The sequence below is a fragment of the Pelodiscus sinensis genome, chromosome 5 (genome assembly GCF_049634645.1).
Source record: "Pelodiscus sinensis isolate JC-2024 chromosome 5, ASM4963464v1, whole genome shotgun sequence".
NCBI classification, from domain to species: Eukaryota; Metazoa; Chordata; order Testudines; family Trionychidae; genus Pelodiscus; species Pelodiscus sinensis.
Window position 1 is genome coordinate 25,606,043 of NC_134715.1, and position 144,179 is coordinate 25,750,221.

Here is a 144,179-nt window from a genome sequence, read left to right on the forward strand (position 1 = left end):
CCGCTCTGCCAGTGTGTCTTAATCTTGACAGTAGCACACAATGGAGTGAGATAGTGGCCATCAAGGGGCTACCTGTCAGCAGGTGACAATTTATTAAATATATCCTGTATAAATAGTTTCTTGTTAATGTAACTACTCCTTCAGTTTCACAAAGAATTCTGGTTAGTTTGTTCTGAGTCAAAATGATTTTTTTTCTTAAAGCTGTACTACCCTTATTCTCCATTAACTAGCTTTTAATGTGGAAACACCAGCTTTTCATAGGTATTCAGTTTATTACAAAATAAGATATGAATCTTTAATAACATAGGTTTGAGCACCCGTATTCAGTTAGGCTTATCTTCCTGTAATACTGACTCCTTTGCTGTCAAAGACTACCGATGATATGGCTGGAGAAGCTGATGTTCATGATCAAGTGTTTGGGAAAGTCTGATTGTCCAAATAGATATGAAAGCTAAAGCCACCTGATCCACACAGAGAGAGTCTGACCACAGAGGGAAAGATTGATGCATAAATTCAACTAAGGTTTTCAACAGACTCTTCGTTAATGGTTAGGTGGAGCTTTTAAATTCAGCCCTGAATATGAGGTGATGTATAGCTACACTATCCTAGCAGGAGCTCTGAGAAGGAATTATGTCTCCGAAAACAAGGTTTCTTCACATTTCCTTTGTGCAGTAGGGGAAGGAAAGATGTAGCACCACTTTTCAGGATGTGGCTACTTTGTTTTTTAGTGCAGGCCAGCTTTGCTTTTCCCTTCCCCCTCTCCATACACTTGGTAACAGGAGGAAAGACAACATTTGGAGCGTAGGCTGAACGCAGAATGTGAGATGGTCCCATATGACTGCACACCTGATGGGAGAAGTGGCCTTTCTTATATATTTTTACTGGGACAAGCTATGTACACACTTCCAGTGATAGGGCTTGGGTAATAGTTGGCATAACTTCTCAGACCTTATTTAATTGTTGTTAAAAATATGGTTCAAAAACTGCTAATGAAAACTCAGGCCTGTGCCCACCAGAGCTTTTCTTTTGCCACAGGTTTAGCTGTGTAATCCATCACTCCCTCTATAGCTTGACAGAGACAAGGGACTTCATTTCAAAGCATGTTCCACCCAACAATTATTGTGACCTTTCACCTAGTCAGTGATTGTGTCCTAGTTACTGTGTGGGCAAACTAACATCAATCTAAAAAAAGGCCTTGAAAATGTGTTTAATTTGGTTGAACTAAAAAAGCCACTTGTAACAGTAACATTGGAGAGGAGGAGGAAGCTTCAGAAAAAAAGAAGCACTTCTCCATGGCCCTCTTTTCTTAATATACCTTCTCACTGTTACAATTACATTTAAGTACAGGTTAGTTTCCATCAGATCATGTCCAAAATATTTTATTACGCACTTTCCTTTGAATTATTGCTTTTAACTCTCTTTCCTTGTAAAACAGTTCTTAGAAGAGCGAGCTACATAACTGCATTACTAAAAAACCACTTGCTGGGATTTTAATGTTAAAGTCATTACCACAAGACAATCTATGGAGGTGATGGCTTTTTATTACTCCATTGAGACAATGAGGCAAATGTTTCAGCTGTGTTATAGTGGTGATTTTTGGCACACAGGGTCACGCTTATCAGGGGGGAAAATTGCAGTTTGTTCCAAATGCTGGTTCTTTCCTTTACTCTCTGAAGGGAGATGTAATGGGTAGGCTAAATGGCCCATTGTCTGGATCCCTGGGACATGGGCCCCACATTTGGATGAGACTCAGTTGTGAGGCAGAGCATCAGGCAGGTGGTATTTACTTCCTGCCAGCTGCTTGAGGGTTTGCTGGGAGATAACATGGAGCCAAGCTGAGTCCAGAACCTGTGTGAAGTAGCCAGGTCAAGTGCTAGATATCTATCTGTGTAATGGGGACATAGAGAGGAATCCACCCTGTAATGTGACAGTGCCAAAGTATTGCAGGTATTTTTGTTTGTTTGTTAGAAAAGGGGGTCTAATAAAAACATAAAACATAATCTTCAATTTCAGACAATTTTGGAATTTTTGAAATTTGTTCATTTTGAAATTGGGGCAAAATGCTCACCCCAGAAATGTACTGAAACGTCAGTGTGGCAGCAGATCCTCTTACCCCTTCTACATCTTGCTTCTGGGTAGGGTCTTCTTATGGATTAGGGCTTTGAACACCCACCCTCCCCTCCTTAAATCCTGCTCTGTCCCCTTTTTTCTGTGCTTCTTTCTTCATCTCTTTCATGCTTCTTTCTCCCTTGCTTCTTTCCCTTGGCTCCCATTTCCTCCTTTGATTTCTCTTTCTGGTCTCTGAGTCCCAGGCTCATTCTTTACAATCATTCAAGATTATCTTGTTCTGTAGGAATAATCATATACTCTTATTCATGCTTGTTAGTTAGGTCCATCAATGGCTATTAGCCAGGATGGGTAGGAATGGTGTCCCTAGCCTCTGTTTCTCCGGAGGTGGGTGACAGGGGAGGGATCACGTGAAGATTACCTGTTGTGTTCCCTCCCTCTAGGGTATCTCGTGTTGGCCACTGTTGGCAGACAGGATACTGGGCTGGATGGACTATTGGTCTGACCCAATATGGCCATTCTTATGAGGGAACAGACATCAGCGCTTAGGCTTTATACAAGGATAAATATTTTTCTATGAAATTTCATTTCCAAAAATGTAGTTTAGTCCCTCCCCCACTTTCATTCAATTTTACTCTTAATAAGAAGCATGACTTCTCTGGCAAGCCGGGGAAGAAGAGACACCTTGGGAGCACTCAAAGAGAATCAGAGCTAAACCTGAATTGAGCTGATGAGCAAGTGAGCCACAACACCCAGTGGTTGGGATGAGGGCTGGCAGCCCAGAAAGTGACATTCCTCAGACAGGCAGCAGCTGAATGGGATATGGACTGGAAGTGGCCCGTGGAAGATGACTGACACCATATGGAGACCGATGAAAAGCTGGACCAGCCTCACAATGCCCTGAGTTGGTAGGTGGTGGAATGCAGTTGGCCTGGGTTTCCCGATTCCCATCCAAATTGTAGCCACAGGCTGCTTGCCATATTGGACTCTGCCCATTAGGGAGGAAGCCAAGCACTGCCCTGATGGCAAACCTGTATTGTATGTTATAGTTCACAGAGGATGCGGGATGCATCTGCATGCATGTGCAGTTTTCTGACTCTTGTAGAAAACTACTGCGCATCTACTGCACATTCAGAATGGCTTGTCGAACCAAGTGGGCAAGTTTTATTCCCCTTGGATGAAGAATGGTATGTCAACACGACAATACTAAGGTCAATATTTCTGATCGGATGAATCCCTTTTGTGGATTTATTTGCAACCTGTCAGAACAGGAAATGCTGCCTTTTCTGTTCAGGGGCATGCCTTAGCCCTGAGAACATCTCTCATGCATTTCTTTGTCCTTGGGAAAAGGGCCTTCTCTATTCCCCTCTCATTCTACTGATTCCAAAATAATAGGCTTTGCTTCAGTTGACTGAAGCAGCTGTTTTTTAGACCTACTCAGGTTGCCCATCAGGGAACTCTTACCCTGTCTTAAGTCAAGAGCTTGATATAAAATCATGGGGAAGATCTCCTGGCCTGGTTTCACAGGGTAAGTCTACACAGCAACATTACTTCAAAATAACTTAGTCCACGTCTACACAGCAGGCAGTTATTTCGAAATGTTGAAATATTGTCAAGATGGAGGACGACTTTCTCTGACTCCTGTATCCCTCTTTGTACAAGGAATAAGGGAAGTCAGAGGAAGAGTGCTCTATTTTGAAATAAGTGCTGTATAGACACACCCAAATTTCAAAACAATCTATTTTGAAATTAACTATGCAATTGACATAGCTCAATTTGCAAAGCTTATTTCGAGTTAAGCCCTGCTGTGTAGACGCATCCACAGAGATTAAATTTAGTGGAGAGACACTGTTTGTTTGGAAGTAGCCTAGAAAGGCCTACTTAGCAGCAGGGAACTTAGCCACAAGGGCTACTTGTCCTTGTAAGTGGTAGTGTTTTATCTGAGCAGCTAGCTATGTTATATTTCCTATGCAAATTGTGATTCAAAAGATTTTGGGTTATTTACTTGAGTCAAATTTGGTGGTCAGTTCTAGCAAAATACAGTTGGCTACAATTTTACAGTTTTATTCCCTTGTTATGTCTAGGATGGTATTCGCTAACTTTATGACCACCAGGTTCCTTAAAGGCCTTCATATCTATTTGAAATCCTACTCCAAAGCAGGATTTTTTAAAATCAGCCTTTATGGATCTCCCTTTCAAACCATTACCCATGTACTGGCTGCTACATTTTTCAGCAAAAGTGGCCTTCCTAATAGCCATCACTTCAGCAAGAAGACTAGTGGCACTACATGTTCTAGTTACAGCTCCTCCATACACTTTTTTTTTTTTAAAACAAGGACAAGGCAGCTTAGGTAGCACCATAAGTTTCTCTTCAAAGTAGTATGATTTCTATCTCCACCAATATATCTGAATACCACTTTTCTTTGCAAAACCCCATGAACAAAAGTTTCGTGGTTGGGATGTTTTCATTTGGAAATAACAAAACCTTGTTGGATCACTTCCCAGATATTCAGCACCTGCACGGACCAAATGAGATGGCATTCTGTAATGACATAACTTTTCAAGTAGATTACCAGCTGTATTTTCATGTACTGCAAAATCAAGGGCATACTCAGACTCTATAGCATTTTTGAGTAATGTCCCTAAAATGGACATCTGCAGAGCAGCAACTTAATCTTCAGTCCACACCTTTGCTCATCATGAATGAGGATACTGCATTCTGCCCCTAAATTAACAAGTTCCCTAACATTGTCTAATTCATGGAATCACAGAAATGTAGGACTAGAAGGACTAGAATGTCATCTAGTTCTGTCCCCTGTATTGAGGCAGATTTAAATATTACATAGACCAATGTTTCTCAACCGTTTTTTTTTATAAAGTACCCTCTTATTTATATATATAAAAACTGTAGGTAGTAGGAGTACTTTCTATATATATAGAAAGTACTCCTACTACCTACAGTTTTCAGACACACTTTTTGCAACACATTTGTTTAAACGTAGCCGGGTGGGCGATGACATTTTTGGGTGTAAAAAAGTACAATAATAATAAAAAGCTGTAAAACTTAAAACAAAAATTCAGTTTTCTCCAAATTTCAGTTGTTGATGTGTCCCCCCCCCCCAGACTTCTTTCAAGTACCCCGAAGGATACTTGTACCACTCGTTGAGAAACACCGACATAGACGAACTCTGAGTGGTGTTTGTGTAATCTGCTCTTAAAACCCCCTAATGATGAAGATTCCCCAACCTCTCTATGGCTGTGTCTACACTACAGAGTTTTTTTGGAAAAACGACTGTTTTTCCAAAAAAAAACTCATGGAGTATCCATACCTCAAGAATGTTTTTGTGCAAAAAAATCAAAAGAACAAAGGGGTTTTTCCGGTGTAGATATTTCTCATTCTACGAGGAAGAATGCCGTTTTGCAAAAGAGCTCTTTCACAAAAAGGTGTGTGTGGATGGGGAAGAGGGTTTTTTTTGTGCAAAAAGAGGAAAGAGGAAAGCGCAGAGGTGCCCTGGTGGCCATTCTGTGCATAGCAATCAGAGCATCCATGCAGTCTGGTTGCTCTCTTTCGCAAAAGTACATTGCCTTTTCAATACACTTTTGCAGTGTGGATATGCTCTTGTGCAAGAAGTTTTTGCAGAAGATCTCTTCCAATAAAAGCTTCTTGTGCAAGTAGCCTGCAGTCTAGATGTAGCCCATGTAATTTGTTCCACTGTTTAACTACCCTGATAAGAAATTTTTCCTAATGTCTAACATCCAACTTCTTTGCTTCATTTTAAGCCTATTACTACTTGTCCACATGTTTCCCAATATATGAAGCACAGAACTGAACACAGTGCTCCAACTGAGGCTTTATCAGTGCTGAGTTGAATGGAAGAATTACTACTTAATGTTTTGCTAATGCATCCCAGAATGATATTGGCTTCTTTTTGCAACAGTTTTACATTGTTGATTCATTTCGATTATGATTTACTGTAACTTCAAAAAAAATTTCTGCAGTAGTCCTTCAAAGGCGGTCATTTCCAATTTTGTATTTGTGCAATTGATTGATTCCTTTCTAAGTGTAATACCTTCTACTTCTTCTTTATTGAATTTTTATCTTGTTTATTTCAGGCCATTTCTTTGGTTTGTCATGATTGTTTTAAATTCTAGTCCTGTCCTCTTGTCCTCTAGTCCTGTCCTGTCCTGCAAAATGTGTAAAGGCAGTCTTTATGCCATTATCCAACTTATTTATGAAAATATTGAATAAAACGACACCCAGAACACCTATTCAATACACCTTACCAGCTTGATTGTGAACCACAGATAACTACTCTGAGGATGGTTTTCTAACTAGTGGTGCACCCCCCCTTGTAGTTGGATCATTTGGGCTATATTTCCCTAGTTTGTTTATGAGAAGATTATGTAAGGCAGTATAAAATGCCTTAAGGTCAAGAAACACCAAATCTACTGCTTTCTTTTGTCTACAAGGCATATTTACCACATTATCTGTCTTCTGGAGCATTTGTTGTCATCCTCATCAACATTTGAAAAGTGTACATAGAGTAGGGAAAAACCTGGAACATTTTCTGACACTAGATTGTCACAAATTGTACACCTGTCTTTTTTAAAGCTTAAAATACAAGAAACCCCCCCCCCCCCAAAATAAGTTCACCAGTAACATGGTTTAAAGAATACAACATATATTCATATATTTATCAATACAATGCCTTTTTTGTAATAGCCACAGTTTAAAAAAAGGACAATTTATTCCAGAACTATACATTTTCTGTACATAAATTCCTTAGACAGAAACTGTACATGAACAACCAGAAAGATTTTAATACACACGTACTATATGAGCACAAAGTTACAATGCTTAGCTTTTTGTAGCCAGTGTGAACTCTCCCAGCAGAATTGTGTTAGTATATCTTCATACCTGTGTGCATTTAAAATCTTTAAATCAGGATATTTGAGGGGGAAAAATGAAAACAGACATTGTATATGCTCATGTTTCATCTACTGAACTAGGAAAGGGTTATAAAAAAATTATAAATATTTTGCTGAAAAACAGGGCCTGATATTCATAAATATGGGCACTAGGCGTGTATGAGCAGTGGCTTAATGTCTGGTCCAGAAGTCAATGGGACTTTTTCCTTTGACTTCAGTGGGTGTTGGATCCAGTTGTTGACACTCGAATCATATATTGCTGTATCTGTATCATTTTCTAATATAAAAAAGTAATGTTTCTTTAAATCATTTCTGTATTTACCTTTGGAATGGAGTTAATGTGAAAGATGTCTCTAATGGGGAGTAGGGGGCACAATAATGGAAAATTTCTCCATTTTGTACATATTTCTGCTTATTTCTCCATTTTGTACATATTTCACTACAGCTCTATATTGGCTTGTTTTGTATGATGCAAAGTCAAGGTTAATTGTTGACTTACTTAGTTTGTGATCCACTATCACTCCTAAATTCTTGTATCTGAAGTATTCCTTCCAAGGCAGGCATTTCCCATGTTGTATTCAAGTTACCTAGTTTCTCATGTGTCACAAAAGATGTTAGCTGGTGTTTTGACAAATAGGTCACAAATTGCATGAAAATGTGCATATTGCTACACAGGTTTATTTTAATGAACTTAAAATATTTTTTAAACCTTGTTGTAGCTCTGCCAAATCAAGCCATTTAGACTTATTGAGATTTTTATAGTCTGCTCTCATATCCTAGACATTTTACAAATTTTAACATTCACTGCATGAATTCTAACCATTGCCACAAAATACCCCAAATCAGTCTCCTATATCCAGCTTACCTACCTGTTAGATCACTCTCACTCCTAATGCCTCCAGGAAGAGAGACATTGCAGCGTGTCTGGAAAATTAACAGATGAGCAGAGCTGTGGCAATTGTAGGATTGGGTAAAAGACTTGTTTATAGAGCATTGGGAACTCCATCAAATTTAGTAGCAAGAATTTTTCTTTTAAAAAAAGATGATGAGAAAAGTAGGTACATTTTAGAAGTCAATTTTTTAAATTCTGAATTTCCAGTGTGTATGAGTAACTGACAGAACAAACATCTATAGAATATTTTGCTCCTAAAGAACCTCTGAGCCAGATTCTTATATTAGTTATTCCAGTTTAAATCCTGATTGATGCCACTGAAGTCAGTGTGGTTACCCTAGACTCAGTGGAATAACCGAGATAAGAATTTGTTCTTCTTTTCTTATGTGATAGGTTGGAACTGGTTTACATCTAGTGAGGACAATTATCTCCTTTTTCTCCTAGGCACAACTATTGGTTTACATTGTTGTTCTGTTCAGAAATATATTTGCATCTATTTTAGATAAAAGCAAACATGTCAACATAACATACTGACCTTCCTGCTTTGAATCTTTGTCTTCTTTATTTGTGTAGCTCAGTTAAAAATCCTTGGGAGAAATCCTGATCTGGTTGAAATCAATGCTAAAGCTTCCATTAACTTCCGTGGAGACCCGATTTCTCCATTAGGTACTAGAACAATGTTGCGCGTGTGCGCTCACACACACACACGCACGCATACACACACACAAAATAAATGTATGATTACTGTCACACCCCCAGAGATAAGGATTCTGGTTAAAATAAAAGGTAGTATAATGCAATATATTAAGAAGCTGATGGTTTCCTGTAATTTAAGACTTTAAAAAAAAGACTCTTAACTGTAGCCTTTTAATCTTGTACAATTATGCAATTGAACACAAATAATATTTTAAAAAGTTACTTATGTAATTAAAATGTATTCAAAGTAAGAATAAACTTTTTTTTATAAAGTACACTTTAATGTATATTAACAAACTCCAAAGTTCCCTGAAATGCAACCTGTATTGTGTCGTTGGGTCTAAATTACTTTAATCTGCTTCCCTGTAAGATGATAGGGTATGTCTACACTACAAAGTTAATTTGAACTAACAGCCGTTAGTTCGAATTAACTTTAATAGGTGCTACACATGCAAATGGCTAGTTCGAACTTAATTCGAACTAGCGGAGCACTTAATTCGAACTAGGTAAATCTCATTCTACGAGGACTAACACCTAGTTCAAATTAAGTAGTTCAAATTAAGGGCTGTGTAGCCACTTAATTTGAACTAGTGGGAGGCTAGTCCTTTTCAGCTTGCCCTGGTGGCCACTCTGGGCACAACCAGGGAAATTCTTCTGCCCCCCTCCCAGCCCCGGAGCCCTTAAAGGGGCATGGTCTGGCTACGGTGCCCGTGCCAGATGCAAGCCTGCCAGCACCCAGCCAGCAGACCCTGCACCTGGTACAGCATGAGCCAGCCACTCGCTGCCACCCAGCCCTCCGCCTCTTCCCAGGACCAGGCTGGCGGCTCCCAGGAGCCTGCCTGGGTCCGCAAGAGGCGGGCGCCCGCCTGTTCTAGTGTGGAGATCGTGGACCTCATCCAGGTTTGGGGGGAGGCCTTCAACGTCCACGATCTCCGCACTAGGCACAGGAAAGTGGCCATCTAGGGCAGTATAGCTGCCAGCCTGGCCACCAAAGGCCACATGCGAACCCAGGAGCAGGTTTGCGTGAAAATCAAGGTGGTCTAGTGAGACCCTAGACCCTGAGCCCTGAGCTTAGACCAAAAGAACATAAGAACGGCCGTACTGGGTCAGACCAAAGGTCCATCTAGCCCAGTAGCCTGTCTGCCAACAGCGGCCAACACTAGGTACCCTGGAGGGGATGGACCGAAGACAATGAACAAGCCATTTGTCTTGTGCCATCCATCTCCAGCCTTCCACAAACAGAGGCCAGGGACACTGTTCTTACCCCCTGGCTAATAGCACTCCATGGACCCAACCTCCATGACTTTATCTAACTTCTCTTTAAACTCTGTTCTAGTTCTAGCCTTCACACCCTCCTGTGGCAAGGAGTTGCACAGGTTGACTATTTGCTTTGTGAAGAAGAACTTTCTGTTATTAGTGTGAAGGCTGCTGTGCTGTCCCTCATCATTTCATTTGGTGTCCTCTAGTCCTTCTATTATGGGAACTAATGAAGAACTTTTCTTTATGCACCCTCTCCACACCACTCATGATTTTATAGACCTCTATCATATCCTCCCTCAGTCTCCTCTTTTCCAAACTGAAAAGTCCCGGACCTGTTATATGGGACCTGTTCCAACCCCCTGATCATTTTAGTTGCCCTTTTTGGAACCCTTTCCAAGGCCAAAATATCTTTTCTGGGGTGAGGAGATCACATCTGTACACAGTACTGAAGATGTGGGCGTACCATAGTTTTATACGTCCCCTCCTCCTTCTTCCCCCTTCCAGTTCCCTCCTCCCAGGTTTCCCCCTCCCCTCTCCCACCTCCTTTTCCCAGTCTCCCCAGAGGTTAATCCCCCTCCCCCCAGTTTTTTTAAATAAAGAGAGTTTCTATTTTTGAACACACGTGTCCTTTATTTTTTACATCAGGAAGGGAGGCTAGGAAGGGGTAAGTGGAAGGAGGTGAGGGAGGAATGAGGTACGAGCCCCCGATAGGGAGGACTGGGGTGGCTCTGAGGGCTCCTCGGGGTGGAAGCTCTCCTGCAGGGTCTCCTGGATTCTGACAGCCCCCCGATTGACTCCCCAGATGGCAGCCTGCAGCAAGTGCAGCCGGGCTGATGGCTGAGTGCTGTGATGTGCCGAGTGTGGGCACTCAGGGCACTCCAAAACAGGACCACTTTGCTTTCCCTCGTCGAGGTAGACAAGCAAGCGGGGAACCCTGAGAACTGTCTGTCCGGGGTAGGGGTCCTGTCCCTTTAAGCACAGCCCTCGGCTAGCCTGAGGCAGCAGCTCCACACTCTAATTCGTAACCTGATGCCCTGCTGGCACTGCTTCCAGCCAGCCTTAACTTCGGTTCAGGGTCCACTCAATGTGGACATGCTAGTTCGAATTAGAAAAACGCTAATTCGAACTAGTTTTTAAGTCTAGATGTGCCAGTTCGAATTAGCTTAATTCAAATTAACTAAGTTAGTTCGAATTAGTGCTGTAGTGTAGACATACCCATAGCTATTTTTAATCTTACTTCTGTTACACAAAATGCTTTCAGTTCTTTATGCCCATCAAAAACATCATGGTTTTAATGTGCATAAAGACTAAAGGCTTATTATGTGTGATAGTATCTACGTTTACCATATTTCTATATATATTATAGAAAAGATGCTGTATATTATAGAAAAGATTTGTATTTGTTGTTTGTTCACTCCCATGTGTATTAAATAGCTAGGGATCTAAACTGTGTCACACGTTAATACTTCTGGATCATACAATAGTTCTCGTATTGAAGAAAAATGGGAAAATTCTGATATTAAAGCCATAAAGGGGTTATTTCATAGTTAAGTGTTTTGCAAACGTGGAAGTTACAGAATCCAGTATCATCACTATTCAGGCTATTATTTCATCAAATACTGTTGTTTCATCCACCTTGTCTAAGCCCTGGTCTATGGAGCTATTTCAAAACAATTCCCCTCTTTTTGAAATAACAAGAGGAGTGTCCATACTACCAAGCCTGTTATTTCAAAATAACGGGCTGATTGTTTCAAAATAACTTCTGCTGTCCACAAGGAATAGTGCTTGTTTCGAAATAGCGGTAGTATGGACGCTCCACTGCTGCTATTTCAAAATAACTGCTCCCCAGAGTCATTCAAAGTAATTACTCCTCAGTGCTTCCTGGAGCTCTAAGTCGAGGTAGCGCATCCACATTCAGGGAGCCTGCCTTGGACTAATTTTGAGGATTCCCTGTAGTGTAGACATGCTATTTCGAAATATATTATTATTTTGGGAGTTATTATTTCAAAATAAGTTATTTCAAAATAATTTCCTAGTGTTGACATGCCCTAAATAGAGGAAGTCTTAGAAATTTCCCTTGCTATCCAGCAACAATAGAAATGAGTCATTAAAGACTCAGGATTAGCAAATTTATGGTCTGATCACCAAGGTTCAGAATGACTTTTAAATAGTGCTGAGTGCCCTCAACCCATACTGGGCAAAATCCTGAAATTCTTACTAATTAGGCTACATCTAGACCGCACTGTTAAATCGGAAAAAGATACACAATTTGGGTTTTTTATTTACTTTCAAAAGAGTCTCTTTCAAAATTTGGTGTGTCTACATAGTGCCAAATTGTGAAAGAAAGTGCTCTTTGGAGACATCCCTTATTCCTCGTAGAACGAGGTTTACAGGGATGGTGAAAGAGCGCATCCAATCTTTTGAATTTTTTTTTGAAAAAGTGGACACGTTCCTTGCATGCAGCATTGCTTCTGGGGGATAATTCCGGTATCCAGAAAAGCAATACAATCTAGCCATAGCCTAAGTGCTTGTTCAAGCAATTAGACTTTGAGTGGCAGTCAGCCTGAGTAAGGACAAGGTAACCCCTGGACACAGATTTCAAGATTTAGCCCGGTGTCTTCAGTGGAAAACAGAGGTTTGCAGAAGCACTCAAAAGGATCTCCAACTCCTTGGGCTCTTACCCCAGGAAGTAATTTTAAAAAAGAATTGTTTTCATCTAATACAAAAAATAGGACCCTAAGATTTTTGTTTCATATTTACAAATGAGCAAACTCATTTTTACAAATGAGCTTCCAAAAATGTGTTCACAAGATTTAAATATGCACCCATAAGACTGCACAATTTGTGGGGAAAATGCATATTGGGACAACTATGGTCTATAAGGACAGATTTCTAAACACTGGGCCCTATTTTTAGATGTACAATTTGCAGGTGCAAGTAGTTGCAACTCTTTGTAGATAGCTCAGGTTAGATTGAACCCACTAATGTCACAATACTAAGTACTTAGGCATTGAAATGATTGATTTATACTATTTTGTAAGTATAGAAACAGAGGACCGATTAAGGTTGGATTCCAAAGTAAACCCTTAGGCTGTGTCTAGACTGGCATTATTTCCACAAATAATCTAGAGCGTCTAGATTGGCATGGATGCTTTTGCGCAAAAAGTGCTTTTGCGCAAAAGCATCTGTGCCCAGTATAGACGCGCTTTTGCGCAAGAAAGCTCCGATGGCCATTTTAGCCACCGGGCTTTCTTGCGCAAAAAATTAAGGTGCCTGTCTACACTGGCTCTCTTGCGCAAGTATTCTTGTGCAAGAGGGCTTATCCCTGAGCGGGAGCGTCAAAGTATTTGCGCAAGAAGCACTGAATTCTTACATTAGAACATCAGTGCTCTTGCACAAATTCAAGCGGCCAGTGTAAACAGCTGGCAAGTTTTTGCACAAAAGCGGCTGCTTTTGAGCAAATCTTGCCAGTATAGACGCGCCCTTTGAGTTCATTGAACAGCACTGCAATTCTCTGAAGCCCTGTGGAGACCTTGATGAAGGATAATTTTTCATATGCCATAAACATCACACAAATGTCTCAAAGGACTGTTGGAATTATGTTCCCAGTGTCAAGAGCCATACCCAAGTGGTGGTGCCAATTACAAAATATGGGTTAGGATTCGGTTAGAGTTCAGAATAAAGTTTGAGTAGGGATGGAGTTCAGGTTTGGGGTTTCAGTTGTGCCAAAGCACACTGAACCATTTTTTAGCACAAAATGATGGAAAGCTGCCAGGATGAAGAGCTCTCATAAGTTCTCTTTTGCCTTGGGTCAAACTATCTGCAGAAATAACAAGTAGTCCTGTGGGACCTCAAAGACTAAAAAAATCATCTGGGCAGAAGCTTCTGTGGGCAAAGACCCACTGTGTCAGATGTATCCATACTTCTATTTAGAATGCATCAGACAAAGTGAATTTTTGCCAATGAAAGACTATGCTCAAATAAATATGAGACTTTTAGGTCACACAGGACTCCTGGTGATTTTTACTAAGGAAGTAGCTTTTCATACGTCAGCAGGAAAGCACTGATCCATGTTTAACTGTGATCTGGTGATACAGACTGGCTGTATCTAGACTGGCCAGTTTTTCTGGAAAATCAGCCGCTTTTCCAGAAAAACTTGCCAGCTGTCTACACTGGCCGCTTGTATTTCCACAAAAGCACTGACGATCTCATGTAAGATTGTCAGTGTTCTTGCAGAAATACTATGCTGCTCCCATTTGGGCAAAAGTCCTTTTGTGCAAAACTTTTGCGCAAAAGGGCCAGTGTAGACAGCTTAGCTTTGTTTTCTGCAAAAAAGCCCCGATCGCGAAAATAGTGATCGGGGATTTTTTGCAGAAAAGCGCATTTAGATTGGCACAGACACTTTTCCGCAAAAAGTGCGTTTTTGCGGAAAAGCGTCCGTGCCAATCTAGATGCTCCGTTCTAAAAATGCTTTTAACGGAAAGCTTTTCCGTTAAAAGCATTTCCGGAAAATCATGCCAGTCTAGATGTAGCCACTATGTTTTAGAACCTTTACTATGAGTTTGTAGTCTGGTATAGCCCCACTGAAAACCACTCCAACTGGAGGTCGAATAAGTCCTATTTGCCTCACACGAGGTGGTATATCTGCAGATGCAAGGGTTGGAACAAGGCACGTGAACCGTTCAAGCCCTATTTTGAGCATCTGAGAGAGTCTTAAGTGGAATTTAAGAGGTGCACAGTTAAGCCTCTGTACTGGGCTCAGTTCCATCAGCATTGACTTCAATAGGACCATGCTCATGAATAAAGCAAGTAGGCTTAGGCTCTGAACTTGTACAACAGTGAACTGAATTTGGACCTTACCAGGACTTGATACAAAAGGAATTTTAACCCAATCTTATGTAATTTTCATCCTGTAGAATTCATAAATAATGTAAAACTCCAGTACAGTTTGAACTATAGTTAGTTTGAAGCTGCCTGGTTACATTTCAGTGAGTGAAACTTAAATATCAGCAAGTCAGCTGCAGGTCAGCACTTGCTCCTCATACAGGAGGAAGAGTTATGTTGTGTTGCTTTAAACAATCCTAATAAACATTTCTATGAACAAGATGCCACTGTGTTTTCATACTCATGTAAACAAAACAGATGTCTTATAATTCCTTTTCTCCCCACCCCCCGCCCACAAAAAAAAAAAAAAAAAAAAAAGCACAAACATAAGCAGGGCCAATAAATCATATGGTATTTACAACTAGGACTTGTTGACTAAATCTCATCTGTCATCCTGTAGCTTGGATGGTAGAAGAGCATTGTTGCTTTCATGTGCAATACTGTTCTTTTCACACCCATCAAAAATTTTACCCAGGGCCTTAGGAATACTCATCTATTGATGTATAGGGGGAGTTGGTAAAACTTGAGGCTGTTGAAGTGGTTTTCGAATTCCTGCACGAATAGCCATTGACGCTTGTGTCCCGCGCAGCAGCTCTTTTCTTACGGGAGGACTTGGAATGATCACCATCATTGGGATCAAACACCACGGTGGTGGTGGACTCCATTCTGGAGACAGTGTACATGCTACTTTGCCGGGTGGGATGAAACCTGGCAGCCTTTAGCTCCAGCTCATCATAGCTGGACACCTCGATAAATGGGCACCAACGGAATGCTCTCTTGAAACCAGCCCGGAATCTGAGAAGAAAGATATTTGGTTAAACTGCATAGGCAATATTGGGGGGCCAATGCAGGGTCAAGTGCCCCCGATTTTTGCTCAACTTGACAGAGGGGATATAGATGGGCCCTGTACTTCTTCTACAGCACCTGCCATGGTTCCTATCCCTGGCAAGTGGGGACCAGAAGGGGCAGGACAGAATCACTTATCATGCTGGCTGAGGTTGGCCGCTTTGGGTTGCTGCCTCTGTGCTGTGTGGGGAGGTGGCAGCTGCCTGTCTTTTCTGCTTTCTGAGGGTATGTCTACACTATCCTCCTAATTCGAAGTAGGAGAGTAATGTAGGCATACCGCACTTGCAAATGAAGCCCGGGATTTGAATTTTCCGGGCTTCATTTGCATGAAGCCGGCCGGCGCCATTTTTAAATGCCGGCAGTTCGAACCCTGTGCCGCGCAGCTACACGCGGCACGGAGTAGCTAGTTCGGATTAGGCTGCCTAATCCGAACTAGCTGTACTCCTCGTGGAATGAGGCGTTCGAACTGCCGGCATTTAAAAATGGCGCCGGCCGGCTTCATTCAAATGAAGCCCGGGAATTTCAAATCCCGGGCTTCATTTGCAAGTGCGGTATGCCTACATTACCCTCCTACTTCGAATTAGGAGGGTAGTGTAGACATACCCTTACTGAATTCAGCATGTTTCTGGCTTGCGGGGCCCCTGTCCCAGACAGTATGGCCTGGATGAGTAATAGAAGGGTTAGTCTGTCTCCTTAACCAAGTTCTCTCTCAAGCTCTTGATGGCTTCAGTTCAGTAATACTAATGGAAAAACTGAAAAATGATCTGATATGTAAAATTAAGGGCAATATCATCTGTGAAGAGGTGTAAAGATACCTATTCTGAATCATACCAATCTAGACCACGATCCTGCAATCTGATGTAGGCAAGGTGACTCATGCCTGTAAAAAGCCCCTTAAATAATTGTGGCCTGATTTTTTTTCACCCATAAATCCCAGTTACATCAATTGCAAATGCAGCCCCCTTGAAAATAAGAACCTAGGAGTAGGTGTGACTTTATCTTCAGCATCTCCAACTGCATATGAGTACGGAGTAATAATGCTATGAACATTTTATCATCCAATTGAGACTGCAATGTATAATAGCAATATTATGATGTATGTGATTTATAATACTACAATAAAAGCTTTATTTTAAATTGCATCCCAATCCCCTATTGTGTAAAGTCAGCTGTCTTTGGAATACTGATTAGTAAGCATACTGTATAGATTTCACATACTCCAGTAACAAAGCACCTTAACTTATATTTGGTGCATTTGAAACAATTAGGGCCTTGTTCTGCAAGCCCTGACAAGTGGCACATCCATTCATTTTTATTAAATGTTCTGCATGTGTTACTTGACAGGAGGAGGGCTAAATTTTGCTCTTACATTTGTCAATGTCACAGGTATTCATTGGAAGAATTACATTAGCATTGAACAGAAACCTGATGAAGGACTTTCACCTCACATGGTACATATTTTTTCTCTTGTTGAGAATCTTTACTATTGAAATAAAATTTCCTTTGCCACTTTCACAGTCAAATCATATATATTCTGGCTAAGCTCACACATACCCAACAGTTTCATAATTCTCACTTACCTCTTATTAAGGCAGCAGTAGATAATGGGATTGTACATTGTGGAGCTCATGGCCAGCCAAAAGCTGCCTAGGTAAATTTGCTGAATGTATTTCCACCGATTTAAGTGTTGGTAGATCCCTGTAACTATGAAGTAAATGTGGTAGGGCAGCCAGCAAATTGCAAATGTCAATACAACGACAATCATCATTTTTACAACCTGAAAGAAGGGAGTAACAAAGCCATTTTATAATATGTTATATTGTTTTGTACTTAGCACAAAGATGTCCCCCTCACAATACTATTGCAGTTAGCACCAATTGGACCTCTTCTTGATCGTCTCCCTATTAAAGTTAGTCAGGCTGAAGTAAGGCTGCACCTTTTTTAAACAGCATTTTTGTTTTTAATCTGAATTTCTTTCATTTCCATTTTTCTCTGGAGAACAGCATCCTCCTCTCTAACAGTATGAGAGACTTTTATAGCATTATCCACATTGAATTTTGTATAAAAAATGGACACAGCATCTGAAGCTTCAACTTTTTCCATATTATCATTTTTCTAGCTCTTTAGCCATAGGGATAAGGTTATCATATTTTCCATGTGGTCACCCCTGCATGGCCTTTATTGCCCCAAAGTCTGTTGTAGAGAAGAGACTCTTTACTAGCTGCTTAACAGCTATATACCCTAAGTCCTCGATGGTAAATGGAAGTTGAGTAAGCAGTGGTGAGCCGGGAAGGCCCACCAGCAGCAATCTCCATTTTTAATGTAGTTTCAGCTGGTGTGTATTTTCATCATCCATCATCAACTTCGTTGTCATTGTCATTGTCATCATCTTCCTTGGTTTTGTGGGGCATTACACCCCCCAAATCACAACAAAAGATAAATGAAGAGAAGCTTTGGTGAGAGTCATGCACGACAGAGGAAGAAAGTATTCAAGTATTTCTAGCTGCCGCCTTATCCTCTTCAGCTACAGAAATTACTAATCAAGTCATTCTCAACACAAAATTTCAGAAATGAGCATGATAGATAACATTTTGTGGATGTAAAATGAAAACTAGCCTGATTAGGCTTACACTGTAAGTCTTTGGCTGTGTGTGTGAGTGTGTGTGTATGTATATACTGCTAGTAGACCTGGTATTGTCACCTATAAGATTGCCTATCACTTCTCATTATAAAGACCCTGTTTCAAGCAGCTTCAATTTTGCCAAGCTTTAAGCACTGAAGTAAAAATTTTCCACATTAAGTCTCTCTTTTATGAAGACTTTTTTGAAAGTTTCAGCTAAGCGTGTTGAACCTTAATCTGCCCCCCAGTACATATGCATGATGGTATAGTCTTTAATTACATGAATATATGGTCATGTTTTCTACATTCGGATTACTTTTCATTATATTTTTGCTACAAGATTCACCAGGCTACTTACTATCTGGAACAGTTGCAAAAAAAGACTTTAGAAGTTCAGACCACTTATTACAAATAATAAACAGTGACAGCTGCTTGCACAAAATATGCATTTGTTTATGTGTATCACATAATGTTCAAATTAACAGTACTTTGCATCCATAAATATCTGTTTGCGCCATTTGCTTGGGAGGTGTGTGTGTGTGTGCCTGTGTGTGTATGAAACCATTTCCTGCATATGGATCTTAGCCTCTACTTTTTAAAATATATAGTACCACTTTGTGATTTTTTTCATGAGTATAATTTGTCAGGTAAAAGTGTTGCATACATCTTGAAACAAGGCCGGAAATACCGTGTTGAAACAAATTATGGTTTGCACTGTGTTATATTTTACTCTTTTGGATATATCTGTCAGGTATTCATCTGTGATTAATTATAGTCTTAGGACTAATTTATACTGCTGGAAGACTTGGTGCATACGTTCACCACATTTTAGCATTTAATTCAGAAGGGCCTTTGCATGGTCTCGAGTTTTGCATCCACTTTTTCGTGCCTGCATGGATCTGTGAGTTCAAATGATAATTAAAGAAATATCTTATAGCACTTAGATGTCTAATTATTTGCAACCGAAATGAGTCAGCTAAACATCTGATACAACAAATATTTTCATAAACTGCCCATAACATTACCACTGAAATTGTTTACCAGTAGGAAAAAATAAGTAGAAAATGGGAGGCTGCTAATGAAAGTCAGACTCCAATTCCTTACCATCTAAACAGTCAACTCAGTATGTATGTATGCAAACAATCCATCTACACAGTTCTCAAGAAACTGAAGGAGAAGAGCTTTTCAATAATGTATGTGATTTGAAACTGGCTTCACACTGTGATTTTCATACCCTGGAGCTCCAGGAATTGCTAGGACAGTGATATTACAGGTTACCAATTCTGGCATCACTAAAATGTGTTAGCTTCACAATTGCCTGAGAAAGTAGCCTTTCTGTTTCTAACACCTAAACTGTTACAAAAGCAGGTTAATGTGTAAATACTTAAAGGACAAATCAAGGCTTGCTACATGAGTTGCCCATTTAGAAGATCATCTGAAGGTCGTCTGAAAAAACACAAACAAACTAGTGAAGGCAGAATTATCTCAAAAATCTGTTGCTACCTTTTCCTTGAATTCAGTGTCAGAGAATTTTGTGCGGAAGAAATGTATTGAAGTAAATTGCTTAGATGGCTGTACTGGACTTGTACAAATCTGCCTGGTTTGGATAGCTAGCATTCTTTCTATTTAGTCTGCAGTGGTGAAGCTATGCTCCACTGGGAAGTCAGGCAAGGAAACACATCACAGGTGTGATTGTATGGAGCCTTCTTGCTGTAATGATTCCAGGTGCGCAAAATATTCTTAATAAAATACTAAAGTACTTGAAAATGATAAGATCTGATATTCCTCGCACAACAGAGTCTATCAGGAGTAGTTTCTCTAAAGTAAATGGGCGTGTATGTTGATTATGGTCTATAGGAGATGTCCCCTGGCGTTTGAGATTTTGCTAGGAACTTGTAAAGGAAGAATTTTAAGAGAGAAAAAAGAAATCGCACCTATGTCACAATTCTCAATTTTCCAAGGAAAAAAAATTACTTTCAAATTTGAGCATATATTTTGCATTTACTTGCATAATTACAATGTGAAAACCAGGTATTTCATTGGTCATTGGGTTCAAGTGAAAATCGGGGAGTAGGAGGTGATCAAAGATTGCATGAAATGAAAGCAAGACAAAGTTTATACTCAGAGGTCTGTAAAATTGAGGGAGGTTATAATTCACCTGCAAACATACTCCTATCTCCTCCTGGTGAAACATCATCACATCAGTATTGGGAAAGGCAAGAGTATCTGGATCCCATGCCACGGGGGACGGGGGTGTTAAGCATTGAGAACAAGGGTGCATGTGCAGAAATCGAGGGGAGAAAAGATCAAAGGGAGTTGAAACAGAGGGAAGGGGAATATGGCTATATGAGGACAGGAGGGAAAAGTATTGGGGAAATGGAGAGGAAAGCCAGTTTGGAAAGGAGCAGTAAGAGGATTGTAGTGAAAAGCCAAAGTGAAACATTTATCAGAAAATATAGGCTGCATTCAAGTAACTGTATGAACAAGATTTGCTTGCTTTTCAAACCCTCTCCTTTTGCATTCATGGCAATCTCCCATTAATTAATGACACAACAAAGGGGAATAAAAGCAGCTCTGAGCAAAACATGCATATTAAAAAGATAGAATGAGTGAAACATTGTATTGACAGGACTGCAGGTGCTCAGACTCGGACTGCATATGTCGTGATTTGAATAGCAACGTTAGATTCGCTTCATTCAGTGCTGACTGTATATATAAAAACCTAAATGTAATCTGCTCTAAATCATTGTGCGAAGCCATTCAGTCCCCAGGTTCAATCCAAACATTGTTAGATGTGTTTCTCTCCTTGACAGTGGCTGGTAGTTCATGAACAGGCTTTGCATTTATCATGGTTTGTAATGCCTCTTAGTTTGACTCAGGTTTAACAAAAAGTTCTGAAAAGATTAAACACTCGCATTAGCTCCAGCAAGGAGTTATGCTGGAGCACAACAAGGAGAGTGAAACAGTACTTGTACCTACTTTTTTCCAGGCTCCAGTTTACACCTACATTAGAAATTTTGGTTGAAAAAAAAAATCCCTTATGGTGCTACTGTTCTTTCAGCTCCAGAGGAGAGGAAAACATCTTACTAATGTTGTGCTAATTATACAGAATATATCTGGCAATACAGAATTCAGTTTATTTTCTTTCTTTTTAATATGTATTAAATATGTATTTTGCACTTTTAAAAAAATGTTGCAATTTTTGGCTGCTTTTTTCCCTTTGTTCCATGTATTATATGCCACATTTTGTTATATTAGGGGGGGATCTTGCAGATCCTCGATCAGGAGAGTAACCTTACTCATGGAAAGAGTCTTGTTGGATTACTCTAAAGCAGGGATGGGGCCCTGAGGCCCAGGGTCCCAATGTGGCCCCCAGCTTGCCTGGATTTGGCCATCAGGGCTCATTAGGGAGCCTCATTAGGGTGCTCCAGACCCACCTCAACTTCACTGCAGGGCTGGAGCACACAAAATCTACTAGGCTGTCCCCCCCAGGCTTTGGTGTGTGAGGGGAATATGAGGAGAGTCTTTCTCCTTCTCAGGTGGGGGTCATGTCAATGAGGAGGGGTTTTTTTTTTTGGCTTCTCACTAGTGTGCAGCCCCCAACTGATTTTTCTGTGGGTCAGCAGCCACCAAGACAAAAAAGGTTCCCTGCTCCGGCTCTGAGTACAGCCTTACAGTACTGGCCCTGAGATTGATGAATCAAATTAGGATTTTATTTAAGGGCAATCCTGGATTATTTATGCAGATGTCTCACCCAGATAGAGGACTATTTAAAAATGAGTTAAACTGTGTACTTTGCAGGCTTACTTGTTTGCTTCGTAAGTCATTTTGCTCGCACAAATTGCAATTTCTCATTAATCAGCAGTGTGCAAAAGAAAGAGTCAGCTGAAAGGAAAGAGCAGGGAATATTAAAAAGCACAAGGCATGCTTCTCTAGCATGAGTAAAGGTTGCTTATCTTCTTCCTTGTGAAATATTTGTTGCTATTTTAAAAATTAATAGGAACTAAAGTGTTTCACTACATTCACAAAGAAGATCAATAATGTTTGGTTTGTTGTAGTGTTGTTGTTGTTTTATTTTACACACATGGGAAAGGTTATCCCAGGAATAGCTAAACAGATTGGCCTGACTGATTCATATATAACCCTGACTTTGGCATACCACGAATGGGAGTCACTCACCAAATTGCATGGCAGCATTTTATTGCCTTTCTATAGCAAACCTTTTCCTGTTGTTTCTACCAGATGAATAAGACTGGATTCTTAACTCAGTTGCACCAGACTGAGTAACTTTATCAACTTCAGTGGCATTACAAAGATGTAATTTAAGAACCAGACTAATATTTCTGTAAGTATGTCTTCGTTTATCAGTTCATGGGTTGTTTAGCTATGTTAAAGTAATGAAATTTGCAATATGTATCTTAAGGCTTGTAAATAAGTGGATGTTTTAAAGTAAAATTAAGTCAAGCATTTCTTCGCTTTTAATTTTTACCTTGTCATAGCAATATATTAGAACCTTTGCATTGTTACTGATGGGATTTTTGCCTCCACGATTTTCTGAAAGATTAATCCTGTGTCATTTAAGTCATTAAGAGACTTTACATTTCAAACATCCTTTTTTTGTTTGTTTCATCTTTTCACTTAACCCAGAAGGAAAATTTGATTGTTGAAATAGCACATCTTCCCAATCTGATAAAATGTATTATTAGTGAGACTTCTTATACCCATAGATGGTTAAAAGCAATGGTCCCCAACGTTTTGGGGCTGCCGGGCACCTGGGGGCGGGGCCGCTTACGCGCTGCGCGTACGGGGGCGGGACCACTCACAGGCCGCGTGACTGGAGGCAGGACCAAGCATGCGCCACACGCCCGGGGCCGGCACCGGCATGTGCCGTGACCCCGGGCAGGGGCTGCCCAGGTGCCGCGCACCCAAGGCCGAGGCCAGGGCCGGCACCAGCACGCACGGCACACCCGGGGCCGGGGCTGGGGCCGGGGCCGGCCATGCACCTGGGGCTGGCACCTGCCGCACACCCGGGGGCGGGGCCAGCCCAGATTGTTCTGCGGGCACACATAAATGGCCCGGTGGGCACTATGGCGCCCGCGGGCACTGGGTTGGGGACCACTGGTTAAAAGGAACCCCTATGTTACAAAGTAACAAGACTTTTGTCTTTTGGTGATGAAAACAAAAATGTATGGATCACTTGATGTGTTTCTGTTCTATTTATTCCTTCTGGAGCACCTGGCTTTCGCCACTGTCGGACTTTTGGTCTAGTCCAGTATGGCCATTCTTATGTTCTTATGCATGCTTCCTAAATCAAAGAATCATGGTACTTTAGATGGAAAACATTTATTTGATCAGGGGTCGACAATAATTTTGTATAGGGGGACCACTCCAAGGATTTGTCAAGTACTGCACCCCTTCATGATATTAATGGAGGAAGTGTGGGGTCTGTGATGGAGGTTGGATGTAGAAGGGAGTTTGGGGTAAGGGGTTGGAGTGCCGGAAGGGGTCTGGGATTTGGAAGGGAGTTTGAATGAAGGAGGGGGTTGTGATCTGGGACAGAAGACTGGAGTGCAGAAGGGGGTAAAGAGTCTGGGAGGGATATGGGGTGAGGAGAGGATTCTGACCTGGAGAAGGGATGTAGGAGATGGTGCAAGGTCTGGCAAGGGGTATGAGTGCAGAGAGGATTCTGAGCTAGGTCTGGGAGGAGATTGTGAGCTGGGGTAAGAGTGATGGAATGGGTACAGAGATTTGGGTTGTGACCGATGGTAGAGGATTGGTGTGCACGGTCTGGGAGGGGTGTGTGACTAGAGCCAGGGATATAGGAGGGGGTGCAGGATATTGGGGTACAGGGTCTGGGAGAGGGTAGGTGTGCAGGAGGAGGGCAGAGGATTGGGGGGGAAAGGGGGTGGGGTATGCCGAGAGTATGTAAATATTAAAGGGAAAACCAAATAGGCTAAACTGGTAATCTATTAGGGTATGTCTACACTACCCCCCAAGTTCGAACTAGGGGGGTAATGTATGCACCTCGTTCCACGAGGCGTACAGATAGTTCGGATTAGAAGCCTAATCCGAACTATCTAGTCCGTGCCGCGTGTAGCCGCGCGGCACGGGGTTCGCACTAGCCGGCTTTTAAAAATGGCGGCGCCGGCTTTATGTTAATGAAGCCCGGGAAATTCAAATCCCGGGCTTCATTAGCAAGTTCGGTATGCATACATTACCCCCCTAGTTCGAACTAGGGGGGTAGTGTAGACATACCCTAAGCACCTAAAAATTGGATAGTTAAAAGAAGCAGATAAGGATCATAGGGTAGCAATTAGAGAGGAAGAGTGAGTACTAACACAAGAATCTACACAGACAAAGAGCTGTTGGCACCTTCATTGTTTGTTTGGTTGATAATGTCCCAGCCATCCATTATCTCGATTGAGGCCATACGTGTGAGAATTAAATTTATGAATTAATTGTAATTCTAACCTTTCTCTGTGTATTTGGATTGTATATTTGGTCTGTAACAAGATAGTCACTTGGAGATCTTTTAAAGTGTGACCAGGTAGATTAAAGTGTCCCCAACAGGTTTCTGTATGTTCCCTTTACGGATATCTGATTTGTGTCCATTGATAACATAAGAACATAAGAACATAAGAACGGCCGTACTGGGTCAGACCAAAGGTCCATCTAGCCCAGTATCCTGTCTACCGACAGTGGCCAACACCAGGTACCCCAGAGAGGGTTGACCGAAGACAATGATAAAGTGATTTGTCTCCTGCCATCCCTCTCCAGCCTCTGACAAACAGAGGCCAAGGACACCATTTTATCCCCTGGCTAATAGCCTTTTATGGACCTAACCTCCATGAATGTATCCAGCTTCTCTTTAAACTCTATTATAGTCCTAGCCTTCACCGCCTCCTCTGGTAAGGAGTTCCACAGGTTGACAACACGCTGTGTGAAGAACTTCCTTTTATTAGTTTTAAACCTGCTACCCATTAATTTCATTTGGTGTCCTCTAGTTCTTCTATTATGGGAACTAATAAATAACTTTTCTTTATCAGCCCTCTCCACACCACTCATGATTTTATAGACCTCTATCATATCCCCCCTCAGTCTCCTCTTTTCTAAACTGAAAAGTCCCAGTCTCTTTAGCATCTCCTCATATGGGACCCGTTCCAAACCCCTAATCATTTTAGTTGCCCTTTTCTGAACCCTTTCCAAGGCCAAAATATCTTTTTTGAGGTGAGGAGACCACATCTGTACACAGTATTCAAGATGTGGGCATACGATAGTTTTATACAGGGGCAGTAAGATGTTCTGGGTCTTATTTTCTATCCCTTTTGTAATAATTCCTAGCATCCTATTTGCCTTTTTGACCGCCGCTGCACACTGTGTGGAAGTTTTCAGAGAACTGTCCACGATAACTCCAAGATCTCTTTCCTGATTTGTCGTAGCCAAATTAGCCCCCATCATACTGTACATATAGTTGGGGTTATTTTTCCCGATGTGCATTAATTTACACTTATCCACATTAAATTTCATTTGCCATTTTGTTGCCCAATCACTCAGTTTGGTGAGATCTTCTTGGAGTCCCTCACAGTCTGCTTCTGTCTTGACTATCCTAAACAGTTTGGTATCATCTGCAAACTTTACTACCTCACTCCTTACCCCTTTCTCCAGATCATTTATGAATAAGTTGAAAAGGATTGGTCCCAGGACTGACCCTTGGGGTACACCACTAGTTACCCCTCTCCAATCTGAAAATTTACCATTTATTCCTACTCTTTGTTTCCTGTCTTTTAGCCAGTTCTCAATCCAAGAAAGGACCTTCCCTCTTATCCCATGGCCATGTAATTTACACAAGAGCCTTTGGTGAGGGACCTTGTCAAAGGCTTTCTGAAAATCCAAGTATACTATATCTACTGGATCCCCCTTGTCCGCATGTTTGTTAACCCCTTCAAAGAACTCTAATAGATTAGTAAGACAGGATTTCCCTTTACAGAAACCATGTTGACTTTTGTCCAACAAATTATGTTCTTCTACATGCTTCACAATTTTATTCTTTACTATTGTTTCGACTAATTTGCCCGGTACTGAAGTTAGACTTACCGGTCTGTAATTGCCAGGATCGCCTCTAGAGCCCTTTTTAAATATTGGTGTCACGTTGCCTGCCTTCCAGTCATTAGGTACGGAAGCCGATTTAAAGGATAGGTTACAAACCACAGATAATAGCTCAGCAATTTCCCTTTAAGTTCTTTTAGAACCCTTAGATGAATGCCATCCGGTCCCGGAGATTTGTTAACATTAAGTTTTTCTATTTGTTCCAAAACCTCCTCTAATGACACTTCAATCCGGGACAGTTCCTCAGATTCATCACCCACAAAGGACGGTGCAGATTCAGGAATCTCCCCAACATCCTCAGCCGTGAAGACTGAAGCAAAGAAATCATTTAGTTTCTCCGCAATGGCTTTATCGTCCTTGATTGCTCCTTTTATAGCTCAATCATCTAGGGGACCCACAGGCTTTTTAGCAGGCTTCCTGCTTCTAATGTACTTAAAAAACATTTTGTTATTTCTTTTTGAGTTTTTGGCTAGCTGTTCCTCAAAATCTTTTTTTGCTTTTCTTATTACATTCTTACACTTGATTTGACAGTGTTTATGTTCCTTTCTATTTATCTCACTAGGATTGGACTTCCACTTCTTAAAAGATACCTTTTTGTCCCTCACTGCTTCTTTTACATGGTGGTTAAGCCACGGTGACTCTTTTTTAGGTCTCTTGCTATGTTTTTTAATTTGGGGTATACATTTAAGTTGGGCCTCTATTATGGTGTCTTTAAAAAGTTTCCATGCAGCCTTCAGGGATTTGGCTCTAGTCACTGTGCCTTTTAATTTCTGTTTAACAAACCTCCTCATTTTTGTGTAATTCCCCTTTTTGAAATTAAATGCCAGGGTGCTGGACTGCTGAGGTGTTCTTCCCACCACAGGAATGTTGAATGTTGTTATATTATGGTCACTATTCCCAAGCGGTCCTGTAACGGTTATATCCTGGACCTGATCCTGCACTCCACTCAGGACTAAATCGAGAATTGCCTCTCCCCTTGTGGGTTCCTGCACTAGCTGCTCCAAGAAGCAGTCATTTAAGCCATTGAGAAATTTTATCTCCGCTTCTCTTCCTGAGGTGACATGTATCCAGTCAATATGGGGGTAATTAAAATCCCCCATTATTATAGAGAGCTCTATTTTGGTAGCCTCTCTAATCTCCCTCAGCATTTCTATGTCAGTATCGCTGTCCTGGTCAGGTGGTCGGTAATATATCCCTACTGCTAATTTCTTATTATTGGAGCATGGAATTTCTATCCATAGCGATTCTATGGAACATGTTGATTCACTTAATATTTTTATTTCATTTGATTCTACATTATCTTTCACATACAGTGCCACTCCGCCACCCACCCGGCCTGCTCTATCCTTTCTATATATTTTATATCCCGGCATGATTGTGTCCCACAGATTTTCCTCATTCCACCAGGTTTCAGTGATGCCTATTATGTCTATCTCCTCATTTAATACGAGGTACTCTAGTTCACCCATCTTATTAGTCAGACTCCTAGCATTTGTGTACAAGCACTTTAAAAATTTGCCACTGGTTATTTGTCTGCCCTTCCCTGATGATTCTTTCTCATACGGACTGTCCAATTTGTCCAATATATATAGCAGTGGGGCATTGCTGGCATTTGATGGCATAGACCAAATTACTGGGTATGCAGTTAAATAAGCCTCTGATTCGGTAGCTTATGTTGTTGGCTCCAGTAATGAATTCGCTTGTATAAATACGTGGGCAGAGTTGGCACCGCAGCTGATTGCCGGGCTAGATTCCTGGATGTTTATGATGTGGTTGCATAGCTTGGTTACTGAAAAGAATTCATTTCAGGTTGGGGGGTATCTGTAAGTGAGAATAGGCTTTTCCCAAGGCCACTGAGAGTGAGGGATCATTTTTCAAGATAGGTTGAAGATTGTGTATAATGTGTTGGAGTGGTTTGAGTTGTGGACTGTAGGTAATAACAAGTGGAATTCTGTTATTTTCTCTTTTGGGTCTGTCTTGAAGTAGTTCATGTCTGTCTCATGTTCTCATTCTTTTGGTCATATGCTTTGGGCCCATCAGTCATGTGAAAATTCAAACTAAGTTTAAAATTCACACTCAGAGCTAGCATGGGCCTATATTCCTAAAAATCCTAGTGATTTTGTTAACATTTTAGTTTATATCAAGAATGTTTTCGTGATAATAGCAATGTACACGGGATCAGAACAGTAAAGAATCACAAGGTTTGAAAGCACCGATATTCTTTCAATCAGGTTAGACAGGTGCCAATTTCAGCACTTCATAAATTGTTTTGTTCTTCAGCTTTATAAGCCACTTTCTGGCAGCTTTTAAAAATATCTACGTTGGCAAGCCAGTTGAATAATGCAAAAATAAAAGTTCCTGACAATTTTTTTTATTTAAATAGGAACTTAAAGAAAAATCTCAATGTAGACTGGTTTTACCATCACACTTCTGTTTCTGAGCTTCATAAATTTGCAATAATCTCCTACAGACTGTGGTGTTCTTTACAAAATTAAAGTTAATCTGACATTTTCAGAAAGAGATTTGGCTCTTGGCATTGTTATACTGCCCTTCACTGATGTTGCCTGTTCCTCTGTGGTGATATCTCTGAGCTTTGCCAAAAGAAAATTATCCAGTTTCTTTATGTAATTATGTCAAGCAGAAAATGCACATAGAATTTTCTCCAGTCTTAATAATTTGCTGTTGGATTTTGCTTAAATGCCACAAACTTGGATTAACCCACAGTATAAAGAGGGGAAAGGGGGAGCTCCATATGGGCTTTCTTGTGTGGCATGGAGTAAGAAAACGACAGAAGGAATAAAAAACTAGAGATGTCAAATGTTTATTAGGAAATCTAGTCTCTCTCCTGCCAGTGCAGGATTGTAGTACAGTAAAACTCCATTAGTCTGGCATCCAGTGCTCCGGGACTCCTGATGGTCCGGCACCATCAGGAACCTGGAAGTGCTGGGGCAGCCGGACAGGATTCCCCCATTCAGCTGCTGCTGAAACTGATCAGCAGCTAAATGGGGAAGCTGGGAGCAGAGCAGCTGGGGTGCTGCCAGGTTGGTCTCGTAGCGCTGCCCCTTGGGCTTCCTGGAATCAGCCGCTGATCTGTTTCAGCAGCGGCTGAATCGGGGACCCCTGGGGCAGAGCAGCTGGGGTCCTGCCGGGTTGGTCCCGCAGCACCGTCCTTTGGCACTGTGGGACCAACCCGGCAGCACCCCAGCTGTTCTATTGCAGGCATCCCCGATTCAGCTGCTGCTGAAACTGACCAGCAGCGGCTGAATCAGGGATGCCTGGGGCAGAGCCAGACTATCGCAAGGGGGGGCTATGAGAGGTCTGGGGTGGCATCCCCTCCCACCCCACTCCAGACCCCTCCTAGCCCCCCTTCTGATAGTCCGGCATATCTGATAATCCGGCACCCCCTGGGTCCTAAAGATGCCGGATTATCGGAAGTTTACTGTATATTCAACTTTTCTCCTGTTTTAAATGGCTTAAGTGGGAATTGTGTAATACTTAACTGAAGTGGCTGCTTCTTGATTTAATTCCATTAGACTTGCCTGCCTTTTTAAATTAAGGATTGAAAAATTATCTTTCTACCACTACATTTCATATTCAACCCCTGATTATGGGCCACATGAGTTTCTGAGAGTCAATGAGGGTACATGGGGTGAATGTAGGATTATGTCTTCCTTCAAGTACTTGAAATAGAAAGTTCAACAGATAACTGGAAGCAAGAGGCCAAAACATTCTTCTGCATTACCAAAGAGAAAATCACTTTTACCCAGTTCACAGAATTCACACTTGCTATTTCACAGATGGCAAAAGGTTACTGTTCCTGGGGGGAGGGAGAAGTTACACTTGAATTGGTATTTCACTCCATGTCTGAAATGAAATAAAAAATAATTGGAGCAATGGAAGAGATACAGAGGCTTTTGGTGTAGCCATTTTGGAGCAGAGTGCAGGATTCATGACCTGGAAGGTAGACTTAATTCAGCAAAATTGCAGAGATTTGGAAGATTAAGGAGCTCTAGGAAGAGGGCACCTCCTCATTGTTATGAGTTGCCAAAGAAAACAGAGGGAGGAGATCTTACAGTCATTATCTAATCATACCCAAGTACCAAGTTTTGAATGGCTCAGCACCTGTGTCAATTTTTTCCCATGCACCCATTAGGCATAGTTCATAATTTTGCTACTAGGACAGGGTGAGAACTAAAGGATGAACTCTAGCATTGCTGATAGTGCTTATCAGCTCCGAGGGCTCACGTGTAAGGGATATCTATACTGCAATCACAGCTCCTGTAGACAGGCCAAATCTATAGTTAATCGAGCTAGAGTAGTGACACTGTAACAACATGGGTTTCAGCACATGCTAGCCACTTGAGAGGCTTATACAGGCCACACAAGTCTGTGCGGCCTCACTACTTCAGTACCTGAGCCAGCTAGATTAAAGCTAGCTTGGGTGTGTCTATGTGACCTGCAGTCCCCTTACTAATCCCTGGCAAAACAACACAGCAAGAGGGGAGAAAACAGCTTATTCACTGTTCAGTTGACTCCCACAGCATCTACTGTAGGCTCATAATACCCTCTCTTGCCAGCACAATGGAGCTTTAATTCCTGTAATTCTGCACAGCTCTAAAAGCCATAATTTAGGTCTATACTGATTAAAATGACTTTGATAACACTGTGAGGGTTCCTCCCTCGCCTTGCTTTATGAAAATTGGTTTGTGAATATAGATGTGCATAGCTTAGAGATGCTTTGGACAAAATACCTCATGTAACTTTTATCGAATGTAATGTTACAGTCTGCAGGATCTGTATATCCTCTCTTGGTACATGTATCATTCTTGTATGTGAAGTTGAAAATATGAAGTGTGAGTCTGCTTATAGTTTGAAAACGTGCTAATGGGAGTCATTACTGGTGCCCTGGAAGCCTAATGACTGGAGATCAACTCTCCAACTTGTAAACAGCCTTATTTGTCCTGTACATCCTGCAGGCGGTTGGCCTGGAGAGAGAGGTGATCAGACCACATGATGCTGGAATCTATTTTATACCTGGTATTTTTCCAGGGAAGGGGAGATGTAAAATAATGGATTACTGCCCTGAGGGGGAGTCTATTTAAGCAATGGGAAGGAATCTCCATTTTGTCTTTGGCTGGCCTGGGAAACTGCCTGGCACAACCTAAAAGGATTCAGAGAACTTTTAAAGAGGGCTTTAAAACAATAGTGTTTGCCTCTGACTTGAAGGTTTAAAAGTATCAGAGGTCGTAGAGACTGTCCAGTTTGGTCAATATTTTGGACTTGAAGATTAAGCCTGAAATAAGAGCAGCTCTTTAGGCGAAGAATCTGCATGCAATAAGTTTCTTAGTGAATTAGAATGGTTTTCTTTTCATTTTAATTTAGTAGCTTACTTTGATATATCTGTTTTCATTTGAAACCACTTAAAGACTAAGGTTTGTACTTAATAAGGACACTTTTGCTTACTATCTGGCCCAGTATAAATAATTGTTACTTGAGGGGAGCATCTACTATGCATGTCTCTCTTTGATTGATAAAGGAAGCTTATGTGACAAACTTTTACAGAGAGAAAGATGGATTTATTTGGAGGCCTGGGGCCCATTTGGGGGTCAATTTCCTGGGTGCTAAGCCCTAGAACTGCATCTGCCCAGAACTGAAGTTCTGCATGTCTATGTTGCTCTGCTAGGTGGTAACCCCAACTCTATGCCTTGTCTGGGGAAGACCCAAAGACTCTGGACCAGCCGGAGGGTAATGGGGAGCCCCAGAGAACAAAGAAGTGAGCATCAGTGGCATGATCAGCACACTAGGGAACAATCCCAAGGGAACATCAGTGACTGCACCCCATCACACACTTTCGTTTGTTTTCTGACTAGTCTCTCTAATATCCTGGGACCAATATGGCTACAAGAACATAGTGACAGTCACATCCTATAGAGCTTGTCAAAGTTTCTGCGCCATAGGAACATATAGGTCCTCTCTTACTCCTAGTGGTCCTTTCTGTTTAGGATAACCTGGAGGGATGTGTGGGGAAGCGTGTACTCCTTGCCACGCTGAGCCTGTTCTGTGGATAAACAGAAGGCTCCAGTTTCCAGATGTGTCAAGTGATATATTTTAGGAGCAGAAAATTCATAATGATATCGAAAGAATCAGCAAGTCTGACTTCATTTACTTCTGCTACAGGAAGGCAATAGTTATAAATAAATTTTAAAATTAACTGACAAAAAGGTCTATAAGGCATGATGGACAGATATATTAGGAGAAGGCAAATGCTGTGTGAAAGCCTATGAAAACGAGAAAGGATAAATCACATTCTTTGCAAAATCAAACAATCATCATAAAATATTTTGGTGTGGGTAATTAATTTTGGTTTCTTTTAACAAATTCTGAAGCAATCATTTCCCATTCTCTCATGTTCCAGTTTTTCCCCAGGGCAATTACTGAATGCAGGAAGAGAAACAATAAAACCCAAACCATGATGCATAACAGTGAGCTGCTTTTAAACTTTATATACAGTATGATGAAAAGGATTTAAGGATTTTCTCAGAGTAGGAACGTTACTGCCTCCTGTCATTGCAGGCTTGGGACCATGTTATCATTCTGGGTAGTAAGATTGTTCATGGAACTTCAATGGAAGTTCAATTTAATGGTATCCAAGAAAATCTGTGTCTTGTTTGTTAGTCTTTTAGGTGCTATTAGACTATTTGTTGTTTTTTTATGTCTTTATATTGTATTTGTGTTTTCCATTCTCACGTATTTTTAATGCCTATGGGTGCCAATTGTTGGGCAAAAATGACATAATTTTTAAAAATAGCGTTACCATCTAGAAAGCGTACTCGTGGTATTTTGGCCCTCAGCCAACAACAACAAGAACAAAAACCTTGTGATGAACATAAAATAAACACAAAGTTCCCTGGCACTGGAAATAGTTCATTGGAGCTGGATCACTCAATTAGGCCACCTTGTTGCACCTGAAGTGTGGGCTATCACCAATCAAATATGAGTCCCAGCTGGTTGTTACAAAGGACAGGAGCACAGAGTAGAGGGGGAAGGGGATGAAGATAGCTGTGGAGAGAGAGAGAGAGCACGTGTAGGAAGTAAGAAAGGATCTCTGAAATACCTCTCTTGGAAGTAAAGTCCTGCGGGGTTAAAAAGTAAGCCCAGAGGAAGAGATAGTCTTGGGATCCTCTCCTGAGTAGCGATGTCTGGCAAGAGGCCAGGAGACAGAGAAGCCCCAGGGAGCCCCTGCCTTGAAAGTAGGGTAAACCCTGAGAGGTTGTGGTGCCTGAGAAGAATACAAGTATACAGTGGGCCTGTGATGGCCCTGTGTGAAAGGCCTATAGATAGGTGAAGGTAGAAAAAAGTCAAATGAAGAAGCAGGATAAGTCTGAATAAACAGACAGTGGCTGTTTACTATAGGTTCCCTGGGCTGGAACCCAGTGGAAAGAGAGGGCTTGGGTTCTCCTACAAGCCTACTGAGAGAGGTAGTGTAGAGACAACAGGGGCAAAAGGACTAGTAAGGAGGGAATTGGATTAAAGACTGGGTGTGAAGCTGTTGGACTCTGTTATCTGGGGGAGTGAGCATAACTGACCTGGATAGATGAATCACAGAAACTTAGAGCTGGAAGGGACCTCAGGAAGTCATCAAACTATTCTGAATTTTAATCCTGTTCTCCAAAGTGCTTGCAAGTCCTCCCAGCTGGGTGTTACCTGCAGATTTTATAAACATACTTTCCTCTCCATTACCCAAGTCACTAATGAATAGGGTTGCCAGGTATCCGGTTTTGAACCGGACAGTCTGGTATTTGAGCTTTCTGTCCAGGAAATAAATTGAGAAAATACTGGACATATAAGTGTCCGGTATTTTCTAATTAAGTTTTATTATTATCACTAGTCAATTAGCCCATCATAAGACGGGATTTTCAGGTCTCTCCTCCATGTCAGTCTTCTCTCCTGAGCCTCCAGTCTCTTGCTCCGTGTCTCTCTCTCTCTCTCCTCCTCCTACTGCCTCCCCCTCTCTCTCTTAGCTCTCCTCTGCCTTCTGCCTATCTCTCTCTTTCTCTTCTCCCCCTCCTGCCTCTCACTCTCTCTCTGCTCTCCTCTGTCTCCGTCAGGGATGCATGCTCGTCCAGGCCCCACCCCTGGCCGTGTACGTCACCGTCCTGTCCCCCTTTGCCTCCCGCTGTGGCGCTTGGTTGACTTCTGCACCGCTCAGCCAGGCTTTTGCAGGGGAGCAAGCAAAGCAAGCGGCTGTTTGGGCTCCCCCGTGGTGGCCCGGCTGGGCAGCTCAGAAGTCAGCCGAGCACCAGGGCAGGAGGCGAAGGGAGATGTGAAGGGGGGCGGGGCAGTAACATACATGGCTAGGCCCTACCCCCGGCCGTGTACGTCACCACCCTGCCCCCTTCCCCTCCTGTCATGGCGCTTGGCTGACTTCTGAATCGCTCAGCCTGGCCACCGTGGGGGAGCAAGCATCGCAAGTGGCCATTTGGGCCCCGTGCTCCCCATGCAGCTTGGTCCCCCGCGGCGGCCCGGCTGAGCGGCGCAGAAGTCAGCCGAGCACCAAGGTGGGAGGTGAAGAACTTGACTCAGGCAACAGCGCCACCCAGAGGGTACAGCCAGTGCTGCCCAGAGGGAACAGCCAGAATTTCAGGCAACAGCGCCACCCAGAGGGAACAGCCAGCATTTCAGGCAACAGCGCCGCCCAAAGGGAACAGCCAGCATTTCAGGCAACAACGCCGCCCAGAGGGAACAGCCAGCATTTCGGCGTTACAGACTCTCAGACTCTGGGCTACTATATATATCAGTGGTCTCCAACCTTTTTACACCCAAGATCACTTTTTAAATGATAGACCAAGCCAAGATCTACCGCCCTGCACCTTCCTTGAAGCCCTGCCCTCTCTATTATCCTCCTCTCCATCACCTGCTATCCCCAATCCTTATACTGCTGTTTTTAAAAAAATATTCTTCTGTAGGTAGAGGTTTTTCCAACATTTGGCCTGTCTAGACTGGACCAAATGTCAGGAAAAAAAACCCCTTCTTTTGGAAGCCACCTTATTCCTTGTGGAAAGAGGAATATAGGGGTGACCAAAAGAGTCTGTTTGTTCTTCCACTAAAAAAGTGGAAGAACAAACGCAATCCTGGATTTAGAAGAGTTTTTCTGGGATATCTCCAGAACCCTGAAAAACTCCAGTCTTAGCTGTACACTTGCTGTATTGAGACAGGATGTGTAGTCTCTGGGGTGGGAATGAGGGATTTGGGTGTGGGAAGGGGTGAGAGGAGCAGGCTCTGGGAGGAAATCTGGATGCAGGAGGAGGTGGAGAAGGGGTCACTGGCTTGGGGAGGGGGCTCCAGGCTGGGCAGTGTTGGGATACTAAGCAAGCCACAGGCTTGCGGATGTGAGGGTGCAGGAATTTGGGTTGGGATATCTGAGGGGCTGAGGGCAGGAGGTTCCAGTGTTTGATAGGCTCAGATCTAGGGTCTGGGGAAGGGGGAATGCAGGAATGGTTGTGGCCAGATGGGGGCTTGGCTCCAATTGGAGGTTTGTTGGCAAGGATTCATTTTTAAATAAAATACTATGTTAAACACAAAAAAGTTTCTTCATTGTCTTTATTTATGAGAATGGCGGGGAACCTGCCTTGAGTCAGGGGTCACTGACACATCGAAAAGTCATTTGGGAGCAGGGGACACAGTACTGGGGAGGAGTGCTAGTGGGTTCTGGAGCAGGGAACAGGGTGCCAGTGGGGGCAGGGTGTCAGGACAGGTTTCTGTAGCAGGGGACAGGGTTCTGGGGGGGGGGGGGGACAGGTTTCTGCAGAGGGGAGCAGGGGGACAGGTTTCTGTAGTAGGAGACAGGGTGCCAGAAGGAACTGGTTTCTGCAGGGGGGGCAGGGAGCCGGGGGACAAGTTTCTGCAGGGGGGGGGCAGGTTTCTGCAGTGGGGTAGGGGGGCAAGGGAGAGGGAACAGGGGGCCATGAGGGTGGGGGACAAGTTTGGGGCAGAGAAGAGGGAACAACGTTGGGGGCAGGAAGATTCCTACACCAGCCACGGAAGGATACCTCCGACCCGCGCTCCCTCCGGACTGATCGTAGGGCAGCCAGGTTGGAGTGAAGAGAAGCGGCTGCCCGGGCTGCCTATGGTGCTCAGCCAGGGTGCACCAAGCTCCACGTGAGCAGGCGCAGAGGGGAAGCCGCCCAATCTGCTGGAGCACGGTTCAGCTGCGCGTAGCTCCAGCTGTGCTGGAGCAAGCTTCCTGGGCTGAGTGCAGGGCAGCTAGGCGGGAGCGAAGAGATGTGGCTTCCCGGCCAGCTGGGCATAGCACTCAGCCAGGGTGCACCATGCTCCAAGTGGGCTGGCGCAGAGGAGAAGCTGCCTGGCCTGCTGGCTGTGGCTTTCAGCCGGGAGGAGGCTGAATCATGCTCCAGCTAATCGGGCGGCTTCCCCTCTGCGCCTGCCCACGTGGAGCTTGGTGCACCCTGGCTGAGTGCCATGGCCAGCTGGCCAGGCAGCCGCTTCTCTTCGCTCCCACCTGGCTGCCCTGCACTCAGCCCGGGAAGCTTGCTCCAGCACAGCTGGAGCTAGACTCAGCCTCCCTGGGCTGAGCGCAGGGCAGCTGGGCTGGAGGGAAGAGAAGTGGCTGCCCGGCCAGCTGGCCATGGCGCTCAGCTCAAACTCCACGTGGGCAGGCGCAGAGGAGTAGCTGCTGATCAGCTGGATTGCTGGGCAGCCTCTTTCAGCTGAAAGCCACAGTCATCTGGCTGGGGTGTTTCACCCCTCCCGAACTCCCAGCTCCCACCATTCCTTGCAGCTACTCACCTGTGTTGTTGCTTGGTGAGTAGCTGCTCTTCCAATGAGGAAATCTAATGTAAATGTACTGCACAGGCGTGCAGTTCAGAGAGGGCTCAAGAGCTACTCTTAGAGCCCCTGGGAGCTACCTGTAGCTCGCGATCTACTGGTTGGTGACCACGGATATATATGATGTTATGACATGACTTGTGCATGAGTATTCTCCCTCACTCTCTAGGCCTGTGCTATACTCTACTATGCCGATTCGCTGCTTGGATACAAGCATCAGTACGTAGTTGCGTACTGCCTGGCTGGTAGCGTGAGCGTGTCTACCTGCCAGGGAGTAAGCAACTGCATTGTAGTGCTGAATATTTTCCTTCTATAAACATAAGATTCGCAAAAGTATTGTCCTTTGTCTAGATTTCATCTTTCTTGTATATTGCAGCGCTCTTTTAAGGTAGGGAATATTTTTTCAGCAAAGAACCCGCTGCTCCAAATTTGTTAAAACTGGTTCAATATTCTGTTTCAATTCCTGTGTCAAATGCCGGTGTGGAAAGAATTTTTAGTGTCACGAGTAATCTATGGACAGATGAATGCAACAGATTGAGTGTTGAGTCAGTAAGAAATCAACTTTGTGGGGTTTTTTTTAATATATGTACAGTAGTTTGGCTAGCCTCTTTCATAGATAATGTATGGTAACTAGTGAGGGATACATTATTTTGGTTCATGGATTCTACCATTGCTTTAATAAAAAAAAGCTGAAATTCATCCTTGGATAAAAAGAGCTTACTTACTAAATTGCTTATAGAAGGAATATCCTTTTTAACCGTGCTACTGCAGTGACCTAGAGACACAGGCAAAACTGCGACCAATCTGCACTTGAAATAGCTTGACTACTGTGAATATGCTACATCATTGTCACCTACAATGATGCTATCCCACCAATTTAATTATCTATGCCTCTCTAGTGTAGAAAATGCTGTAAAAGGACAGGTCAAATGACTGAAATTGTTGACTTACTCCATAGCTTTTGTGGTCATCCATCCTTGATACTAATTTCACATACCATAAGTCCAAAATTAATTTTTATTAAGTCCAAAGTTTATTCATCTAGTTTAATTATCCAAGCCACCAGTTCTGCTTGTTTGCATTTAGCAACCCAAGCATTGAAGTTTAATGGTATAATGAATCCCATAATTAATCATGATGGATGTAATAGTTGGCTGCATGAACTGCCATAATAGCTTCCTATTTTAAGATATGTCTCTGTCTACATATCTGAACAAATTCTTTTGTCCACTTCTATGCTATGTAGCTTTTTGTGGTTTCTTGTCATTGAGTATGGAACTGGAAGGAACCTTGAGAGGTCACCAAGTCCAGTCCTATGCACTCTTAGCAAGAACAACCACCATCTGAACCATCCCTGACAGGTGTTTGTGAAACTCCTTTTAAACATCTCCAGTAACGTAGATTCCACAACCTCTGTAGGCAATTTATTCTGGTGGTTAACCACCCTGACAGTTAGGAGGTTTTCCCTGAAGTCCAACCTAAACCACTTTTGCTGCCATTTAAGCCCATTGCTTCTTGTGCTATCATGAGATCTTAAAGAGAATTTGTCTCCCTCTTCCTTGTAACAGTCTTTTAGGTACTTGAAAGCTGTTATCATATCCCCTCTCAGTCTTCTCTTTTCCAGAGTAAACAAAGGCAATTCTTTCAATCTTCCCTCATAGGTTGTACTTTCCGGATCGTCAATCATTTTTGTTGATATTCTCTGGACCTTTTCCAATTTCTTCACGTCTTTACTGAAATGTGGCACCCACAACTGAACAGAGTACTCCAGTTGAGGCCTAATTAGTGCAGAGCAGGGCAGAAGTATTACTCCTTGTGTCTTGTTTACATCACTCTTGCTAATTCACCACAGGATGATGCTTGCTTTTTTTGCAACATTGTTACACTGTTGATTCATGGTTAGCATTTAGTGTGTGGTCCACTATGATCCCCACGTTCCTTTCTGCAGTACTCCTCAGTAGACTGCCATTTCCCATTTTTGTATGTGTGCAACTTATAGCTCCATTCTAAGAGGGGTACTTTGCATTTTTCCTTATTGAATTTTATCCTATTTACTAAAGACCATTTCTCCAGTTTCTCCAGATCATTTTGAAATTGTAACCCTATCCTCCAAAGCACTTGTGATCTCTCCCGCCTTGGTACCATCTGCAAACTTTATAAGTGTACTCTCCAGGCTATCATCTAAACCATTGAAGATACTCAGAACCATCCTGTCCATAGGACAAATCCGGGAGGCTGCCCTAGGCCTTGTGCTTTTGGGGCCCTTGTAGTGGCTGCCCCAATCTTCCTATGGATGAGAGTGACCGGGGGAATTATGGAGCCTGGTGTGGCCTCAGCACAGGTCGCCCCCTCACTCACCACAAGGTCAGTGGGAACTGGAGCAGCCCAGCACCCTGCTCCACTCCACCCCACCACCCTCTCCTGACCAGCTGTGAATGGCTTCTCAGAGGTAGCAGGAAGCAGAGCATCCTGGCCCCATTGCTCTCTACTTCCCCCACCACAGAGAAGTGAGGCACAGGTTCTGCACCCCTTAAGTATGGCCCTGAAGATACTGCACAGTACTAGACTCAGAACTGATCCCGAGGAACCCATTCATTATGTCCTTCCAGCATGACCATGAATCACTAATAACTACTCTCTGAGTATGTCCACACTTCATTTGCAGAATCACGGACTGCAACTATTTCGAAACAAACGCTGTGTAGACACGGTTATTTTGAAAGAAACCCCTTCTTTTGAAATAACCCTTACTCCTCAAAAAATGAGGTTTACTGGTTATTTCAAAAGAAGGGATTTCTTTCAAAATAACCGTGTCTACACAGCATTTGTTATTTTGAAATAGTGGTGGGCCGCACTTATGCAAATGAAGCACAGGAAATTCAAATCTGCGCTTCATTTGCAATTTCGCTCAGCTGCGTTTGCATCCCTCTCTCGAAAGAGGGTGCAAGTGTAGACATACCCTCTGGGTATAGTTATCCAACCAGTTAGGTACCCACCTTATAGTAGCTCTATCTAGGTCATATTTCCATAGTTTGTCAATGAGAAGGTTGTGTGAGACTGCATTAAATGCTTTACTGAAGTCTAGGTATACCATATCTACCACTTTCCTCCTTATCCCCAAGGATTGTTACCCTGTCAAAGAAAGCAATCAGGTTGCCTTGTCAGGATTTGTTGTGTCACTTGTTGCCTTAATATCTTCTAGATGCGTGAAAATGGATTCTTTAATTATTTGCTCCATTTACTTTCCTGGTATAGATGTTAAGCTGACTGGCCTGTAGTTTCCTGAGTTGTCCTTATTTCCCTTTTTTATAGAAGGGTGCTATATTTGACTTCCAGTCTTTTAGAATCTCTCTGATATGCCATGCCTTTTCAAAGATAATAGCTAATGGCTCATTTATCTCCTCAGTCAGCTCCTTTACTATTCTGGGATACATTTAATAAAGCCCTGGTGAGTAGGGATGTAATAGTGTAGTCAATTAACTGATTAATCTATACTCAAAAGCTTATTGGTTAATGCTATAGACTACACACATTTCCCTCCCCCCTCTTGCCAGAAATTTTTTTAGCAGGCTGGCCAGCAGCCTGGCTCAGTCTCGGCTTGCGATGGGTCCAGGACCTATCCCTGCTGTGGCTCTGCATTTAATGTGTATTAGGAATCAGGCAGGCAGCCAGCCTGGCTTAGTTCCAGCTTGCACCAAGTCTAGGAGCTCAGACTCCTCCCCACCCCCAGACAGGGGCTGCTGCCACCTCGCGCTGCTGCCTCTGATACAAAGGCAGCAGCATGGGGTGACAGGAAGCTGGCTTTTAAACTGGCTCCCCTTGTGGACTAGCTCCTGCCTGGCACCCCACACTGTGGCTGCTTCTGATACAGAAACAACAGTGTGGCATGGCAGGGGCCTCCTTGGCCTGGCAGCTGGCTCCACCCACAGGGACTATAAAATAGTCAAGTAACCGATAAGAATTCATGAGGATAGTTGACTATTCAATTAATCGATATTTAACATCCCTACTGGTGACATGAAAACATCTAAGTTGTCTGAATAATTTTTAACTTGTTCTTTCCCTATTTTAGCTTCTGAACCTAGCCCATTTTCACTGGCTTTCGCTATGTTAGGCATCCAATGGCCACCTGCCTTCTCATTGAAAACTGAAAAAAAGAAATCATTAAGCACCTCTGCCATATCTGCATTATCTGTTGTTATTATTCCCTCTTCTTTGAGTAATGGGCCTACCCTCTTTGTCTTATAGCTATGCCTTTTGTTTTTACCAACACTATTAACATGTTTTAATATATAGTCTCTGACCTTACTTTGCAGCATGTTTTGTATCAAACATGTAATGCTATTGCTTTATTTGATGTAGATGGTGAGATATGATACTGTCAGGGAAATCTTGATAGGGATAATAATACCATCTCATTAATTGCAGTTTTAACCCCTTGACTCTTTCCCTATAGAAAGCTGTTAATATAATTAATACCATTTCCCTGACACATTTTAATAGCACATCTATTATCTTTCCATAGATGGGAAGATTATTTTTTCATGTAAAAATTAGGTGTTACTTACAGATAAACAAGTTTTTATTTAGTGAAAACATTTTTTTTTCTAGAATAAAAAGGGCTGGTGTCAAGGATATCTGTCTCAGATGCAGCATAGGAGGACAAAGCTCCTCAACTGATTTGACTTGAAGCATTGATTCCCAAGCAGGATCTTACTTTGTTTAAAGAGATAGTGGCAAATGCACAGGATTATGGCTTTGATGCTTGTCTTTCTCACCAACAGGAGAAAGATGAAATGATCCAGTGATCCACCCTTCTGTCTCTACTGTTCTGAGAGCAATATGATTATAACAATACTACATACCACTCTTGAGGCTGGCAGTTATGCAAATAACATCTGGGGGGTGGTAGTAGCAGATAAAAAAGGAATAACACAGGTCAGGGCAGGTGACAGGCACAGCACTTGTAATATGCTGGAAATACATTATTTTCTGTTTTTCCAAGAAAAAAATAATCCCTTCCCCACACCTGGGTATACTGAGACAATCTTGGATGGCCATATGGAATGGCTATTAACTGAAGGCAGCAGCATCTAAAGCTTTCAGAAGAAAAACGTACAAAGAATTCCTGCTATCTAGTTTTAAATAGTATGTCAAAAATTCCAAAAACAGAAACAGTAGGGCTGTGTCTAGACTGGCAAGTTTTTCCACAAAATCACCACCCACTAAGCTAATTCGAACTAACGCGTCTAGAACTAAAAACTAGTTCGAATTAGCGTTTTGCTAATTCGAACTAGCATGTCCACATTAAGTGGACCCTGAACCGGGCTTAAGGATGGCCGGAAGCAGTGCTGGCAGGGCATCAGATGAGGACTTAGAGCGTGGAGATGCTGTCTCAGGATAGCCGAGGGCTGCGCTTAAAGGGTCCCGACCCCCACCCCAGACAGACAGTTCTCAGGGGTGCCCTGCTTGCAAACCAGTCCTGGCTTGGAGTGCCCGGAGTGCCCACACTGGGCACATCACAGCACTCGGCCATCAGACCGGCTGCACTTGCCGCAGGCTGCCATCTTGGGAGAGGGGACAATTGGGGGGCTGCAGGAGAGCTTCCACCCCCAGAAGCCCGCAGAGCCAGCCCAGTCCTCCCTATCGGGGGCTCGTACCCCATTCCTCCCTCACCTCCTTCCACTTACCCTTCCCTAGCCCCTTTTCTTGATGTACAAAATAAAGGACAATTGTGTTCAAAAATGGAATCTGTCTTTATTGAACAAAACTGGGGGAGACTGGGAAAAAGAGGTGGGAGAGGGGAACAGAGAGGGTGGGAGAGTGGAGGGCAACTACAATGATCAGGGGTTGGGAACAGGTCCCATATGAAGAGAGGCTAAAGAGACTGGGACTTTTCAGCTTAGAAAAGAGGAGACGGAGGGGGGACAGGATAGAGGTCTCTAAAAGCAGGAGTTGGGTGGAGAGGGTGCATACAGAAAAGTTCTTCATTAGTTCCCATAAAGAAGGACTAGAGGACACCAAAGGAAAGGAATGGGTAGCAGGCTTCAAACTAGTAACAGAAAGTTGTTCTTCACAAAGCAAAGAGTCAACCTGTGGAACTCCTTGCTGCAGGAGGCTGTGAAGGCTAGAACTAGAACAGAGTTTAAAGGGACATGAGATCAAGTGATGGAGGTTGGGTCCATGGAGTGCTATTAGCCAGGAGGTAGGAGTGGTGTCCCTGCCCAAGGTTTGTGGAAGGCTGGAGAGGGATGGCACGAGACAAATGGCTTGGTCACTGTCTTCGGTCCATCCCCTCCAGGGTTCCTAGGGTTGGCCGCTGTCGGCAGACAGGCTACTGGGCTAGATGGACCTTTGGTCTGACCCAGGACGGCCATTGTAAGCTCAGGGCTCAGGGTCGGGGGTCTCACTGGACCCCCTTGATTTTCATGCACACCTGCTCCTGGGTGGCCAGGCTGGCAGCTCTCCTGCCCTAGCCGGCCACTTTCCTGTGCCTAGTGTGGAGATCGTGGACGAGGTCCACGATGTCCGCACTAGCCCAGGCGGGTGCCCGCCTCTTGCGGTCCCGGGCAAGCTCCCAGGAGCCGCCAGCCTGGTCCCGGGAAGAGTGGGAGGGCTGGGGGGCATCGGGTGGCTGGCTTGAGCCGTGCCAGGTGCAGGGTCTGCTGTCTGGGTGCACTGTAGCCAGCCCGTGCCCCTTTAAGGGGTCCGGGGCCGGGAGGGGGGCAATAGAGTTTCCCTGGTGTTGGCCAGAGTGGCCACCATGGAAACCTGGGGAAGGCTAGCCTTCCACTAGTTCGAATTAAGGGGCTACACACCCCTTACTTCGAACTAGTTAGTTCGAACTAGGCTTAATCCTCGTAAAATAAGGTTTTCCTAGTTCGAACTAAGCGCTCCGCTAGTTCGAATTAAGTTCGAACTAGTGGAGCGCTAGTGTAGTGCCTATTAAAGTTAGTTCGAACTAACATTCGTTAGTTCGAACTAACTCTGTAGTGTAGACATACCCTCTGTCTGGGAAACTGATACTATCTAAACTTCATCCACATTGTCCTGAACTTTTGAAATTCTGCAAAACTGGGGCTCTTCAAAATACCAGGAACTGTTTTACCCATCTCTAGTTGTCAAGGAGAACATCCTTCAATTTCATGTAGGTTAGAAGCTACTTTGAAAAGGATGTGGGTGTGATGCAATGCTACATATAGACAGGCAAAATAGGAATGTCTTCAAAGCTGTTGATAATTTGGTATGTTTTTGAGGTCTCAACCACTTTGCAAAGAAACTTCTGACAACTTCTTTAGAAGTCCTACACATGCTATTCATTAACTCCTAGCATTTTATTTGCAGTGATCAGTAGTTCCAATAATCTGTACCCTTTACCTGTACTTCACTGCATAAAGTTGAACTCTGCTAGTGTTCTTCGTAATAAAACGTAATCCGTGCAGGGCCTCCATGAGTTCAAGTTAACTTGCTAAGTTTCTCTTCATTTGAAAAAAAGCAAAGCTGCAGGTTTTTTGTTTTTGTTTTATTTATTTATTATTTATTTATTTATTTTTCTGAGTTTTGCTGGCAGAACACGTGAACTTAATTTGGAGCCTGGTCTATCAATTTGCCTTTTTTAATGACACTTACACATTCAGAATAGTGATAGAAATGTAGCCGTGTTAGTCTGGGGTAGCTGAAGCAAAATGCAGGACAATGTAGCACTTTAAAGACTAACAAGATGGTTTATTAGATGATGAGCTTTCGTGGGCCAGACCCACTTCCTCAGATCATCTGTCCAAATGCCAGTTGCCTCACAAATCATACTTGAGACAACAGTGTAATTGAAGAGCTATCTAAAGGCTCCACGACTAGCACTGCTGATGCAAGTACTATAGGTTGCATGCACTATTCATCCTCTCATTATGCTTTGGCAAAGCATGAATTCCAGTACATGCCCACACTGGGCAGAGAGATAGTAGGAAGTGGCCTTTGAAAACAGGGGGTCACCATCATATTAGAAACCCCTTAATTAAGTAACCATTCCTCTTGGGTACATTTAAGGTCCTAAATGGCCATTATTTTAAAGGATTGAAGGGATTTAAAGTTAGACTATTAGCAACACAAAGTAAATGCCAGCTATTCTCTTCACAGCCCTAATGCTTTCATCAGACATTCTTAATTTAATGTAGCCACTATTATCCAAAGTATTGAATTTCTTCAAGAAAGTGGGAAGGCTTGGCTCCTCTAGCTCAGGAGTTTGCATTCAATATTTCCTTCCAAACTGCCTTTTACAAACTGCATGTATCTTTACTGTCAAACTCTGGGTGTCATTTACCACTCCTTTTTATGACCTAATTAGGAGGTGTCAGTAATAAGCCAGATAATTGCCCAGTAAAGAGTTTTCACTGCTAGCGTTCTATAATAATGTTCATTTTGCAAACAGCAACTTTTTTTTGGATGGGTAATATTGTGAATGAGAGATTCATTTCCTAGTTAAGGACCCTGTAAAAGACCTAAATAGAGCACTGTGGAAATGCTTTTAATTTGGCCTGAAATGAATCTAAAGCATGTAGCTTCCTGAGGAAATATACAATAAAAGTACCTTTTCCAGATTTCCTTCATAATTGCATGTCAGTTTTCATTTAGTTTAAAATTATCATGTCCACCTCCCCTAGCAAGAACAGAGTTGAGGCAATGACTGGTAAGAAAGTCTGTTAAAAGATGGTTACTTGAGTGGGCCCTAATGATTACTCTTTTACGAGGTGCTGTCACTTTGCTTTTCAGAATAAAGCTATTCAAAGTCCTGTCCAATGTTTTCCCTGCTGGGAAATTATTGCATAATAAACTATCAAGGACATGGGTTCAGTCTACACGTCCTTCAGAATCCAGGATATAGGTGAGAGAAACTGGTTTCCACCTATACATAGAAAACATTGCATTCCCCTCACCCCAAGGCACATCTGGACTACCAATACATGCATGTAGAGAGGGAGTCAGAGCTACATGACGCATTCTGCCCCAGAAACACTCTTGGTAGCTGTGACCTCTCCCTTCCTACATGCTCTATCATACGGGTGTGGTCACTTCTGCTGTCTGGGAAAAACTCCTTCTATGTTCCTTTCTATGCTTTTGAAACGATGGAAGGACCAAAGAATCCATCCTGTGGTTTAATGCATTCTGCATCAGGACTTTGGCAGATTTTTCCCCCCTGTTGTTGTTGAGTGGTAGCAAGCCAGAATTTTATATGTAGATGGCCAGCAAGTATGGATGGATTTAATTAAAGCAGATAGTTATTTACAGTAACATAACATTGCGTTCCAGGGTCACAGCTGTCTAAGGCATAACACTGCAACGCTATTAGCAAGCAGAATTTATTGGTGCCCTCTTATGCGAATTTTAATTGTGATGGAGAGCTGGTGGGAGAGTTGGAATATCTGATTCACAAGTATTTAACGAAATGTTCTGCTCAGTTTATGGGATTTTGTTCATTATTCATAAATATTTGAATAATTTTGGGATGACTTCAGTCAGACTAATTGAGTATCTGCTCCCCAAACAAAGTTAGGATTTTGAGATTAGGCCCAAGATTTGCACATTCAGACAGCTTAAAGAACTTTAGCACAAATAATTGTTTATCTGAAATTGAATAACAAAGGGGCTATTTATTCTGTTACTATCATACTTAAAATGTTCTGTCTTCCACTTAAGAAGCAGAAACAATACAATCTAATCCATGTGGCTGATTGCACAACTACTGAGTAAATTGCCAAAGTAAATGGTTCACTAACAACCTATAAGATGAAATATTATACAAAAAAAGGTTGGACTTCCCTGGTCTGGCACCCTCAGGACCAGTTGGGTTTTGGATGAGGGATTTTACCGGATTTGGGGAGTTTGTTTCTGGCCCCCTGTTGAAGACTCCACCCCTGCCTTAGCCCTCCTCCCCCGGGTTCCTGGGTCCCCCAGCAGCCCAGCTGAGGCATGTACCAGTTCCTGTCCCCGCAACCTCATTGGGCTGTGTGCCCACCCTTCCATCATGCCGGGGTCTGAGCCCCCCAACCCCTGCAGAACACCAGGACTCTCTGATCCTAGAACATCCATGGTCCTTCCAGACCACAGATGTTGCTGGATCAGAGAGTTCTGGTTTATAGAGGTGCAACCTGTAATTATAACTAATGAAATACATTGAAATAACAATTGAAAGGACTAGTTTGATTCTCACTATAAAAGGTACTAATCTTTAATGCATGGCATTCATTACATAAAAAGCTAAAGCAGTTGTGGTCTGTGCACAGGCCACGCTTGCTATAAGTTGCCTCGGAATACGCCGGTTCTGCACTAACATTGTTGAAGAATTTACGAATTTAGACTTTGTTATAAGTCTTCCCATTCCCTGATCTTACATCACTCAAAAAAAAGAAAAAGGAAAATTCACTCAAACAAAAGTCAACTGCTTGAACACAAATAGAAGAAAGCGACCAACTCGTGATCTGCACAGACATAAGAACATAAGAACGGCTGTATTGGATCAGACCAAAAGTCCATCTAGCTTGTCTGCCGACAGTGGCCAGCACCAGGTGACCCAAAGAGGGTGGACCGAAGACAATGATCAAATGATCTGTCTCCTGCCATCCTTCTCCAGCCTCTTGACAAACAGAGGCCAGGGACACCATTTCTATCCCCTGGCTAATAGCCTTTTATGGACCTAACCTCCATGAAATGATCTAGCTTCTCTTTAAACTCTGTTATAGCCCTAGCCTTCACAGCCTCCTCTGGCAAGGAGTTCCACAGGTTGACTATATGCTGTGTGAAGAATTAAACCTGCTACCCATTAATTTCATTTGGTGTCCTCTAGTTCTTCTATTATGGGAACTAATAAATAACTTTTCTTTATCCTCCCTTTCCACACAACTCATGATTTTACATACCTCTATCATATCCCCCCCCAGGCTCCTCTTTTCTAAACTGAAAAGTCCCAGTCGCTTTAACCTCTCTTCATATGGGACCCGTTCCAAACCCCTAATCATTTTTGTTGCCCTTTTCTGAACCCTTTCCAAGGGCAAAATATCTTTTTTGAAGTGAGGAGACCACATCTGTACACAGTATTCAAGACGCAGCAGATATGGAGGAATACTGTGCACTGTAGCAACCCACACCAAGCATTGATGCGCTCTGTCTTCGTTGTGTGCAGTCATGTTGTGCATAGGTACAGTGCGCCTGCTGTGTCACCCTTTACAGTACATTTCATTTGGGATAGTATAGTATTGTGTTACGTTGTACAATCCTTCATCATGCCTAAAGGAAGTGCAAGTGAAGTTAAAAGTAAAGTTGGTGGGTGTAAAAGGCATTCGAGTAGTGTTGGTCAGGATGTGAAGTTGGATGTATTAGATAATAATAGGAAGGGTGAACTCTCTGCTGATATTGCTCACCATCTTGGTCTGCCTCTGACGACCGTAGGCATGATTATTAAGAATCATAAGAAAATTTTGGAGACAGCAAAACATGGCCAAAGCATGCTTCTGTGAAGGTTACACAGCAAAGAAGTGACAGGATGGAGAAAATGGACCGCTTGTTATCTACATGATTGCAGAATACGCCTGTCAGCCTAGCCTTCATTCAGGAGAAGGCCATGAACTTGAATAAATGCATTGCAATAGAAGGAGAGACTGGTCAACCTGGACCTTTTAATGCCAGCCATGGATGGTTTCACAGGTTCCATAAAAGATACGACTTCAACAATACGCGAGTGCAGGGAGAGGCTGCAAGTGCAGACAAGAATGCAGCTGAAGCATTTCCCGAAATGCTGAAGACCATCATAGAAGAAAGAGGCTCTGACCCACAGCAAGTTTTTAGTGCGGATGAAATGGGTTTGTATTGGAAACACATGTGGTCTAGGACCTACATTTCTGTGAATGAGAAGTCAGCTCTTTGATGTAAGGCCTTGAAGGATTGCCTATGTCTGTTGTTAGGGGGCAATGCCAGTGGAGACATGAAGCTAGTGTATTGTAGTGAAAATCCACATGCTATGAAAAACGATGTGTAATTTCAGCTTCCTGTCATTTGGAATTTCCACAGAAAGGCCTGGATGACCAGGCAGCTTTTCCGTGAATGGCTTGTGAATTATTTGGTTCCAGAAATGAAAAAGTATTGTGAGGAGAATAATCTTATGTTCAAAATTTTCCTCATCCTGGACAATGCTATCACCCACGACCTGGATTTTAAATCCCTCTGTTCTAACATCAAGGTTGTTTTTATGCCACCAAGGATAACCTCATTCATGCAGCTGATGGATCGGAATTTTTGGCAAACTTCAAAGCTTATTATTTGCAGAGGATGTTCTGCAGACTCATCTCAGAATCCGGTGAAGAAGGAACACCCACAGCCCAGGAATTCTAGAAAAAATTCAACATAATGGATTCTGTTATGGTCATCAGTGCTGCCTGGAAAGAAGCAAAATGCAGGACAATGTAGCACTTTAAAGACTAACAAGATGGTTTATTAGATGATGAGCTTTCGTGGGCCAGACCCACTTCCTCAGATCAAATAGTGGAAGAAAATAGTCACAACCATATATACCAAAGGATACAATTAAAAAAATGAACACATATGAAAAGGACAAATCACATTTCAGAACAGAAGGGGGATGCGGGGGGGGGGGGAAGGAAGGTAAATGTCTGTGAGTTAATGATATTAGAGGTGGGAAAAGGTAGATGTCTGTGAGTTAATGGTATTAGAGGTGATAATTGGGGAAGCTATCTTTGTAATGGGTAAGGTAGTTGGGGTCTTTGTTCATTCCTTCCCGGAGAGTGTCGAATTTTAACATGAATGACAGTTCAGAGGATTCTCTTTCAAGTGCAGATGTAAAAGGTCTTTGTAGCGGAATGCAGGTGATTAAGTCATTGAGAGAGTGTCCTTTCTGGTTAAAATGGCAAGAAACTGGTTTTTCTTTGTGATCTTGTCTGATATCTGTTTTGTGGGCATTAATCCTTTGGTGAAGTGTCTGAGATGTTTGTCCAATATACATAGCAGACGGACCTGGAAAGAAGTATCCAATCAGTTAATTAACAGTGTCTGAAGGAGCCCGTAACCTGATGCTGTGCATCATTTCTTAGGCTTTCCAATAGCCTTCATACATAAGGAAATAGTCCAACTATCAAAGGAGGCTGGCTTTCAGAAAATTGAAGAAGATGATGTGAAGGAGTTGTTGAAATTTCATTCTTTGCCTCTCAGTAATGAGGATCTAATGGAGTTGGATAGACAGCACCATGAAGAAGATAGTGTCGATGCAGATGCAGATGCTGGCCTCATAATCCCTATCCTCTGATATGTTTTTGACCTGTATGAGGAGATGATGGATATTCTTAAGGAACACAGCCATCTCTTTGATCTTCAAGAGCAGTAGATGGCTTGTCATGTTACAGATAGATTTTAGATGCCATCTTAAGCGCACCAAGCAAACAACACTGGACACTTTCTTTACTAAAAATGGAAAACGAATCCCAAACCATTCATGGAAGCACCTCAACCAGGACCTTCTGGCATTAAAAAGCAGAACCCCCCCCCCCCCATGCAGCAGCTGTTGAAGAGCCTCCAGAAGTGGTGATGTTGTTTGTTATTGACACCAATGCATCAGGTGGGGTCACCAGTCATCAAGGTGGTGGATGTTTGTTATGCTGAGATGGCTGTTGATGATTCTCCATCTGTTTCCTTATTCTCATCCTCATCCTCCAACTAATTCTCCATTAACACCAACAAGCAAAAACGTTGCCTTCTCAGGGTCAGATTATTAAAAACTACAGTAAAATATCATAAAATCATGTTTACCTGTTGTTAAAATCAGTAGTGTGGCATTTCCTAAACCTCCCCTTATTCCATAGATTCTTATGGAGTAAAATTCCCTGCCTTGCATCTTTAATGCAACATAAAGACTGTTCCAGAATGCATCCCACCCCATTTACATTAATTATGTGGAAAAATTTCCCTCTTTACATTGTTTCACTATAAGTTCATTTTTTTTGTAATGTATCTTGGACATATAGTGAGGACGGTCTGCACTGCCAGTTCCCAAGTCTGGATCAAGTCAATAAAGAGCTACTTTTCAGAGAACGGAGAAAGGTGAACCCAAGATCTAGAAGCGTCACTTCAGTTCTGTAATAAGGTAGGCCTTCTGTTTCCACATCTCAAGGACACAGTTGTATTTCTGACTAAGTGTTACTCAGAGGCCCTTAGAATTGGAGTGAAGAGTGAAAATCCAAACATTTACATCATTTGTTTGAACAACAACCAAATTGAAAAAAACACAACCCTGTCAAAATCAATTGCAATTTTCATTGAGAGTTCTTTTATTACTGTCTCAAATGCCATTCTGTTTGGAATAAAACACTTCCAATATTTTACAACTTAATTGCTAGTGATTTCAGCAGGGAAAAAAATCAATATAAATAGGTTTAATGGAACAGTACCTTTCTCTTAGCTTTGAGCTGCTCGTGGTATTTGTCCGATGTGTCACCTGGAATCTCTCCTCCCCAAAGGGTAATTCCAACTATGGTATAAGTGATACCCATGACAAGCAGTGGAAAGCAATATACTAATACAATCACAATGACATGATACCTGCAATAAAAAAGTATTGAACGGATAAATGCTTTAAAAGGAACTATTCAGGTAGAATTTTCTGAAAGTGTGAGAAGTAAACAAAAGACAATTTTTCTACCTAAGAGGTCAGAATCTCAGATAGAGTAAATGGGTGCCTATTTACACCACCTATTGATATACCCCAGTTTTATTATTATTATTTTTTACTGTTTGTCATGGAAGTCTTAAGTAAACTGCATTAAAGCAGACAGAAATGGTTTAAGGTCTGAAGTCATTATCGAAACATATAGGTCTTTGAACTCATACTGTTATTAAATGAGAGTAACTCATTGAAATAAGCAGAGTAACAGCCCTGTAAAACAGTGTTACTATGACCAGATTTCTGAGTAGACTTCAGTGTTGTACAATAAAGTACACATAATGTTTAAAATCAAAATATTTGAAAAACTCACATCTTCAACTACTGAGACCTGACTTTCTCATTCACTATTTCCCATGGGGATGCCTCAAAAACATTTATAACAAAAAACAGGGTAGTCCTGTAGCACCTTAGAGACTAACAAAAAATATATACAGGCAGTCCCCGGGTTACATGGATCCGACTTACATCGGATCCCTACTTACAAACGGGGTGAGGCAACCCCGCACTAGCTGCTTCCCCCCAGCAGACCAGGGAGACATGAAGCTAGCGCCCCCCCCAGCATACCAGGGAGACACGGAGCAGCTTTTCTCAGCAGACACCTCAGCTTGAGAATAAAGGACTGAGGGAAGTGACATGTGGGAGAATAAAACTGAGCTCTGGAGAAATGTTTGACTAGAGTTTCCCCTACAATATGTACCAGTTCCGACTTACATACAAATTCAACTTAAGAACAAACCTACAGTCCCTGTCTTGTACGTAACCCGGGGACTGCCTGTACAGTATTATGAGCTTTTGTGGGTACAACCCTCTTCTTCAGATGAGTGGAGCAAAAAGGAGAAAACACCCACATTTTAAGCTGAAAAAAGACTATATGACTATATAACAGAAGTCAGACCTTAGTGACAGTTTTAGTGAAATGTTATTGAAGAGCAAACACTGAATTTTAACTTTGATCTTCACAGAAATGAAAGATAAACTTCTTCCATATAAATTTGTCTCTTATAAGTAATGTACCATCCCAAACTCATGCAAATTAAGGACTAGGTCTTTAACTGGCAGAAATCGGTGTAGCTCCATTGTCTTCAATAGAGCAATATCAATTTACACCAGAGAAGGATATGACTGAAAATATCTGCACACCAACCTGTGATCATGGTATAAGTACTTTGAAACATATTTTCAATGCAGATGTAGAATTAAATAAATAAATGCATTCTAAGTATAATTCAAATACATTATCATTATATATTAGAAAGCTTGTTTTACATCTTTAAAATATCAATGCTTGGTTTCTTAGAAGATAAATTATTCTTGTAAATTCCTCCATAAAATTGAAATAAACCTGCAGTTTAGATATAGCCATGCATGCATTTAAAAGAAGAAAAGCTTACGTAAAGTGTTGTTTGAGACCTCCTGGCCATGCTACATAGCAAAGAGTTCTTCCAGGCATCACTCTGGTTATGGAATATAGGCACTGGGGAAATGCAAGGAGGAAAGCCAAAAGCCATATACTCCCAATGACCACCTTAGTTACTGTTGCAGACAGTCTGGGCTTCAGGGGATCGATAATGGCTATGTATCTGTACAAAAAAGAAACGAGAATTCTTCATGTGAGAAATCTCCAGTGATGACTGTGTTCCTGTATCAAACCAGCTTGTGCAAAGGAGTGAATGATTTTTTTTTCCTGTCCGGAAAAGGCATAATGGTTTTATATTCTTCAGATGGTCAGTGACCATGACTCTTTATACCAAACCCCTTGTTTTATACCAGGGCTACTCAACACAAAGCCTGCGAGCCACATGCGGCCTGTGGCCCATTTATTTGTGGGCCTTGGTACAGTTTGGGTTTATGTGGGGCTCAACACGGGTCTGTGGGTGGGATCCTTTGAACATGGTATCCACTAGGAACAGTTCCACAATGGTGAGTCAATATAATGGTCTTCTGTTGATACGTGTTTTAGCAGTTAAATTCCTGGACTGTCATTGCTCATTAAAAGTGCTGTCATAAAGGTGGAAATCGGGTAAATATTGCATTTATTAATATCAGCAGAACTGACTTAAATGGGACCTGCATGTTATGTAGTCTTGCCTTAATCTTTGTATTCATGATTGTCAGTGTGAAAGAAGGTATTTGCATATATTTGCATTTATATTTGCATGTATATGCAACCACACTTAAGTTGCGGCCCTCAGCATGTGCTGTGAGTATCATTGTGGCTACTGGGGCTTCCAAAGTTGAGTAGCCCTGTTTTATACTGTTTAATGTTGGGCACAGATTGGGTTATGTTAACGCTTTGGCCTGTATATTCCATCTACAATAATACAACAGTGGTCTCATAGTACTTTCTGTAGGAATAGGGCCAAGTACATTTGGCTCATTAATAAGATAGTATGTTTCAGCAATCTTTTGCTGCAGACATACTGTAAAAGTTACATTGGTGCCCAAGACCAGTAAATGGCCACAGTCTAATTTAAGAGCCGCTCTGTAACTAAAGAAACTGATACATACCCATGCATTTTATTAAGTAAGCATACATTTCCTTTAGTTTCATGCAATCAATAGTACAAACAAGGCCAGATTGTGACTGTCCCGTCTTAGAGATTCTAGGTGGGAAACTGGCCAAAGGAAATTTATCTCCTCCTTCCACCCATGCACAAACAACACAAAAGATGAAGGTTCTAGTAGAAATGTGTGGCTAAGGTAGGAACATTTTATTGATGATGTTTGAGGCAGAATAACATCTAAGTGGCTCTCCTGTAACTGTGCTGGCTGTACATTTAAGGAGGTACCTCATAGAAAACTACCAAAACATAGGAAAAGACAATCTTTCAGGAACTACAGTCTCTTCAGGAGGAAGGAGAACAAAGAGCATGATGAAAGGAGCAGGAGATCTGGGCAGAGGTGTGAATTAAAAAGTGAAAACTAAATCAATCTTTCTGCCTTTTGATTTCTGTCTTGATGGAAAAACAAATCAGAACCAGGATCTCCAGTTCACACCTACATACACTTAACATGGTTTTTACATATCTCTGCATAGCTCTGCTTTCATCTCTAAATTGAGTTCCAAATTAACAGCTTCTCCTCTAAATTCCCTGATCACACTTTATTTACCAACACCTGACTAAAAGACTGATTCACAAAGGGTTGACTTTCCTTATTAATAAGCATGTTGGAAGACATGGGTCAAAACTGTCTTTTAAAGAATTTCTTTCTTTCTGTGAAAAGCAAAATAACTGACAGAATAACTGAGTAATTTTTTTTATCTGATGCCCTATAGTTTCTAAAGGCATGTCCTGGGAGGCTTAGAACCATGGAGTCTTTCAGAGCTTCTAACCTCCCCGCCATGGAATCAGGAGACTGGAAGTCCTGGAATGTGCATCGAAGTCTGGGGCTTTGAAGTAACTTGCCTTGGCCTTGGAGACCCCAGGACTTTGAGGTTTCTAGGCCAAAGGGTCGCCTATATAATTTGACTCTTAAGCAGGCAGTCCTGTGATTCTAGAAGTCTCTGAAAGATGAGGGGAGGGTGCACTGCACTCTGGGCAGTGTGGACTTCCAGGCTCCTTCCCCCTGAGACTCCGCCCCTTTCAGGAGTGCCAAGCCAGCCCCCTCCCTGCACCTGACCTAGGGGCCCGCAGAGGCTGTCGATGCCTCTGAGCATCAGGCAGTGCGCACAGTAGGGCTTCCCAGAGCTGCAGACCCTCAGAACCCCAGCAGCTGCTGACTACAATAGACATTCTTATCTATTCGAGTCAGAAGCTCCTAGGATCCCAGGGAACATATTTGTTTCAGAGAAACCACGTGCCCATGTTCGTGAAATGACATTTTTTTCGAGTTCATGGGAAATTTAATTTTTTTTGTTTCAGTCCAAATCAGAACAAAACCAAGATTCAAAATTTCTTGGAACTGGAAATCTCTACTTTTGGCCAGCTCTGATCCCCAATTCTGATATTCTATGTTGGGTTTCATAAACAAATGCTTTTTTCCCCAACAACAAATGCAGTTATTGTGTGAATTGAAAATCACAAATAGTCTAACAACATAAAATGTTAAACTGTTAAACTCACTTTCACATAGTCTTTGTCTGTTATGAACACAATAAGCAAAGCCTCTCAAAGGAAAAAGAAAACTTAGAGGAATATGAATATGAACTTGGCTGATTTATCATTAGCTCTTTTTGAATTATTAAAAAGAAGAAATATCTGTGCAGATTTCCCTGGCTTATCAATCACAAAGTTAAATATTAAGTCAGCAGCAAATTTATTATTGGGATTTATTATAGTATTCTATGTCCTCTGTCTCCTCCAGTGAACATCTACCTAATTATGTCTTTGTTCTTTCTTTCTCCTTCTCCCCTCAATACTGTCCCAACCTAATTTTCAGATGTTCTGAGTACTAGCAAATCCCACTAGAGCCAGTGAGAGTAGCTTCTAGCACCACAAAAGACATTTACCACACATCTGCTCTGTGTGTGTGTGTGTGTGTGTGTGTGTGTGTGTGTAATAGCACCACGAAAGACATGAACCACACATCTGCTCTGTGTGTGTGTGTAAAGAGCTCTGACATTTTGACCTAAGGAAGAAGTATGTTAGCTATTGGCAACAGAAGGATTTTTAGTGTATATCAAAGCTGCATTAGCCAACAGAATGCAATGTAGACATGCAAGTTTAAACTGTGGAGGTACATGTGCCCATGCAGAGGCCAATTTACTTCACCAAAGCTCCAAGCAACAGCTTTCTTGATATGCTGTGAGCGTAGGATTGGAGCAATAGAGTATTTGTCGGGAATAAAGTTTAAACACTCTGGGTATGTCTACACTACCCCGCTAGTTCGAACTAGCGGGGTAATGTATGCATACCGAATGTGCAAATGAAGCCCGGGATTTGAATTTCCCGGGCTTTATTTGCATAAGCCGGCCGGCGCCATTTTTAAATGCCGGCTTGTTCGAACCCCGTGCCGCGTGGCTACACGCGGCATGGGCTAGATAGTTCAAACTAGCAAGCCATTCCGAACTATCTGTACGCCTCGTGGAACGAGGTGTACAGATAGTTCGGAATGGCTTGCTAGTTCGAACTATCTAGCCCGTGCCGCGTGTAGCCGCGCGGCACGGTGTTCGAACAAGCCGGCATTTAAAAATGGAGCCGGCCGGCTTATGCAAAGAAAGCCCGGGAAATTCAAATTCCGGGCTTCATTTGCACGTTCGGTATGCATACATTACCCCGCTAGTTCGAACTAGCGGGGTAGTGTAGACATACCCTCTGGGTGTGGAGCAAGCAAACAAGAAGGTTTATTACACACAACGTTGGTGGAGTGTCACTTAGCTGGTTAGGCTGATGGACACTTCTAAGCAAAACATTACAATAGATTAAATAGGGAGCTGATGAGCGGGGGGCGGGAGGGGGGAGACAATTGAATAGGTTCTAGTAGCAAGACGAAATGAGCACGTAAGCCAATAAGCTAAGAAAGGTTATATAGCATCTCCGCCCACAGTCAGTAAAACACCTTATATCTAATACAGATGGTTTTTTCTTAACAAGCTAAATAAGCCAACATAAACAAATGGACAATCTAATGGCAACTTGTGTTTAATTGAAGAATGATGCATCTATGAAGGAGATGGTGGCGCACTGGTGTGATCCATGGGTTCATGGGCCCATTATCTAGGATTAAAGCAAAACAATGAGAGCATATTGCATTTACAAAATTAGCAATAATCTGAGTTGGTGCAGCCCCCTGGAATGCGGTTGCTAGGGCAACCATGCCTGTCTTAAGGTCCCTCCTCTCATGCTCACTACATTTCTGTTAGGCTTATGGGCATATTCCAGACTTTAGAATGGGAATGGGGGGGGGGGGGATTTTAGCTAAATACCATGGGCTTCCTTGGATAATTTTACCCTATAGTGTCCAATCTTGCTTCTACTAAAGTCAAGGGCAAAAAATTCTCACTGACATTGGACCTCAGAAAAATGTTGGCACCAGTGAACAGTGTTCCCAGTAACTGTACACTAGTGTGGCTTCTCAAGAGAGATTCGAATGCCCCCCAGATGATTAGCAGAGTGCCCGCTGCTAGGTTTTTTTTTTCCTACTGGTGGTGCACATTCACACATGCCTCAGTGCACATAAAAAGTTATTTCACACATGGATGGAAAAAATCTGCACATGGATGAAAAAGATTAGAAGGAACATTGCTCATCACCTTTTAATAGTTCCAAGGTTGTCAGAAAATTCTTCTGGCACTAAGAAGACAACTGGTTCATGAAGGGAAATGAAAAGATGATATTGATTCATCTGAAATCCCTATATAATCAAAAACGCATTGGGCGCTTTGGGAGCTAGTCTGAAAAATCTGGGATTGAGAACTTGCTCCCCTAGAAATATTTCAAACCATCATTGTTCTGGAGGCAACAGGAAGCAAGCTAAGAAACCAGAAATGTGGTTTAACTTGACTGTGACTTTATTAAGTAACACACCAAGGAACTTCCTGGAAATAACTCTTCCAGTGCAGGTTATCTTTCCTTTCACAATATATTTTACCTGGCGAAGGGCTGATGCCCGCTCCCTACCCTGGACCCGGAAACATGGAAGTGACCCTGTCTCCCTTCCCTCTTTCAAGAGTCGTCTCCTTTCTCTCTTTCAAGGGTACTAGATATTAGAGGCAACAAGTCCTATCCCCCACCTTGTTTAGGAGTTGATTGTACTAACCCATTTCCAATTCCAGTGTACTGAATGTACTAGATCCCAGTGACTGATCCCGCCTGCACTGGGTACCTGCCAATGTGCACCAACATGAACACCTAATTTTTGGGGGTGAGGTCACCCAAATGCCCAGGCTTTACTGGCTATCAGCAAAAAAATCTTCTCAGCTCCCAGAAGACAATGAAGAAAATGTTCATACTGAGGCTCCAAACCCCAGTCCTACTCTAAACCAAAGCAAATAGGTGAAGGATCTTTTCAGGATAAAATGGTGGCTCAGACGTCAGGGAATTGCTCCTAAACCCTCCCATTTGATGCTGGGTAGCCATTCAAGTTATGGTATACAATTGTGTTCAGTCAATCAAAATCAGCCACAAGGAGGGGAAGGCAGTGTGCAATGCTTCCTCTAATCTTTTCCATCCAAGAGTGGATTTTTCCCATCCATGACTAGAATAATGTTATGTGCATGAGGCATATGCTAATGAGCACCACCAGTAGGAATACAAAACCTGCCGGTAGGCACTCCACTAATCGGCTGGCCGGCATTTGAATCTCTCCTGAGTAGCAGCTCCAGTGCTCATCTTACAGGGAACACTGCCAATGGGAATAGGCAGATTTGCTCTGCTTCTAAAAATTCATGCTGCAAATGACTAATTCAACAAAAATAAATGGGGTGTATGTTGTTTGTGATTAAAAAATGTAAATCAACAGAAAAGATTTAGTGCAAAAAATTAACTATGTGCTTGTTCATCACAACAAGAAGTTGAAAACTGTTATTATCCCATCCAGCATAAACACCAAATCAACACTTGGAAGGTAATTACAAGATACAAGGTACAAGATTTACATACATATCTTGAAATGGATATATATAAATACAGCTAATAAATGATGACAAGTAAATATGTGTATTCAAAAATTTCAGTTGTCAGCATCGGCAGGAATGACTTGTGAATTATTCATCTTCTGCTGTGAGTTCTGAATATAGATTTCTGCTTTTCAGAGTCTTTCAGTGACAGTTAATGCTTAACTTTCATAATCAAACTTTGATGTTTGGGTTGCTGGGACCATACTAGAGCAATCATAAACCTACTGAAAATTGTCCTAGGTATCAGTTTCATAGTCTTGATGATTCAGCTCCTATTAAAGTCTAAGGGAGTCATTCTTCTGATTTCATCAGAGTTGGATGAGGCCCCAGAATAACAAAACTGAAATGTCATGGTTTTCAGAGACTCTGGATTCCTTTTCCTTCAGGACTGATCTTATCTGCTGTGGTCAAAAGACAGCCAAATATTGTTTCCTTCAGATCTGCTCAGTTTCTCTGGTCAGGGTCCAGGACTTACTGAATAATACTTGCTTGTTAGTTTCCTAAATCAGGACAATCTGTCTGATTCCTGAGGAATAATTAATTACATTTATGAGACCCAAATAGTATTGATGAGAGATTTGAGTCAACGACTTCAACTGGAGCAAAATTGGAGACACCCTAGCTTTGTGCTAATGTTGCACTCTGTTGGCTGGTTACCGCTCACAAATAATATGAAATCTTTCTATAGATGAGTCAGTGTAAATTTTCCTTTCAGTCATGTGTTCAAGGGCCTGAGTAGTATGTTTGGAGCTATAGCACCAATAATTCAGTCCCAGCTCTGAAGATGTTATGTTCAGATAATAGGCTCTCAATAACTAAGCCTTATTTTGATTTATCTTGTGTGAAAAAGAAAAATCAATCTGCTTTTAAATGGCTAGTCATAAGTCTCCTTGCACATATTTTGAAAATTATGCAACAAATGAGCAAATCCTTTATTTCTTATATTGCAAAATGTCAAGGATCCAGGATATGTGTACTTCTAAACAAGCTAAATGCCATTCCACACCACAGAAGAAGCAGAATTCAGTCCAGTTAAGAATAATAGCTACTCCAGAGGGTGCGTGGGTGCGTGTGGAACACAGCTGAGCTGGATATAGGACTGTGAACTGTGCATCAATAAATAGAGAGCAATTTTCTTGCATTTAACATAATATTTGGACAATTGCAATAAAATTGATATTGTAGAAACAATGCCAATTTCCAAACTGAATTATACACATGCCCATCTGCAGGCACAGTCAGGAGCACTGGAACAATTTGAATAGTGATAGAGTTGAGTGCCATTGAACTATAAACCCTGTGTCTGATGGAAACCACTTTAAACTAAGGGATGCAGTAGCACCCAGCACCTAGTTCAGTTTCTATCGACACAGTTAGAAACCATTAAAAATTCGAAATGATTTGTCTAGCTTATTAAATATGCGGGGGGAAGAGAGAGGAGAGGGAGGAGAGAAGTTATCTGTTCCAACTTGAGCTGAATAGGTTAACCGAGATGCTGATAAAGGAAAGAATTAGAAGAAAATGATAGTTTGCATACAAGGGTTTCATCTGCAGCAGACACCACTATAGTATTTCAGTGTACACAGGCTCTGTTTCCCCAAAGCTGTGATTGGCTACCCAATAGTGTCTATGGTATTTACATTTGGATCTGACTGGTAATTAAGAAACTCAAGGAAAGAGGGGGAAGAATCCTACTTCTGGGTGGATCTAATTAAAAACTCTGCAGTAAAGAGTCCTTCATGTGCTGCCTGGGAATAGCAACACAAACTAGAAAACACAAACCTGGAGGTTCTATGACATTTTCTAAATGACCAAACTGACCTTTATATTTTGTCCACCTGAAAGAGACACATGCATCCCTCACCCTTCAAAACCCTTGTTCATGAGAGTAAGCCATACTTTGGCAATTAGCATAATTGGTTTTATGGGACTACTTACCCAGGTAAGGGTTTTCAAGACCAGACCCTTGGTTGTCAAACTAATGTCACTGCTTGGTTTTTATAGCCAAAATTATCAAAAGTATCTGATGATTTTGCTGACCCAATTTGAGACACTTTAAAATGGCCTTAAATATACTTCAAAATTTTCATATGAATGAGCTAGTATAAAAATGGTCACACTTTATGTTAAGTGATAATTTATAAAGGGTTAATGCATTCTTAAAACATCACTGAATCATCTAACTGAAAAATTATGTGAATTTAAAAGTGTTTCATGTGGTAAAAAGCTTGTTTAGTACCTGGTTAAATTCAACAGTCTACAACAATTGAACAAATATCTCTGAATTACCATGAACTTTTAAAATTACTTACAGATGCACTCTCAATATAAAGTGAGACCATAAAATATAAACAAAAAAAGGAGTCTCCCTCCATGCCAGTGGAAATTCCATGGCAATTCAAATTATTAAGAACATAAGAAGGGCCATACTGGGTCAGACCAAAGGTCAATCTAGCCCAGTATCCTGTCTGATGACAGTGGCCCATGCCAGATGCCCCAGAGGGAGTGAACAGAACAGAGAATCATCAAGCAATTCCTCTCCTGCCACACATTCCCAGCCTCTGACAGAGGCTAGGGATCCCATTCACACACATCTGGGCTAATAGTCATTGATGGACCTAACCTCTATGAATGTATCTAGTTTTTTTTTGAACCCTTTGAAAGTCCTGGTCTTTACAACCTCATCTGGCAAGGAGTTCCACAGGCCGATTGTGCACTGTGTGAAGAGAAACTTCCTTTTGTTTGTTTTAAACCTGCTACCTATTAAATTGCTAATGCATGTAAGTACAAAATTATCAAAAGTATGTCGTTGAACCTGATGTTCTAAAATAGAGTGAATATGTCAGGCAATACAAGCAGTACAAGCAGTCTGGCTTATAATAGGAGGAACACAAAGATTTGTGTGTTAAACAGCAACAAGAGGAAGCGTTAATCTGGATTTCCTATGCTTATTAAGCTCCTTGCTGCAACACAGCCTGATCCTCACTGGTAATTCTGGAGAACCAGGAACTCTATAAACACCCCTCATCTCCCTTTATTTATAATAAAATATTAAAATATATCATAACTTCATGTAGAGCACAACAGTTCTAAATAAACCACTCATTCTTTAAGCCTATTTACACTATTGTCTCCTCAACGACTATTAGCAATCGTGCATATTTAAATAGTCCCAAGGAGTATTCTGAAGATCAAGTTTTGGAGGAGGTTTGATCAGTCTTTCAGAGCGTGGTCTCACTTCTGCTGAGTTTGTACATGGTGTTCTATATGGAGGGGGCTCACTTCCTGACAAAATACTTGAGGACCCAGAGCCTCTCTTTGTTGTGTTGAAAAACATTGAAGATGAACTTGATTTTGCTGGAGAACAAATGTCGTAACAAATGTAGTTAATGGTATAGGTTGTTTAGCAAGAGGGATTTGCTAGGTGTCTACCATAACATCGAACTTTGAGAAGGCTTTGGCTTCTGATAACTGTGGGGAGCATGTGTCTCTCTCTGCACATGCTCTGGATTTTGCCATTGGGCAACCAATCCCTGCACACCAGTCAGCGGGTTCTTCTATGTGGGCAATAATCCCCATGACTTCCACTGTCTTTAATTCTTTTGTGACTTTCCCTAGCAAAGGCACAGGCATGTGCCGTGGGAGTGGGACTGAAAATGCAAAGGGGACTGCTGATGTCACCAGTTTTATTTTATATTTTCTTGACAGCTTTTGGAGCCCTGAATACATCTGCTGTGGAACTTGCTTTTTGCTATTAATACATTCTTGTTTTCTGCTAGGTGTAGTCTTTGCACTGCTGGTAATCCCTGTAGAGGAGTTGGCTAGCATCATATTACATTAAAAAAATCCTATAAAATACTTATAAAATTCTTGGATTTCGACTTTTAATACTCCCATCATCTAAAGAAGTGGGTTTTGCCCACAAAAGCTCATGATACTATCTACATGTTTTGTTAGTCTTCAAGGCTCTATTAGACTGTTAGTTGTTTTTTAAGTTCTTCTAGTTACAGACATAACTTCAGAGGGGTAGCCGAGTTAATTACATATTACTTATTGAAGAACTTTCTGTCCTTTATTCCAGTTTCCCATGGTACTGGCCATAAACATCCAATTTAATGTTACTAGCTAGTGACAGTAAGTGAGATTGTACTCTGACACCAATTAGTTCTTCTGGAGAAGGCTGACTGGGGTAATTGAAGTTAATTATCTAATTAGGTGAGGAGACTGGGTGTGCTAAAGAGCCAATTAGTCCATCAGTTTAAGACGGATAAGAAGGGCCCAGGAAGGCAGTGAGGGAAAGAAGAACTAGGTTTGCTGAGCCTAGTCTGGCTGAGACCTTGGGGAAGGGAGTACTCTGCTCCTCTCAGGTCCCTGGGAAAGGGCCGAAAACACAGGACATTGCATAGCATTGCTGTACAGGCTTCCTTTAACCTTTCTGTAGAAAGAGTGATTTCTCACTTCTGAATCCATCTAGTATAAGGACATAAACATAAAGATCCATGCTTTGAGCAGCGATTAGAGAACTCCCTAACCAGGAAGTTCTTGTGTTTAAGCTCATTCCTGCACCACATCTTGGTGGTAACTGTGGAAGACCAGGTACCCCGTCAGGGCACCCATAGAGTCCATTGAGCACATGGTCACTACAGGTGGTTAGCATGTTTGAAATATAGGTACTTCCCTTTTGGTAAAAAACCATGGAACCAAACTTTAGACACCAATCGGTTCAAACTGTGTCCCAAAGCAGAAGTGGATTTAATACAAAACATTTACCATAGAGCAGGGAGAGAAACACAACGTGAGGGGCGAGGTTACTTTACTCCTTCAGGAGGAGGCCTGGAAATGTTCAGATTTGAAAGCTTATTCTTTTCTTTCACCCAAAATATCACAAACACACGTGTATGTTCCAGAGGAAGTTTCTAGCTGGCAGTTTCTAGCTGGAAGATCCTTGAGAAGCACATGAAGCTAACTGAACTGGAAAAAAAGTTTTAGGAAGAAAAGCCACGACATTCTGCATGCTTGTTCCAAGAAGACAGAAATGGATCGGTGTAGACTGAAATATGTGGTAAAACCAAAATAAGCCTTGTAATTGTTACCATTGGGGATATTAGATATCGAGTAATAGAATAATCAAGTAACTACATGAATTCTTATCAATTACTTGACTATTCTATAGTCCCCAGGGGTGGGGCCAGCAGCCAGTGCGCTCTGGTCCCATTCCTGAAGAGCTCTCTGACACCCCGCACTGCTGCCTCCGTATGAGAGGCAGCAGCACGGGATGACCGTCCATGAAGGGAGCTATTTTGAAAACCAGCCTCCCACACACAGACAGGCTGCCTAATTCAGAGGCCGTAGCATGGGGTGTCAGCAGCCCCTGAGCTCCCTGTGGACAGAGGCTGCTCTGCCTCCCATGGAGCAGCCTTTGTCTGTGGTGATCCTGGGTTCCCCATGGACAGGGGCTGTGACCACAAAGCACCTCTGCCTGAGGTGGGCTCAAGCTCGCTGCAGCCAGAGGTAGGGTTGCCAGATGGTTTCAACAAAAAAAACTGATACACTTGACATTACATCACAATCTACATTACACCTTATTTAGAAAATACCAGACATCTATATTTTCTCATTTATATTTTCTCAATTTGTTTCCCTAACAGAAAGCTCAAATACTGGACCATCCGGTTCAAAATCGGATACCTGGCAATGCTAGCCAGAGGTTGCTCTGGGAGATGTAAAGCAGCTGCTGTCTGCAGGGAGCTCAGATGTCCTCTGGACAGGGGCTGCTTTGTGGCAGCCTCCCTTGCCCGCCTTCCCCGCTGCTTCTTATAGAGGCAGCACTGCAGTGCTGGGAGGAACTGGCTTTTAAGCCAGCTCCCCACAGCTAGGGTTGCCAGGTGTCCGGTATTGACCTGGACAGTCCGGTATTTTTGCCTCCTGTCCGGTAAAAAAATTCAGAAAATACCGGACACCTAAAATGTCTGGTATTTTCTGTTTTTTTTTCCCTGCCAGGAGGTGAAAATACCTGGCAACCCTACAACACATTCAGCAACCGGGCTTGGCCACTCCTGGACCCCCGCCAGAAGCCCCTGGATGCCCCTCCACTCCCCCGTTCACCTGGTTCCGCAGGGGCTTGTCTTGTGGCTGGAAGAGAAAAACAAAAATGGCTACTGGCAAAAAAGCCTCTTCTTAAAGGGGACATGCTAATTTTTAATTATTTAATTTTCTTTTGCTTAATAACTGCTGTCGGGTCCCTTTTTTTTCTTAACAACTTTGTTCTCACCCTTTTTTTTCTCAACAGAATTTTTTCCCCCGGTGGTTTTTTTGGGGGGGAGAAGGGTGTTCGGTTTTTTTGGTTAAACCATCTGGCAAGCCTACCCACAGCACTGGCTTCTGCTCCCCCCCTTGCAAGGTGGGGAAAATGTGAGTAGTTGACAAGATTAACCGATAAGCATAGGCTTATTGGTTAATTGTCTGGTCGATTACTCATTGATATCCCTCGTTACTATTACCATAAGTGAAATCAGTGAGAAAATGAACTTGGAGATGATTGAACTTCTTAGTTCAGCATTTGATTTGAACTTGTCAGAAGTTTCCTGCTTCAGATAGTAAAATTTTGCAGGGAGAACTATTGTAAACATTGTCTTCCAGTCTGGAAAGATTGCGGGGGCAACCTCTCTTTGTCCACTACCTGCGATAAAGTAGATAGTGGACAATATGTTAAACAGAAGAGAGAAAATAGTTTTGTTCAATTTAAAAAAATATATAGAATGTCATTTGTGCCCAAACTATTTAAGTATGAATGAATCTCTTTGCAGGCACATTGTAAGTTCACAAAGTTCACATAAAGTAAAATGCACAATCTGCCTCCTATGTCTTAGATTAGATGACCTGTGTACAGAAGCTTATTTCACTTGTTTGCAGAGACACAACACTGTTACCACCCCCCCCTCCGCATATCATGAGATTTTTATTTAAAAAAATGCATTTGGTGTCAGGGGTCAGCACCACCATGTCGCTTTGTAGACACTTGACCAGATTACTGTACTTAGTGATGGACATTGGAAGTGTGGGGCTACGTCATTCAGACTCTTGTGTCCATGTATGGGCACATTGCTGGTAGTTGGTGTTTATGTGGGATTTTGCCTTTTGATATTTAGACTCACGTTTTTGTTTTTCTTTGCAATTATTAGGCTAGACATTTATGTTTAAGTGAAACCTGAATTATTCATATGGTCACAAGATCAGGGCTATAAGAAAAACACCAAATATCATGAGACTCACAATAATTTGCTACACGGACAGGGAGAAGATGATTTTCATCTGAACCTTTGATCTAGTTGGCAAATCTGGAAATAAAACCTATAAAACCCCACACTGTTTTATACCATTGTCTGTCTTTGTCATGCAGTGACCCTGGGTATTATTAGGATTAACTCCATCTGTTAGTACAAAGCCATAGTGTTGTTTAGTTTAATCAATGTAGAGACTGAGGCAATTATATCTTTTTGTAAAATTGTCTTAAATTAGTTACCCAGAAACTGTATTCTGAAAAAAGCATGTTTGGAGATAGCATAGAGATAGAAATGTCACATTTAGAGGACACTTAAAAAATGTCTTTTTTCAAAATCCCAGGAGAGATAAATGCACAGTTTATCAACAAAAACAATTCTGATGACAATGTCCCAGCCCCACAACTTCTCTACATATAACATATTTGAACACAAGATATAATAGAAGTCACAGTATTGCTTCCATGTACTCATCTATGAATAAAATTAGGATGAAAGGTAACTAAAAGTTGATTCCTACCACTATGCATATTTATTGTGGCAGAAGATTTTTTTATAGCTATTCTTTCTACACATAAACTTGCACTGGCAGATGGGAGAAACAGCATATGATGTGTCGTTTAAAATAAACAGCTTGTTTTTACAATTTTTTGAACAGTGACATTTGCTATTTCCAAAACCTGAAGGGGCATCAATAAAAGAACCTAGGCTCCCAATGTAGTTTGTTTTCTGCTGTTTCAGACATACATTTTTAATTGTCTAAAGTGACAATAAGCAATGTTATTTTGACAGTGGGGCGGGGATAGGTTCCAGGGATATATCCTTATCCTCCAGAAAGAATGCTATAATAGGGCCAAATCCTATTTCCACATACCAGCTCTAAATAAGTGGCACAGAGCACTAATGCCAGGGTGGGCAGGAAACAATTCTACCTTCTCCACCTTGCAGGTAGGCTGTAGAGCACTGGAGCTTTTGTAATCTCCACTTTCACCCTACAATGGGGTCTTGGGCAATAGGTTTGTATAGTTGCTGACCTACTAGCCACATGTTGCTTTTTTCTCTTGCTGCTGCTCACACATCCCCTGCTTGCTATATAGAAGGTACTGTCCTGATGCACAGTAGTATCATCTCTGTGCAATCTCATGATGGTTCTGCCACTTTGAGAGCCACCTATCCCTGTGCAGAAAGAAGAACTCTGCCTCACCTGTTCCTCCTCATCTTTTTCAGCCCTCACCATCTTTTCCGCAGCCATCACCAATTTCTCAAGCTCCCCCTGGGTATGTCTACACTACAGCGTTATTTCAAAATTTCTTATTTTGAAATAGTTAATTCGAAATAAGTTATTTCACAATAATGCGTCTACATACAAAATGCATTTCGAAATAGCGCATCCACACTGAGTGGACGCTGAATCGCGTTTAAGGCCAGCCGGAACCAGGTCCGGCAGGGCGTCAGGTCAGGAGTTACTTTGTGTGGCGGCTGCCTGAAGCTATCTGAGGCCTGTGCTTAAAGGGACCCCCCTGGACATCCAGTTCTCAGCTTTCCCTGTTTGCTTGCCTACCTCGATAAGGGACAGCAAAGCATTTTGTCTCTGCGAGCTCTGATTGCTCTCATTCAGGATACCACACCTCTCTGGAGCTGGAGCTGCCCCTGGGCACTCTGGTGCTTCTCGTGGATGTGTTGCTGCGAGCCTGGCTGCACTTGCTGCAGGCTGCCATCTGGGAGGTCCATCAGGGGCTGTCAGTCTCCAGGAGGCTCTGCGGGAGAGCTTCCACCCTGAGGAGCACTAAGAGCTTGTGCTTCATTCCTCCCCCATGTCCTTCCACTTACCCCTCCCTAACCCCCCTTCCTGATGTCAAATAAAATACATGTATTTTCCTGAACACAAACTCTCTTTATTTAACAAAATGGGGGGTTGGGGAATGAAACTCTGGTGTGACTGGGGAAAGGAGGCGGAAGAGGAGAGAAGACAGGATGGGAGAGGGGAGGGGGAAACCTGGGAGGAGGGAGCTGGAAGAGGGAAGCAAAGGGAAGAAGGGGGTGGGGAAGCTCAGGGTTGGGGATCTCACCAGACCAGCTTGATTTTCATGCAAACCTCCTCCTGGGTTCTCATGTGGCCTTTGGTGGCCAGGCTGACAGCTATCCTGCTATAGACGGCCACGTCTTAAAGAAAGGATAATGCTGTTTCAAATTATGTGAACATTTCCATTGAGTCCCCAGCACCCTAGATGCCATCTGCAGCAACAGATGTTACAGTTGCAGCTTTGGGCAAGTGGGACTGTCCTAATATGGATTCTGAATTGTCCACACCCAGCCAAAGACTCTGGGCCTGAATTCTTCTCTGGAGTTTTGTGAGTGATGAATTTTTGACCATAATTTACTTTTCCACAGAAACTTATCACTGGCTCCTTTCATTGATTAATTTGCATGTTCTCTCCAGAAGTAGTTGCTTGAACAGTACAATAACCAGTTACAGACACGAGGCAGCCTGGTTTTTTGACCATGAAGATGTGTGTTAGTAATTTATAGCAGCCCTTGTTTAGAGTTATACTTGGGCCACATGTAAGATGCACTAATGAGCTCTCTAATACAAATTTTTAATCTACCAAATGTAACTCATGAATGGTATAAAGCATTTTACTGTAGGTCGATAACATATGAAATGTATGTGTTAAAACACATTGAAGGGGTATTTTTTCAATATTTCACCTAAAACCAGCAGGTGAAATCTTCAGCTGATGTACATGGACACAGGTCCAGTAATATCGATGGAGCTCTACCATTTATAGCTGTTAAAAAGCTGGCCCCATATTGTGAGGTTACTACCCAGTACCCATTGGAGTCAATGGGAGTTTTTCCACTAGTTTCAATGGGATTTGACTCAGGCTTGGCTTTTTGTCAAATTTAAAAATACAGTCTAAAGTAAAGTCAGCAGCTATCTCCCATCCTGAAGTCAGACAAAGTTAAAAATCCAATAATATTCAGGTTGTGGGCACCTCATGAAACATTCTATGGGCAGTTCTTCTTCCTGTGTGTGTGTGTGTGTGTGCATGTGTGTGTGTGTGCGTGCTGAGGGGGCTCTAGTTAATTTAACATGGCATGGAGAATAAGAGAGTTTCCAAAACAGCTGTTCGTAAGCCTGTTTTATATTGACACATCACTTAATAAACAGGCTGCTGCAGATTACCTAACCTGCCTGTGGCTTTGGTTTCTGGGTTGTATCTGTAAAGATTCTAGAAATGTCCACAGTCCTCCTGTCCCATAAAGGAGTGTTGGAATAAATCTGGCCAATCACCTCTTCAAACAAATCCACTGATTGATACTTTGTATATGCTATGGTGGAAGCAAAGAACACTGTCGTTGCTTCTCGAACAATCATTGCAGGGACGTTCAAAAAAAGTCTTTATAATGCAATAGTAGGTAAAATTGAAATTGGATTGAAAGTCTGACCTTTCAGGGACTGTGGCAGATAAAGTAGATTTCCTCTGAAATACTAAAAATGATCTTTCTCTTACCCATCGTTCCCTAAGCTGAGGGAAAATTGAAGCTAGTCATGAAAAAGTGTCAATTTTCCTCACAAAAAAGCTGCAGTTTTCCTTGTGGCTTTTGCTTTCATTCCAGGTTATTCTGACTGCAATATGCCTCAGAAATGTATTTACTTAGCCTTAAATATGAGTGTTCCTTGGATTAAAGAGATTTTTTTTGAAATAGGAACACCACCCAGCAGGGTGCTATTGAAAAAGTTCTTTAGAATTAGCCTTCCGAGCTCTGGTAGGACTGAGGAGAGCTCTTTTGTCTCCTGACCCTCCTGATCTCATTATGGTTTATATATTATTTGCATTTTATTAGGTATATATGGTAGAGATGGGCATAAAAGTATCACCTCGTAACCTTTGGAGGTAGTCAAGGTATGAACCTGGATGCAATAAAAATTTGCTACTTTGGCAAATTTCTTATATAACTAGTTTATTTCAGCAAAACATTTATAATCTGATTTTTTATTTCCCGACGCATCACATAAATGCAAATCTCACAAAATTGTGAATAGTTTTGTTGGAAGCAGAATACCAAAATTGTGTAATTTATGCCCCTGAGTGTAGAATAATTATGAAATTAAGTAATTAGGGTTATCTTAACTTTGGTTAAGTAAATGTAAATGTTGTGAAGAAAGGCCATGATTAGCAAATTGAAGCAAGGCCTTGAAAATAGTAAGTAATAAAGCCAGAAGAAATGAAGAAGGGAGGATGTCCGTTTCAAAAAATTACTAAGGAGATAAGAAGTTTCTAAAAAGAAGGCCTCTGACTGACAGGAATAATTGCAGATGATTTAAAATAAAACAGAGTATCTTAAAATGAGCCATCATATTTCTTCCCAGCCCCAGTGAACCCCTCAACACAGTATGGAAAAGCTGTTGGGCAGCAAGAAGGAGGGGAGGAAAGACCTTATGACGAAAGCAGGTTTTAAATCTTATCTAGATTAACATTAAGATTGGAAATAAGTGTGAACTGTCTCATTGATTTTTAGTTAAAATCAGTAATTGGCAATGACATCACTCGTTTGTTAAAGGGTACAAAAAACCTCTTAAAGGGTTGAATGTTAATACCCCTGACCACACTGAAATTGACCAAGATGGGTCTAAAAATGCCTGAGTTTACCCTGTTGGTAAGAATCTTTATCAAATGTTTATAAATCTGTTAGAGTATAGGCAATTGATTTTTATTTAGGCTTTTTAGGCATATTTAGTACCAAATAGATACTATTTGGCCTTTGGATTGAATAAAGTTATGTAAATATAAATATTCAATATACATATTAATAATTTTGAATAGTATTAATAATTCTAGGCAACTCAGGCCCCATTAAAGTTGATGGAATTTCTATCATCATTGGAAATTAGACCAGAACCTTCAGTATTAAGTCCACTTAAATCTTATATAAATTATGTAAAACTATGAAAAATGTGATAGCTATAGATGTTCATCAGAACCTCATTCCTGCAGGTTCAAGGTTAGAATGTACAAAAATTAGCCATATTTTTGTGGTTTTGGGAAAAAAATCAGCTTTCTTAAGTGGCCTGCAAAATATTATGGTATATATGAGAATATGTTTCCACTTCAGTCTAGGCTTATATAAAATAAATGATATTTTCTATTAATGCAACAGCTAATACATTAATAATAGTAAACCATTCTAGCTGTAAATTATATCTTCTTTCAAAAGCAAATGAAGACTTAGAGGACAAAAAACAACTTAATTATCTAACAACAAATTGGCTGAATTTTGTTGGTGAAGGCTAATGGAGTTTTTAATTTGATAGAGCTTCAGAAATTATGAGTGTTAAATTGTAAATGATAAGATCTAAAGGTAGAACTGAAGTTATTGAAACCAGGAGCTAAAAGTAGAACTATTAACAGGAAAATGACTCTGAGAGATAATAGCTAACACAGCTAGATATTCAGCTGTTGAAAATTGCTCCAGTTCCACTGGCTTCCATACAGTTTTTCCAGTGTAGACTAGTTAATGATTTGGTGCAGTGTATTCAGAGGATGAAGGACGAATGTGAAGAAGGAAAAATATGAGGAGCAGAGTGTAGAAGTCTTGGGAAAGAAAAGAAAGAGTCTTTTTATTCAAACTAGAGAAATGGGATCCAGTTCATGTGTGTCTTAGTTTCAGAAATGTCTGCTATATTTGTGTGCTCAAATTAATAGGCTATGTGTATATACAGATCTTACTGCAGCACAGTTATGCCACTGTTAGATCTCCCCAGTAGCTGCTCAATGTGGAATGGAGAACCACCCTCAATGAGTGGCAGTAGCTGTGTTGGCAGGAAAGCATCTCTTCCCAGTGTAGTGCTGACCCTATTGCTGCTTCTGCTGGTGTCAGTTAACGTTAGCCAAGGGTGTATTTTTTAAACCCCTGAACTACAAAAGTTTTGCCAACAAAAGTGCTAATGTGGACATAATGTAAGACAGTATTATGCCATGAACCCAATCACTGATGTAGATAGTCAGAAGTGCTGCAAATCAAGCCCTATGTGTCTCACACTTGGCACTAATCCAGGACAAAAACAGTCGAACTAGAGGACATGTCTGAAAAAGAAATCCTCAATTTCTCTATGCTTTACTGTCCCCCTCTGTGAAGAATGCTAACTGATCATGCTGGGAAGCCCGATCTGTAAACTATTAACATTTGCAAAGTGTCTAGCAATATTTGGATGGAATGACACTATGCAAGTAAATTTTTATTATGTGAATATTTTTATTGCGGTAATAAATGATATTCAGAGCAATATCTGGGTACTCAGATATTTGCTGAGAGTAGATGTCAAAGGCCACAGCTTTTTACTTACTCGCAGAAATAAGTCAAAGAGGCAGACATGACAGAAGGGGTAATTAATATGCATGTGTAATGGGATGAATGGGAAATGTATTTCATGGAATCATAGAACACTAAAAATGGAAGGGACCTTGAGAGGTTATCGAGTCCAATCCCCTGCCTTCGCAGCAGGACCCAGTACCATCTAGACCAGTGATTCCCAACCTTTTTCCCATGGAGGAACTCCTAAAATAATTTTTCATATCCCAAGGAACCCCTACCTATGAAAACATTTGCTTGGCCAGAAAAAGTTGACAGCGGGGAGCGCAATTCAATTACTGCTAAATTATTGTCAAGAAAATGTATTTGTAAAGAGCTGTTATATATGTGTGTGTGTGTGTGTGTGTGTGTGTGTGTGTGTGTGTGTGTGTGTGTGAACTTACATTGTAAGAAAAAAAAATGTATTTATTCCATGATTTCTCACGGAACCCCTGATAATGGTCTGCAGAACCCCAGGGTTCTGCGGAACCCTGGTTGGGAAACATTGATCTAGACCATCCCTGATAGATGTCTATCGAACCTGCTCTTAAATATCTCCAGAGATGGAGATTCCACAACCTCCGTGGGCAACTTATTCCAGTGTTTAACCACCCTGACACTTAAAAAGTTTTTCGTAATGTCCAACCTAAACCTCGCTTGCTGCAGTTTAAGCCCATTGCTTCTTGTCCTATCATCAGAGGCCAAGGAGAACAATTTTTCTCTCTCCTCCTTGTGACACCCTTTTAGATACCTGAAGACTGCTATCATGTCCCCTCTCAGTCTTCTCCTTTCCAAACTAAACAATCCCAGTTCTTTCAGTCTTCCTTCATAGGCCATGTTCTTTAGACCTTTAATCATTCTTCTTGTTCTTCTCTGGACCTTCTCCAATTTCTCCACATTTTTCTTGAAATGTGGTACCCAGTACTGGACACAATATTCCAACTGAGGCCTAATCAGCGCAGAGTAGAGCGGGAGAATGACTTCTCGTGTCTTGCTCACAGCACTCCTATTAATGCATCCCAGAATCATGTTTGCTTTTTATTTAAACAGCATCACAGTGTTAGCTCCTATTTAGTTTGTGGTCCACTAAGACCTCTTGATCTCTTTCTGCAGTACTCTTTCCTAGACAGTTGCTTCCAATTCTATATGTGTGAAACTGATTGTTCCTTCCTAAGTGGTGTACTTTGCATTTGTCTTTATTAAACTTCATTCTGTTTACCTCAGACCATTTCTCTAGTTTGTCCAGATCATTTTGAATTATGACCCTATTCTCCAGAGCAGTCGCAACCCCTCCCAGCTTGGTATCATCTGCAAACTTAATAAGTGTACTCTCTATGCCAATATCTAAATAGCTGAGGAAGATATTGAACAGAACCATTCCCAAGACAGACCCCTGTGGAACCCCACTTGTTATGCTCTTCCAGCAGGATTGTGAACCATTAATAACTACTATCTGAGAATGTTTATCCAGCTAGTTATGTACCCACCTTACAGTAGCCCCATCTAAACTGAGATTTCCAACAATCTCAAATAGAATTTGCATCCCAGATTAGTTAGCAAATTGACTTCCTTGGAGGGTAGAGGGGGAAACCCTTCACTGCAGACTTTGTTTTGGAGGTTTGGTATGTTTCAGATTATGTAACTATTTTGAGTAGATTCCATTTTGGATCTGAACTTTTTAAAGCAGATGAATGTAAAAAATAAATATAGCTAGTAAAACATGAAAATATATGTGTTTAATATCCTATGATGAGATTTAAGATAAAAAAAGGTAAATCATGAACTGAGTGCTCTGAATATTCTTATGTATGTTACATGTTGGGCTTGTGGAATGAATCCAATGTTAACAGTAAGGAAAATGAAGATAAGGAATTGAGAGCCCTTGAGAGACACCCCGCTCCCCCCACCCCCTGCCCTTTATGCATTATTGCTATCTGAGGAGAGCAAACCTCACCAAATGCAAAACATTCCTGAGATGAAGAATTCCAATTTCAGTAGATTAATTTATTGTGGTAGGAAGGCTGGTACCCCTTCAAGTCTTAACCCTGAGAAGATTTTATCATTTATTACTCTAGGATTAGTCCATTGATATCTAGCTATGATGCTCTTAGAGTCAATAACTTATTTCAGGATGTGTTGTATTAGCCCAGCAGGCCAGGATATGAAAATTAAGATATTAGTATTTTTTAGCAAGGATCCAAGGGTATGTCTATACTACAGCGCTAGTTCGAACTAACTAAGCTAATTCGAACTAACGCGTCTAGAACTAAAAACTAGTTCGAATTAGCGTTTTGCTAATTCGAACTAGCAAGTCCACATTGAGTGGACTCTGAACAGGGATTAAAGATGGCCGGAAGCAGTGCTGGCAGGGCATCAGAGGAGGACTTAGAGCGTGGAGATGCTGTCTCAGGCTAGCCGAGGGCTGCGCTTAAAGGGTCCTGACCCCCACCCTGGACAGACAGTTCTCAGGGGTGCCCCGCTTGAAAACCAGTCCTGGCTTGGAGTGCCCAGAGTACCCACACTGGGCACATCACAGCACTCGGCCATCAGCCTGGCTGCACTTGCCGCAGGCTGCCATCTGGGGAGAGGGGGCAATCGGGAGGCTGCAGGAGAGCTTCCACCCCCAGAAGCCCGCAGAGCCAGCCCAGTCCTCCCCATCGGGGGCTCGTACCCCATTCCTCCCTCACCTCCTTCCACTTACCCTTCCCTAGCCCCCCTTCTTATTGATGTACAAAATAAAGATAACGTTTCTTCCAACATTGACTCTGTCTTTATTGAACAAAACTGGGGGAGACTGGGAAAAGGAGGTGGGAGAGGGGAAGAGAAAGGCTGGGAGAGGGGAGGGCAACTAACATGATCAGGGGTTGGGAACAGGTCCCAGATGAAGAGAGGCTACAGAGACTGGGACTGTTCAGCTTAGAAAAGAGGAGACGGAGCGGGGACAGGATAGAGGTCTCTAAAAGCAGGGGTTGGGTGGAGAGGGTGCATTCAGAAAAGTTCTTCATGAGTTCCCATAAAGAAGGACTAGAGGACACCAAAGGAAAGGAATGGGTATCAGGCTTCAAACTCGTAAGAGAAAGTTGTTCTTCAGAAAGCAAATAGTTAACCTGCGGAACTCCTTGCTGCAGGAGGCTGTGAAGGCTACAACTAGAACAGAGTTTAAAGGGAAGTGAGATCAAGTCATGCAGGTTGGGTCCATGGAGTAGTCTTAGCCAGGGGGTAGGAGTGGTGTCCCCGCCCAAGGTTTGTGGAAGGCTGGAGAGGGATGGCACGAGACAAATGGCTTGGTCACTGTCTTCGGTCCATCCCCTCCAGGGTCCCTAGGGTTGGCCGCTGTCGGCAGACAGGCTACTGGGCTAGATGGACCTTTGGTCTGACCCAGGATGGCCATTGTAAGCTCAGGGCTCAGGGTCGGGGGTCTCAGTGGACCCCCTTGATTTTCATGCACACCTGCTCCTGCGTGGCCAGGCTGGCAGCTCTCCTGCCCTAGACGGCCACTTTCCTGTGCCTAGTGCGGAGATCGTGGACGAGGTCCACGATGTCCGCACTAGCCCAGGAAGTTGCCCGCCTCTTGCGGTCCCGGGCAAGCTCCCGGGAGCTGCCAGCCTGGTCCCGGGAAGAGGTGGTGGGCTGGGGGACATTGGGTGGGTGGCTCTGTGCCGTGCCAGGTGCAGGGTCTGCTGGCTGGGTGCTGGCAGGCTTGCACCTGGCACGGGCACCGTAGCCAGCCCGTGCCCCTTTAAGAGGTCCGGGGCCGGGAGGGGGGCATAGAGTTTCCCTGGTGTTGGCCAGAGTGGCCACCAGGGAAACCTGGGGAGGGCTAGCCTCCCACTAGTTTGAATTAAGGGGCTACACACCCCTTAATTCGAACTAGCTAGTTCGAACTAGGCTTAATCCTCGTAAAATGAGGTTTACCTAGTTCGAACTAAGCACTCCGCTAGTTCGATTCAAATTCGAACTAGCGGAGCGCTAGTGTAGCGGCTATGAATGTTAGTTCGAACTAACGTCCGTTAGTTCGAACTAACATTGTAGTGTAGACATACCCCAAATTATTGCACATAGAAAGAAACATTGAATTAAAATTCCTTATCAAACCAATCATGTATTCTGCCATGGATATTCCCAGCAAACAAAACCATGGAATATAGTGGTCTTTTGGGATTCATATTTCAAGGAGATCTATCTATCTATCTATCTAATCTGTGTTTTACCCCAGAGCCACCAGTTCCTTTGAGTGCACTGTTTAGGATTAAGGTTTTTCAGAAAGAAGACCTGTTGGGGTGCCTGTGTAGCATGAAAATTTGTCTCTCTCACCAACAGAAATGGGTCTGATAAAAAATATTACCTCACTCACCTTGCCTCCAAAATGAAGGTAAAAGCAGTTATGCCTAAATGAAGGCTGCAGGATGGGCCTGATTATGAAAGGGGAGTATGGATTTACTGGAAAAAAATAAGCTCCAGTTTCCAAGAGCAACATCAAGCATAGACTATGCACATGGAACAAAGAGCTTGAACACTGTGTAATTAGTTCATAAGCAAAGGCAGTGAAATACGGAACAATAAAGGAAAAAGAAAATACTGAGTACAATACAAAGAACACAAGACATGGGCACAGACCTGCACTTTTAAGAGTTTCTTTTGTTAAAATGAACAGAGTAGTTCAGTGGTAAAACACATTAGTCACTTTCTTTCTGTTTAAAACAGTAATTTTATATTGTAGAAAATGTATTGGATTAATTGTTTCCTCTTTGTTTAAGCAAATAGTGGTAATTAGGGCAGTGGGATTCCTATAGGTTTTGTTTTGCGAAGAGGTTCCTGGCATCTATCTGCAGTTTGGTTCTTGTCAGTTGGACATGAGTCACCCCTGCCAGGTCATTTGTAGCTCAGACAAAATACCCCTTCCTATCCTAGACTGAACCCTTGTGCCAGAAGCACCTCTTACTACTCTACAACATGCCCTGTAACTTTTTGTGAATGGCCTGAGCTAAACCTTTTGAAATCAGCAAAAAGTTTCCCACTGTTTCTTCGGATTAAGCCCTAAGACATTCTAAAGTCTAAAGAAATAGTTTATGGGGGTTGTTGAAGGGAGGGGTAGCAAAGCAGCATAATTCAGAGAGGGAGGCTCACTGCCTTTAAACTTTAGTAGTTACACTCTGTGGCTAGCTAGTTCCAGTTACAACTGCCTGCTTTCACATAAAACAGTATAGTTCTAGTATGAGTGGACATGTCCCCCACGCTAGCCCGGATAGAATTAAAAAAGGTCTGAGAAATCAATAAAGTTTTTCTGCCTAACCTGAGAGAAGGAGGGCTAGAGTTAATTGAGAATGAAGCCCTGCTGGAGAAAGGTTTAGGACATCATATAAAAAGAGGAAGCTGAAAAAGAGGGAAGTTTGCAGTGAATGGAGATTTCTAGTCCTGAGATGAGGGTGGTTTAGTGACAAGAAGGAAGTTTAGCGTGAGTGTAATCCCTGAATGCCCATCCTGGTATAAGCAGACTGGTAAGAAGCTAGGGAGGGTGAAGTATGGGAAACAGAGTAAGCTCTTGAGGCAAAAGGAGGTAGGGAGGCTTGCCAGAAAGGAGCTTAGGGAAACAAGGATGAGGATTGAGGATGTGAATTGCTGGTTATAGGTTGCCTGAGTTAGAATCCAGTGTAGTGGCTAGGCTGGCTTCCTCTGCAAGCCCCTGGTATAGTGACATTGAACACTTACGTGGAGATGATCTATAGACTGTTGTTCTGTTGGATTTGGAAACCCCAAAAGGGGTGGATTAAATCATGCTTTGGCCCAAGGGCTGAACTCTGGGGTCAGAGACTAATGCGGCAATGGAATAATTGTCAGCAGGAGATGCTACCTGGAGAAAGCGCTGCGCATGAACAATGGTGTGAGTGAAATACAAAGTAGATACAGTATTTGAAATTTCCAAACTAGGACATTCGGAATGAATGCCAAGATACCTACATTACATTGTGTGCATTTATTTCTCTGAAGGTCTTGTTTTGCTTGATCAGAAATATGAGTAAGTTGGGGGAAACCTATTATTGAAATAAGATTGGGTTGTTGAGATAAGATCAACTTTTAATTAAAATATGGATTTCACATTGATAGTCATCTAAGTGGAAGTTAATTATAAAACACTTATCCATGACTGATTGGAGTACTACATTTTATCAGGTTCAAAGTTTTTTTGGGGGGGGAGTATGTGTGTTTTTGGTTTTCTTTTACTATGAATCAATTATAAATGACAAAATGACAGTTCTATGGCAAATGAAGAGCCTGAAAATAGAAAACTCTTGTAATTTTTTTTTGCAAGATTCTGCTACCTTTACATTGCACAATTATTTATTTTTTTTACTCTGCAGCTGGCTGTACTGACAAACATTGCAACTTTTACCGAGTAAAGTACTAGCCCAAGAAAAAAGGGGGGGCAGAATTTTGCCCTTTTTATTTATTAAATCAGTTTCACTGTTTAAAATTCATAAAAGAGAACTGGTTCTTGGCATAGAAGAGAGAAAAAGAGAGAAAGACACCCTTCCCTTCTTTCCAATAACAGTGTCGCTCCACTGCTGAGTATAGTAACAAAATCTTGGGCATTATAGATTGACTTTCAAGAAATGAGTAATGCAGAATCCTAAATGTAACTTTCTCTCTCTCACTCCCCCAATGCTCTCTCTCTCAGCCTATGCTGAACTGCTTTGTTCCTGGAAAGCTACTCGAAACCCACGGAATGAGCTCTCTATCTGCTACAGCTTCCTCCAAGGACTACTACATATAAAAGCTAATAACAATGTAGCATTTCTTCAAGCAGAAAAAACGTCTTTGCTTCCTGTGAAAAAGGACTCTAAGTATGTGTAACGTTGTCTGGTGACTCTTTCCATAATAAAATGTTTATGAATGAACTATGAACCTTAGAAAGAATGAGAGAATTGTTATGGAAACATTGGCACTGCATTACTTGTAGAGATATTTTTAGGGTGTGTTAATAGTATAAATACCCATGAAAAGAAATAAATGGAAATGGAAATGCTACTTTTCATTGTGTACATGAAACACTCAAAACATTTTGTTCTGGGTGTCTTCAACTCCATGCTGACAATGCCTGAGGTGCTATGGTCCCAAACCTACCCATTTTCACCCTAGTATTGCCACAGTTAATTTCCAGGCCTAAGCACAGAGTAGTTCATATGGTAAGCCTGATTTTTCTAGATTGGAAATGGATATAGGGAATATAAGCTGTAAACTACCCAACAATCTCATCCTTTTTCCAGCATGTCCACATCACCATCTCCTTTATATTAAGGTCAATCTAGCTGGTGGAGAAAGGCAATGAATTGGACACAAAGTATGTGTCTACACTGTACCATAGGTCAAAATAAGATACACAATTAGAGCTATGCAAATTGCGTATCTTATTTCGATGTTATTTCAGAATAGCTTATTTCAAAATTTGACATCTACACAGCGCTTATGTCAAAATAAATTGTTATTCCAAAATGTCCCTTATTCCTCGTGGAATGAGGTTTATAGGTATATTGGAACAGTGAGCCTGTTATATTTTGAAATAGTGGACATGGTCAAAAGACACAGAATAGCTATTTCAGGATATTGGAGGTATCCCAAAATAGCTCTGCAGTGTAGACATAGCCAATGAGTAGAATTATTATGATCATTCATTGGGCCTGGTACCAAAGCATCCCCTTAGTGTTTTACCCTTGGAACCTCAGAATTTTTCCTAAAGAACCTGAAAGTGGGGAAATAGAAATGAAAATTGGTAGGGGGAATTTATCTACATTCTCCACTTCTGAACCCAGCATTCCTTGCTGCAATGATCTATCAGCTTCATAGAGGAGATCACCTTTGTCTGGGATGGCCTGTGTGGATTCTAGGCACTTCACACAGCACATAAAATTAATGAAGCATATCCCTCCAAGAACTTGACTTGTCATGCAGCAGAGAGTCCTAGAAGTACTGAAGGAAATCCACACCACTTGAGATTGTGATCAATGCCCTTTCTGATAGTTAACGACACGTGGGACAGTGAAGAATAACCAGCACTTGGTGAATACTAATAAACACAATCAATAAAAGTTAATTATAGATATGCATTTGCTTGAGTCTTGGAACCTTGAGTTTTAAAAGCTTCTAGTCATATGGGACATATATGTCTCTGCAAGAGAAGCTGTTTGTTTAATGCGAGGCCTTTGGTAGCATTTCACCCCCGTGTTTTAAATTTGATGCTGTGGGCATATGGTTCTTAAATATTATTTCTTAACATTATTTACTTGACATGTTAATTATATTGTATCTTAATTCAGTGCAGTTTCTTAAGTGCCCTAGCAGACTACACAGGAGTGATTTATAAATCAAATAGCAGTAAAGTAACCTTTGCATTTTTATAATGCCTTTCATGTGGGGAGAATTAAGCATATAACAGGCAGTAACAAACTATGACTTACAGCACCTCTGTGAGGTAAGTATGAGAAACAGGTCACTTTACCCATGCCCTAAATGCATATGTATCCGAGGTGGAATGTGCCACCTCTTTAATAGCACTTACACACCAGTTTAAGACAGAAAGTAAAGAGTGTAATATAGTCACTTGATAATGTTGGAGGTGTTTAGATTGGAGTTAAAATGGGACCAGGATACTAGAAGCAATATCATCACAAGAGCTTTAATGAAAGCAAGCAGGAATCCAATGCTGTTCTTTTCTCTAGGAAGTGACATCTTTGAGTTCAGTGTCCTCTGACTGACTTAGGTCCCTTGAGGTCCTTGAGGAGTTGGGCTTTGGATCCTCTTTGGGGTTCCCAACTACACTGTTTCATTATGAATCTACAGGAATGTGGTGTAGAAGCTGCTGAGGAAGGCTTAAAAAGGATAGACCATGTGCATTTGGATGCCTTGCCCAGATGCTTGTGTGTAAAAAGGCAGCAGTGGCTGCTGTTCTCCTGCTTGTGCCTCAGAAGGGGGGGATATTTGTCTTAAAAGACTTTTGATGAGCCCTGAAGGGAGCTGTATATTTGTTTATTCCCTTGCAGGAAAAAGACTCATTGCACAATTGATTGCAAACTCGTCCTCACCCTCCAGCAGTTTGTGTGTGTGTTTTTTCTCAGTGCAGCTGTCTGGGGTGGGAGAGAGACATTTTCTGGTGACAGTCCTTGTTCAAATCCCTGAGCCTAGTCATTTGTTCTCAGAAATAAGTCAGAGGGGAGAAATGGCACCGAATGAATTTCCAACACGTAGGTGCCTTTCAACCTGTTAAACCCAAGCCAAATGTTTCAGGTAAGTGTTAGGTCCAACAGGTGGAGCAGAGAGTGGTTTTTCACTCATTCCAGAAATATACCAATCTCTCTTCCTTAGGGACTTTGTAACACAGGACAGCTTCATCTTTGATTCCAGTCTCCTGGAATAATTAACAATATTCAGTGCAATGCAATATCTCAATTTTTTTCCTAAAAAAATGTGCACAAGGCATCAGGCTAGCTATAAACGAAATCTTAAGGCCAGAGCCTCAGTGATCACTAAAGACCTTTTGTAGCCTTGAGATATTAAATTAGCCCATATTGGGCAGCTGGGGAATCTACAGCTCTCATAAAGATGGCATAGATGGATTTATTTCATCTGCTCTCTCTTGCCTTCAGCTGAGGAGTGTGTGTTAGAGGTGAGGGTAAAGTGAGTTGATAGCAGGAGCAGAGCCAGAGCACTGCGTGCTCTTACAATATGGGACTGGTAGAAGGGCCCTATTTGGCCCAGGAGCAGAGGGAGGAGAAAGGTGACTTAGAACTACTCTTCCCTCTGCTCTGTCAGCTGTACTTGGCATGAGTTCATGCGGCTGAGAAGTCAGCCTTCAGACTTACAATGAAGTAGAACTCCCAAAGAAGTATTATGATCTGCTCTGTAGAAAGAAGGTTGCTGCTGTCTTTGCCTTCATTTATAAGTTTTAAGAGCTTCATATGACTGATCCCAGTTTCATATTTTCTAGCAAATTAAATGAGTGAACAGCTTATGAATTCTCTGGCATTAAAAGTTACAAATACACAGCAATGATAAAAAAAGCAGTAAAGAATCTTAGAAATAATTACATTATCTATCTTTTGCTGCAGATCTGCAACCATAAGCTGCCAGTTTTTCTGAATGTAAACTAAATTGCTTGGGCTCCTGGAGAAAGTGCCCTTTCAATATGGCATGTGTGGAAGTGATCAGGAAAAATGGCATGCTTCCAAAGTGAGAGACATAGACTGCTCTCAGATGCTTGCAAGATCAGTGAAGTGAAACTTTGATGTGAAAGATTCGATGGTCCCATCTCTCTCTTGTTGTCATAGGAACCGATGTATCAATCCTATCCTGTTAGCAGCAAGAACATCAGGCTGAAGCTTTGCCCCTGTTCTGTTTTCTTTCATACACTTCCTTGCTCTGATTATTGAGAAAGAAACCATATACTTGATTAAAAATATAATTTGTCCTGTAGCCACACCTATTGGCACACACAAATTACAATGTAAATAGCTTCGCTATCTATGATCAGGAGGGGCAAAGAAGAAAGAAGCTTTGTTTGGAGAGTTACTGCCAGCGGAGTTTGAGGTTGCTTTCCCCCTCTTCACGAGACTGAATCCTTCTCAGTAGCTGTCAGCTACTGAAATACAAAGAGGGAAATTTGAAAGTCTTCCTCTAATGACTCTCCAGCAGCAGCAGCAGGGTTTAGCACAAAGACATGGATTGTATGGATGGAGCATCTTCCAGGGTGAAGAGCAGCACTCACAACAGGAGTTGGTACCGCACAATTGATATTGACAGGCTGGGAGCAAAGACAGCTACTGAAGTCATCACACAGGAAAAGCATGTGAGAAAGCAAGACTAAAGGAGAAGAGGGAAAAGATGATGAAGAGAGAGAGAGATACACTGAGAGAGGTAAATGAGACAGACAGGGAAGAAGAATTAAAATGAGCATGAGGGAGGGATCCTGAAAACAAGTAGTGGAAAGTCAGTGCTGATCTGTCAGACAGAAGGGCTGCAGTGGGATATCCACAAAGCACACATTGGGTGCAGTGTTCATCACTCAATTCCCTCAACTATTAGGCTTTCTCACTCAGGGATTTTCCAATAGAGAGATTCTGCCTCCACCCCATCATCTCCCCGCTCCTCTCCCTTCACTCACCTGTCCACAGCAATTGCTGTCATGGAGTAGATGCTGGCGAAGACTGCAGTGATGGGAAAGAAGTTGTGGAAGCGGCAGTAAGCCTCCCCAAAGTACCATTCGTTGTGCAGGGCATAGATGAAGTTGATGAGGGTGTTGAAAGCAGCCATAGAGGCATCTGAGAAGGCCAGGTTCACAAGGAAATAGTTAGTCACTGTCCTCATACGCTTGTGAGCCAAGATGATCCAGATGACAATCAGGTTGCCAAAGACAGCCACGGCCACCACCCCACCATATGCCAGAGACCACAGGGCAATGCGCCAGGAGGGCTGCACAAATTGGTTGGAGAAGTTAGCCGCTGAGGATGCTATTGGGGAGGAGATGTTACCAGCCTGCCCCCAGTTGCCTCCTGATCCAGCAAAGCTCATGTTCCAGTCGCTGCTCTCATTCGCATGCCAGCTGGATGCAGGTAGAGCAGTCATCTTGAGTGTCCTGCCCTCGTCCCGGCAATGTTAAAGTCTCCCCCACTTCTTGCCCTCCCAAAAAAGAAAGTTGATCAGCAAAGCAGCCTAGAGGAAGAGAGAGAGGGATTGGAGCAGGCTCAAGCAATGCCACATGGGGTAGTGCTGCTTAAACCTTAAAGGATGTCACCCCAGCTGGACCTGGAGAGCTGCTGCTTGTCAGTAGTACACGCTGTCCCCTTCCCTCTCTGAAGCCAGCTCTTTCTCCGCTTTGCTAAAGGAGAAGGGGATCAGGAGCTGGGATGTCTTTTATAGGGTCGTGTGTTCCCCGGCGTCATCAAGGGAGCAGGGCGATGACACCTTTTTCTCTCTGTTCTCCCTCCTCCTCTCCCCAGCTTTCATTCACTGTGAGCAGTAGCCACTTTCAGTAGCTGCGAAGGAAGGCACAAGGAGAATGAATCCTTTCTCTCTCCCCCTCATCCCCCCCTTCACCTCCCTATTCACCCTTTCGTGCTCATGCCCGCTGCTCATAATACTCCTTTCTCCAGCTTCCTGAGCTCTGTGTTATTGGAATCAGTGGAACATTCTGAATCTCAGATGCTAATAAAAACACGCTCTTTGTCACTTGCATTCTGCATTCTATCAGAACTTTTTCTGACACATGCTGGGCATGCTGCTAAGGGCAGCAGCCAGTCTGCCTGGCAGTATTGCTGAATATCAGATACATCCCTGATTTGTATTAACACATTCTTTAAAGCCATTTATTAGGACCCTCTGCTTATACTCCTTTTTTTTCCCTCCTCTATCAAGTTTTCATTTGACCGCATGCTGCTTATTCCTGCAGTTGCCATAGATCTAAAGCAATGACATTTTTTTTCATGGGATAAATGAATGATAATCTGGTTGCTTTCCACTCGCACTTCTTAACATGTAATAGCCAATTCTGTCCGGACACACTTATAAAATTGTAAATTCATTAATCTTTCCTCAGAGTATAATCTTTGAATCTTATAAAACCACCAGTTTATTCAGCAACTGTTGATTTCAGTCGATAACATGCTATAGCCTTTGTGTAGCATTGACAGTAAAGTAAGATTTTCCTAAACCTGGGTAAATCAACAGGATTTCATTTTCTTTGTACAGAAAAAAGATCCAGTCATCCAGGTTTATAATGATTTTTTATGTTGTACAAACCCTACCTGCTCCAAATTCACTGGGCAGAGGTGAACATTTTTAGTTTACATGACCTTCTTGCAACATTTTATTATTTTGAGCAATCATTCATTGCAATCTTCATTGATCAATGCCAGTTCCTAACTAGATGACATAAAGCAGATGCATTTATAACCTGCTATAATGCCTGAAACTACACATTTCTTCATTCTTTAGCTGCAACTGGCATAGAGATTATGATTCGTATAGATGTTGATTGGAAGTCATTGTTAAACCCATCAAACACGAACTATCTGAAGCATTGCACTCTGAAGGCAGAGGGTGCATTTCAGTGCCATTCTACTTCATACTTCAACAATTGGGAATTAATACTTGCATTCAGGATTTATTTTCTTTGTGCTGTCTCTTGGCTGATGTATTTACTCAGAGTATTGCAGTTAATTGCACTGTTCTGATTCTATTCCAGTGCATGGGAAGAAAATTTGTTCAACCTTCTGGGATACAGTGCAAATCGTGGGATGACATTGGAGGACAGTCCACAATGGGGTGAATCATCCTGAGTCCTCATTGCAAATGTGAGGTTGCCAGTGTGTGACTGTTACCCATAGAGAATTGAGCCTGGATATGTCTACACTAGCCCCCTAGTTCGAAGTCTTTATGGGTATGTCTACACTAGCCCCCTTCATTCTTTCCTTTTCAAGGCCACTTGAAATCCTCTAATTTATAGCCAGATTCTGTCACCCTTACCCATGCTAATAGTTCTTCATAATGGGCTCAATGTGGCTTTGCCACAAGCCCCAAATAAGAGGCAGAGCACTGTTCCAGGAGCAAATCAGAAGCTAGATTATGACTCAGAGCACCGATTTGGTTCCCTCTTTGCTCTCATCAGGAAGTATTCAACTCCATCCTTATATACTGAGCACATTGGCTCAACTCTACCAGCTGCTGCTTGGAGAAGGGCCAAGCCAGAGTCCCTTAACCCCTTCATCCCTGTCTGTTGGCTGCCTGGCCAACAGTTTAGAAGGGAGTGATGCTGCTTATAGATATAACTCTTCACAAGGTGCTGCTACCCCCAGTCTGGATAGTCAGGGCAGGGCTAGCCTAAATCTCATGCTATGCAAGTAGTGCCATTGGTAAACTTAATCCTTACATTTTAAGTTCTTCTTGGTAAGGGACTTGATGCCATCTATGTATGTGAAACTTCTCACACACCATCAGCGCAAGGATCACCAGACACTTCAGTTCCAGCATGTGGGAACAACAGGTCTTTGAACTGAGGAAGTGTTCTGCCTTCTGTGTGTTAACTCTTACATACATTGCTTTGCTTTCCCTTGTGGACAAATGGGAAAGCTGAGGCTGTCTTTGGCTCCTGGCAGTTATAATTTACATATTCCTCAGGAGTTCCTTAATGTTCCCCACATTGGACAATTTGGACTCCCCTCTTACCGCACCTCCCAAAACTGATATATTTGCAGTATGTTAGCAGATACCTGAAAGGGGAGATGAGTGTGAGAATGCCTGTCCAATGGGAGAATTGCACACCCTAATCCGAACAACAGGGATCTGAGACTGGGTAGCCAGATCAAGTGTGCAAGGGTTTGGAATCTAGTCTCTTTGGGGATTTTCTGAGAGAGTTTACTTGAGATGCTAGGGTACCATTTTATATCCTTCTGTGCTCGGAGCTTCCCAAACCCCGAGCTTTAAAATCTTGAGGGAAGTGAACTTGACCCTATGGGACCAGCAATGGACTCGAGTAGAACTGGTGCTGTTGCAGTCAATGGACTGAAGTAGACAGGTGAGTAAAAATGTCTCCTAACTCCTAATTAGCCACCACCAGAGCTAATCAGGTGAATGCATAAGGATCAAGGGCACATTTTCACTTGCAGCACTGGAAATTGATGTTTTGGCATTTAATTAAGTGGGTCTAGAATAGACTCCATAAATAGAATGCTGGTGTCTGTATTCCTTGCACTCGTGAGGAGTAAGGGAAACCAATGGGAGTGTTTGCTCCCATCGGTCTCCTCCTGCAGGGAGGATGCTGCCAACTTTGGCTTAAGGTAAGCCGACTCCAACTATGTATTCTACATAGCTGGAGTTGCATACCTTAAGCTGACCTCCCTGGTCTAGTGTAGACCTGGTCTGAGTTCTTGGCCCCGATGAGCAGAACAATTAATGACATTAGCTGTCATTAGCTCTACTCCTTCTACGCACTCTTATTTTATGTAAACATTTGGTTATTGTGTGTTCCCCAAATTAAAAGGTATTTCTACTTTCAGATTCCCAAGCCTTCCTATGCATTTGTGAATGGGAAAGAAACACCTGGTGGATCAAGATTAAGTTTTGTTGCATATGCTGCTGGATCATCCTTTAGGATTTCATCATAGCTGCCTTACACATCTTGTAGTTCCTTTTAAAAAGCTCCAGCAGAAACCTATCACGCTGAGCATGCAGTGGAAGCTTATTTATCCTGACCTTTTTGTGGGGGAAAAAAAGTCTTACAAGTTATTCTGGTACTTTGGGAGGTCTGGGCATTCGATTTTACCTTCCACAATTCCCCTGGGCACCAAAAGCCCTTTTGAAATCTCTCAGAGAGCTTGTACCAGGAAAAGTGGGGTTATATGGCTAGACTGCAACTGTATGGCTGTATAGAAAAATAGCACCCAACACAGTATAGCTACATACAGTGCTGCACTATTGCTATTCCCCTTAGGGCTCTCCCACCTGATAAGTTGTTTGTGATTCCATTTCCTAACGCGGACATTGTTTTACAATCTCATCCCTTTCTTTCATCTAACTCACTGGGTAAGCTGGGGGGAAGGGCTTCAAGGAATGAACCTTTTAGTGGCTGCTTGGATACTTCAAAAGTTTTCCTCAGTTGGGTTGCTTCTTGACTGCTTTGAAATTCACTGTTTATCAATATTTCATTCCAACAGCAGCAGAATTGCCATCACTCTGAAATTCTTAGCATTGTCCCATTTATTATGGCAGCTTGCTTACATTACTCTAGGATCATGAGCCTGGCTGACTACTTTCAGTTATGAACAAATAGTTTTATTGCTTCTTATTTATGGAGCTGTTTTCGTAAAACAGTTGGAAATCTGTTTGGATGCCGACTCCTGGACGTTGTTCACATACGTTAAAATTTTGTTCTCTCTGCCAAGCCTTAGTAACTTGGCAGGATGTGGGGGTATCTCCACAAGGGAGTGTGTGGGAGTGAGTGCAGGAGGAGGTTGAGGGGAAGGAAGGTGACAGGAATCATTCTGTCTAAACCACAGAGCAACAGCATAGCTTTTCAACAGATGTTACTTTGTCTAATTGCTAGAATACCTGCACCAGCTCCAGTGTCTACTCTGTACAGAAGAGTGTGGACCCAGGGACCATGTAGTGACAGATCATCTGGTTCCAGCCCTACTTTGTCCCCAGTACCTCTTCTTTGTCGCACAGGGATTTAAGTTCCCTATGTGCCTTCTCCCCCTCCCCACACCTATTTCCCTCCTAGTTATGCAGCAGAAGCTCACTATCTTTCCTGGAAGACTTCCTGCACACTGGAGGTGGAAGAAGTTGTGTTTCACTCCAGAATCAAAGAAACTACAGAATGTTGTCAGACAGCAGTTATGTTTGCTTAGTGCCCAGTAAGGAAGGACATGCTGCTGTAACAAGACCAATTTCATTTCTGCAGGTTTTATAGTATTTGTATACAAATGAAGTCAAACCTGTTAACATTTTTGGCTATGGCTAAAGTAGACAGTCTTAATATGATTCAGGAAACACACTAAGACAGTAGGGTTTTCATATGAAGATGTGATAAGATGCTTTTGTATACTCTATAAATTTTAGCACTTGCCTTGTCTATAGCATCCTTCTGTCCTAACCTTTATCATAGATACATAAGATTGGGGCAATAGATAAAGGAACAAATGCAGCAAATAGTCTGAGAGAGCCATTCCTGTTGTACATAACACTAATATATTTTGCTTTGAACTACACTTCTGTTTTTCTAGTTTATGCATTTATTGAACATAATCCATTTCAAATTACTAGGACTTTCATTCAGAGTTCTCAAATATAGATCTGCATCATGAGCTTAATCCAAAGCCAGCTGAAGGTTTTTCCTGTGGGAATCTTTCCCCTGACTGCAGTGGACTTTGGATCAGGTCCTAAAACAAGTAGGTATGTCCGCACAGCAAGTAGCAGCCCACGGCTGTGAGTCTCAGAGCTTATATTCACAGATTTGGGGTCCTGTGATGCTATAATGCTAAAAATAGTTGTGTAGGCATTGTAGTGTGGGTTCAAACCTGGGCTCTGAAACAGGTTTTTTTTTTAAATATTGAAATCTTTAGATGTTTCTAAACACTTTTTTCCCCTATATATTTTGGCTGAAACTATTAATCAGATTTGACCTGAATTTGCAGAAAATAAATTCTTGCTGTCTACCAAGGAACTATTGGCATTACAAGGGGTTTCTTGAAGTATTATCTCAAGACATTTCATTTTTCCTTGCAAGGGTTTTGTCCAGAGAGAAACATATACCCAAATCTTTCCCTCTTTCTGTAAGGGACATTCCCTCAGGCTCTGTTCCCTATTACAAGGATTTATTGATAGGATAATATTTTTAATACGTGACACTTTTTCTGCATGAAATAAAATCTTCAGCACAGAATGGTCATAACTTGGAATTCTCTAATTTAGCATGTGCTACAAGCTGACTGATTTTAATGTGCTTTTCCTGAGTGTAATTGAGGGCAGAGGTTGTTCCAGTATATTTAATCTTCGGTGTTTGTGATTTGGCAAATAAAAAACCATATCAAGAAGCAGCAATGTCTGCCCCTGGAAAGGTGGGACATAAATAATTTTGATAAATATTAAATCTATGAATTAATACAAATTAATCTGGCAGTTGGCTATATTTGGAAATTAAGAAGATTACGTTTGCTGTATGTCCTTACCCATGTAAAATACGTTTTCATTTCTGTGACTCTCGGTGTGGAGAGTTCAGAGGAATACCAGAGGAAGCTTCACGCAGAAGAATTCCTTTGTACTTGGCAGAACCAGGTCAGTTTGGGACATGATGTTAGCCTTAATCCATAATCTCATTTCAACAAATTCCCAACTGTTCAATTTTCGGCTGCTTATTTTCAAATCCTTTTCTCTATTTCAGAAGATAGTGTTTTTAAACTGGATAAAATGGAAGGTATTTAAAATAATTTCTCCATGATTTTTCTGAAGGATTGGGTAAATGCCTTTGTTGGAACTAATTCTCTAATAACCTGTAAAGAAATCATTCATCTACTCTGTAATGACTTTATCCTTCTTAATTGCTCTTTTAACTACATAGCCACCAAAGCAGATCCCCATAACTCTACAAAAGGATCAAGCTCTGCTTCAAATCCTACACCCTTTCGAAACCTATTAATGATACTTATAAGAATGCAATTGTAACGCTAGATACCAAATAGCATGATCCTGCTTTGGGCCAGGGGCTAAACTTGACCTTCTGAAGTCTCTTCCAGCCCTAGGATTCTATGAAGTATGCAAGCATTCATCTAGGAAGTGCCCTTCCCAGCAGAGGTGGAATTGTGCTCTACATTCATTTTTAAGGTGTGTGCATGAACAGAGTTGCAACAGGTTGGCAGAATTCAAAATTAACACAGGTAGTAGCTACTGTACTCTTAAGTAACCATTATTATCTGCATAGCATCACTGAAGGCCATAAGATCACTAATTAGAATACCTCCATTCCTTCCATTTCATGCAATTGCATTTGTGTGTGTAAGCATCATGCAAGCCAACTGGATTTACAAAACTGAAGAACTGGAACAAATGCCAGATTTTAGTGACTAAAAGTCTCAACGGGTAGCTGTGTTAGTCTGTAACTTAAAAAAATGAGTGTGTTTTATAGCAATTCTTTGATTACCAGTTCAAAAAAGTGTTTGATTACCCAGCAGCTTATGACCTTACCTTCTCTAATCTAAATAATGAGCTTTCATGGGCACAACCCACTTCTTCATGTGCCCATGAAAGCTCATGATAATATATATACATTTTTGTGAGTCTTTAAGGAGCTACAGGATCTCTCTTTTTTGTTGGTGACTAAAGACATAGATGAGCACTTAGTGAGGGTATGTCTACACTACAGCGCTAATTCGAGCTAACTTAGTTAATTAGTTAATTCAAATTAAGTTAATTCGAACTAACGCATCTAGAACTAAAAACTAGTTCGAATTAGCGTTTTGTGGACCCTGAAGCGAGGTTAAGGATGGCTGGAAGCAGTGCCGGCAGGGCATCAGAGGAGGACTTAGAGCGTGGAGATGCTGTCTCAGGCTAGCCGAGGGCCGTGCTTAAAGGGTCCCGACCCCCACCCCAGACAGACAGTTCTCAGGGGTGCCCTGCTTGCAAAGCAGTCCTGGCTTGGAGTGCTCTGAGTGCCCACATTGGGCACATCACAGCACTCGGCCATCAGCCCGGCTGCACTTGCCGCAGGCTGCCATCTGGGGACAGAGGGCAATCGGGGGGCTGCAGGAGAGCTTCCACCCCCAGAAGCCCGCAGAGCCAGCCCAGTCCTCCCCATCGGGGGCTCGTGACCCATTCCTCCCTCACCTCCTTCCACTTACCCTTCCCTAGCCCCTCTTCTTGATGTACAAAATAAAGATAATGTGTCTTCCAAAATGGAATCTGTCTTTATTGAACAAAACTGGGGGAGACTGGGAAAAGGAGCTGGGAGAGGGGAAGAGAGAGGCTGGGAGAGGGGAGGGCAACTAAAATGATCAGAGGTTGGGAACAGGTCCCATATGAAGAGAGGCTAAAGAGACTGGGACTTTTCAGCTTAGAAAAGAGCAGATGGAGGGGAGACAGAATAGAGGTCTCTAAAAGCAGGAGTTGGGTAAAGACGGTGCATACAGAAAAGTTCTTCGTTAGTTCCCATAAAGAAGGACTAGAGGACACCAAAGGAAAGGAATGGGTATCAGGCTTCAAACTCGTAAGAGAAAGTTGTTCTTCAGAAAGCAAATAGTTAACCTGCGGAACTCCTTGCTGCAGGAGGCTGTGAAGGCTACAACTAGAACAGAGTTTAAAGGGAAGTGAGATCAAGTCATGGAGGTTGGGTCCATGGAGTGCTATTAGTCAGGCGGTAGGAGTGGTGTCCCTGCCCAAAGTTTGTGGAAGGCTGGAGAGGGATGGCATGAGACAAATGGCTTGGTCACTGTCTTCGGTCCATCCCCTCCAGGGTCCCTAGGGTTGGCCGCTGTCGGCAGACAGGCTACTGGGCTAGATGGACATTTGATCTGACCCAGGACGGCCATTGTAAGCTCAGAGCTCAGCGTTGGGGGTCTCAGTGAACCCCCTTGATTCTCTTGCACACCTGCTTCTGGGTGGCCAGGCTGACAGCTCTCCTGCCCAAGCTGGCCACTTTCCTGTGCCTAGTGCGGAGATCGTGGATGAGGTCCACGATGTCCGCACTAGCCCAGGGGGGTGCCCGCCTCTTGCGGTCCCGGGCAAGCTCCCGGGAGCCACCAGCCTGGTCCCGGGAAGAGGGGGAGGGCTGGGAGGCATCGGGTGGGTAGCTCGATCCGTGCCAGGCGCAGGGTCTGCTGGCTGGGTGCTGGCAGGCTTGCACCTGGCACGGGCACCGTAGCCAGCCCGTGCCCCTTTAAGGGGTCCGGGGCCGGGAGGGGGGCAATAGAGTTTCCCTGGTGTTGGCCAGAGTGGCCACCAGGGAAACCTGGGGAGGGCTAGCCTCCCACTAGCTCGAATTAAGGGGCTACACATTCCTTAATTCGAACTAGCTAGTTTGAACTAGGCTTAATCCTCGTGGAATGAGGATTACCTAGTTCGAACTAAGGGCTTCGTTAGTTCGAATTAATTTCGAACTAACGGAGCGTTAGTGTAGCACCTATGGGTATGTCTACACTACCCCGCTAGTTCGAACTAGCGGGGTAATGTATGCATACCGAACTTGCTAATGAAGCCCGGGATTTGAATTTCCCGGGCTTCATTAGCATAAAGCCGGCGCCGCCATTTTTAAAAGCCGGCTAGTGCGAACCCCGTGCCGCGCGGCACGGGGTTCGCACTAGCCGGCTTTTAAAAATGGCGGCGCCGGCTTTATGCTAATGAAGCCCGGGAAATTCAAATCCCGGGCTTCATTAGCAAGTTCGGTATGCATACATTACCCCGCTAGTTCGAACTAGCGGGGTAGTGTAGACATACCCTATGAAAGTTAGTTCGAACTAACGTCCGTTAGTTCGAACTAACTTTGTAGTGTAGACATACCCTGAGGGACTTGAAGCCAATATGAGCTAGGCACATAGGTGCCTAGAGAGGTGCTTTTTAAAAATCAATCTGCTTGTTGAGTTGCCTAGAAACCTTTGAAAATCTTGCCTTAGGGCAGTGGTTCCCAAACTTTTCAGCATCATGCCCCCCTTTTTGATTTTTGAAAAACCCTCACTCCCTTCCCACAAAATTAGCAGCAAAACTTGTTTAGCCAAAAAAAGGAAATGACTGGGGCAGCACAACTAGATGGGGGGGGGTATTGTTACCAGGTAGACCCCCGCCCCCCAAAAATGGACACACTTGATTGTGGGCGGGGGGGACGGACCAGCTGGAAGGGGGGCAGGGCTGGCCGGGAGGAAGAGGGGGTGGGAAGCAGAGCTGGGGGGAAGGGGTTGGGGGCTGTGAGGCTGACTGGGAAGAAGGGGGGCCCAGGAGTAAGGGGGCAGGAAGCACAGCTGGGGGGGTAGGAGGCCGTGGGGCTGGCCAGGAGGAAGGGGGGGGGCCGGGAGGAGAACTGGCGAGGGAGGGCATGCAGCGTCGCTGGCTAGGGGAGATCAGGAAGAGGAACGGGTCAGCAGGAAGCAGAGCTGGGGGAGCGTCAGGGGCCGCGAGGCTGGCTGGAAGGAAGGGGGGGCCCAGAGGAAGGTGGGGCAGGAAGTAGAGCTGGCGAGGGGAGGGGGAGTGCAGCGGCGCTGGGTAGGGGACATCAGGAAGACGAACAGGCTGGCAGAAAGCAGAGCTGGGGGGCGGTGCAGGGGGGCTGGCCAGGGAAGATCAGGAGGGGAAGTAGGGGAGAACCTGCCAGCCAGGAAGCGGGGGGTGAGCAAATCGGCCAGCACAGATCCCAGGGTGCTGCCAGTCCTGTGCAGGCTCCCGGCGATGCATGAGTGATGAGGAGGCTTCTCCTCCTCCTCACACTCAACCAACTGAGGGATTCCAGTGGCAATCACGGTCCCACCTCTCAGCTGGGACTCCCAGACGGTCCCCCTGCCCACACCAGGCTTCCGTCCAGTGCGCAGCCAGAAAAATCAGAAAATACTGGACATTGTATTTTCTGATTTTTTTTTTACTGGACAGAGAGCGTGAATACCGGATTGTCTGGTATAATACCAGACACCTGGCAAGCCCGGGGGGGGGGGGAGGGACTGAATCACCTCCTGCCACCCCCCCCTGGAATTTTTTCAGGCCCCCCCAGGGGGGCACGCCCCCCACTTTGGGAACCCATGCCTTAGGGTCTATTCCAATCCCTGCTGAGGTCAGAAACCTTTTTAAATGATATTCATTGGTCAACATATGCAAAGGTGTTCAAAATCTACAGATACCATTGACTTCCTTAAATCCATTGCTGTCTGCAGGATTGGTTATCTAATCTAGGAGTAATGACAGGAATAAGACACAAGACGAAGGAAAAATATGAACTCAAGACTCTGCCCTAGAGAAGAAGGCTGAATATTTGGAATTTGAGCTGACCAGGAAATGAGAAGTGTGTTTTATGGCTATTCTTTGTTTTGTTCCAATACAGAACAAAAACGATGTTGTAAAAATTGTGTTTTTGTAAAACACACTAATACATTTTAGTTCTTGCACATGAGACATAACTAAAGCAACTTTGTTCCACTATGCTAGTGGAAAGTGGACTTAAAACTGGTTTAAGCTGCTCCTGGAGGATTTCTCCTCCCTGGGTGGCCTTGGGGCCATCTTGAGAAACCCTATCTTGGTGAAGAAGAATGCAAGTTCCTAATGGCACATGATGCTGGATTGTGCTGCAGAGTGCAAGCATGTGCTGTATTTGGTCATCTTAAATACCTCCTGTTGGGCAAGATGATTCCTATGAAGGTGGAAAGGAATGATCCTTCGTATAGGCCTATTGATTTTCTTTTGGTGTGTGTTTTACTTTTAGTTTCTGTCATCCCCACTCAGTTTTCTGTTCTGCTCTCTTCATCTAGTATAACACTTCTAAGAACCAGTGGGATTTGTGTAGGAGATGAAGCAGAAGGCAACATTTAGGGAGGGTCAAAGATGCTGATTATCCAGACTTGTATATGATGTTAATGACTCACTAAGTTGGCAGCTCCTCATTCCATTGGTGGGCTATAGTTGATCCTCCTTGCTTGGAGTTGTCCTCTGCATCAAAATATAGCCTTAGGACATAGACTGAATAGGGGCTAGCTATATTTGTTTGTCCAGAAATTGCCTGAAAGAGTCCTAAAAAGGAGAGAAAGGAAATGAATTTTTGTGGCTTTGCTGAACTTGAACATGGAAGTTGTTAAGTCTTTTTTACCACTTCATAAAAGTGTTTGATTACCCAGTAGCTTATGACCTTACCTTCTCTAATCTAAATACATAGCAACGTGTATATTTATATGCACATATTTAAAAAAGGGAAAACCTGGTCCCAAATATTTAAAAATAATTAACCATTTATATATTAAAAATAAAAGGTGATTTACACATTGCCCTGAAATATTGTACTACGTATAGGCTACGGCTACACTGGCATGATTTTGCGCAAGATCTCTTTTGCAGAAGAGTTCTTGTGCAAAAACTCTTCCACAAGAGAGTGTCTATACTGGCATGTGCCTTTGTGCAAGAGATGTGCTTTTGTACAAGAGTATCCTTGCCAGTGTAGACGCTCTCTTGTGCAAGAAAGCTCTGATGGCCATTTTAACCATAAGGACTTCTTGCGCAAGAAATTCATATTGCCTGTCTACACTGCCCTCTTGTGGAAGAACTCTTCCGCAGGAGGGCTTATTCCTCATGGGGAGAGGAATAACTCTTCTGGAAAAAGCCCTGTTTTACAGCGCTATACTATAAATTTACTTGTGCAAGAACGCTTGTGCAGTGTAGACAGCAGGCAAGTTTTTGCACAAGAACGGCTGTTCTTGCACAAGAAGCTGCCAGTGAAGACATAGCCCTAGAGTATTGATCTGTTCCCATAATTTATAATCCAATATGGTTCAGTAACTGCTAACAGAATAGTGCTTCTTTCTTAACGTTCCAATACTTTTATGTTAAATAAAATGCTGAGTCTGATTCTCAGCTATCTTGTACTTTGAATAGTTATTTACATCTCTTTGTATCGAGAGCAAAATGAGTGCAAAATTCAGCCATTCTACCCTGGTAACATTTTAAAACTCACTTTGCTCTAAGGTAAAAAAGGAAAGCAGGGAAGACTCCAGCTCATCCATTTTGAGAATTGCACTGTTGTTGCAGAATTAGTAAAATTCATGGATCCCAAGGCCCAAGGGGACCATTGTGATTATCTAATCTGACCTTCTGTATCACACAGGCCATGGAACTGCTCCAAAAATCTACCCTTGGCTTAAAAGGTGCTTGTACCTCTTTGTTTCCACCGGTGCTGATTGCTTTTATGATTCCTGCTAAGGAGCCTGATTTTACTGCCACTTCACTTACATAACCTCTGTTGATTCCAATCAGAGGCCTCTGCAAAGAGCAGTACAAACAGGTCCTTAATAAAATTACTGGTCTTGCTACAGCATTTTTAATGACATCTCCTCATAAACATTGGCTTAAGTGAAGCCTTTCACTGTCCTTCCTTCCCTGGTGTCTCCTTTTGTGCTGTGTTTACATTTTTGGATGAACTCTGCCTACATTTTTCTGTGACACAAAACAGTCTTCTATTTTACCCAAGTTCAGATGTTTTCCTGCTTCCGCCCGAGCTCTCCCTAGAATCTCAAGAGGAGCCATTTAAAGCCCTGTTTTTGTACCTTGTTTCCAAGTATCTCTTGCTTTTCCTTTTTCTCTGGCAGTTTGCATGTCTGTCACCTTCTTTCTCATCATACACAATGGGCTACGTCTAGACTGGCATGATTTTTCGCAAATGCTTTTAACGGAAAAGATTTCCATTAAAAGCATTTGCGGAAAAGAGCGTCTAGATTGGCACGGACGCTTTTCCACAAAAGAAATTTTTGCGGAAAACCGTCCGTACCAATCTAGACGTGCTTTTACGCAAAAAAGCCCCGTTCACCATTTTAGCCATCGGGGCTTTTTTGAGCAAAACAGTACTGTGCTGTCTACACTGGCCTTCTTGCACAAATGATTTGCGCAAGAGGGCTTTTGCCCAAACGGGAGCAGTATAGTATTTCCGCAAGAAGCACTGATTTCTTACAGTAGTAAGTCAGTGCTTTTGCGAAAAAGCGTCCTGCCAATCTAGACGCGATTTTCCGCAAATGCTTTTAACGGAAAACTTTTCCATTAAAAGCATTTCCGGAAAATCATGCCAGTGTAGACGTAGCCTAGATGCAGATCTTTTGGAAAATAAAGCCTTTTCTGAAAGATCCCTTATTCCTCTTAAAATAAGGAATAAGGGATCTTTCGGAAAAGACTTTATTTTCTGAAAGATCTGCATCTAAACTGGCGCTTTTTTTTGTCAAAGCACTAAGGCGGAAAAAAGCGGCAGCCACGCTTATGCAAATGAAGTGGGGGGGATTTAAAGTCCCACTTCATTTGCAATTGCGATGTGTGTTGCAATTTGCATCCCTTTTACGATGTGTCTAATTTGCATACCTTTTACGGAAAAGGGATGCAGTCTAGACACAGCCGAGCTGTTTACACTGGCCCTTTTGTGCATAAGGACTTTTGCCCGAATGGGAGCAGCATAGTATTTCTGCAAAAAGCACTGATTACTTACAGTAGGAAGTCAGTGCTTTTGCGGAAATTCAAGCGGCCAATGTAGACAGCTGGCAAGTTTTTCCGGAAAAGCGGCTGATTTTCCAGAAAAACTGGCCAGTCTAGACACAGCCTAGGAGTCTAGTTGTGAGCTGCAGTGTTGACTTCTCTGTGGGCCAGTGGAGCACTAGCACTGAGGCTCCTCTATTATGAGCTGAACTCGCTGAAGAGCTGAAATCACTGTGTGCTATGGGGAGCCTGGTGCTATACTGCGGAAGAGCTGAAATCACTGTTGCTGAGGGGAGCCTGGCGCTATGCTGCTGAGCTACTAGCAGTGCATCTTGCAGGGGCAACTAGCAAGCGCAGGCAGACAGCAGAGCAGCTGGCGGGGACCACCTGCGGCCGGTAGGAGCAGCAGCAGACAGCCAGCGGAGCAGCTGCAGGAGCAACCAGCTGGCTGCCAGGGGCGTAGACCGAGATGGCTGGCAGAGCCAGACAGTTCGTGGGACAGCTGAGGCAGCTCACTGGACGACAGGTGGAGTGTGGCAGAGTGACTCACATTGACGGCAGCGGCAGAACCCTATGGAGAGGCGGAGCCATCAGCGGACCACGTAGGGTGTATCAATCCCCGCCTCTCCAGGTTGGGATGGTAAAACCCTACCAGGTGAACTTTTGAACCCTGGGGCGGCACTGACCCGGGGCAGATACTTTTGGGGTGTTGGACTTTGGGTGATTTTTTGGGTTGCTGGACTTAAGAGACTCTTGGGGTGTTGGACTTTTGGGACTTTGGGGGATTCGTGGCTGGGGGAAGGGTCTTTGCTCATGTTTAGTCTATGAATCCGAATTGTGGTGTTTTCCAAAGTTAATGCTGATGTCGGTTACCTCATGTTATTAAAGGTTTGCTGCTATACTGAGGCTCTGTGCTTGTGAGAGGGGAAGAATTGCCTCTTTGAGGCACCCAGAGGTGTATGTAAGATTTCCCAGGTCACTGGGTGGGGGCTCAAGATGGTGTTGTATTACCTTGTTGGGAGGAGACCCCTAGATACTGAACCCGGCCCTTGCTTCTATTAACTCGGCCTGGCAGAAGGGTTACAATATTAAATCTAAATTGAAACTGATTACAAATGTTAGGTAACCATATAACAGTTTACATAGGGCAGGGTCAGGAGGCTATGCTTAGAGAAATAGTTGATGGGAGGGAGAGAGAGAGAGAGACCTCACCACTCCACGGAGCTTGCACTGATTGGGGTTCCCAGATGATGATGGTATCCAGGGGTCCAGAGGGTAGGAGAAAAGCAGAACAGAGCTCCCAGCATGATCAGTCAGCAGATGAAGACGTCTCAATGGAACTGATGCAGTTTAAGTCCAGGTATCAGAATAGTTTTTCTTGAGGCAAGGATAGGCATTTTTATAGGGATAGTTCAAAGAGAAAGACGAGAGACAATAGAGACCGATCACCCCTGGTTATGGGTAATGTTCCTTGAATGAGCTCACAATGCAACTAGTCAGTTTCAGTATTTTAGATGTCAATAGGATCGTTACTAGAATTGGTCTGATAATGACTAATTTGGGTGTGAGGAGGCCTAGGTTCATTAGTATCTGGAGCAGGGATTTCCCATCAGGCAGTGCTTCTCTGCTTTCGCTGTCCCATAGTTTACTGCGGTTCCTGCCTTGGAAGAGCTGCTCTCTATTCTGTATGCTAATGAGATGTCCCTTTGTTCCATCTTTAATGCAAACGAGGCTGGGGTGTTTCCTTAATTGTATCATCCTTGTCTGAAGCAGTTTAGGTGTGTCTTCCCCCGGCCTTTTCGTTGCTTTGTCTTTGATTCTAGCTGAGGCCTGAGGGAGGGGAATGGTTTTCCATGAATGTCACTCCCTGGCTCCCCAAGAGCACAAGGCTGACAGGTGACCATGTTCTGGTTCCCCAAGAATCACAGAGCTGGTGGGTAACAGCTATAGGAGCACACCAATATTTTGTTGTGTAATAAAAGTATTAAGCTGACCTTTCAAATCTTGATTTGGGGGTTATTAGTCTTTTGCACTTAGCATTGCAAAGAGTATAAGGAATAGCCAGACTTAACATCACATCAAGACAGTGATATTCCCATTATTTTAACTCCAGCGTCAGATCAAAAGGCTAGGGGCAGATGTTTCCTTTATTTAAAACATTTTCTACACATTTTTCTTCAGATAGTTCCTGAAGCTTCATGATGGATTAAACGTTCTTTACTGCAAAACAGATATTTCGTATAAAAAGTATTTCTTACAGCATCCCACTCTACACATCAAAGGCTAACTATAATCAAAATCATTTCGAGGATAATACTACTTATGTTATGATACCCTCTCATTACAGTATCAAACAAAAACTGGTCTGGTAACACTTTATAGATTAACAAAACATTATAGTCACAGTTTGTCTGTATGTCATGTTGTAAACTGAATTACAGGCAGTCCCCGGGTTACGTACAAGATAGGGACTGTAGGTTTGTTCTTAAGTTGAATCTGTATGTAAGTCGGAACTGGCGTCCAGATTCAGACACTGCTGAAACTGACAGCCAGTTCTGACTTACATACAGAATCAACTTAAGAACCCCAGGCGTCCCCAAGTCAGCTGCTGCTGAAACTGATCAGCAGCTGATTCCAGGAAGCCCGGGGCAGAGCAACTCTGCCTGGGGCTTCCTGTAGTCAGCGCTGGTCAGTTTCAGCAGAAGCTGACTTGGGGACGCCTGGGGCAGAGCAGCTGGGGTGCTACTGGACCAACCCAGCAGCACCCCATCTGCTCTGCCCCAGATGTCCTGATTCAGCCGCTGCTGAAACTGACCAGCAGCGGCTGAATCAGGACCTGGGGCAGAGCAGCTGGGGTGCTGCCGGGTTGGTCCAGTAGTGCCCACGGGCGCTGCAGGACCAATCGGCAGCGCCCCAGCTGCTCTGCCCCAGAGTCCAAAACAAAAGCCTGGTCTGCTGGGGGGGGGGGAGCACACTAGCTGCGCCCCCCCCCCCAGCAGACCAGGGACACGGGGAGCAGAGCCGCAGCGGCAGCGGGGTGCCGCGCCTCTGAGGCTTTGCTCTGGCAAAGCCTCAGAGGCGAGGGACCCCGCCACGGCTGCGGCTTCAGTCTGGGTGCCTGTGGTCTGCTGGGGACGGTCCCCAGCAGACCACAGGCACCCGGACTGAAGCCGCAGCCGCGGGGGGGTCCCTCGCCTCTGAGGCTTTGCCAGAGCAAAGCCTCAGAGGCGCGGGGAACCGCCGCTGCTGCCGCTCCAGTCTGGGTGCCTGTGGTCTGCTGGGGACGGTCCCCAGCAGACCACAGGCACCCTGACTGAAGCCGCAGCCGCGGGGGGGTCCCGCGCCTCTGAGGCTTTGCCAGAGCAAAGCCTCAGAGGCGCGGGGAACCGCCGCTGCTGCCGCTTCAGTCAAAGCGGCAGCAGCGGCGGTTCCCCGCGCCTCTGAGGCTTTGCTCTGGCAAAGCCTCAGAGGCGCGGGACCCCCCCGCGGCTGCGGCTTCAGTCCGGGTGCCTGTGGTCTGCTGGGGACCGTCCCCAGCAGACCACAGGCACCAGGTCTCAAGGGGCAGCAGCAGCGGTTCCCGCGCTTCTGAGGCTTTGCTCTGGCAAAGCCTCAGAAGCGCGGGAACCCGCCCGGTGCCCCTGGTCTGCTGGAGACGGTCTCCAGCAGACCAGGGGCACCGGAGCAGCTTACGAACGGGGCTTTCTCGCCCCGGAGCTCGCAGGTAGCAATCCGCTACCTCGACCTCCGGGGCGAGAAAGCCCCGTTCGTAAGTGCGGATCCGACATAAGTCGGATCCGCGTAAGTCGGGGACTGCCTGTATTCCTGTATTCTTTGTTATGCCTGTCTTCCTGACTTATGGGCATCATAAATCTTGATACTGTAATTGCAAATTTTTAAATATTTGGATGTTTACATAAGACTGATGCAGTTTCAAAAAGTAAAAATTAAGCAACGATTTCTTTTGCTACCAACTGTCTGTGATGTTAAGTCATATTTGTGCTCTCCTGATTTCTGTCCCTACTGTGAAAATCAAGCAATGGTGCTAATTTTCCTACAAATGCTCAATAAACACATAGTTCCTCAGACTGATATAATAATTTAAAGTGGCAATGAACAAACTTTGTGAACCACTTCTTAATAGGAAACTTCCAACCTGGACCATGTACCTTCCCATTTACAACATCACTGTATTACACAGTAGGGCAGATGAGAGGGTGGTATTCCATTTCAGAGCAACTTTCTGAACCAAATATTTTGGCTTAGATGAAATAGCATATTTTGTTGAAATTTCTTCTTGTCAAATACAGTCTTACCATTTTTAAACTATAGTGATTTCTCCGAGAGTTATGCTAAGGAAGCTTTTATTTAATTAATTTAACTATCTTCAGAATAATGTGATTAGTCTGTTTTGAAAAAGACTGTTAGAAATAAATTCCTTTAGATACATAGATTCTTGTAGTACTCACTGACTAGTATCTGAGGGTGTGTCTAGACTACAGGGTTTTTTCGAAAAAAGTAGCCTTTTTTCGAAAAAACTTCCCCTGCGTCTAGACTGTTGCTGTGTTCTTTCGAAAGTAAATCGAAAGAAGGTGGCAGTTTTTTTCGACCGTTTTATGAGGAATAACGCCTTTTTTTGAAAGTGCCTGGGTGCTCTCTTTCGAAAAAGCGGCTTGCTTTTTCGAAGATACTGATTGTAGTCTAGGCGCTCTTTTTCGAAAGAGGCTTTTTTGAAAGTATCTTTTGAAAGTATCTTTCGAAAAAGCCTCTTTTGAAAGAGGCTTGCAGTCTAGACATAGCCTGAGTGCCTTAGAGATTTTTTTTTTAAGTTTAAAACCCACTGTTTTAATTCCGTTTTCAGTTCCATTCCCCTAATTCCTGTGAACATTTGGGTATGTCTACACTACAAAGTTAATTCGAACTAACAGACGTTTGTTCGAATTAACTTTGATAGGCGCTACACAGGCAAACCGCAAGTTCGAACTTAATTCGAACTAGAGGAGCGCTTAATTCGAACTAGGTAAACCTCGTTCTATGAGGGCTAATGCCTAGTTCGAATTAAGTAGTTCAAATTAAGGGCTGTGTAGCCACTTAATTCGAACTAATGGGAGGCTACCCCTCCCCAGCTTTCCCTGGTGGCCACTTTGGGCACCACCAGGGAAACTCTTCTGCCCCCCTCCCAGCCCCGGAGCCCTTAAAGGGGCACAGTCTGGCTACGGTGCCCATGCCAGGTGCAAGCCTGCCAGCACCCAGCCAGCAGACCCTGCACCTGGCACGGCACAAGCCAGCCACCCGCTGCCACCCAGCCCTCTGCCTCTTCCTGGGACCAGGCTGGCAGCTCCCAGGAGCCTGCCCGGGGTCGCAGGAGGCGGGCGCCCTCCTGGTCTAGTGTGGACATCGTGGACCTCATCCATGACCTCCGTACTAGGCACAGGAAAGTGGCCGGCTAGGGCAGGATAGCTGCCAGCCTGGCCATCCAGGAGCAGGTTTGCATGAAAATCAAGGTGGTCCAGTGAGACCCCCAACCCTGAGCCCTGAGCTTACAATGGCCGTACTGGGTCAGAACAAAGGTCCATCTAGCCCAGTAGCCTGTCTGCCGACAGCGGCCAACACCAACTACCCCGGAGGGGTTGGACCGAAGACAATGACCAAGCCATTTGTCTCGTGCCATCCATCTCTAGCCTTCCAAAACAGAGGCCAGGGACACAATTTCGATCCCCTGGCTAATACCACTCCATGGACCCAACCTCCATCACTTTATCTCACTTTTCTTTAAATTCTGTTCTAGTTCTAGCCTTCACAGCCTCCTGCAGCAAGTATTTCCACAGGTTGACTATTTGTTTTGTGAAGAACAACTTTCTGTTATTAGTTTGAAGCCTGCTACACATTCATTTCCTTTGGTGTCCTCTAGTCCTTCTATTATGGGAACTAAAGAAGAACTTTTCTTTATGCACCCTCTCCACACCACTAGTGCTTTTATAGACCTCTATCATATCCCTCCTCAGTCTCCCCTTTTCTAAGCTGAGAAGTCCCAGTCTCTTTAGCCTCTCTTCATATGGGACCTGTTCCAAACCCCTGATCATATTAGTTACCCTCTCCTCTCCCACCCTCTCTCTTCCCCTCTTCCACCTCCTTTTCTCAGTCTCCCCCAGTTTTGTTCAATAAAGAGAGATTCTGTTTTTGAACACAAGTGTCCTTTATTTTGTACATGAGGAAGGGGAGCTAGGGAGGGGTAAGTGGAAGGAGGTGAGGGAGGAATGGGGTACGAGCCCCCGATGGGGAGGACTGGGGTGGCTCTGCGGGCTCCTCGGGGTGGAAGCTCTCCTGCAGCCCCCCGATTGACCCCTCCCCAGATAGTAGCCTGCGGCAAGTGCAGCCGGGCTGATGGCCGAGTGCTGTGATGTGCCAAGTGTGGGCATTCAGGGCACTCCAAGCCAGGACTGCTTTGCTGTCCCTCATCGAGTTATACAAGTGAGCGGGGAACCCCTGAGAACTGTCTGTCCGGGGTGGGGGTCAGGACCCTTTAAGCACAGCCCTCGGCTAGCCGGAGACAGCAGCTCCACGCTCTAAGTCCTAATCTGATGCCCTGCCGGCACTGCTTCCGGCCATTCTTAACGTCGGTTCAGGGTCCACTCAATGTGGACATGCTAGTTCGAATTAGCAAAACACTAATTTGAACTAGTTTTTAGGTCTAGATGCACTAGTTCAAATTAGCTTAGTTCGAATTAATTAATTCGAATTAAGTTAGTTTGAATTAGTGCTGTAGTGTAGACATACCCTTTCTTTGTGAGCTGGTCCTCCTCCTTGGGTTGATCGGATGGTGGGAAAATTATGAACTTGCAGCTTGATTCTGTTGCATTAAGGCAGCTTTTCTGCAAACAATTGGACAACTAGGTTCTGTGTCCATTAATGTCGTTAATTTCATTCCCTATATTCATGTGGAAAGAAGGATATTTGTACAAAAGCAAAAGTATTTGGCTTTTGACATTCTTTTTTTGTTTTAGTCTTCCAATCAGGGCATGGAAATAATAATTAATGGACCAGTTACACACAAGTAATTATAAGGATTTATGAATGAAAAAACTGGAAAATGTCAGACAACTGCAGTGATGAAAAATTGCATACACCAGCTAGGAAAACAGAATTCCTTTCTCACAAGAGGCTCTAGTGGTTCCCCTTCTCCAGGGGGACTTCTGTTTCCTCTGTTACTGTGTGTATTTCAAGCTAGTGCAGGTACCTCTGCAGTTGTAGCAATGCTCACAGCTATGGCATGGCTTTACAGGGGTTAAAACTGCAGCTTAGGTGCAATTAGTCCTCTTGTTTAAATTTAGTTAGAACCGATAACTCCACTTGGAGATTCCAGGTAATTATGGTGATGATATTGTGCTGTCTGTAGTCTTTGCTGAGGCCTGATGAACTCAACTGACAGATTGTTTTTGAAACAAGGTGACCATTTATTCTGGAGAGGGAGGGAAGGATAAAGAATTAGGATAAATTCTATATACACAACCAATGGAAACGATCAATGATTTTCATAAACTAGATGAGGATGGTGGGACAATTTGTGTAGGGGGGTTTCTGAGAGCCTCTGAAGCAAACTAAAAATCCTGGATATGATGAATCCACTTCAAGTCACCAAGGGGTATGACAACGCCTGTACTCCAGTCCCTAAGAAACTAGATTATATCCTGGCAGTATCATTATGCCCAGCCCTCTTAACTGCTATATCCTGGTGTCAAGGGAAGTCAGAGTGGCCAAGTCAGGTGGAAGGGGCACACTGACATTTCTACCCAACAATCTTGGCATCTGGTCTGTAGGATTCTCCTAAGGGAGGCAAACAGCTATATTTCCTTCATATGTTCTTAGAAAGGGGGAATGTTTCTATACTGTGACCCAGCAGTAAGATTTACATCTTGCTAGCCACTCCATCACAGGGCTGTTTATCCTCACTACACTATTTGTCTCTTCTGACTGCTATTGTTTCTTGCAAGTGTATCCATTTTAGTGCCAAAACTGTAGATTCTCATCATTTAGAAAAGCTGCCTTTCAAAAATATATAGATTTGTCTAATAGTCAGAATGCATTTCCTATGAATCCATATGAGTATTTTATTTTGGTATTGCTACAGTTGACAGTTTATACTACCCCTGCCCTTTTTCTTGCTCAGTATAATCCAGTTTCTAAAATATTCTGGTTTTGTTGATAAGGTTGGAAGAGCTTTCTGACCACAATGGGCTTTCGCTACAGTTTTTAAAATCTTACCGTAGACAAAATAATTACATTTGAGCCTTCTCTGAAAAAGAAAAGTCTTGACAGCTTTAATATTTGTAACATTATGAAGCAATGAAATTAACCAAATGCGGATTCAGGATTCAGATGAGCTGAACATTACAAATGACAGAAAACTATACAGCATTACATTTACCAGCACAGTATAGGTTATAGAAAAGTATATTTATATAAATTTAAGATGTGACTTAAAACTACCAAATGTTGGACCTTTTGTCCTGAACTGATGCTAAAGAGGGGGAAAAAGAAATATTAACACGAGTTAAGGGAATATGATAGATTCCCTTTAGGCCTATAAATGCAAAGTAACTATGACTTTGGAGGAGTTACTCTGCCTTTTTTCCAATGTAACTGAGATTGGAGCGTAAATCCAACCATTAAAAGATGTTTCAAAGTCAAATCAGGTTAAAGGAGATATAAGATTTATAGCATATGACTTCTGTGCATCTTAACTCCAAGGTATATTTCCAATACTGAATATGTTCTCCCTGTTTGGATCATATAATATTCTTCTAGGTGCTAGCTCCCTTGTGCAAACTCTTACTGCCAAGTGAGTTCTATTAGTGTTCACTGGAGATAAATGTTTGCAAGACGGACTCCTAATTCATACCCAAAGTAGTAATGAAATTAACTAGCAGGTTCAGCCTGAAAGCAAATAGCAGAAATATGAGAAAGGAAGAAAACAGAAAAAGTGTGCTGAAATTAGGACTTGTCAAAAATGAAACATTCTTTGCAAAATATTTTGCAAAAAATGTTTCCCGAGTTGGAGAGGAGAGTTAGTCCAAATGTCTGAATTTTCTGTATTTTTAAAAATCTACTTTCAACTCACTGTCCCATGGGGAACATGTCTAGTTGATCATTCTCTCCTGGCCTATGGTGAGCACCGTAAGGGGTTTAGTAATGCCACACAGGTAGAGCTTAGGTTTAGGACTGATTTTACTTCTATTGAAGTGAATGGCCAAACTTCAGTGAGAGTGGATGCTTTCCACTTATATTAAGTGGAGAAATCTAGTGAACAACAGGTGATTTCCATCCATAAACTACAGAAAATGTAGCCCCTTTGCACTAGTTCTCCCTTATAGTTGAAACCCAAGGCAGCTATGTCCGTCTGCTGCCTTTCTGGGACACCCCAACACAGTTCAATATCTGCTTACTAGACAGTGCTAAATAATAGTTTTCTCATATGATAATGTGGGAAACTCTTGTTAAATTAAAATGTATGTAGGGAAACATACATTCTCCACTACTGCATGTTATTTTTCCCTGTACAGATAGAAGTCATGGTGGGATCTAAGCAGCTGCACTAAGGTAATATACATGCAGGGGAACAATCTCCTCCAATCATTGGGGGCATAATTATGCAAGTGCTCTGTGTGCTTGATCCAAAGATAGGGAAAAGATTCCCATGGATCTGAATGGACACGAGATCAGGCCCACCTATGGAATACTCATGAAAAGGGCATGGTCTTATAGCCCTTTGCAACATAAGTGCCAAATCAGTGGGTTGGAAGTACACTCTTATTGCTGGGTTAGTAAGTGTCCTGCCTCAAATACACTATGGATAGCAAATTCACCCTCCCTTCCGTCCCCTCCCCCCCACACACTCTTACCACTTTAGGCCAGATAAAAGGGCTTGACCCATTCTCAAATTATGCTCTTAGATGTTTTACTCTGCACTGTATGACATTGTCGAGTTAATAGACACATTTGCCCTTTGATTTACAACATTCTGGTATTTACCAAGTAGTGATCTATGCCTACCCAACACATAATCTCATCTGCAGTTAAAGGACAATCTGTACCCATAGGCATGCTGTGTCATTAATAAAATGACACAGACATTATCAAGGAAGCATTACTGATTTTGCTGTCAAAATGAAATAAAAATATTATAGGAAGTTATGTTGCCCTCTTTTAAATAAGTAAAGCATTTGTATACGTAGGTTTAAAAATCTGTACAACCCCCTTTCTGGGAAGTACTCATAGTCAACTGTATCACTTTGAAATTCTTCTCTGGGAGCTCTACTACATTCCACTGTATGTTATGACTGAACACATTAACATGTTCTGACTATTCTTACTCTTGGAAAAATTGCCAGAGAGCATAATGTTTAATTATACACAACTGTCAAAATATTCCTACAAGGTTGATTTCTATTCATTTACTCTGGTCATTTGAAAGTGATCAGACTTGACAGTATATAGTAGAAGATAATTTTCTTCTTTGATTAAAAGTGAAAATTAAAAAGAGAAATAGCTTTAGCATATTATGCCAGACTGTCATCTACCAGTAATGTTATCCCTGAAACTTTCTCAAAGAAAACTTAAAAAAGAGAGCTGAACAGAAAAAAAAAAAAATGAAGGATCAATCATTGTGGAAATAGTATCAACTGGTTAACTTTCAGAATGGTTGTTATAGCTCATTGCTGAGAATGCATGTTAAAAACATTATTGAGAATCACTTTTGCTTTTAAAGTGTCCTATGCCGAATGTGCTACTACACTGATACTGTTCTACTTGGCTTGTGGAGACTAAAGAGAAACCTGTTTATACTGCATTGCTCTTGCATGTCTGTTCAGCAAATGCCAAATACTGTAAGGCTACATCTAGACTGCAGGCTTCTTTCCGAAGAAGCTTGTCTGGAAGAGATCATCCAGAAAACCTTCTTTCGAAAGAGAGAGTCCACACAGCAAAAGCGCATTGAAAAAGTGATCTGCTTTTTCGAAAGATAGCGTCGACATTGATTGGACGCTAGCTCTCATTTAAGTTGTGATTGCTATGGACGGAGTGGCCACCAGGGCACTTGTGCTTTTTCCTGGAGGCCTCTTCTTTCAAAAAAATCCCTCTTCCCCATCCATACACACCTTTTTCCAAAAGAGCTTTTTCAGAAAAAGGCTTTTTCCTTGTAGAAAGAGGTTTACCGCTGTCGGGAAAACCGCTGCATTCTTTCGACTTTCTGTTGAAAGAATGCAATTGCAGTGTGGATGTAAGTGTAGTTTTTCTAGAAAAACAGCTGGTTTTCCAGAAAAATTCTGCAATGTAGACATACCCTAAGTAGAGTGATCTTTTGTAGGTAGAAAGGAAAACCTGTAAGTATGGATTTAAGTTTCTCCTTTTCCATCTGTTTCAAAACCAACAGGGACAATAGACATAGGCATAGGTGAAGAACTACCATTGTCTGATGAAAATATGTCTGAAAACATAGCTCTCTGGGGCAGAGATTGTCTATTCTGAGTTATAGCACCAAACATAAAGGAGTCCCAATCCCGGCAGGGTCTTTAGGTACTAACAATAATAAAAGATATTTACTACTATTAATAATGCACCCAGTAGGTGAGAGAGAAGTAGTCTATCCAGTAATCAGTACTATGATGGGGTGTATATACCTGTACTCCCAATACGGACAGGAAAGGCTTACTAGCCTACTTTGGAGGAAAGGAAAAATTGCTGGCCTCCTCCAATGTGGGAATTAGAGCTCTCTCACTCAGTGGATTCCCTAAAATAGGACATATTCACTCTTGATCACATACGGAAAGGGCTGACATCCAAGGCTCTAATTTTCAAGATAATTTCGTCTGACCTTGTGCACAGTGCAGTACACAGAACCACATCTACCCACTAACAGGCCTCTAACCGAATTATTCAAATCTTCAAACATGATTTAAAGTTTTCAAACACACATAGGTAAGGCCTTAGCTAACAATGCAAACATCCAGTGTAGACATAATTTACAGTAATGAAGAATAATTTGCATATGTGTAGCTAATTTATTGATGAAAATCCCACTGGAGACAAGATTTTGTATTTAGTCAACTCTGGACATGCATGGTATCCTCTGGTGAGTCAGAAGTGCTTGCATCTATGTTAGAAAAGGGATTTTAGTCCCAGGAGAGTCTAGATTTGAGAAATAGCTATAATCTGCCTCCAAGGGAGAAAGATCCTGTGGGAAAGGAATTGTTCAGCAGAGAAAAGAAAGCATAGAAACAGCAGGAAAAAAAAGAGACCCAGTTTGGAGAGAAAGCAGCATTGTTACCCAATATATTTTAAATAAACTTTCCCCTCTCTCATCCTTTAACATACTCACTGGGGACTGATCCTGTTGCTGGCTCTACCCTGGCTGCTATTAGTGATGAGAGGCTCCTTTTAAACTTACCTCAGGACCTCCCTGGTAGTAGTCTCTGAGGGTATGTCTACACTACAAAGTTAGTTCGAACTAACTTTCATAGGCGCTACACTAGCGCTCCGTTAGTTCGAACTTAATTCGAACTAACGGAGCGCTTAGTTCGAACTAGGTAAACCTCATTTTACGAGGATTAAGCCTAGTTCGAACTAGCTAGTTCGAATTAAGGGCTGTGTAGACCCTTAATTCGAACTAGTGGGAGGCTAGCCCTTCCCAGCTTGCCCTGGTGGCCACTCTGGCCAACACCAGGCAAACTCTATTGCCCCCCTCCCAACCCCGGAGCCCTTAAAGGGCCACGGGCTGGCTACACAGTTTGTGCCAGTTGCAAGGCTGCCAGCACCCAGCCAGCAGACCCTGCACCTGCCACAACATGAGCCAGCCACCCGAGGACACCCAGCCCTCCACTGCTCCCCAGGACCAGCCTGGCGGCTCCCAGGAGCCTGCCCGGGGACGCAAGAGGCGGGCGCCCGCTTGGTCAAGAGCGGAGATCGTGGACCTCATCGAGGTTTGGGGGGAAGCCTCCAATGTCCACGATCTCTGCACTAGCCACAGGAACGCAGCAGTCTACGGCCGCATGGCTGCCAGCCTGGCCGCCAGGGGCCACCAGCGCAGCCGGGAGCAGGTGTGCTTCAAGATCAAAGACCTGCGGCAGTCCTACTCCCGGGCCTGCCTGCCAGGGGCCGACCCGGAGGCCTGCCCCCACTTTCACGCCCTGGACTGCCTCTTGGGGACTCATGCCGTCCCTGCCCCCCGGGACGTGATAGACCCCGGGGCAGAGGGACCGCTCCAGGAGACGGAGGAGGAGGAGGAGGGCTCTGAGAGCCAGGAGCCTGCCCAGGACCTGGGACCCCCAAGGCACCCCACAGAGCCACTCGCCTGTGTCGTCCGAGGCCGGGGAGGCGTCCACCTGTGAGTACCATCATGTTCCCCTTATGTGTACGGGGGGCTGGGGCAAGAGGGAGCCCCAGGACCGTGCGCCTGGGCCTTGCCCACCACGGAGCAGCAGCTGGGGATCCTGCAGGGGCCCTGGCCTTGCAGAGGGGAGCTGGGTTTCACACACCTGGGCCCGTGGGGTAATTGACCGCTGGTCTTGTTGCACCACAGCTGCAGCACCTGGGCCTGCAGGGCGCACCACCCCGCCTGCAGCAGCTGCCCATGCCCGGGCCAGCAGGAGAGCCAGGAACCAGGAGGACTACCAGAGGCGGCACCTCCAGTTCCTGGAGCAACAGCTCCGTCTCCAGGACCACTGGGTCCAGAAGGACCTGAGGCTGTGCTGGAGGAGTTTGGAGGCCCTGGAGGAGCAGGGCCGTGCCCTCCGAGGCCACCTCCAGAGCCTGCTCGACCGCTTCCCATTTCCTCCTGCTCCTGCTCCTGCTCCCCCTCCTGCTCCCCCTGCTGCTCCCCCTGCTCCCCCAGCTCCTCCTCCTGCTCCCGCTCCTGCTTCCTCCACACCCCCCGTACCTCCTGCCCCACCCTCCACAACTATTCGCCACCGACGCCCCCGGACCCGCAGTGTGGCGAGACGGGAGAGGCAGCCGGACTCCCACCCCTGAGCTTTCCTTTCCCTTCCTCTCTTCCCTCCCCTTCCAGCTCCCTCGTCCCAGGTTTCCCCCTCTCCTCTCCCACCCTCCCCCCTCCCTCCCCCCCACCCCAGTTATGTGAAATAAACAGACGTTTTTGTTTGAAAAACAGGTGTCTTTATTTTATAGTAGGTAGGGAGGGGAAAAGGGAAGGGGGCTAGGGTGGAAGAAGGCCCCAGTGGGGCATGCAAGGGAGAGGTCAGTCCTCCTCCTCCACCTGGAAGCTCTCCCGCAGGGCTTCCCGGATCCGGACGGCCCCCCGCTGGGCTTCCCGGACGTCGGCGGTGCGGGGTTGACCGTAGTGTCCAGCCATGCGGTCAGCCTCAGCCATCCAGGCTGGCAGGAAAGCCTCCCCCTTTCGCTCACACAAATTGTGGAGCACACAACATGCCGCCACCACGGGAGGGATGTTGTGCTCGGCCAGGTCCAGACGGGTGAGGAGGCATCGAAAGCGGGCTTTCAGTCGCCCGAAGGCCCCCTCCACCACGATGCGGGCCCTGGTCAGTCTGGCATTGAAGGCCTGGCGGGAGGGATTGAGGTGCCCTGTGTACGGCTTCATCAGCCACGGCTGCAGTGGGTAGGCGGCATCCCCCACCAGGCACACGGGCATGTCCACGTCCCCGACCCTGACGTGGCAGTCGGGGAAGAAGGTCCTGTCCTGCAGCCGCTGGCATACGGAGGAGTTGCGGTACACCCGGGAGTCGTGTGCTTTGCCGGACCAGCCCACATTAATGTCCATGAACTGTCCCCAGTAGTCACACACGGCCTGCAGGATCACGGAGAAGTACCCCTTGCGGTTCACGTACCGGGACGCCTGGTGTTCCGGGGCACGGATGGGGATGTGCGTCCCATCGATGGCCCCCCCGCAGTTGGGGAAGCCAAGGGCGCCGAATCCCCGGATGACGGCGTTCGGGTCGGCGAGGTGGACCACCCTGCGGAGCAGCACCCAGTTGATGGCCTTGACCACCTGTGGAGAGAGACACAGCAAAGCGCCAATTAGTGGGGCGCCCGGGTGGCTGGGAGCGTTCGTGCCCCACTCCCGGAAGCAACCCCCCTGGCGGCGTGTAGTACAGCTGGGACAGACCGACCCCTCTGGTGCGGGGCGCGTTCGCCTCCTCCCGCCCCCCCCCCTTTGTCCCTGGGGCGGCCCATCCCCTCCTCGCAGCTCCCCTCCCCCCCCCAGCGCAGTGGCCGACCAGTGCCATACCTGCATGAGCACCTCTCCGACGGTGGATCTCCCCACGCCGAACTGGTTCCCGACGGATCGGTAGCTGTCCGGCGTGGAGAGCTTCCAGAGGGCGATGGCCACCCACTTCTGGAGGGGGATGGCGGGCCTCATGCGAGTGTCCCTTCTACGCAGGGCAGGGGCGAGCCACTCGCAGAGCTCCAGGAAGGTGTCCCTCCTCATCCTGAAGTTCTGGATCCACTGTCGGTCCTCCCAGCGCTCCAGGACGATGCGGTCCCACCAGTCGGTGCTGGTGTCCAGACGCCAGATGCGGCGGGGCACGCCGGTGCCGGGGCACAGAGACCAACGCTTTGCTGTCCCTCGGCGAGGTTGGCAAGGAAGCAGGAAAAGCTGAGAACCAGCTGTCCGGGGGGGTCCCTTTAAGCACGAGCCTCAGATAGCCTCAGACAGCAGCCACACAAAGCAACTACTGACCTGATGCCCTGCCAGAACCAGTTTCAGCTGCCCTTAAATGCCCCCCTGCGTCCAATCAGTGTGGACGCGCTAGTTCGAATTAGCAAAACGCTAATTCAAACTAGTTTTTAGTTCTAGACGCGTTAGTTCGAATTAGCTTAGTTCGAATTAACTAATTCGAACTAAGTTAGTTCGAATTAGTGCTGTAGTGTAGACATACCCAGAGATGTTTGCAGTTCCACGTGCAGGGCCAGGCAGAACTGCACGGTCTCAATGCATGAGACAATGGTGTAGGGAGGAAAGGTTTTTGATTTATTAGAAACTGGGGAAACTTCTGGCAAAAGGAGCACCTGTACAAGATGGGCTCCACCTAAACCAAAATGGAACCAGATTGTTAGCATTTAAAAGATTGCAGAGCACTTTTAATATAAGAGCTGAGGGAAAATCAACCAGTGTGGAAGAGCACATGGTTCAAAGAGAGACATCACTAAAAGGGAGAATCTATTAATGGAGATTCTCTATGTCCTAGTAAGAAGGAGAGGATGGAAAATTATAAAATACAGCCAGGTCTGATCAGAAACAGTCAAATGAAAGAGTCCCATTCAATTACATCATGTAATGGCAAACAGCTAAATAGTGACAAGTTTTTTAAATAATTATGTACTAATGCTAGAAGTCTAATTAATAAGAAGAGTAAATTAAAGTATCTCCTATTAAATGAGGACATTGATATAATAGGCATCATAGAAACTTGGTGGAATGAGAAAAATCAATGGAACCCAGTAATACTAGGTTACAAAATATATAGGAAAGACAGAACAGGTCATGCTAGTGGGAGAGGGGGAATGGCACTATATGTGAAAAAAAAGCAAAGGATCAAATGCGGTAAAAATCTTAACAGAACCAAACTGTATGATAGAATCTCTATGGACAATAATTACATGCTCTAATAACAAGAGTATAGTAGTAGGGATATATTAGCATCCATCTGTCCAGGATGCTGATAGTGAATATGAAATATTCAGAGAGATCCCAGATGCTATTAAAACTAAAAAAAAAAAAACCCTCAATAATAATGGGTGATTTCAATTATCTCCACATTTAGTATATACCACCTTGGAATTGGATGCAGAGATAAAATTTCTTCACGCCTTAACTGACTGCTGCTTGGAAAAGCTGATCCTGGAACCCACGAAATGAGAGACAATTCTTGATTTCTTGAGCACAGGATCTAGTCCAATGGTGAATACAGCTGGACCATTTGGTAATAATGACTATAATATAATTACATTTAACATTCCTGTAGTAGGAAAAACACCACAGCAGCCTATTTTTGTAGCATATAATTTCAGAATGGGGAACTATGTAAAAACAAAGAAGTTAGCTAAACAGAAATTATAAGGAACAACACCAAAGTAAAATTCTTGCAAACTGCATTGAAGCTTTTTTAATTGACTGCAATAGAGGTTGCACACCCCAAATTGTAAAAAAAGAAAAATAAAACAAAACAATTGCCATCATGCATAAACAACAAAGTAAAATAAGCAGTGAGAGGCAAAAAGGCATCATTTAGAAAGTGGAAGTTAAATCCCAGAGAGGAAAATAGAAAGAACATAAGCTCTGATAAATGAAGTGTAAAAATACACAGGAGGCCCCCCAACTTGTGACACGATTGGTTCCAGGGGAAGCGTTGCAAGTCGGGGGTGTTGTAACTTGAACCCGCATTTACAATAGTCATCATGTGCCATCGTAAAGACATAAGTCGGGGGATTTCAGCCCCTTCCGCACTTGATTGTAAGTGGGGGGGGGGGGTGTCAAAATTCGGGTGGTCGCAAGTCAAGGGCCTCCTGTAATTAGGAAGGCCAAAAAAAAAAAGAATTTGAAGAACACCCACCCAAATATTCAAAAATTAATAGACAAAAAGTACATTAAAAGGAGGAAGCATGCTAAAGAATGCTTGGAACCACTGGACGAGATGCTAAGGTGCAATTAAGGACAATATGGCCATTATGGAGAAACTAAAGGAATTCTTTGCATTGGTCTTCACAGCTGAGGATGTGAGGGAGATTCCCAAACCTGAGCCATTCGTCTTAGGTAACAAATCTGAGGAATTATCTCTGATTGAGATGTCCCAAGAGTATTTTTGGAACAAATTGATATGGCAATAAATCACTGAGACCAGATGGTATTTACCTGGGAGTTCTGAAGAAACTCAAGTGTGAAACTGTAGAACTACTAACTGTAGTCTGTAACCTATCATTTAAATCGACTTTTGTACCAAATGACAGGAAGATAGCTAATATTACACACATTTTTAAAAACAGCTCCAAAAGTGATCCTGGCAATTATGAGTCTCCAGTACCAGACAAACTGGTTGAAATTATGGTAAAGTAGAGAACTGTCAGGCATAAAGATGAATATAATTTGTTGGGAAAGAGTCAACGTGGTTTCTGTAAAAGGAAATCATGCCTCACCAATCCATTAGAATTCTCTGAGAGGCTCAACAAGGCATAAGGCAGATCCAGTGGATATAGTGTACTTAGATTTTCAGAAAGCCTTTGAAAAAGTCCTTTACCATAGATTCTTAAGCAAAGGAAGCTGTCATGGGATAAGAGGGAAGGTCCTCTCATGGATTGGTAGCTGATTAAAAGATAGGAAACAAAGGGTAGGTGTAAATGGTCAGATTTCAGAATGGAGAGAGGCAACTAGTGGTGTCCCCCATGGGACTATTCTGGGACCAGTCCTATCCAACATATTCATAAATGATCTGGAAATGGGGTAAACAGTAAGGTGGCAAAATCTGCAGATTTTGCAAGACTATTCAAGATAGTTAAATCCCAGGCAGAGTGCGAAGAGCTACAAAAGAATCTTTAAAAACTAGGTGACTTGGCAACAAAATTGCAGCAGAAATTTAATGTTGATAAATGCAAAGTAATGCACATTGGAAATCATAATCCCAACTATACATATAAAGTGATAGGATCTAAATTAGCTGTTACCACTCAAAAGAGAGATCTTAGAGTCACTGTGGATAGTTCTTTGAAAACATCCACTCAGTGTGCAGCAGCAGTCAAAAAAGCAAACAGAATATTAGGAGTCATTAAGAAAGGGATAGAGAATAAGACAGAAAATATCATAATGCCTCTTGCTATGGTACATCCACATCTTGAATACTGTGTGCAGATAGGAGCGGCCCAAGGCTGGCTGCGGCAGCTGGTGCCCCAGGCAGAATGCATGATCAGTGCCCCCGCATGCACGGCCGTCAATGGCATAACATAATCATCAGGCGCCCCGTGACATCATCTTCAGGTGCCCAGTTGAAGGCAGCGCTCTAGGCGACCTCCGAGTCTGCCTATACTCACAGGCCTCCCATGCGTGCAGATGTGGTAGTCTCATCTCAAAAAGATATATTGGACTTGGAAAAGATTCAGAAAAGGGCAACACAAATTATTAGAGATATGGAATGGCTTCTGTATGAGGAGACACTAATAAGACTAGGAAGTTTCAGCTTGGAAAAGAGACAACTAAGGGTATGTCTACACTACAGAGTTTTGTCAGAAAAATGACAAAATAGAGGAACATCCACACTGCAATTGCATTCTTCCTCAAGAAAATCGAAAGAAGAGAGGTGTTTTTCTGGCATTGGTAATCCTCATTCTATGAGGAAGAAGCCTTTTTGTGAAAGAGCTCTAGCAAAAAGGCAAGTGTGGACGGGGAAGAGGGAGTTCTTCGAAAGAAGAGGAAAGATGAAAAAGCACAAGTGCCCTGGAGGCCGTTCCTTCCATAGCAATCACAGCTAACAAGTGAGATAGCGTCCTTTCAGTCTGGATGGTCTCTTTCAAAAAAGCAGATCACATTTTTGATGCACTTTTGCAGTGTGGACGGTCTCTTTTGGGAGAAGTTTTTCCGGAAGATCTCTTCTGAAAAAAGCTTCTTCGAAAAGAAGCCTGTTGTCTAGACTTAACCCTAGGTGGATGTGACTGAAGTGACAAAAAGCAGTGAAGCCAGAGGAGCTACAGGCATTGTTAGAGTGAAAGGATAGCTGCAGTACTGTGAACATATGGAGACACCATAGATGCAAGGTGTGCTCCTAAACTTGCCCAATGGTTTTAAATGGGAATTTCTTTCCATTAGAAACTACTCTTAGCATCTGTCACCACATTATACATATTTTAGGTCAACTTGAATTCTGTGCAGACAGGAGAAGTATTAATTATTCCTTGTTTAAAAGGAATTAATACAAAATAAATAAGCAAAAATGTGGGAGAAAGGAAAAAGCAATTTGAGAAAGCAGCAAATGTCTGTAAGACCAGGGCAAACAGGAAAAAAAAGGCAGAGAAGCAGATGTAAGAGAATAAATTATATTTATAACACAAGGTGGGAATTTCAAAAGAGCCCAAGTAAGTTAGGCACCCTGAAAATGAATTGGATACCTAAGTACCTTTGAAAATATTACTCATAAACTCTGGTCTATTTTCAAAACAAACAACAATTTACAAAACAGTTTAGCTCTCTCATATGTAGGGTGAAGTTTGCCTTGAACTGTAGATTTTTTTAACTTTTTTGGTTGTTTGACATATCTTAAAAATGATGGGGATGGGGTAGAGGAGCAACATGTAGAAACTGCTCCAGTAAACAGAGATGGAAATTGTCTTGAATCTCCTTTAAAAATAAATCTCTGCAATTCTTAGCACAGAGTTGTTATTTGGAAACCATTCACTTTTGAAGGAAAGTTTAATTTGCTTTGAACTAAGAGAAATCTTCCAATGCTTCTCTACTCAGAAAGTACTTTTGAAATATTCAAAGTCTCCTTCCAAAGTCTGTCTTTTGTTCCATTTCTTGACACATTTATTTTCTAATAAAAAGTACAGCTAGAAAGGTCCACATAGAGTGTCTTTAAGTAACTGTTTTAAGGGTCATCACTTTGTAATGAATGGACACACGTTTACCTCTCCACACACCTTTTCCCTCTCTTTTTAGGGTGAGTGAGCTCAATTTTTCCCCAACGTAGCTCCTTTTTTGTGTGTCACTGGTGTTATTGTTCCTCTCAGCAGAATTGTGGCAATAAGGTTTGTGACAGAAATATCATTCCTTTGTCTCTAGGGCAAACCTGTTTATTGCCTTCACCGAGGTAAAGCTCTTTGGCTTAAATGTGTTCTAGTAATATTATACAGAGGGAATTCATAAATTCACATCTAATGTTAACACATCCATTGTACAATCGTGACCACTGTGGTGTTAATTTTCAATTATCTTACAAAGCATGTTTTGTATAAACATAATTGCAGTAGTCTGTAGTCTGGGTGTGAATACAGAGGTATATCCTTGGCTTCCCTGGGTAAATTCAGGACCTTGTTAACTGTTTTTGAGTCAGGTCAGCTGTCAAACCCCATGATATCACCAACTGAGAGGACTTGTTGGCCTGTAGTGAGAAGGACAAAGCGGGGGTCAGGGTTATCCCCATTAGGAAACATGATTCAAGGATTTACATTTATGTCAGTTTGAGACTAACACTCAAACCAATTGCTGCCTGCTCACGTGCCAGAGACACAAATGTGTCTAGAGAGCTGTTCATTTTTATGTCTTCACTAGGGGTGTGTCTAGACTACATGCTTCCTTCGACGGAGGCATGTAGATTAGCCACATCGGAAGAGGGAAATGAAGCCGCGATTAAAATAATCGCGGCTTCATTTAAATTTAAATGGCTGCCCCGATCTGCCGATCAGCTGTTTGTCGGCAGATCGGGGGAGTCTGGACGCGATGCCCCGACAAAGAAGCCTTTCTTCATCGACACAGGTAAGCCTAAGGGTGTGTCTAGACTACAGAGTTTTGTCGACAAAAGTGGACTTTTGTCGACAAAACTATACCTGCGTCCACACTACCGCTGAGTTCTGTCGACATAACGTCGACAGAACTCAGCAGTTTTGTCGACGTATGTAAACCTCATTCTATGAGGAATAACTCCTTTGTCTACGTAGTTCTGTCGACAAAACAGCAGTGTGGACGCAGGGGAAAAGTTATGTCGACATAAAAGGCCTCCAGGGAGAACCCCTGGTGGACACTCCTGCCACAGCTTGCAACTCTATTGTTCCTGCCTGTAGCCATCTTTAAAAGGCACAGGCACCCAGGAGCAGCACTCTGGCAGCAAGCGAGCTCCAGAGCAGACCAGGGCTGTACTGCTCAGTTCAGGTCGAGCTATGTCGCAGGGACAAGCCCCCCCCAAACCCCTCCAGCCCTTCCAGGGAATCATCCCCCCAGGAACCCTGGGGCTCGAAGCGCCGGGCACCCTCCTGGTCAGGGCCGGAGATAAAAGCCCTCCTGGGCCTCTGGGCTGAGGAGGAGTCCCTCCAGGCCATGCAGTGCAGCAAGAGGCAGAATGCCGACATCTTTGCCAGAATGGCAGAAGCCCTGGCCAAACAAGGCCACCATCCCCGCACACTGGAGCAGGTTAGGGCGAAAGTGAAGGAGCTGAGGCAGGGGTATGTCCGGGCCCGTGAGCAGAGCTCCCGCTCTGGGGAAAAGTCGTATTCCAGTGACTATTACAAGGACCTGGACAGGATCCTGGGGGCAGGGGATCCTCTGCCTCCTGAGAGACTGCTGGAGTCTGGGCTCGAGACCCCCGTTGTCCAGCAGCCGGAACACCTGCTGGGGGACCAGGAGCTCCAGGAGGAGGCAGACGAGGAGGAGGACGGCACCCAGAGGACACAGGAGCCAGGCCTCGAGATACAGGAGGCCTCCCAGACCACCTCGGACCCTGGGGAGGGAACATCAGGTGAGTGCTGTGAGGGTCCAACACACACAGGGCAGGGCAGGCGGGAGCAAAGGGGACGGTGCAGTGCTCTAACATGTCATGCTGAGCAAGGGCCGGGGGGAGGGAGAGGGCACAACCATGGCTGCCCTCAGGGAGGACCGTGCTACCCCCCTACATCCACACGGCTGCTAGGCACCGCTTGTTCCTGCAGGCAGGGATGCCACATGCAGGCATGGGCTGGAGACGCTGGGACCGCCTCACAGCTGCAGGCCTCTCAGCACTCTGTGGGAAGCCTGACCGTGGCCCGACATTCATCCGTGTTGCTCAGCCATGGGGGATGCATGGGGATGGGGGGGGGGGGGTATGACGGTGGCCTGCACACCGCCTGGGCCAGGCTGCACCATGCCTTCCTGAGACACACATGAGCAGCCTCTGATCCTAGCACAGGCACTGCCTGCTGAGAAGAAGGAGGGCATGGCCTCTCAGGGAAACGGTGAGCATGCATGACTGACGACATTTCCCTCTTGTCCTCCACAGCCGGACCAGCTGAGCAGGAAGGGGGCGCCCCACCTGCCCGACAACCCAGACGGCCGCAGGGCACCCGTAGGCACTGGCGCACCTATCTAGAGCTGGTGCGCCAGCACGTTGGAGTCCTTCACGAGATGAAGGACTCCATGGAAAGGAGGCTGGAGGCAGATGCCGAGTGGCGCCGGCAGTTGCTGCTAGAATTTTGGCAGCAGCGCAGGGACATCTGCGCTGCCATCCAGGGGGCCATGGCCTTCCCCGGTCCTTTGCCTGCTCCTGCCCCTCCTCCTCAGCCTGCCCCCTCCTCTGCCCCTGTCCCCTCCTCAGCCCCAGCCCCAGCCCCACCTCCTGCTCAGCCCCCTTCTGTGGCATCCCGCACGCGCAGCCGGGCGCGACAAGGCCGCCAGAGCCAAAAGAGGAGGAACTCGGCCTCCAGGCAGCCCCCTCAGCCATGAGCCTCCCTCCCCCATTCCAAGTTCACATTCCCCCTTCCCACCAGTGACGCATTTTTTTAAGCACTTTATTTTCTATAGCAAGCATTTTTATTTTGTCTCTGAATCGAAGAGTTATTTATTTTCAATTGTTACAAAAAAACAGTTAAATAAAGTGTACTCTATTTTTCAACATCATCTGTCTCCATTCTCAGTGAGTGGGGACTGAGTAGAATGGGTGAATGTGGGGCAGGGAGGGGTTGCAGGGAGGAAGGCACCAGGGGTATGGGGCAATCCCACATGTGGAAGTCCCTGGGGACAATCAGGGGCCTCCCTGTGAGAATTCCTCCCTCAGGGCTTCCCGAATGCGCAGGCCCAGCTGGTGGGCTTGCCATGTGGCAGCTGTCCGGGGCTGCCCAAACTGCCTCCCCTCCATCTCCATCTGTGTCCTCCATGCAGGGAGGAAGGCCTCCCCTTTCCTCTCTACGAGGTTGTGCAGCACACAGCATGCTGCAACCACATCAGGGATGTTGTGTTCTCCCATGTCCAGCCGCGTCAGCAGGCACCTAAACCTGCCCTTCAAACGGCCGAAGGCGCACTCCACCTAGAAGCGAGCCCTATTCAGGCGGGAGTTGAACAGTTCCCTGCTCGCGTCCAGGTGGCCGGTGTAGGGCTTCATGAGCCAGGGCATAAGGGGATAGGCCGCATCGGCCACAATGCACGTAGGCATCTGCACATCCCCGACAGCCAGGTTCCTCTCTGGGAAGAATGCCCCAGTCTGAAGCCTGTGGTACAGGTAGGAGTTCCTGAACACACGGGCATTGTGTGCACGGCCTGACCACCCGACACAAACATCCATGAACTGACCTCTGTGGTCGACCAGAGCCTGCAGCACCATAGAGAAGTAGCCCTTCCTATTGATGTACTGTGCTGCTCGATGGGGCGGGGCACGGATAGGGATGTGGGTCCCGTCCAGTGCTCCACCGCATTTTGGGAACCCCAGCCCCGCAAATCCAGCCAGGATGTTCTGCAGGTCTCCGAGGCGAACGGTCCTGTGGAGCAGCTCTGCATTGATGGCCGTCACCACCTGCAGAACGGGAGAAATAGAAACACACAGCACAGGACTTTAGAGGGATTGGCTCACCTGATGAGAAGTGCTCCCCCCTTTGTCCCCCAGACAATCCCTTCCCTGGCCCTGCACCATGGCAGGGGGAGGCTGAGAGGGCTTCTGCCTGTGCCACCCTATCCCCAATTCCCTGTGCCTGGTCCTGACTGCCCCCTGGACTGTCCCCCGAGAGTGACTTACCTCCATCAAGACGGCCCCAACGGTAGACTTCCCCACACCAAACTGATGCCCCACAGAGCGGTAGCTGTCGGGGGTGGCCAGCTTCCAGAGTGCAATGGCAACGCGCTTCTCCAGGGGGATGGCGGGCCGCAAGTGGGTGTCCTGGTGTTGCAGTGCAGGGGCGAGCCAGGTACAGAGCTCCCGGAAGGTGACCTTCCGCATCCGGAAGTTTCTGAGCCACTGATCGTCGTCCCACTGCTGCAGCACTAGCCGGTCCCACCAGTCCGAACTGGTGTCCAGCCTCCAAACCCGCCTCTCCAGGAAAAAGTTGGGGGGCAAGGGCAGCAGGGCTGCAGCTGGATTCTGAGCGAGGGGCTCAAAGCTGGCCTCAGGATCCAGCTCTTCTGCAAAGATCAGCATGCTCTCCTGAGCATGAAGCAGAGCTTCCAGCAGCATGGTGTGGGGCCATCGCCTGCCCAGGGGCATCTCAGGTTCCATGCCCAAAGAAGCCAAAATAACACACAAACAAAAGACCAAAACAAACAAACACACAGAAGAACAAAAATACAAACAAACAAAAAAACCCAAAAAGTCTAAACCCAAGCAAGCAAACACACACAGAAGCAAACACACACACAAACAAACAAACAAACACACAAACAAACAGACAAACCAGATAATACACAGCTGTGGTGTCCAACAAAGCAAGGCAACCAGAGCCAGGAAAACTGCAGCAGCTTTGCTTTCCCTGTAAAGGTTGGCAAGCTAGAAGCAGGAGCAGAGCAACGGCTATCCAGGAGTATCCCTTTAAGCATGCGTCTCTGCAGAGAGCTTGCAGCAGTGCCAGGGCTTTATGGCTGCCCTTGTGACCTTTCAGAAGCACTTCCGGGTGCCTCCTTCTGTCGACAGAGCATCCTGCAGTCTGGACGCTCTTATGTCGACAAAGCTGATCGCTTTGTCGACAAAGCGATGTAGTCTGGACGCTCTATGTCGACAGAAGTTTTGTCGACAGTATCTGTCGACAAAACTTCTGTCGACAGAAGCCTGTAGTCTAGACGTACTCTAGAGGCTGGAGTCCGTCTCTGGAATTAATTCTGGCACATTGCCTGCTTACTGCAGTTTATATTATTGTCTTTCCTTTATTGAGGGGCTCAGAGATGACTGAGTGGCAGTGCCTAGAGAGCGAATATGATGCTGTTGGGTAGAATAAAGTTAAAATATGAGGAGGATCTTCAGCTGGAGTAAATAAACGTAACTACATCTAATTGATCCGTGTTGAGAATCTGGCTCTGCACTTGCAGGCTAAGATCCTAGCTACCTTAAAATTAATATGAGTTTATTTTATCAAAGAAAATATTCAGTTTTCAGAAGGAATATCTTAGCATTTATAAGGACACTACTGTTTACTTGCACTATGGCTATGTCTACACTCACGGCTTCTTGTGCAAGTATGGCTGTTCTTGCGCAAGAATCTGCAGAGCGTCCACACTGCCCACCTGCTCTTGCACAAGGAAATTTACAGTACGGCGTGGTAAGAGGGGGCTCCTTGCGCAAGAGCTACGCTCTTTTTTGACAGGTGTAAGCCCTCTTGCGCAGGAGCTCTGGCGCAGGAGGGCAGTGTGGATGCTCAGCAGGGATTTCTTGCGCAAGAAAGCCCTATGGCTAAAATGACCATCAGAGCTTTCTTGCGCAAGAAAGTGTCCACACTGCCATGGGCGCTCTTGTGCAAAAGCACAGCTCACACATGGCAGTGCGGATGTTTTCATGCACAAGAGTTCTTGCACAAGAAGCTGCGAGGGTAGACATAGCCTATGTGAACAGTTTTCTTTCATATGAATGACAAACGAGGCAGGGTGCTTTCTGCAATACTAATGGGGCCCATATCATTGCCTTGATAGAAAATGGTTACCAAAGGGTGATAGTTCTGTGCGCTGAAAGAGACTCGTAAAATGAAAGATAAATGAAGAACAATTTTTTTTTGTATTATACATGCAGTCACAAATCAATTTCCTTGTGTTTTCTGGATGATGATAGATGCAACTCTCATGAGAAGCTTGTTCTGGTAAGAACAAAGGCGTTCTACTATGTCTTTTATAATGACAGAAGAATACTCAGTTTTCATGCAAATTTTAGAAATATATACTAGAAGATTTACCTGGCATAGCTCAGATTCTTAACTCTACTTTTGTTTTCTGGAAAATAAAATGAAAATGTACATGCTTCATTTAAATCATTGCTCTGGGGTGGGGCTATGGATGAGGGGTTCAGTATGCAGGCTGCCCTGGAGAGAGAGGACTATCTCAGCCCTCTCTCACCACAGCAGCTTGGGGCCAGGTGAGAAGCATCTTTTCATGGTGGCTGCTGTTACAGCTCCAGTTGTCACAGCTGGGGAAGAGGTGCATGCCTGGTCTGGGTCAGGTCCAGGTTTGTTGGGCCCCCTGTGCTCCCCAGCCAGAGTGAGGATGTAGCAAACTGTGCACTTTCCCCTTACTCCATGATGAAGGGGAATAGCCAGCCATATTGCTGTATGTATTGGAAGGAGAGTTTATCATAGAATCATAGAATCATAGAACTGGAAGAGACCTCAGAAGGTCATCAAGTCCAGCCCCCTGCTCTAGGCAGGACCAATTCCAATTAAATCAACCCAGCCAGGGCTTTGTCAAGCCGAGACTTAAACACCTCTAGGGATGGAGACTCCACTACTTCCCTAGGTAACCCACTCCAGTGCCTCACCACTCTCCTAGTGAAATAGTTTTTCCTAATATCCAGCCTGGACCTCTCCCACCATAACTTGAGACCATTGCTCCTTGTTCTGCCATCTGTCACTACTGAGAACAGCCTCTCTCCATTCTCTTTGGAACCTCCCTTCAGGAAGTTGAAGGCTGCTATCAAATCCCCCCTCACTCTTCGCTTCTGCAGACTAAACAGACCCAAGTCCCTCAGCCTCTCCTCATAAGTCATATGCTCCAGCCCCCTAATCATTTTGGTTGCCCTCTGCTGGACCCTCTCCAATGCGGCCACATCCTTTTTGTGGTGGGGGGCCCAGAACTGGACACAATACTCCAGATGCGGCCTCACCAAAGCCGCATAGAGGGGAATGATGACATCTCTGGATCTGCTGGCAATGCTCCTCTTAATGCAACCTAATATGCCATTAGCCTTCTTGGCTACAAGGGCACACCGTTGACTCCTATCTAGCTTCTCATCCACTGTAACCCCCAGGTCCTTTTCTGGAGAACTGCTACTTAACCGGTTGGTCCCCAGCTTGTAACTATGCTTGGGATTCTTCCGTCCCAAGTGCAGGTCTCTACACTTGTCCTCGTTGAACCTCATCAGATTTCTTGTAGCCCAATCCTCCAATTTGTCTAAGTCATTCTGTACTCTATCTCTGCCCTTAAGCGTATCTACCTCTCCCCCCAGCTTAGTGTCATCCGCAAACTTGTTGAGGGTGCAATCCATCCCCTCATCCAGATCATTAATAAAGATATTGAACAAAACCGGTCTTAGAACCGAACCTTGGGGCACTCCGCTAGAAACCGACCACCATCCTGACATCGAGCCATTGATCACTACCCGCTGGGCCCGGCCTTCTTGCCATCTTTCTATCCATCTTACCGTCCATTTATCCAATCCACAATCCCTTAACTTGCTGGCAAGAATATTGTGGGAGACCGTATCAAAAGCCTTGCTAAAGTCAAGGTATATAACATCCACTGACTTCCCCATGTCCACCAAGCCAGTTACCTCATCATAGAAGCTAATCAGATTGGTCAGGCACAACTTGCCCTTTGTGAATCCATGCTGACTATTCCTAATCACTTCCCTCTCATCCAAGTGCCTCAATATGGATTCCTTAAGGATCCCTTCCATGATTTTTCCAGGAACCGAGGTAAGACTGACCGGCCTATAGTTCCCTGGATCATCCTTCTTCCCTTTTTTGAAGATGGGCACTACATTTGCCTTTTTCCAGTCATCCGGGATTTCTCCCGATTTCCACGACTTTTCAAAGATAATAGCCAAAGGCTATTTGCCAACTCCCTCAGTACCCTCGGATGCACTCAGTCCGGACCCATGTATTTATGTACGTTTAGCTTTTCTAAATAGTTCCTAACCTGTTCTTTACCCACCACGGGCTGTCCATCTTCATCCCATCTTGCATCACTTGGCGCAGAAGTGCAGGAGCCAACCTTGTCCGTGAATACAGAGGCAAAGAAAGCATTGAGTACTTCAGCTTTCCCCACATCATCTGTCACTAGATTACCTCCTTCATCCATTAGGGGTCGCACACCCTCTCTGATCACCTTCTTCTTGTTAACATGCCTGTAGAAACCTTTCTTGTTATCCTTCACATCCTTAGCCAGTCACAATTCCATTTGTGCTTTCGCCTTCCTGATAACCCCCCGGCATTCTCGAGCTATACGTTTAAACTCCTCCCTGGTCATTTGTCCAAGTTTCCACTCTTTGTAAGCTTCCTTTTTTGTGCTTAAGTTCACCAAGGATTTCCCCTGTAAGCCAGTCCGGTCTCCTACCATGTTTGCCTCTCTTGCTACGCATCGGGATGGTTTCTTTCTGTGCCTTCAATAAGGCTTCTTTAAAATACTGCCAGCTGTCCTGGACTCCTTTCCCCTTCATGTTAACATCCCAGGGGATTCTGCCCATCAGATCTCGGAGGGAGTCAAAATCTGCTTTTTTGAAGTCCAAGGTGTGTATTTTACTACTCTCTTTTCTTCCTTTGGTCAGGATCCTGAAATCTACCATCTCATGATCACTGCTTCCCAGGTTGTCACCCACCTCCACTTCCCCTATTAGTTCCTCCCTGTTTGTGAGCAGAAGGTCAAGCTGCGCACTGCCCCTGGTCGGATCCTTCAGCACCTGTGTCAAGAAGTTATCCCCAACATTCTCCAAAAACTTCCTGGATTGCCTGTGTACTGCCGTATAGGTTTCCCAGCAGATGTCAGGGTGATTAAAGTCCCCCATGAGAACCAGGGCCTGTGATCTGGAAGCTTCGCTTAGTTGTCCGAAGAAAGCCTCATCCACCTCATCCACCTGATTCGGTGGCCTGTAGCAAACACTAACCACAACATCAATGCTGTTGTTTGCTCCTTTAAACTTAACCCATAGACTCTCAACAGGTTTTTCTCCCTCTTTATACTGGAGTTCAGAGCAATCGTAGCGCTCTCTTACATATAGTGCAACTCCTCCTCCTTTTCTCCCCTGCCTGTTGTTCCTGAACAGTCTATACCCTTCCATGACAGCGCTCCAGTCATGCGAGTCATCCCACCAAGTCTCTGTTATCCCAATTAAATCATATTTCTTGGTCTGGGCCAGGGACTCCAGTTCTTCCTGTTTGTTGCCCAGGCTTCTCGCATTAGTGTACAAACACTTCAGGTAACCAGTTGATCATCCTATCTTCTCCATTCGAAACATGGGTACTGCTTTCTTGCCCCTTCCTCTCTGCATTTCTTCCCGGTATCCGACTTTCCCACTCCCCTCAGGGTTTTGGTCACCGTCCAAAGCCCTCCTCACTAGGTTTGCAAGCCTGCCCGCGAAGATGCTCCTTTCTCTCTTGGTTAGGTGGATCCCATCTCTTCCTAACAATCCTTGCGCCCGGAACAGAGTCCCATGGTCGAAGATACCAAAGCCCTCTCTGCGACACCATCTGCGCAACCACACATTTACATCCTCAATTCGACGATCCCTGCCCAGTCCTTTCCCTTCAACAGGGAGGATGGAGGAGAATACCACTTGCGCTCCAAATTCTTGGATCCTTCTTCCTAGCGCTACATAATCCTCAGTAACACTCTCAAGATCATTCTTGTTTCAGCCCTCCTTCCTCCAAAGGGCTCCTGTGGGGTGGGAGGCCCAGGTCTGGGGCAGTCCTAGGCGGGGGTGGGGCACACGCCCAGTCAGGCTCTTTCATTTTCCTGGTGATTCTGTCTCTTTTGTGTGTGATTTTCTGAGAAACACTCCCATTCCTGGCATGTCCCATTTTCCTGCCATAGTCAAACCCTTACCTTCCTTTAAAGTATGATCAGAAGAAGCAGCGTACCAAATTTGATGGTCCTAGCTCTTACCGTTTAGGAGGAGTTCTTGAACAAATGGACAGATGGATGGACAGAAAGACAGGCAAACTCTCTCAAATATAGAATAGATAATATTTATATCCCATGCAATGTGTTTCCTAATAAAACATTTTTATATATTTGATACAAAAGTAGCGTGAAAATCCGAAAAAAAACCCTTTTGCTAAAACCTAGGATATTTGCTGTAAAAATTGGTTTAATCTGAAAGGGCTTCCACATTAGTGATGAAGGAATTGAACATTTGCAGGGAAAGATGGTGGGTTTTTTTCTGGTGAGGTGATTTTATGTATTCGGTATATTTGCTTGGGTCCTTAACTCTGTTAATTTTTGTTTTCTTCATTTAAATTATTGCTCCGGGGTGGGGCTAGGGATGAGCGGCTCACTGTGCAGGTTGCCCCAGGGAAAGAGGTCTACCCCAGCCCTTTCTCACTGCAGCAGCTTGAGACCAGTTGAGAAGTGCCTCTCCATGGCTGCTGCAGCTCCAGAGGGCACAGCTAGGGGAGGGGTTCATGTCCCCCGACTGTGGCAGATCCCTGTGTTCTCTAGCCACAGTGAGGAATGCCACAAACTGTGCACTTTCCCCTCGCTCCTTGACAAAGGAAACAGCCAGCAATGTTCCTGTACAAATGGAGGGTGTGCGTTAATCTACTCTCAAACCAGAAGGTTGTTGCTGCCCTAAGGAGAATGTTGAAGAGGCTGACAGGCTAGTTGTGTTGGGAAGCAAAACTCAGCTGGCATAGGCAGGTGGGCAACAAGATGACTCTCATCGCTGATCATCACAATTACAATTTCTTTCGTAGTGCTAAAATGAGACAAGATGCCTTTTAATTTTTTATGATCAACTGACTTGTGAGGGACAAAATTATTACAAAGCTCTAGAAAAACAATCAATGGCTGCAAGATACTTCTCTTTCACAAGTCTTTTCTGTAGTTACACGTTGTAATAATTGAAGACCCCTCCTAGCTGAACAACTTCAAATTTGATAGAAAAATTCTAACTCAGTCCCATATCTAATCTGGCAATATGATGGCCAGGATCTCTTTGTCCAGTGATCTTAGGAAAGGAGGGGGTGGAATTGGCATTATGATGAAAATTCAGTAAAAACCTTCATCATTAAGTGGTTACTACAACTCTATAACTTACGTTATTAATGCAGCTCTGATTCCATGGTGCCAACTCACATATGGAAAATAAAGTCTGGTTAGAAGATAAACACCATGGCTACATCTAGACTGGCATGATTTTCCAAAAATGCTTTTTGCGGAAAAGTGTCCGTGCCAATCTAGACACGCTTTTCCGCAAAAAAGCCCCGATCGCCATTTTCGCGATCGGGGCTTTTTTGCGGAAAACAAATCTGAGCTGTCTACACTGGCCCTTTTGTGTAAAAGTTTTGCACAAAAGGACTTTTGCCCGAATGGGAGCAGCATAGTATTTCCGCAAGAACACTGACAATCTTACACGAGATTGTCAGTGCTTTTGCGGACATTCAAGCAGCCAGTGTAGACAGCTGGCAAGTTTTTCTGGAAAAGTGGATGCTTTTCCGGAAAAAATGGCCAGTCTAGATACAGCCCATTACTCCAGCACCGTTACACCATTAGAGCCAGCACAGTGGGCTAGATTTATCTGAGATCATAATCTATTACTAGACTCATCTGGGTGATGGTTGGATTTTCTGGACAACTCACCAATCTGCAAAAACATATACACTAATCTGCAACACCAACTTTATTCCCAATGGACAATTATTAATTTATAACTGGCTCCTTTAACACTCTCAAGAGCAGAGGCATTCTTTATATGCTATTGAATTCTCCTTAACAGGGGGTCAAAACTCTTTCCTGTCTCTGAAAACCTCATCAGAAATGGCTTAGACTATTGATTCTTAATTTAAGCCTGTAGATCATAACTGAGGAGAAAACATAAAAGTGGAAATGAAAACAGGACTCTAGAAAGCATCTCTGAGTTGTATCATCACTATTACCAGTGACATATAAAATGAGTTGCACAGCATTTTGAACTTAACAAAAGAACCCTTTCTGTAATATAGCAGAGGGAATTGCTATGGTGTATGGTGGATTATATATGATATACCTTTAACCAAGTTTACAGAAGAGTGTTAGATGTTTGGAATTTTTTAATTAAAATGAGAAGCTTCCATTGGCTTTTTTCCTGCATCAGGTAATGGATCTTTTGATTAAATCTCTCAAATCCCCATTGTGGTTTTGTCTGAAATTAAAGTCTTTATTTCTTTCTACATATAGCAGATACTAAAGATTAAAGCTTTAATCTTTTACTGTTGCCAAATTGATCCAGATATGATGTATTGATAAACATTTTGTTTCACAAAATTGTTCTAACAACTTAATTTTGTCAAGTAGGACTCTTGGTGGCAATAACATACAGGGACATGGCTTATGGGATGGAGAAACTAATTTCTTGTTCTATGTCTTCATGGGTACAGAATGTTATCTAAGGAATTCCTTCCAAATGAATCTGGTGAAGAAAGAGCTCTTTATCGCTCTGGCGCCAGCATGCACGCTTTCTTTTATTAGTGGCAGAGATAAGAAATCCTGAGCTGGCATATGTACTTACCATGTATTCTAGCCATGCCCTTAAGAATCATCACTATCTCAAGAGATAAACTAGCATTCCTTGGTGCTAAGCAGTAGCTTTTCAAACTCCTTATTGGTTTACCATGCATACGCACCTTAATACAGCTTAATATTTTTCAGTTTGTTATAAGATTTCACACAGATCTTTTAGTGCAGTGTTTCTTAAACTTTCGTGGAGAACAACAGAGTTCAAAATGGCCCCACCCTTAAAGGGGCAGGAAACCTTTTTTTTTTTGCTCAATAACTTTCTCCCGACTTCCCCCCCCCTTTTTTTTGCTCAATAACAACAAAAAATCCTTGGTGTTCCTTATAAAAAAATTGTTTGGTGTTCTTCTGTCTTAAAAAGTTTAAGAAACACTGTTTTAGTGTAATTAAAGGTGCGGGGAGTGGATTGATGGCATTCTATAACTTCAAAGGAAAGGGTGTTTATAATGGCACAACACAAAGGATTAAGGCAATGTTTCCAAATTTTATTTGGCCATGGAACCCTTTTAAACTCAATATAATTTTGTGGAACCCCTAATAACAGTCATATATGGAGCTGAAATAGTAGACCACAAATAAGTAAGGATAATAATAAACAAATGCTAAACAAAGTCATGCATTTGTCCAACACAGAGCTAGTATATTTGTATCCAGTCACCCATGTGATTCATGCTCTCCGAGAGCGAGTACGGGTTTTTTCGGTGGTATATAACAGGTGATCGCACCAGTGACTGAGTGCGCGCACAGCACTGAGTACTGACATCATCGTCCCCACTCTCTGGCTAAGCTGGCATTACACAGGGACACTTATCATGGCAAACACAAATGAAAATTGTTTTTAATAAAATTCATAAATGCTTAGCTATTAATTATTATTTTTAAAAATAATAAAACATTATTGTAATGGAATTTTCTCGCAGAACTCTTATTTTCACTTCGTGGAACCCTGGGGTTCTGCAGAACGCCATTTGGGAAACACTGGGTTAAGGATCATGGTGTTATACATATGTGTACGCAATCAGCTGACGGTGGGAAGACCTTTGGAAAATAAACCCATTGCCTGTAAGAGTAATACCATGATATCTGTACATGGTATGTGGTCAAAGAGGAACACTTTGTTTACTGAGGACAGAGGCAGCTTTCACTCACTATTGGTCAAATGCTAACCAAACAGAAAAATTGTTTAACAAACACTTTCATGAGTAAGAATGCCAGAGTGTGTGTGTAGCAGCAGTAATAAAAACTGAACTGGACTCATAATGTTGTTGCTCTAATCTTTGTAATCACGTTTTCATTGCTGTCATTCTAATCCCCTCTCCTTTCATCCTCCCATTGTTTGAATCCACTCTTTATAACTTGACTTTTCAAATTACATTTTAAGCTTTCTGGGTCAGGGTCAGTGTCATATAATGTATTTATACAGCACAGGATGATGGAACTCTGATTCTGCCGGGAACCTGAGTGTGTGTGCTCCTATAAAACAAACAAATGTATTATGGTTTAAGCTTACACTCTTTTTGTCTATCTTTAGCCTGTGGATACTGGAAAACAGGTGTATGTGGAAAATGTACTTGAATTGTAACAGTTTTGAGAATTTTTCCACAATTGACTATTTCTCCAAAATTTGTATCAAAGTGATTATTTTTCTTTAATTTAAAAGATTTCCGTCTTCCAATCAGGAAGCCAAAGTAATTCCCTTTCACAGAACCTATCATGCAATATGATTACCCAAAGTGGAGAGCTTGTAACCCAATCATAACCCAAAAATTGTTCATTGACACTATTTAGCTAAGAAATAATGACTACACTCCCAGAAATGAGGATCTGCTCACAAAGAAATACAAAGAAAACATTACATTTCAATTGGATATTATTACAAGGAATAATTAGATCAAGACTGATAATAGCAATTGTGCAAAAGTATATGGAACAGCTGGTAGCAGAATCCTTGTGTAGTTCCCCTGTCAGTTGCGTACATTACCATGTAATCTTAATATTAGACATAGCTGAGAAATAATGCAGAGATGATAATATATATATAATTCGAGTTGAAAGAGACTGCTTTTGGTGGCAGTAGGAGGAAATACTAGCTCACTCTTTTGAGGAGAGTTCTATTTGATTTTCCTATTTAGAGCCTAGAAACCCAGAGGCCATGCCAAAGAAATTCCACTCTCTGTACAAAAGCCTACCTAACCTAAAATCAACCAGGCACTACCACATGTGTTACATAGAGAACTTCTCCTGGACAGTTAGTAATATAGCATCAGGCTTCACAGGAATCTGCGGTATGAGCTTTAGCTCTTTTCAGCTAATGAGGAAATTATGGTAGTACAGAGTTTTAGGGCTATAAATTTTGGAGATGAGAAAACCCTACTCCACTATTAACTGCATCCCACTGCAAATGCAGGATATAGACTTGTCTCTCCCTCATCACACACATTCTCCAAAAATAAACTGACTCCAAGGCATTTCAAAGATGTTAACCTAACATTCCTATTTTTCTTTCCAGCTCTGCCTATTTATATATTATCATTCAAGTTTTGAGAAGAATTATTTTTCTCTTCAAATGACCTTTTTAGATAGTCCTATAGACCTTGGACTACTCTGTGCTTAGAGTATCTAAGGCCTGGTCTACATTAGAAAATTGTCTACTTAGCTGTTGCTTAGGAATGTGAAAAATCTGCACCTCTGAACAGCATAGTTAAGCCAACACAACTTCCAGTGTAGACAGCTGCTAGGTTGAAAAGAAGTTTTCTGTATTCTGTTAATTCCCTCTGGGACACCTGGCACTTGCCACTGTTCGCAGACAGGATACTGGGCTAAATGAACTTTTGGTCTGACTCATTATGGCCATTCTTATGTTCTTATGACCTAGCTCCAGCCTCTTGGGGAAGATGGATTATGTAGACAGATGGGAGAACCCTTCCCATTGGTACCGGTTGTATCATTGTATTAACTGTATTTCAAACTGAGTTAGGGCAGATGATGCTTTCTCTTCACTAATCCTCTGTATTTATGTATTTGCATTGTACTATGTGTTGAACAAGAACTTATACAACTTCTTATTGTAAATTAGTCCAGCTTTATAATATGTAGTACAAACCAAAAATAAAAGTCTCAGAGTGGTAGCTGTGTTGGTCTGTAACTTAAAAAAACAACAACAAAAAAAGTGGTCCTGTAATACCTTACAGACTACAAAAAAATGTATATAGTATCATGAGCTTTCACAGGCACAACCCACTTCTTCAGATGAGTGGGAGCAAGAGGCACAGAGAGTACGGAAATCCTAAATTTTAAGCAGAAAAAAGTGAGGAAAGGGGAAGGAGAAAGGAGGAAAAAAAACCCTGTCAATTATAGTGTCCATGCTAAATTAGGTTAATAGAATGGGCTGTAAGTGTCCGGTACTTAGCTTTTGATTTCATTTGGGTGTTAAATATAATGGCCCATCCAGCTGATGTCTTTGTTCAATCCCTGGATAAATGGGTCAAATTTGTATATGAAGGCCAGTTCTGCAGTTTCTCTTTCTAGTTGAAATTACTTTGCCATAGAATGGCTGCTTTTAAATCTGTTAATGAGTGTCCAGGCAGATTAAAATGCTGCCGAATAGGTTTCTATGTGTTACCATTGCGAATATCTGATTTATGTCCACTAATCCTTTGTTTTAGAGACTGTCCAATTTGGCCAATATATATGGCAGAAGGGCATTTCTGGCACTTGATGGCATCTATCACATTAGAGGATGTACAGTTGTAGGAGCCTCTGATGTAGCTGATTATGTGGTTAGGTCCTGTCATTGTGTTGCTTGTATAGATGTGTGGACAGAGTTGGCAACAGAGTTTATTGCAGGGGTAGTTTCCTGAGTGAGTATGATGGAGATGTGCTGAATGGTTGCTGGAAAGAATTTGCTTCAGGTTATGAGGTTGTCTATAGGTGAGGACTGGACTGTCTCTAAGGCCTGTGAGAGTGAGGGATCATTTTCCAGGATAGGTTATAGATTGTTAATGATGTGCTGAAGGGGTTTAAGTTGGGGGGCTGTAGTGATGACTAGTGGTGTTCTGTTATTTTGTTTGTTGGGCCTATCTTGAAAAAGCTGATGCCTGGGTACTCGTCTGGCTCTGTCAATCTGTTATTTCACCTCCTCGGGTGGGTATTTAAGTTTTAAAAATGCCTAATAGAGATCCTGTAGGTGATTGTCTGTGTCTGTGGGATTGGAGAAAATCCAGCTGCATCTTAGGTCCTGGCTGTAAACAATTGATTGTGGGATTTGTCCAGGATGGAAGATAGAGGCATGTAGGTAAGTACAACAGCTATTCCAGTTATACAAGAGAACATTTGTGAAAGGTAGGGGACATGGAAGAATATTTTTTGCAGTAATTTATGGAAAGATTGGGTGAACAGAAAGAGGAAAACCTGTTTCCTATCACAGATGTTTTATAAAATTCCACAAGACAGTTAATAAGGCAAAGAAGAGCCCAATCTATTTAATCTCAGTCTTGATTTTTCTCACTTGAAAAATTATAATTGATTTTTATTAAGGAAGGCATCTAACAACAAAAAACTGAAGCTACAGTTGAATTATTTGATACGTTTCTTGGTTTACAAATTTCTTACACATAAAGTGCAATTTCGACTACCTATGATCTCCTAACAAAAGCATGTTTTTGTCAGTTAGGAAACATTGGTTGAATTAACAATGGCTTTCTTAGCTTTAAATTAAATTTAGAATTTCACAGTCATCTAGAAGCTCAGTCACCCACTTATGTTGCATTTGATTCAAATAGACTTTGGAGTATATTTGTTTTTCAAACAAAAAAGCATGTACAATATTTTATGGACTTTTACTAAATTACCTTGTGGTTCTTAGAGGAAAACTATTCTTTGTTGCTTAGCAGAGTTAAAATACTTTGTGGGAGTTACTTTTGCTCATTATTTAACACACATATATATATATGTTATATATATATATATATATAGTTCCACAATACAACATGGCATTACAAACTGAGGTTAATCCTAAACAGGCAACAATACATTTCCAAGATGTAGGAATTCCATGGCAAAACCACAAGAAAGATTCTACAAATAGAATAAGGAGGAGAGGTATATTTATATCCCAAATGCTCCATGGAATAAGTAGGTTTTTAGAAGCTTCTTGAATAGCATGAAAGAAACAATTTTGAGTGGAAAGACTAGACTTTCTGGTTAACATGCCTGAATCTCTCTTCTTCATTGACAACAGACTAGATGAAACATGAATATTCTGTCCATGGTGTAAAATATGTTGAGCTTCATTATGCATCAGAGTTGAGTGCCTATTTAAAGTCAGGGACAGCAAACATGTCCAGATAACTTCTTCTGCCTGACCACTATCTTTTTAGCTAATAAAATTTAACTGTAAATTAAAAAACCAAATGTCAAGCAGTGTCTGGATGATATCAACTAGTCTTTTGGACACTTCCACGCTTGCAGGATCTCCCATATATTACAGGTGGCATTGTGAATGGATAAAAAGAAAAGCTATTCCCAAAATTAAGGCCAACCATTTAAAGATCTTGATAAGAGTACATCATAATGTCATGAGTCTTAGAAGGCAAATTGCACATGGATCTCCAGAGCCATGAAAAACGTAGCGATTATGCAAAAAATACAGTAGAGTCGATTTCAAGAAGAGTACATCTGATTTTCCATGAGAAACACATAAAAGGGCAATGAAAAAAATCTGGACAAATTAATGCTGCCTACAATATTAACCACCAGCTGGATGAGCAGCAGCAGAAAAGAAAATCACACATGCAGTAAAAATGTGATTAGGCATATACTGATTACATGTTGTTGATTTGTATTGTCTGTTCTTTTCTGTAGATCATCTGTATGGCCACTAGCCTTTCCTGTCTGGATACCGCAGAAGTTAAGAACTATATAAACTTTGCTGAAGGTCACTACATTATAGTGATGGGCAATAAGAAAAGAGCAGCCTGCAGGGTTAGTCCCTGATGGGCCACTGAAGCTATGTTTACCTGCACCTCCTCAGGTATTTGAGGATCACCGCTCTGGTTGGCTGCAAATTGCCATTGATGGCCAATACAGAACTAACCCTGCAGACTGGATACAGCCTGCAGACTGAAATTTGCCCACCCCTGCTATATTAGCTTTTTTCCAGCTCCACTGACTGACTGTTCTCAGTTTGTTTGGGAAAAGATTTTGCAGTTTTCTTGATGCCCCTAGGTTATCAGGCTAATGGTTCCACGGGGCTTGGTTTTGTTTCCACTGATCCACTGGCATAATCTGGAATGGTTGTCTCAGTTTTTACCTGTTGTAATTCCATCCAAGACTGCTTCCACTCAGCTTTCCCAAGAACTCAGTTTGACTCCTGATTTAATCTGTCCTTGTACTGCAGGGCAAATTCTGGCTCATGAGCTCAATCCAGTGCACAGGATTAGTCCTTGGTGGGCCCCCACTTCCATGTTTACCTGCACCTCCACAGGTATCAGGGTATGTCTAAACTACAGCACTAATTCGAACTAACTTAATTCGAATTAGTTAATTCGAACTAAGCTAATTCGAATTAGTGCATCTAGACCTAAAAACTAATTCGAATTAGTTAATTCAAACTAAGCTAGTTCGAATTAGTGCATCTAGACCTAAAAACTAATTCGAATTAGCATTTTGCTAATTTGAAATAGCATGTCCACATTGAGTGGACCTTGAACCAAAGTTAAGGCTGGCCGGAACCAGTGCCAGCAGGACATCAAGTTAGGACTTGGAGTGTGGACCTGCTGCCTCAGGCTAGCTGAGGACTGTGCATAAAAGGGACCCGACCCCCACCCCAGACAGACAGTTCTCAGGGTTCCCCGCTTTCTTGTCTAACTCGAGGAGGGACAGCAAAGAAGTCCTGACTTGGAGTGCCCTGAGTGCCCTCACTTGGCACATCACAGCACTCAGCCATCAGCCCGGCTGCACTTGCCGCAGGCTGCCATCTGGGGGGGTCAATCAGGGGGCTGTCAGGATCCAGGAGGCCCTGCAGGAGAGCTTCCACCCCGAGGAGCCCGCTGAGCCACCCCAGTCCTCACCATCGGGGGGCTCGTGCCCCATTCCTTCCTCACCTTCTTCCACTTACCCTTCCCTAGCCCCCCTTCCTGATGTAAAAAATAAAGGACACCTGTGTTCAAAAACAGAAACTCACTTTATTTAACAAAACTGGGGGAGGGAGGGATTAACCTCTGTGGAGACTGGGAAAAGGAGGTGGGAGAGGGGAAGAGAGAGGGTGGGAGGTGAAAACCTGGGAGGAGGGAGCTGGAAGGGGGAAGCCAGCGGAAGAAGGAGGAGTGGAAGTATAAAACTATGGTATGCCATATCTTCAGTACTGTGTACAGATGTGGTCTCCTCACCTCAAAAAAGATATTCTGGCCTTGGAAAGGGTTCAGAAAAGGGCAACTAAAATGATTAGGGGTTTGGGACAGGTCCCATATGAAGAGAGGCGAAAGAGACTGGGGCTTTTCAGCTTAGAAAAGAGGAGACTGAGGGGGGATATGATAGAGGTCTATAAAATCATGAGTGGTGTGGAGAGGGTGAATAAAGAAAAGTTCTTCATTAGTTCCCATAATATAAGGACTAGAGAAGACCAAATGAAATGAATGGACAGCAGGTTTAAAACTAATAAGCGAAAGTTCTTCACACAGCACATAGTCAGCCTGTGGAACTCCATGCCACATGAGGCTGTGAAGGCTAGAACTATAACAGAGTTTAAAGAGATGTTAGATAAATTCATGGAGGTTGGGTCCATGGAGTGCTATTAGCCAGGGGGTAGAAATGGTGTCCCTGGCCTTTGTTTGTGGAAGGCTGGAGATGGATGGCACGAGACAAATGGCTTGGTCATTGTCTTCGGTCCATCCCCTCCGGGGTAGCTGGTGTTGGCCGCTGTCGGCAGACAGGCTACTGGGCTAGATGGACCTTTGGTCTGACCCAGTACAGCCATTCTTATGTTCTTATGTTCTAAGCTCAGGGCTCAGGGTCGGGGGTCTCACTGGACCAACTTGATTTTCATGCAAACCTGCTCCTGGGTTCGCATGTGGCCTTTGGTGGCCAGGCTGGCAGCTATCCTTCCCTATATGGCCGCATTCCTGTGCCTAGTGCGGAGGTCATGGACGTTGGAGGCCTCCCCCCAAACCTCAATGAGGTCCACGCTCTTCGCACTAGACCAGGCAGGCGCCCGGCTCTTGTGGCCCCAGGCAGGCACCTGGGGGCCGCCAGCCTGGTCCTGGGAAGAGGCGGAGGACTGGGTGGCAGCAGGTGGCTGGTTCATGCCATGTCAGGTACAGAGTCTGCTGGCTGGGTGCTGGTAGGCTTGCAACTGGCATGAGCACTATAGCCAGACCGTCCCCCTTAAGGGCTCCGGGGCTGGGAGGGGGGGCAGAAAAGTTTCCCTGGTTTGGCCCAGAGTGGCCAGGGCCTGGGAAGGGCTAGCCTCCAACTAGTTTGAATTAAGTGGCTACACAGCCCTTAATTCGAAATACTTAATTAGAACTAGGCATTACTCCTCATAGAATGAGGTTTATCTAGTTTGAATTAAGCGCTCCGCTAGTTTGATTTAAGTTTGAACTAGTGGTTTGCATGTATAGATGCTATGAAAGTTAATTCGAACTAACGGCTGTTAGTTTGAATTAACTTTGTAGTGTAGACATACCTTCAGAGAATTGTAGCTCCCGGTTCCTGAGGCTTCCCGCCACTCGCATTGGCCGTGAACGGCAATTTGCAGCCAACCAGAGCTGTGATCCTCCGATACCTGTGGAGGTGCAGAGGTATTCAACTGTTATGTAAATACAATTCATGCTGGAATGGGAAAGAAATTCTGGTGTGGTTATGTAAATACAATTGAGTCAGCGCTATTGGCCTGATAGATATTCAATTGTTAGAATGGTATTTTGCCTATTGTAACTAATTTGGCTGTTGTGGGGTCACAAACCATGTTAACCCTAAATGTAGGAATTGTAAAATAGGACCACCCGTGCTTGCAGGAGAGACACTGTCATTGTAAAGACTCGTGGATGGACAATCCTTTCCCTTCCTGACACAGTGAAGTGAATTGGAGGGGAAGAATGAGCTCTGAACCAGTAGGCTACATGCCATCGAGGCATGAGCTGTAAGATTGGTTCAATCTATTTCTCTTTACCCCCTGTTCTTATGACAGAACTGAAACAGACTCCATAAGGAGCCTCTTTATTTTCTGCTGGCCTGCACTGTGGGTCAAGAGCTGAAATCACTGAGAAGCTGAAATCACAGAGAGCTGAAAACAGATCCAAATCTATCACAAGACCAGTGGCAGCAGGCGGCCAGATGGCAGGAGCAAGTGGCTAGAGAGCAGACAGCAAGGCAGATAGTAGGAGCATTCGGCTGGCAGGAGCAGCAGCAGGTGACCAGTGGCATGGCTGGCAGGAGCAGTGGCGAGTGGCTGGCAGGCAGCCATCAAAGTGATGCCAGGGAACAGTGAGCAGGTGGATGGTGAGTGACCAGTGGAGTGGGTGAGATGCCTCCTCCCACTTCAGGATGGGAGGTGAGCTCTGCAAATTACCTCTGAGCTCTAGTCTGCCATGACCAAGGGCAGCAACTATTAGTGGAGTGCAGAGAAGGGTTGAGCATGTGAACAGGAACATTTCCATTGCTGGACTTGTGATTCTGAGAGGGAAAGGACATTGCCAAACCATTGAGCTGGGACGTTTACTCGTGGCTTCATTATGAACTCTATTTGGGGTGTTTTCCCAAGTTAATGCTACGTTATTTCTCTCCTTCTTTCATTACAAGTTTTTTTTCTACTCTCAGACTGTGCTTGCGAGGGGAGAAGCATTGCCTCTCGGAGGCACCCATGGTGTGTGTGAATTTCCCAGGTTACTGGGTGAGGGCTCAAGCCAGTTCTGTGTGGGATGGATGAAAAGTAGCCCCTAGCTATTCTATCTGGCCCTTGCTGCTGGTGCTTGTGCTACCTGGCAGAATGGTTCCATATAGAAAAATACCATTCTCTATTCAATTCTATGGGGTTTTTAGAAATCTAGTGGGTTCATCCTTTCTAAATTCAATAACTCTTTTTACATAAGGGAGAACATTGTATAATTACCATGGAAAATGCCTACAGAATATAGTAGATTGAAACTAGTGGTCTGCAGAAACACAATAGGGTTCCGTGAAACTATAATCTTGCACAATTTAATAAATAATTGCATCCCTGCTTTAGAATAAAAATCGTATACTTAAAGGTGTACATAGACAAACATTTTAAACTTGTATTAATTTTGGGGGCTTTTTTTTTATAAAGGGCTACTAATAATGGAATGATCAGACACATGGAAACGAATATTAGATACTACAGCCAGTATAATCAACACACTTTTCAGGGGGTTAGAATTGAAACAAAACAAGAAATAGGTAACATGATGAATTAGGAAAATCATAAATGTATCTGACAAAATTAGCTTCTGACAGCACATGTTTAATTCATTATTACCATAATCAAGCTGAGCTTGTTGATTAATTTGATCTTCTACGTTGCCTTGTGTCTGACAAACAAACTCTATGCCAAAAACACTTTGACTGCATAATTGAATACCACATATCTGGGGATCAAACAAAACAAAAAGAAGGTTCATCAAAGTATTGTGTAGTAATTAAAGAAAAGTAAAGAAAATGTGACCGGCAGGAAAGAAAGCATATTTACCTCGGGGATGCAAGAGTCTGATACTTCTACTTGTGCAAGTCTCTTTAATTCCCAGACAAGTTGCTCTTCTGGAAAACACTAAATTAGAAAATCATTGGAGAGTGTAGGAAAACACATATAACATGTCAGTGTTTTCTTTCAACTAAAGCAATACACGGAGTAGAAATTGACACTTGGCAGATAGTATCAAACAAGGAAAATATACTTGTGTAATATCCATGAAAAATCTAGTGAGTATTTTCCCCACTCTCTCTCTCTCTTTCTCTGAGGACTGTGGGAATGTTTGGGAGTGAGACAAAGAGTGGAGTGGATGTTTCTTTCTGTTGGGGGAAATGGAGCTCTGGTTTGTGCTTATGGGATTAATTTCAGGATTTCTCTTATTTTAGCAAGCTGACATAGAGTAGGGGAGACCCTACACTTTGTTGTGGATTCTGAGGGTTTAACCCCATGGCCATGGGTTATAGGTAGTGCCTGCAGACTCTGCCTTTGTGGAATAATATGTTCTAGCTGTGGGGAAGGTGACTAGGTTTTAAAGCCTCCTCTCATAAGTAAGGTTGTTGTGTTGCCCCACTTAGCCTTGTTGATCAGGTGGCTGTGCAGGTGATTTTTTTTTGTATGGGTTGTTTTTTTGTCCCTATAGTGCAGCTCTCAACACCTGCTATTAAAATTGCCATTGCTAATGCCCACTGTTTTTTAGAAAACAAGCAGCTGGCTAGAGACCTGGTAAGTTCTGGTCCAATCATTGGCCCTGTTAGAAAGATTCCTTTTGGGCGGTAATGCCCTAGAGGTATCCCTTCACAGGCAGGACTGTATATCAAACAATGCTTCCAAAGTTCCAAAAATTTCCCCTCAAGATAGAACTAGGGAGTCGGCTGAAGTTGATAGCATCTGAAAACTTTGCCTGATTTCATTGTAGGAGGCTGGCACTATTTGGTTAATCAGTGCCTTGAAAAGGACAATGGTGACCCTGTATCTATGAACATGGGGCTTTCTGAGAGAAAAGCACAAAGTGAGGCTGCTGTGGTAGAGCCTGGGTCCCAACTGGATCTCAGTATCTCTCGGGTTGTTGGTTCTAGAGAGATAATGTCACCCAGACAGGTTCGGGGAGACAGTATTACTGGTTCTGTGGCCCCTCATTCAGTGACCTCTTGGCCTGAGTCTGTCCGTGAGAGAGAGGCTGAGCTTGTTTCTATGAAATCTGGGGCTTTGGCTGTGGATTCTAGGTTGCTGGCAAAGCTCTGAAGTGGCAACTGGCCATTGGTCATTTCTGAGGATGCTGGGAAGTGAGCTAGTTTGGTCAGCACAATTGGGAAGCACATGTTGAGGGGTGATCAGGGTGTCTTTTTTGCCAGGGGCATGTTACACTTTCTGGTTGTAATTCTGCCCCCC

At 43.5% G+C, this 144,179-nt stretch overlaps 1 protein-coding gene across 2 annotated transcripts; it reads right to left on the bottom strand.

Annotated features, from left to right (window-relative positions):
* Positions 1 to 15,207: 15,207 nt before the first annotated feature.
* TACR3 (tachykinin receptor 3) lies at positions 15,208 to 84,828 on the bottom strand. Of its 2 annotated transcripts, XM_006133164.3 has the most exons (5): positions 84,209 to 84,828; positions 53,256 to 53,444; positions 51,590 to 51,740; positions 17,155 to 17,351; positions 15,208 to 15,523 (listed from the first exon to the last, which is right to left on the bottom strand). In XM_006133164.3, exons 1-5 carry the CDS (start codon positions 84,667 to 84,669, stop codon positions 15,208 to 15,210), a joined length of 1,314 nt encoding a protein of 437 aa, XP_006133226.1. In that variant the 5' UTR covers positions 84,670 to 84,828. The 2 variants fall into 2 exon arrangements, with proteins under 2 accessions (XP_006133226.1, XP_075785796.1); XM_075929681.1 differs by lacking the exon at positions 15,208 to 15,523 and having other exon boundaries at positions 17,151 to 17,351; positions 51,590 to 51,783; positions 53,275 to 53,444.
* Positions 84,829 to 144,179: the final 59,351 nt, after the last annotated feature.

What these genes read in the sequence shown, in the direction of transcription:
- TACR3 (XM_006133164.3), bottom strand. Translation starts at nt 84,669, where the DNA reads ATGACTGCTCTACCTGCATCCAGCTGGCATGCGAATGAGAGCAGCGAC. An exon ending in AGCTCAAAGCTAAGAGAAAG is followed by an intron (nt 17,352 to 51,589) that starts GTACTGTTCCAT and finishes CCCTTCTTTCAG; the next exon opens with GTTGTAAAAATGATGATTGT. An exon ending in TACTGCTGCCTTAATAAGAG is followed by an intron (nt 15,524 to 17,154) that starts GTAAGTGAGAAT and finishes CTTTCTTCTCAG; the next exon opens with ATTCCGGGCTGGTTTCAAGA.